General features: G+C 37.6%; 3 protein-coding genes across 8 annotated transcripts; 1 reads left to right on the top strand and 2 right to left on the bottom strand.

Moving 5' to 3' along the window:
- Window positions 1-19,483: 19,483 nt before the first annotated feature.
- FAM237B (family with sequence similarity 237 member B) lies at window positions 19,484-22,667 on the top strand. Its single transcript, XM_088832385.1, has 4 exons — window positions 19,484-19,613; window positions 19,732-19,814; window positions 21,338-21,702; window positions 22,175-22,667. Exons 3-4 carry the CDS (start codon window positions 21,341-21,343, stop codon window positions 22,194-22,196), a joined length of 384 nt encoding a protein of 127 aa, XP_088688511.1. The 5' UTR covers window positions 19,484-19,613; window positions 19,732-19,814; window positions 21,338-21,340; the 3' UTR covers window positions 22,197-22,667.
- A 10,038-nt stretch (window positions 22,668-32,705) lies between these two features.
- CFAP69 (cilia and flagella associated protein 69) lies at window positions 32,706-88,581 on the bottom strand. Of its 4 annotated transcripts, XM_055421042.2 has the most exons (23): window positions 88,155-88,581; window positions 79,859-79,918; window positions 78,011-78,076; window positions 76,001-76,110; window positions 73,357-73,433; window positions 70,555-70,653; window positions 67,428-67,577; window positions 67,149-67,326; window positions 65,316-65,439; window positions 62,880-62,928; window positions 62,662-62,783; window positions 60,026-60,242; window positions 57,052-57,216; window positions 52,715-52,833; window positions 50,941-51,059; window positions 44,744-44,825; window positions 41,271-41,463; window positions 40,116-40,253; window positions 39,466-39,542; window positions 37,803-38,000; window positions 36,071-36,157; window positions 34,656-34,760; window positions 32,706-33,633 (listed from the first exon to the last, which is right to left on the bottom strand). In XM_055421042.2, the coding sequence occupies exons 1-23, from the start codon at window positions 88,269-88,271 to the stop codon at window positions 33,463-33,465; spliced, it is 2,823 nt and encodes a 940-aa protein (XP_055277017.2). In that variant the 5' UTR covers window positions 88,272-88,581; the 3' UTR covers window positions 32,706-33,462. The 4 variants fall into 4 exon arrangements, with proteins under 4 accessions (XP_055277017.2, XP_055277019.2, XP_055277020.2 ...); XM_055421044.2 differs by lacking the exon at window positions 34,656-34,760; XM_055421045.2 differs by lacking the exon at window positions 76,001-76,110 and having other exon boundaries at window positions 32,707-33,633; window positions 77,992-78,076; window positions 79,864-79,918; window positions 88,155-88,234.
- Window positions 88,582-95,173: 6,592 nt separating this feature from the next.
- STEAP2 (STEAP2 metalloreductase) lies at window positions 95,174-126,242 on the bottom strand. Of its 3 annotated transcripts, XM_055421041.2 has the most exons (6): window positions 126,059-126,242; window positions 109,722-110,246; window positions 106,664-107,191; window positions 103,615-103,779; window positions 101,511-101,658; window positions 95,214-96,069 (listed from the first exon to the last, which is right to left on the bottom strand). In XM_055421041.2, the coding sequence occupies exons 2-6, from the start codon at window positions 110,211-110,213 to the stop codon at window positions 96,059-96,061; spliced, it is 1,344 nt and encodes a 447-aa protein (XP_055277016.2). In that variant the 5' UTR covers window positions 110,214-110,246; window positions 126,059-126,242; the 3' UTR covers window positions 95,214-96,058. The 3 variants fall into 3 exon arrangements, with proteins under 3 accessions (XP_055277015.2, XP_055277014.2, XP_055277016.2); XM_055421040.2 differs by lacking the exon at window positions 126,059-126,242 and adding an exon at window positions 125,796-126,048 and having other exon boundaries at window positions 95,174-101,658; XM_055421039.2 differs by having other exon boundaries at window positions 95,175-101,658; window positions 126,059-126,241.
- Window positions 126,243-134,229: the final 7,987 nt, after the last annotated feature.

The raw sequence follows: 134,229 nt of genomic DNA, 5'->3' as shown, positions 1-134,229 counted from the left end.
ACTAGAGTGGGTTGCTATTTCCTCCTCCAAGCTTCTAGGGGTCCAGTAGATATTATGGGTCATTATCCAACTCGTATGCAGCGCGCCTCAGGCGCGGCAGGAGCCGCATAGCGGCGGGGTCGCAGTCCGCCCAGCCACCCCCCACCCCCTTCCGCCTTCACGCGGAGAACTGACGTACGCAGTCCTGCTGGGCAGCTCTGGATTACCCTCCAGCCTTATCATCTTTCTGAACTTAAAACAATCCTCCCATTTCTACCCCTAACTTAGGACACGATGTAGAAACTATCCCTCTCTGTGTTGATTATTTTCCTACTACTGAACCTCTCTCTACTCCCCCGACAATAAAACTATAATTGTCATTTAATTAATCAGGATATTAGGCTGAGAATTCCCTGGGTCCGGCACGCTTTGACTGCAGAAGACCCGGGTTCAGCCCCGGGAGGGGGAAATAAGATCCCACAAGCCCAGCAGCATGGCCGAGAAATAAAGCAAACTACGTTGTTACTACTTGGATGAGTAATCTTAATAACGTTTGTGTCCTTTTCGATTATTATCCTTACTAGGTCTTATAGTGTCAGAATTATGTTGAGCCCAATCTGTTTATTTTCTAAGGTTTATTTCCTAGTGAACACAAGCCCAAATTGTTTTCTTTGTCATAACATTTACATGGGAACATGATAACAGCAAATAAAAATAAATGAGAAATTGATATAAAAACATCTGGAAATACTGGGGAACATTAGGTACTATAAACAAATGAGAAAACATAATATTTTTCTTTAACAAAACACCAGCAGAGCCTGAAATATTTATTATAGCTCTGGTTACTAGATAGTGAAAGAAACATGAAATGCAAATTGCTCCCTTGAAATCTGCTGCTGAAATGAACATAATTTGAAATGACACAGGGTGTAACCCAGACCTGATGCAGAAGTCATTACTAGCTGAAAGTATTCTGACTTCTGCCACTGAGTGGATAGAATGCCTTCTGCCATTGAGTGGATAGAATGCCTTCCCATGGTTGCTCAGGAGATTAAAGTTTCAGTTCAGTTGCTCAGTCGTGTCCCACTCTTTGCAACCCCATGTACTGCAGCACACCCAGGCTTCCCTCTCTATCACCAACTCCCAGAGCCTACTCAAACTCCTGTCCATTGTGTCTGTGATGCCATCCAACCATCTCATCCTCTGTCAACCTCTTCTCTTCCTGTCTTCAATCTTTCCCAGCATCAGGGTCTTTTCCAATGAGTCAGTTCTTCCCATCAGGTGGCCAAAGTACTGGAGTTTCAGCTTCAGCATCAGTCCATCCAATGAGTATTCAGGACTGATTTCCTTTAAATTTGACTGCTAGAGAATTTTGTGTAATAAGCATGATCTTCTCAAATGACCAATTGGCATAAGGTACAATTTTACTTTTTTAATGTTATAAACTAGAGTTCTAATAAGTTTTCTTTTGTTTTAGAATAACTTCAGTTCAGTTCAGTCGCTCAGTCGTGTCCGACTCTCCGCGACCCCATGAATCACAGCACGCCAGGCCTCCCTGTCCATCACCAGCTCCCGGAATTCACTCAGACTCATGTCCATCGAGTCGGTGATGCCATCCAGCCATCTCATTTTCTGTCGTCCCCGTCTCCTCCCGCCCCCAATCCTTCCCAGCATCAGAGTCTTTTCCAGTGAGTCAACTCGTCGCATGAGGTGGCCAAAGTATTGCAGTTTCAGCTTTAGCATCAATCCTTCCAATGAATACCCAGGATTGATCTCCTTTAGAATGGACTGGTTGGATCTCCTTGCAGTCCAAGGGACTCTCAAGAGTCTTCTCCAGCACCACAGTTCAAAAGCATCAATTCTTCGGCGATCAGCTTTCTTCACAGTCCAACTCTCACATCCATACATGACCACTGGAAAAACAGCCTTGACTAGACGGACCTTGGTTGGCAAAGTAATGTCCCTGCTTTTTAATATACTATCTAGGTTGGTCATAACTTTCCTTCCAAGGAGTAAGTATCTTTTAATTTCATGGCTGCAATTAGCATCTGCAGTGATTTTGGAGCCCCCCAAAATAAAGTCTGACACTGTTTCCACTGTTTTTCCATCTATTTCCGGTGAAGTGATGGGACCAGATACCATGATCTTTGTTTTCTGAATGTTGAGCTTCAAGCCAACCTTTTCACTCTCCTCTTTCACTTTCCTCAAGAGGCTTTTGAGTTCCTCTTCACTTTCTGCCATAAGGGTGGTGTCATCTGCATATCTGAGGTTATTGATATTTCTCCTGGCAATCTTGATTCCAGCTTGTGCTTCTTCCAGCTCAGTGTTCCTCATGATGTACTCTGCATAGAAGTTAAATAAGCAGGGTGACAATATACAGCCTTGACGTACTCCTTTTCCTATTTGGAACCAGTCTGTTGTTCCATGTACAGTTCTGACTATTGCTTCCTGACCTGCATACAGGTTTCTCAAGAGGCAGGTCAGGTGGTCTGGTATTCCCATCTCTTTCAGAATTTTCCACAGTTTATTGTGATCCACACAGTCAAAGGCTTTGGCAGAAACAGTCAATGAAGCAGAAATAGATGTTTTTCTGGAACTCTCTTGCTTTCTCCATGATCCAGCAGATGTTGGCCATTTGATCTCTGGTTCCTCTGCCTTTTCTAAAACCTGCTTGAACATCTGGGAGTTCACGGTTCACATATTGCGAAAGCCTGGCTTGGAGAATTTTGAGCATGACTTTACTAGCATGTGAGATGAGTTAAATTTACAAGAAAGTTACAAAGATAGCCCATAGAGTTCCTGTATACTGTTTACTCATCTTGATCTAAAGTTAACATCTTGTATAACCATTTGTCAAAACTAGGAAACTAATTTTGGAACAATACTGTTATACTCTTACCAAAGTATACACTTTATTTGATACCACTAGCTTTTCATTGATAACCTTTTTCTGTTCCAGGATCCAATCCCGAACACCACGTTGTATTTTATAAACACTTAAGTGGCACTGGTGGTAAAGAATCCTCCTGCCAATCCAGGAGACACAAGATACAGCTTTGATCCCTGAAAATGGCAGTCTAGGCCAGTATTTTTGCCTGGGAGATCCATGGACAGAGGAGTCTGGCAGCTACAGTCCATGAGTTTGAAAATAGTCAGACAAGACTGAGCACACGTGCAAGTGTGGTGTATTACTTGAAGCATAAAATGAGCAAATGTAATTATACAGTCTAGTATTTTATAATGCTATTTTATAATCTTTGTCACTTCTCTCTGTTAATATAGTTACTCGAGGCAATTTACCCCAGAATTTTCTGTGATGCTAACTTTCTGATACTTTCATCTGTAATTCTTGGTATGAATAGTATAGGTTAGCAGGATGCAATGATTAAATTGAGTTTGTTGCTGTTGTTATTCAGTGGCTATGTCATATCAGCCTCTTTGCAACCCCATGGACTGCAGCACACCAGGCTTCCCTGTCCTTCACTATCCCCCAGAATTTGCTCAAAAGCATGCCTGTTGAGACAGTGATACTATCCAACCATTTCATCCTCTGTCGTCCCCTTCTTTTACTTTCAATCTTTCCCAACATCAGGGTCTTTTCCAGTGAGTCGGCTCTTTGCAGCAGGTGGCCAAAGCTGTATTGGCGCTTTAGCTTCAGCTTCAGCATCAGTTCTTCCAATGAATATTCAGGGTCAATTTCCTTTCGGATTGACTGGTTTGATCTCTTCAGTGTCCAAGGGACTCTCAAGAGTCTTCTCCAGCACCATAATTCAAAAACATCAGTTCTTCGTTGCTCTGCCTTCTTTCTTTATGGTCTAACTCTCACAACCATACATGACGATTAGAAAAACCATAGCTTTGACTATACAGACCTTTGTTGGCAAAGTGATGTCTTTGCTTTTTATGCTGTCTAGATTTGTCATAACTTTCCTTCCAAGGAGCAGTCTTCTAATTTCATGGCTGCAGTCACTGTCTGTGGTTTTTTGGACCCCAAGAAAGTAAAATCTGACACTGCTTCTACTTTTTCCTCCTCTATTTGCCATGAAATGATGAGACTGGATGCCATGATCTTGGTTTTTTGAACATTGAGTTTTAAGCCAGCTTTTTCACTCTCCTCTTTCACTCTCATCAAGAGGCTCTTTAGTTCTTCATTTTCTGCCATTAGAGTGGTATCATCTGCATGTCTGATGTTGTTGATATTTCTCCTGGCAATCTAAATTCCAGTTTGGAATTCATGGATGGGATTTATCCATAGCATTTCGCATGATGTACTCTGCATAGAGGTTAAATAAATAGGGTGACAATATACAGCCCTGTGGTACTCCTTTCCCAATTTCTTTTTTTTCCAATTTTGAGTCAGTCAATTGTTCCATGTAAGGTTCTGTTCCTTCTTGACCCACATACAGGTTTCTCAGGATATAGGAGACAGGTAAGGTGGTCTGGTATTCCTGTCTCTATAAGAATTTTCCACAGTTTGTTGTCAGCCACACAGTCAAAGGCTTTTGCCTTATTAACAAAATGCTTCTTCTCCGCAGTACCTCTTCCAGAGCCACCACAAGGACAAGACGTTGAAATAATTGCTTGTTTTTAGTTCGTAACCCCCCTTTCCTGCATTCCTCTACTTCCTTTCTTTTAATCACCTCTTCTTACCACAGGTACTAAGAACCCTTCTGCTTTCCTATCACAGTACCTATCAAAACTGGACCTCAGGCGTGGCTTTGATGCCTGCGTTTTACAAGCTGATGTGATTTTTAAGTCAGTGTATTGTTCTCAGGGCATTTACTTTTAGTTCTTGTCTCTAACTGTGTAATGAACAAAAAGCCCTAGCTGTTTCTAAAAAATTTCAAACTTTGGTGTGAGAGAGCCTTCCATGGGAGATATATGTGAAAGCAGTGGAGGCTTCTTGGTATTCTTTGTATAAAAGAAGGTAGCAGCTAACATTGTTTCTACAAGATTCAGTCTAACCTTAATTATTTTCTTGATTCTATAACCCAAGTTAGCAGGTTTCACAAGCTTTCATACCCAAAGAAAATAATATAACAGGAAGATCTTGTTCACTGTAGTCCTTTATCCGTATGATCTCCAGAGAAGTTTTTTCCCCCCTCTTAAACATACAGATTTGATCATATCACTGAATTCAAGATCCCCTCGTGAGGTCAGCATGACTGTTGTGTGCATGTTTCAGATGGGAACATCTATAAAGTTTCTTTCTTGGTCATTCCATCTCTATATCTTATTGACACCTTGATCTTGAAAAGACTTTTTTAATGGGAATATGTTGCCATCTCCAACTATGTAGCTATCTACATGTAGTAGATACAACATCCACAGCATCAGTCCTTCCAATGAATATTCAGGACTGATTTCCTTTACGATGGACTGGTTTGATCTCCTGGCAGTCCAAGGGACTCTCAAGAGTCTTCTCCAACACCACAATTCAAAAGCATCAATTCTTCAGTGCTCAGCTTTCTTTATGGTCCAACTGTCACATCCATACATGACAACTGGAAAAACCATAGCTTTGACTATATGTATCTTTTTCAGCAAAGTGATGTCTCTGCTTTTTAATACGCTGTCTAGGTTTGTCATAGCTTTTCTTCCAAAGAGCAAGCGTCTTTTAATATCATATAACAATTTTTAATTACATATAACAATTTAATTTCATATAATTTTTAATTCAGTTCTGTTCAGTCACTCAGTCGTGTCCAACTCTTTGCGACCCCATGAATCACAGCACGCCAGGCCTCCCTGTCTATCACCAACTCCCAGAGTTCACTCAAACTCATGTCCATCGAGTTGGTGATGCCATTCAGCCATCTCATCCTCTGTTGTCCCCTTCTCCTCCTGCCCCCAATCCCTCCCAGCATCAGAGTCTTTTCCAATGAGTCAACTCGTTGCATGAGGTGGCCAAAGTATTGGAGTTTCAGCTTTAGCATCAGTTCTTCCAGTGAACACCCAGGATTGATCTCCTTTAGAATGGACTGGTTGGATTGCCTTGCAGTCCAAGGGACTCTCAAGAGTCTTCTCCAGCACCACAGTTCAAAAGCATCAAATCTTCGGTGATCAGCTTTCTTCATAGTCCAACTCTCACATCCATACATGACCACTGGAAAAACCATAGCCTTGACTAGACGGACCTTGGTTGGCAAAGTAATGTCTCTGCTTTTTAATGTGCTGTCTAGGTTGGTCATAACTTTCCTTCCAAGGAGTAAGCGTCTTTTAATTTCATGGCTGCAGTCAGCATCTGCAGTGATTTTGGAGCCCCCAAAAATAAAGTCTGACACTGTTTCCACTGTTTCCCCATCTACATATAACAATTACCAAGTTCCTAATTTGTCCCGTACACTCAACTATGTGCTAGAACCTTGCCATGGTTACTGGAATAACTAAGCAAGAATAATTAAGCATAGTAGTTGTATTAATAAGAGAAAGCAAATTTTAGTGTTAGATACCTGAATTCATAGTGAGTGCAAAAAACTTATTTCTATTGAACAGGATTTTGCTTTGCTTTTAATGTACCCTGTTTTTAATTTGGGGCTTCCCTTGTGGCTCAGCTGGTAAAGAATCTGCCTGCAATGCGGGAGACTTGGGTTTGATCACTGGGTTTTTAATTTGAAGGACATCATTGAAAGTTTATTTTCTTGGAAATATATATAGAGAGAGAAATCCTAAGAAATAGTTGAATCTTGTTTTTAAGACCCCTGTTGTCAACCATTTGTACTGGAGGAAAAAAGTGTTTTAAAGGGCTTCTGCTGTAGTATGAATCATTGATTACTCTCTTTTTTTATACGTTCTTTTAATCATTTACAGGTATAAGAATGGCAGTGGCATTATCAGAAGGGTCTTTGATAATGATGCTTAATGCTTGTCCAAAACAAAAGTACTTATGCAACAGGAAAGTTGGTAGTATACTCAGAGTTCTCATTTACCTAAACCATTTCTTTGTTATTTCATAAAACAGTAACCACTTACTAAGAAATAGAATTCTTAGATAATAGTAATTCTTTGTAACATTCTTTATTTGGAAATTTGAGACTACTCAAAATAACAGTGTCCTGCTAGTTGAAAGGTACGTTGTAGTGCTGAACTCTGTGTTACTGTGCAAGATTTTTTTTTACACTGTCACTTGTAATGTGTTTGATGAGAATCCTTAGGATTAAAGTTTTGATTACAAATTGTTGTTTAAAAAAATGTAAGAGTTTGTAAATCATTGTGCTAGGCATGTGTGTTAGACTATCACTCCATACATGGTAAGCTACAGCTTTGGAATGGAACAGCATCTGTACACATTGCACTCATTTTGTAGCCTACTTATGCTTATGACAGAGAAAGTACTCTGAGATGGTGTAGAACTTATAGCTTATTGGAGGACATGGTTGTGTGAGCAGAAATGAAGTTTATTGAGCGCTCATTTTGTTCAAGAGCTTTATAGAATATAAAATATGTATAATGTTTTCAATCTTAAGAGTCATAGACACAAGTTTTAAAAAATTAAATCTGTGATAATTCCATTTGACCTTTCAATTCATTTATTCATTCAATCTAGCTCTTACAGTAACACTAAATCTTTCATTTGATTACTGCAGAGCTCTCAGATATTTTGATATTATTTTCTTATATCTATTTATTTCCCATTCACTCTTCAACCCACTAGAACTTTATTTCTGTTCCTACTGTTTCATGAAAACACTAAGTCCTTTTCTCAAACCGTATTTTATTTGATTGGAAATATTCATTAGAAAGGATATTCAGTTCAGTTCAGTTCAGTTGCTCAGTCGTGTCTGACTCTTTAGGTATATTATATATGCCCTGTTTTTGTTGACCAAACTGAATACTAATAAAAGAAAAAAATGAAGATATCAAAAGGTAACATAATCCATAGAACCTTTTATTCTATGTAATGCTTTTACATACTTCTTAGTGAGAAAGATTAAGCTCAAACCCTGCTGCTGTTGCTGCTGCTAAGTGACTTCAGTAGTGTCCGGCTCTGTGTGACTCCATAGACGGAAGCCCACCAGTCTCCCCCGTCCCTGGGATTCTCCAGGCAAGAACACTGGAGTGGGTTGCCATTTCCTTCTCCAATGTGTGAAAGTGAAAAGTGAAAATGAGGTCACTCAGTCGTGTCCAACCCTTAGCGACCCCACAGACTGCAGCCTACCAGGCTCCTCCATCCATGGGATTTTCTAGGCAAGAGTACTGGAGTGGCTTGCCATTGCCTTCTCCGAGCTCAGACCCTAGTATGTAACAAAACTTAGGCCAGGGGAAACTGACAGTGTTTTGTAGTTATGCTAAGCATCACCCCTCCTACCCTTGATGTTACAGAATGCTGAAACAGTTTCTGATGAGTTAGAAGGACATGGCAGTAGTTGAACAAAGGAGAAGTTAAGGCTGTTTCTAGAGAGAATAAAGAGTAAGTTGTTTATTCTAGGGAGCATTATATGATGGAGTTGATATAAAGTTTATATGTAAATGATTTAGTTACTTTTACATTGAACAAGCCCTAGGCATAAGGTCTAATAAAGCATATATATTGCTTCCCATTAGCTCTCTAAATTTTTTCAGTGGTGGAAGCTTTCTCCCACCACTGAGTTAGAATCTAAGATTTCTATTCTTTCGTAGATAATCAGCATTCCTAAAAACATTTTAAGGTCTAAAACACTTGTCTGGATTTGATGGCTTAGATGGTAAAGAATCTGTCTGCGATTGCACGAAACTGGGGTCTGATCCCTGGGTAGGGAAGATCCCCTGGAGGAGGAAATAGCAACCCACTCCAGTATTCTTGCCTTGAGAATCCTGTGGACAGAGGAGCCTGGCAGCCTACAGTCCATGGGGTCACAGTCAGACATGACTACGTGACTAACACACTTTCCTGTATAGTAATTGAAACTGTTTTAACTTACAGTAACATCTTTCCTCTCTCTCAGCTATTACTGAATTTAGTTGCCCGCTTGCTAACCTTGGCTTCAGACCTTTCCAGATTTGGTTGGAGCATGAAAGAAAGGAATAAAAATATGGTAAGAAGGTAAGAAAATCCTTACTCAAACTTTGTTTGGTGGGCTAGATTTGAGGTCCTGGGACTGAGAAATATTTGGGGCTGACCCTTTCAGGGATGGTTTTGTAGGTACTTGGAAGAGTCCCATCACTGGGGCCTCTCACCTCTGATTTCCTAATGGATAGATTTCTATTTGAATGGTAGATTTAGACTCTCTCTGCCCTTGCTCCCTCCAGAAATTGGGGGTCCACATAGATCCTATCCTTGTGAATTGAGCCCCTTGATCCTTTTCTGTAGCTTTATTGTACTGAATCCCAAGATGAGCTTTTTCTCATATACTACCCACTTCCATGCCATAGGAAACCCTCATGTAGACTTTACCTGGTCACACTTGAGAGTGCTGGCCAATCCCCAAACAGCGGAACCTCTCCCCCATTACCATCAAAGCAGTTTTTGAGTAAATCTCTTGACTCCTTGATTTCTCTGCAGTCATTTTGCCTCATCACTGCAGAAGTAAGAAGTTTTCTTCGTAGGTTTCTCAGAGGCTCCTTTCAGTAGGCTTCCTGGAGGCACATCCAGATGAGCGTGAGGGAACAGGCATAGCCTAATCCCTACGCATCCGGGATGGAGGACCTGGAGGTCCAGGAATTTTGTGATCCTTCCCTTTAAAAATCTGAATTTGGATCTGGCCCCTGACTTAGGTATGAATTATCTCTGTCCTCTTGATATCTCAGCTGTAACTTGTCATTCAATATCCTAAGATATTCCCTTTTAGAAAAATAAGAAACCTGGAGCTGGAATTGAATTTGACTAAGATGTTAACACATTATTTTCTGTTCTTTCTTGCATCTGTGTGTGATCTCAAACTTGTCATTTCTCTTCCTAGTTAATTAATAATTTAGTTATGAGGAACTGGAGAAGGAATTAATATGAATTTTTCTCTTTACAACATTTCAATTATAATGACTGATACTTATTTGGGGATGACATTTCTTTTATTCTTTTTTTCCCTTTCTGGTATGAAAAATAAATAATAATAATAATCCTTCAAGTAAATCTTGGAGGGCTGATCTTGGACTGTGAAAAGTCTCCTGTGTGCCATTCATTTCAAATTTGGACTTCTCTTTGCCTACTCTGTAAATTGCCTCTCCAACAGTTAGGAATGATTACATCTCTTCGTTAAGGAAATAATCTTTCACATGAAATGTCATCTTGTTAATATTACCCATCTTGCCTTGTAATATTTCTGACAGAAAATTCTCTCATAGATGAAACGTAGTTTATTCCTTTTAATCAAAGAAAAATGGTGTTTCATTAGCTAATAAGCACTCTTTTTTGTTAAAAGACAATAAGATCTATGATATGTAGAAATTACAATTCTGAGTAGAAAAATCAATAATATTTACATCAATTTTGTATTACTTCCTCCTAAGATATTAAAGTGTTGAGGCAAGAAAGCAAACAAAGATTACTTGTAAAACATTGCTGTGAGGCTATATATTAAAGTCTGTAGCAGAATTAGATAGGATATAAAATTGAGTGATCTTGACTCATTTAATTTATATACTACTAAGTCAGAGCTATATTATTATTATTTCTTGTATATATCAGAAAGGGAAAAAAGAATAAAAGAGGTGGGATATATCATCCCCAAATAAGAATCATTTTACTAACAACTGTAGCCCAAGTTTATGAAAATCACTATGCTAGTACTAGTCATAATGTCTGAGAATTTCACACATTATGGAGTGGTTAAGTTGTTGGAAACAGAAAGTTGAGTTCTTTGAGTCTTTTGTCTACCTTGTATATATGTACTTATATACTCAATGAAGTAAAATTAAAAGGAAAGATGACCATCAAGATGTATCCTTTCTTTATATAAATTTAAAATTCTTTGATAACAATTGAGTCTCTACTGTCTTCTCTGCTTTTATGAAATCATAAACAGAAAAGGAAGGAAAAAGAAAATCCAGAGGGTAAAGTGTTAGGAAGCACCTAACTTTGCTTTCTAGCTGCTGCTGCTAAGTCACTTCAGTCGTGTCCGACTCTGTGTGACCCCATAGACGGCAGCCCACCAGTCTCCCCCGTCCCTGGGATTCTCCAGGCAAGAACACTGGAGTGGGTTGCCATTTCCTTCTCCAGTGTGTGAAAGTGAAAAGTGAAAGTGAAGTCGCTCAGTCATGTCTGACTCGTAGCGACCCCATGGACTGCAGCCTACCAGGCTCCTCCATCCATGGGATTTTCTAGGCAAGAGTACTGGAGTGGCTTGCCATTGCCTTAAGGCAACTTCAAATTCACTTAAGAATTTGATGAAACTTGTGTATGCTCCCAACCCAAAGTCCCTGTGAATATATACACAAAAAATTTCATTCCATTTGAGGGCATTCAAGGCTCCTGAAAAATTCATCCATATAAGCACAGGGAGTTTATGAATCCCCACTTCCTACCAGTTCCATCAGGAATCCAGTTGATCCAGTTGGCCAAACCCCCTTTATATTTCCCAGTTCCAATACCCTCTCACCATCTGCACTCATACCTTTATCCTTTGCCTGGACTATAGTGAAATCCTCCCAGTTGATTTGCCTGCTTCTACCCTTCACTCCTTTGGTTCATGCTTCACAGAGTAACCTTTGGTTGGATCCTTTGAAAACATAAATCAGAGAATTTTCTTTTCTAGCTTAAAATTCTCTGATATCTCCTCATTGCAATTAGAGTGAAATGCAAAGCTATAAGGACCCACATGACTTGGTCCCTGACAGTTTTTTCATGACATTCTCTTTACATGACACACTACCCATATACCAAATTTAAGACCTTTCTCTTAGCTATTCCCTTTGCCTGACATGTTCTAACATAGCCAGCTCTTCTTATGTTCTTGGCCAACTCTTTCTTTCTCTTTTTTAAAGAATTTTTTTTTTAATGTGGACCATTTTAAAGGTCTTTATTGAATTTTTTACAGTATTGCTTCTGTTTTATGTTTTTGATTTTTTGGCTGCAAAGCATGAGGAATCTCCCCAACCAGAGTTCACACCTGCACCCCTGCATTGGCAAGTGAAGTCTTAATCACTAGACCTCCAGGGAAGTCCCCTTAGTCAACTCTTTCATGTCATTTTAGTCTCAGCTGAAATGTCTTCTCTTCAGAAACATCTTCCAGACCACCACATCTAAGATTGTAGCCACTTCTCAGTTATCTTCTGTTATTTTCATAACACTTGACACTATCTAAAATGGTCCTTTTTCTTTATATATCTGTTTACTTGTTTATTATCTGTTTCCTACCTCTAGTGCTTTGTCTACTTGTTTTCCACTACAGCTCCAAACCTAGTTCAGCATCTGGCAAGAAGTGAGAGTACTCGTTAGATATTTGTTGAGTAAAGTGCATGATGGTTTTCTTTTGTTAAAAATTATGAAATTAGTTGATGTTGTCACAATTATACTCTGAGTTTTTATAACATATGCTTATAGAAATAATAGAATTTTAATTAACACTGACTGTCACGCCAATGAATTCAAACTAGTGGTATTTATTAAATTTAAGGAAATTGCCCAGTAACATCTGTCTTACTACCACAACTCAACTCTTCTGCTCAGTTCAGTTCAGTTGCTCAGCTGTGTCCGACTCTTTGCGACCCCATGAATCACAGCATGCCAGGCCTCCCTGTCCATCACCAACTCCCGGAGTTCACTCAAACTCAGTTCCATTGAGTTGGTGATGCCATCCAGCCATCTGCTTCTCTGTCGTCCCCTTCTCCTCCCGCCCACAACCTTTCCCAGCATCAGAGTCTTTTCCAGTGAGTCAACTCATCGCATGAGGTGGCCAAAGTATTGGAGTTTCAGTTATAGCATCAGTCCTTCCAATGAACACCCAGGATTGATCTCCTTTAGAATGGACTGGTTGGATCTCCTTGCAGTCAAAGGGACTCTCAAGAGTCTTCTCCAGCACCACAGTTCAAAAGCATCAATTCTTCGGCGATCAGCTAGTGAGCTGCAATTCTAATAAATTCCTTTTATAGATTTTTTTTTAACCTACAAAATGAGGGTGATGGAGGAATTCTAACACGAGTTGCTCTTGTTAGATGATCCTTCTACATATGACATGGGTAAACTCTAAGTGCGGCATTGGAGAACGACCAAAAGTAAATAGATTCTAGAGCTCAGTTGACAGTTTGTAAGAAGGGTTGTACTCAGATCCCTTGTTTTCACTGTTTCCAGACTAAGGACAAGACTCAGTCTGTTCCCTGCATTTTGCCTAAAATTCTGCCTCAAAGCACTAGGTTTTGTGGCTTGAAGAGTAGAGGACTGAGTTTGGCATAACTGTAGTTGCTTGAAAGTAAGGGGAAAATCCAAAGTAGGAGGGATCCAGAGAAAGGAATCCTTGAATCTTTTTAATGACTCTTCTGCCAATCACGCCTGAACAGGACAAACTTTAAGCAGTCAGCCTTCCAAAATATAGCCCAATCCATCAATTGCATGCTAAACCAAACAAACATACCAAAAAAAAAAAACCAAAAAAACACCAAAAAACAACTAACATTCTTTGTGAGAGTAGTTCAGACTCCAATCTGTTTGGAAAATATATGTTAAGGATATACCTAAAGTTGCTAGGATAATAACATGTTAAGGATACAACCTAAAATTACTTAATAAACCAAGAAACATGGAAATTTTGACTCATTTGACAAAAGACAATCAACAAAGATCAACTCATAGATGCCCCATATGCTGAAACCAACAGACAATGATTTAAAGCAATATTCAAGGACATAAAAGAAAATATGTGCATTATGAATGAAATATAGAAAATCTAACAGAAATAGAAACTATAACAAAAGAAATGTAAATTCCAGAACTAAAAACTATAATATCTGAAATAAAAATTTACCAGATGTACTTAACAACAGAATGCAGGTGATGAAAGAATCAGCAAAGCTGAAGATATATTAATAGAAATTATTGGGAATTCCCTGGTGGTCCAGTGGTTAGAGCTCTGGCCTTCCACTGCAGAGGGCATGGGTTCAATCCCTGGCCAGGGAACTAAAATCCTAGATGCCAGCCAGAAAATAAAAAATAAATTAATTAATAGAAATTGTCTAACCTGAGGAACACAGAGAAAAAAATAATGAAGTAAAAATGAATGAGCCTCAGGAACTATACTGAAAGCTCTAAGATATGTGCAATTAGAACCCCAGAAGGAGATGAGAGAAAGGAATAATGGGCAGAAATAATATCTAAGGAAAATGTGGTTGAATATTTTCCAAATTTGGTGGAAGATATAAATTTACACATTCAGGAGCTTAACAAACCTCAAATAAGATAACAATAAAGAAAACCACACTGTTGTATAATAATTTGGCTGTTTTTTTGTCCCTAGTCCCTAGGAGACAACCTCTAAATCTTTGTAATTTCTTGGAGTGATAGGAAAGTCTCTGTTACTTATGGTGGGCTTCTGGGCCCACACCTGAATTTATGCTAATAAGATGACTCAAAACGGGGGCTAACCGCATGAGAAAGACCAAGCATGCAATTACAGGGTTGGGGCTTTGAGTTAGGTATTATAAACCCAGCCTCTGAAGAGGGCAGGATTGGCTGGAGATTGAGTTCAAGAACATGGCCAATGATTCAATCAAAATATTCAAAATTGATTCAGTCAATCAAGCCTATGTAATGAAACTCCAGTAAAAACTCTAGTCACTGAGGTGAGCCTGATTAGGTAATTATATAGTAATGTGCCTGGAGGGTCAGGCATTCTGAGGACACAAAAGCTTTGTGTGTTGGACCCCCAGACCTCACCCTATGGGTCTTTCCACTTGGCTGGTCCTGATTTATATACTTTATGATAAAATAATTATAGGGTTCCATCCCTAGTCAGGGAATTTGATCCAACATGCCTTAGCTAAGAGTTCATATGCTGCAACTAAAGAGCCACATGCCAGAGTAAAAAGTCCCGCATGCTGCAACTAAGACCTGGTACAGTCAAATCAATAAAAAAATAATCCCATGGACAGAGGAGCCTGGCAGGCTACAGTCCATGGAGTCGCAAAGAGTCGGACACAATTGAGCAACTGAACATGCAAGTACAAGTTCTGTGAATCATTTTAGTTAACTATAATACTTTGGGGAGTACTGAAAACCCCTGTATTGGTAGTCAGTTGATCAGAAGCATGGGTGACCTGAAAACTGCGATTTGCGTCTGGCTTCTGATGTGAGGGTAGGATTATGCTCCTAACTTGCCAAATGTGGCCTAATTCTAGGTAGTTAGCATTGTTGCGTCCTGCCCTCCAGACTACAGGTTCGAGGCATTGCCCCAAGGTCCCAGAAGGGAAACCCATAACTAAGCTCACCTCCAAAGCTGACTGAGCACCTTTGTAACCATTGTCAAAAGCCCTGCTGATCATCACTAACAAAAGTCCTGACTCCCAATTAGACAAAGATGCCCACTACAGTAGACACCTTATAGCACTCCAACCAGTCACCTAATACCAACCTTCCAACAGGAATTTTCTTTGTCTTGAGGCTATAGAAATTGGCTATTAACTCATGAAAACGCTCAACTCTTCCTGGTCTGTCAGGAGGTTGGCCTGCTGCACTTGCAGGACCCACTTTATTCTTTGTTCTTAATAAACTCATACTTTTCTGCAGTACTCTGTGTCTTGAAGCCTCCTTGGTGACTCAGACAGTGAAGAATCTGCCTGTACTTTAGGAGACCCAGGTTCCATCTTGGGTCAGGAAGATTCCCCTGGAGAAGGGCATGGCAACTCTCTTCAGTATTCTTGCCTGGAGAATTCCATGGGCTGAGGAGCCTGGTGGGCTACAGTCCATAGGGTTACAGTTGGACATGACTGAGCAACTAAAACACACTGTGTCTGGAAATTATTTTCCAATCTGTGCTCAGATTGTCCCAACAAGCATCAGAATTGCACTGTGCACACCTAGGCACATTATTATCAAATCTGAGAAATTTTGAAAGCTGTCAGAGAAAAATGACACGTTGCATTTGAATTTGATTTGAATTATTGACTACCAGAACACAGTGGAGCATCTTTAAAGTGCTGGAGGGGAAGGGAGAACAAGACTACAACAAATCAGAATTCTATATCCAGTGAAAATTACCTTCCAAGAATGAAGGTGAAACAAAATATATATTTCAGAAAAAGAAAACTAAAAGAATATATTGACAGTGAGCATGCACTGTAAGAGAGAATAAGGAATTGCGTGCATGCATGCTAAATCTCTTCAGTTGTGTCTGACTCTGTGCGACCCTATGGACTGTAGCCTGCTAAGCTCCTCTGCCCATGGGATTCTCCAGGCAAGAATTCTGGAGTGGGTTGCCATTCCCTTCTCCAGGGTATCTTCTCAACCCAGGGATCGAACCCAACTCTCTTACATTGCAGGTGGATTCTTTACCATCTGAGCCATCTAATTATAATTTTGTCTAAAACAAACCCTGAATAATATGCAACTTTCCATGCCAGGTATCATTTTTACCAATATACTACACCAGCAGCAATATATTCATCACCATCTTATCATGATCCTCTTATTCCCAGCATATTCCTGTTGTCCCTGGACTTCATCATTTAAGTTATATCCTATCTCTCCCTTTCTCTCTGTTATGTTAGGCTTTGATCCCACTTCAAAGTCCCCTCCATTTAACTCAGCCTTCCTTCTGCAATTAAGCATCCATTTTCATTACAATATTTGGCATCTATTTGTACTTGGCATCTATGACTATATACACTGTCTTTTCCCCCCCATAAGAACATGTAATCTTTCATATTATCTTTAAGAAATATTAAATACTATCTAAACACTAAAAGTACTATCTTTATTTCATATTCTTCTGGTGACTGGCATATGATGCAATCAGTACTCAATAAATAATTTTTAGCTGATTTCTCCTTCATATCCATGATATTCACTCCACTTAGGGAGTTTTGTCAGCTTTCCACAAGGCACACCCAAGTCTTTCAGAACTCTAGAATTGCCTGTGAAAATTTCCTGGGTTAGTCAGGCCAGTACCGTATTCATTTGCCCCCATCCTTCCTACCTTACCATCACTTAGCTGACACTTTTGTTTACCCTATTTCTTCTTTTCATAGCTTTTATCTCCAGGAAATACTGCCGTAATCACACTCCCACAGAATTCAGAAGAACAGGCCACACACAGCCAGGACATGTTGACTAACTAATGTTGAATACCCACACAAAGAGTAATTTTTCAATTCACTGACTTTTTGACTCATTATAATGAAAAACATTAATTAAAAAAATCTACCAATGTAATGGCCTCTAGTAAACCTTAGTAACAATGTATTTATCAAAATGTGATTCAATGACCTTAGGGAGAAAGAGGGCAGGAAATGAAGTTGAAACAAATAAGTACCCTGCAGAGAAAACAAGCACTAGCTGACTGCTGACAAATTGAAGGGAAATAGGCAATTTTTTTTTTCAAGAACATAGGAGAAAAAGATGAACAAAATACTGATTCTGAGACAGGAGAAAAAGAAAGAGTTGAAGAGAGAAGTTGAAAAAAAGATCATATAATCTTAACCCTTGGCAAAAAAAATACCACTGACAGAAATATTTTGTCATCATTTAATAAGTACAAAAAATAAAAAGTTTGACTTAGGTTTGTTTATCTTTATCTTTGGTTTATCTAACATAGCATATGTATAAACATATATTCCAGCATCCTTATTTTACCTTTTTGCATTAATTTTTAGTGGTTGTTTTAAGGATCACAATATATGTCCTTAACTTTTCACAGCCTACTTAGGGTTAACATTGAATCAATTCAGGTCAAATACAGAAATCTTTCAAGACAAGAGTTCATTCACTCACCCTTGACTGTTTTGCTAAAGTTGTCAAGTGTATAACATCTACATACATTAAAACTCCACGATGGATACTACAGTCTTCAATGATCTCATCGCCACCCGCCAACAACAAGATCTGAATTTGCATCTCTTTTTATTTCTCTTTAGCCTGTAGTACTTCCTTTAGTGGGGCTTCCCTAGGGGTTTTAGTGAAGGCTCTTTTCTGGCTTGCCTTCTTCTGGCTGTGTCCTCACCTGATAGAAGGGGCCAGGTTCCCTCTGAAGACTCTTTTATAAGGCAGTGTTTGTCACTCAGTCATGTCTAACTCTTTGTGACCCTGTGAACTATAGCCTGCCAGGTTCCTCTGTTCTTTAATACCATCATCTCTGGGGATTAGAATTTCAACATAAATTTTGGAGGGGCACAAACATTCACACCATAGCATCCTCCCTTTGGTTCTATAACATCGTACCACCTGGGGCTTGTATGGATTGATTGTTCTATCTCTTCCTCCTTCACTGATTCCATTTGAAGTTCATGGACCCCCCCAAGTTTGGGCATAGTCTTCTATCTTCATCTTAACTTTCTTTTATCAGCGTATACTTTCATGGAAGCAATAATTTTCTATCAAAACAGAGATCTCTCAATTTTATTTCTAGCTAAATTTTAGATACTACAGAAGATCCAGAATCGATTCTAATGCAACACATCCTGGATCAAGTTTAACCTCCCCGCTAATCTTCCTTTCTGCTTTTCATATTGTTACTGTCACCCCCCCAAAGCAGGCATACCGAAAACATTAGTTCTCTTTTCTTTCCATCTCATATTGATGTGACTATTTAATAAGCTTTGCCTTTATGTATTTGAAATATATAATTTTGTCACTGTTCTAGAAGTTTTAACATGTATTATTTGACAGTAGAAAAGAATATACCTAACACATTTGTTGGCAACCGTTAATCATTTAAGAGATTAAGGAAATTCCCTTCTAAGTTTACTAAGAATGTTTTTTTTGCTTGTTTTTTGTTTTAATCTTGAATGGGTGTTGAATTTTATCAAATGGTTTCTCTCTTCAATTTATGTGGTGAATCCACTAATTGATTTTCATGTGTTGATCTTTCATTAATTAGGATAATCCCAGCATGATGCTGCAGAGAAGGCAATGGCAAGCCACTCCAGTACTCGTGCCTAGAAAATCCCATGGATGGAGGAGCCTGGTAGGCTGCAGTCCATGGGGTCGCTAAGGGTCGGACATGACTGAGCGAGTTCACTTTCACTTTTCACTTTCACACATTGGAGAAGGAAATGGCAACCCACTCCAGTGTTCTTGCCTGGAGAATCCCAGGGACGGGGGAGCCTGGTGGGCGTCCGTCTATGGGGTCACATAGAGTCGGACACGACTGAAGTGACTTAGCAGCAGCAGCAGCATGATGCTGATGTGTATTTTCCTAGATCCTGCTGAATTTGGTTTGATAATATTTTGTTTAGGATTTTTCACCTATCATTTTTAGTAAGACGGTCTTGTGACTTTACTACTCTTTTTCACATTGTTCTTGTTTCTGGGTCTCAGAGCTGCGGAGGTGAGCAAGGTGAGGGCGGGGCCTTGAGAACAGCCACCCACTCTCTGCCGGCTCTCGGTCTGTAGAAAAGGCGCTTGGTTCTGTCTGCAGGGCTAACTCCCGAGCCCCCAGCGGCCGCAGCAGGTCCCGCAGCGCCGCTCTCAGGGAGCCTGAGCCGCTTGGCTCCGCAGCACGGTTCAGCATAGAGGGCTCGGCAGCACGGTTCCGCCTAGAGGGCTCCGCAGGGCGAGTTCAGGGTGCCCGGTGAGCGCTAGCGGCAGGTCGCAGAGCACCGCTTTCGCCTGTCACCTGCCTGCAGGGGGTGGGCTTGGCTGGGCAGGGGATGGGAGTCCCCTCTGAGACCTCTGTCCCCCCCAAGCAGGAGACACCCTCGTACCTCGAGGGAGCGCAGTGAACGAACGCAGGACATCGCACCAGGACGTCTGTCTCTGCCGCCTACCAGAGGTACCATTACCCGCCGGCTCCCTCTGCGTGCAGGCGACCCGACCCGGGAGGAGAGCGCTGGTCGGGAAAGTAACCTGAAATTCTCAGGGAAGAAAATTCTCTGGTCCCACTTAGTCCTTTTGTGTCATAAGCTGGCCACTGTCAGCTCTATTTGGGAAATCTGCACAGTTTTGGGGAAATAGTGTTAGCTATGTTTGGGAAATGTGCACAATTTTCCACAGTATGAAACGATCTGAATAACCTAAATTTAAATTTGTTTCCTTCGATTCGTCTCTTTCACTTAACTTTATTTCTTTTGGCGGGGAGGCGGGGTGCTGGAGGGAGGGGAAGTGAATGACCGCGGTATACAGGGAAGAATGTGAGCCTCATCTCCTGGATCTGTCCTGGACACTGCACTCCTGGCTGTAAAGGTTGTGTCAGGGACATTTCCAGTGCCAGCCTGGAATGGTTAACTGTATGGCCCTTCAAAGCGAATTTTTAGACCTTGACTTCATCTGTACGCTTCAGGCCCATTTACTGAGCAGTCAGTTTTTAGAGAAATTTGTGCACAGAATCATGAGAAAATATCAGGATTTTTCTTTAATTTCTTGAATGACATTTCTTGAATGTCATTTGTGCTGCACCGTGTCATATTAGCTTCTTTCATCTTTATTGTCTTCATACTCCTGAACAACTTGAGAAAAACCAGGGATCCACTAGGTATCTCATGCGACGAGTTGACTTACTGGAAAAGACTCTGATGTTGGGAAAGGTTGGGGGCGGGAGGAGAAGGGGTTGACCAAGGATGAGATGGCTGGATGGTATCACCGACTCTGTGGACATGAGTTTGAGTGAACTCCGGGAGTTGGTGATGGACAGGGAGGCCTGGCGTGCTGTGATTCATGGGGTCGCAGAGAGTCGGACACGACTGAGCGACTGAACTGAACTGAACTGAACTAGGTATCAGTGCATAACACATATTTTTTAATAAATATTTAAAGTTCATCAGTAACTTTGAAACCTAAAATGGTGCTTGAGCGTTCAACACTTGATAGATCGGAAAATGTCAGTGAAACACAACCACACACTCTTTTTCTTATGGTTACACATAAAATGGGCTGCATTTTGATCCTCTTGATTGAAATGTATGGTGGTAAGAGTCTTGGATAGGGAGACAGAAGACCTAAGAACTTGCTGAACCATATCAAGAGAATTTTTCTAACCTGTGAAAGGAAAAGGTTGGAGCACATACTCCAGAGATCTTTGATGAAATGAATCTCATCACAACTTCATAAACATGTGTTGGATTTCAGTGACTCCTGAAGACTTTATCAGAATGTTGGAAAAGTTGTTACTGTAATATCCTTTTGAGGGGAGGTCTGAAAGTCAGCAACTTAAAGGAAAACCAGCAAATATATAGTAGGCAATTTGATGAAAACCAAATATATAAGTATTTGTAATTTTGAGGTTTAAACAGACGTAAAGTAGTTGAATAATTTTCTTTTTAAGCTAAAAACATATTCCTTCATTTTTTTTCTGTACAGAATATGGATTTTGCCACAAGAAGATGGTTCTACCTGCCTTTGGGTTGCATGTTGCTGATCCATCTGACTCATGCTGACTTTGAATTTCAAAAGGGGGTACTTGCCAGCAACAACCCAGGGATCATGGAAGACATTGATCCCCAGTGCTGGAATACTTGCTCTTTGACATTGATAGAGCTCAAGGAACTCAAGATAGAGCACAATGTGGATGCTTTCTGGAATTTCATGTTGTTCCTGCAAAAATCCCAGTGGCCTAGACATTATAATGTCTTCTTAAGCATAGCTAGGGATTTCTGGGACATGTATGTAGACTGCTTGCTTTCAAGGTCTCATGGAATGGGCAGAAGACAGTTGATGTCTCCCAGGTATAATTTTCTACTGAAGATACGAGAATTTAAATGTGTACTTAGATAATAGCAGTTGGTTTTCTTAAAAATTCACATTTAATCTTTCTGATTTTTAAAGTTTATCTAATAAGCTAGAAAATTTGCCGTTTTTCCTAATATTATCAGTTTGATCTTCATTTTTGCTGATTTTATATTGTTTAGAAACCATGGGAGCTCTGATGTGCAAATATTTGATTCTAAATGATCTTGGAATAACATATATTTTGGTAATCATTAAATAAATAATCATCTTATTTTTCCCCATGTATAGTTCATAAGAAAGTCATTTAGCCCTATAATTATTCATATTACATTTGTTAAAAAAAATTTAAACATCAACATGTGTTTAGACTTTTGAAATTAATTTTTTCAGTAGGATTGATTAATGGGAGGGAAACTTAAGAATCATATTAAAATAAGTGTTAACAATTTTTCCTCTCTGACTTTACAGGACTGGATTTTATAAACCGTGAGTTTTACATTTAAGAGAACACAGAAAATACCTCAAGCAGGATGACACCAACCTGAAATTTTAACCCTGTGTCAGTATTTATGAGCTCAAATATTTCCTACAGCATTTATCAAAATTGTTATTTCCAGTTCTTTAATATTGATGAAGGTTGTATTTTTGTTGATGTGTAATTGTTTTATGCCTATTGAATCATCATTTCTATATTTTTGGATACTTTGTCAGTAATTTTTTATTTAGAAGGCATCTTTGTAAAGCAACTTTTTTTTAAAAAAGAAAACACCACTTAAAATGCATATACAATATATATATTTTAATACAATGATCCATGGAGTAAAATAACAACCAGTTTTATCTGGTGTTATATATAATATTGACCTTAAAACTGTGCCAAAACTAATGCCAATATTATCCTGAAAAGTAATATTTAATCTTGATGTAGTGTACTCTATGACTTCTGATATATGTATCTCATCACCAAGCTATCTTATGTATTATTTTTTATCCATTAAGGACTAAAATTTCATTTTATGTTCTTATTTTTATTGTCCTCATTTTTAAAAAAGGAATAACAAACAGAAAAGTAGTAAGAAACTTCATTTTAGTAAAGTACAAAAGTGAAGTGAAAGTCATTCAGTCATGTCCAACTCTGTGATCCCGTGGACTCTATAGTTCATGGAATTCTGCAGACCACTGGAGTGGGTAGCCTTTCCCTTCTCCAGGGGATTTTCCCAACTAACCCAGGGATCAAACCCAGGTCTCCTACAATTGCAGGCAGATTCTTTACCAGTTGAGCCACAAGGGAAGCCCAGGAATACTGGAGTGGATAGCCTATCCCTTCTCTAGCAGATCTTCCCAACCCAGGAATCAAACCAGGGTTTCCTATGTTGCAGGTGGATTCTTTACCAACTGAGCTAACAGGAAAGCCCTTTAGTAAAATGTAATTGGATAGAATTTTTGTCTTTAGAAGACAAAAATTGTTTTTATATTTCCTTTTATATAACACATTTATTCTAAAAAGGATGTGGAATTTAAAGAAATATACCAAGCAATAGCATAACATGAATTAGATGAAGAGATTGGGATGATGAGAAATAGACAGGAAACAAATAATATGCAGTTAAGGTTTTAGATCAATACTTTTAAATGTATGTCATAAAGTTCTATACCTTTTATAAAGGGTAGCCATAAACTTAGTCTGAATTTCCAACGTGAATTGGGACTCATGAGAGGTTTCAAGATTCACAGTGGGGACCAAGCAATATGTTTGGGAGCCTAGCTTTTCCTAGGTCTGAGGATCAATAGAAGTCTGTCCCGTAGGTTTTTTATAATGGCTGCCATGGGTTAAAGCATCGTGTTTTCAAGTATTCCAACAGTGACAGATAACCTTCAATGTAACTTGATGCCAGCACACCCAAACACAATTAAATACAAACAATTTCAAAAGCATCAAAAATAATATGAATTTTCTGATGGTTTGATTTGATCCAAGAATAACTTTTGAATTAAAGGAGGGGGCCTGACATTCTTTGAGTTGTGGACCACTTTGAAATTATGATGAAATTATAGACCCTTTACTAGGGGTTTTATATATATACATTTATACTTTGTACATAATTTCAGGGGTCCCATGAGTCCTAGGTCAAGAAACTTCAGTATTAAGGAATGAATGGATTGCATAGCTTTCAGGTTTTTTTTTTTACAAAGAGCATTTCATATAAATAAGTTTTGTATAATAACTGGTTACAGATAATATGAAGTTTTAAATTTAATACTATAAATTTCTAGATTGAGAATATTTTATCTTGCCAAATACAGATAGATCCCTAAGCTCAGAAAATCAACTAGTTGGAGGGTAGACCATATGTTCTCTTATAAAAATGACCAAATACCCATGGAGCTGATTAATTCATTTCCTTTTATAGAGGCATGGGGTCATGATTTTCCTTAGAAAACAGCCCTCTTTTGGAACTTCAGAAGTTGAATGCCATAAAGCAAGATCATGTCATTTTAGCCTAAAAATTTATTCAACCAGTTGTCAGCCGTCCTTGTTGTCATAAAAATTTTATTGCAGCAATGATGAGCTTTTTAATATTAATAAAATTAAACTCTAACCTTCTAAGATAGATTAACTGAAAATGGTTTCCTAGTTCTCCTAGTTAAATTTACATGACCCTTGGATTTAAAGATGTTAAAAATAATGATATTTGCTAAACTGAGCATTCCGGTTTTAGAGCCATTCATCTTAAGTCTCTTTGATGGTACTTAGATATAATGAATGCTCACCCACTCCAGTGTTCTTGCCTTGAGAATCCCAGGGACGGGGAGCCTGGTGGGCTGCCGTCTATGGGGTTGCACAGTTGGACACGACTGAAGCCACTTAGCAGCAGCAGCAGCAGCAGATATAATGCTCTGTTAAGTTCAGTTCAGTCGCTCAGTCGTGTCCAACTCTTTGCGACCCCATGAATCGCAGCACGCCAGGCCTCCCTGTCTATCACCAACTCCCAGAGTTCACTCAAACTCATGTCCATCGAGTTGGTGATGCCATCCAGCCATCTCATCCTCTGTCATCCCCTTCTCCTTCCCCCAATCCCTCCCAGCATCAGGGTCTTTTCCAGTGAGTCAACTCTTCGCATGAGGTGGTCAAAGTATTGGAGTTTCAGCTTTAGCATCAGTCTTTCCAATGAACACCCAGGACTGATATCTTTTAGGATGGACTGGTTGGATCTCCTTGCAGTCCAAGGGACTCTCAAGAGTCTTCTCCAGCACCACAGTTCAAAAGCATCAATTCTTTGGCAATCAGCTTTCTTCACAGTCCAACTCTCACATCCATACATGACCACGGGAAAAACCATAGCCTTGACTAGACGGACCTTTGTTGGCAAAGTAATGTCTCTGCTTTTTAATATGCTATTTAGGTTGGTCATAACTTTCCTTCCAAGGAGTAAGCGTCTTTTAATTTCCTGGCTGCAGTCAGCGTCTGCAGTGATTTTGGAGCCCCAAAAAATAAAGTCTGACACTTTTTCCACTGTTTTTCCATCTATTTCCCGTGAAGTGATGGGACCAGATACCATGATCTCTGATTTCTGAATGCTGAGCTTCAAGCCAACCTTTTCACTCTCCCCTTTCACTTTCATCAAGAGGCTTTTTAGTTTCTCTTCACTTTCTGCCATAAAGGTGGTGTCATCTGCATATCTGAGGTTATTGATATTTCTCCTGGCAATCTTGATTCCAGCTTGTGTTTCTTCCAGCCCAGCATTTCTCATGATGTACTCTGCATATAAGTTAAATAAGCAGGGTGACAATATACAGCCTTGACGTACTCCTTTTCCTATTTGGAACCAGTCTGTTGTTCCATGTCCAGTTCTAACTGTTGCTTCTTGACCTGCATACAGGTTTCTCAAGAGGCAGGTCAGGTGGTCTGGGATTCCCATCTCTTTCAGAATGTTCCACAGTTTACTGTGATCCACACAGTCAAAGGCTTTGGCATAGTCAATGAAGCAGAAATAGATGTTTCTCTGGAACTCTCTTGCTTTCTCCATGATCCAGCAGATGTTGGCAATTTGATCTCTGGTTCCTCTGCCTTTTCTAAAACCTGCTTGAACATCTGGAAGTTCACGGTACACATATTGCTGAATAGCCTGGCTTGGAGAATTTTGAGCATGACCTGACTAGCGTGTGAGATGAGTGCAATCATGCAGTAGTTTGAGCATTCTTTGGCATTGCCTTTCTTTGGAATTGGAATGAAAACTGACCTTCTCCAGTCCTGTGGCCACTGCTGAGTTTTCCAAATTTGCTGGCATACTGCGTGCAGCACTTTCACAGCATCATCTTTCAGGATTTGAAATAGCTTAATTGGAATTCCATCACCCCCACTAGCTTTGTTCATAGTGATGCTTTCTAAGGCCCACTTGACTTCACATTCCAGGATGTCTGGGTCTAGGTGAGTAATCACACTCACACGTGAAGTTCTTTTTTGTACAGTTCTTCTGTGTTTTCTTGCCACCTCTTCTTAATATCTTCTGCTTCTGTTGCTGCTAAGTCACTTCAGTCGTGTCCGAATCTGTGTGACCCCACAGACGGCAGCCCACAAGGCTCCCCCGTCCCTGGGATTCTCCAGGCAAGAACACTGGAGTGGGTTGCCATTTCCTTCTCCAATGTGTGAAAGTGAAAAGTGAAAGTGAAGTCGCTCAGTCATGTCTGACTCGTAGCGACCCCATGGACTGCAGCCTACCAGGCTCCTCCCTCCATGGGATTTTCTAGGCAAGAGTACTGGAGTGGCTTGCCATTGCCTTCTCCGGCTGCTTCTGTTAGGTCCATACTATTTCTGTCCTTTATCAAGTGTATTTTTGCATGGGCTCTGTCTATCAGATCTATTCCCTTAAATCTATTTCTCACTTCCACTGTATAATCATAAGGGATTTGATTCAGGTCATACCTGAATGGTCTAGTAGTTTTCCCCACTTTTTCAATTTAAGTCTGAATTTGGCAATAAGGAGTTCATGATCTGAGCCACAGTCAGCTCCTGGTCTTATTTTTGCTGACTGTATAGAACTTCTCCATCTTTGGCTGCAAAGAATATAATCAGTCTGATTTTGGTGTTGACCTTCTGGTGCTCTGTTAAATCCCCCCGGTTTGGGGCATAAATCATGTCTTTTGTATATAGAAAATTTTATTCTTTTTTCATCATTCACTCATTCATTCAACACAAATTCATTGAGCTTGGAGGTACACTGCTGAGCAATCCAGACACAGTCCTTGCTCCCAGAGTTGTCACTGCTGTGGGACAAAGATGCAACAGGAAATAATGTAACTAATTCAAAATCACTTTTATGATGTCAAAATATAAGCTTTTTTTTTTTCAAAAAAGAGAGATGGTAGCCAGAATAGGGTTGAGTGGGGAACAATTCATAGTTCTCTTTTTCCTTATTACAAATCATCAGACTAGTCAGACAAGATGATGATCCAAAAAAAAAAAAAAAAGAAAAAACCCCAAACCCACCCATTCTTGCAGTGGTATTATGGTAAAGACTCAATAAGTTTCACAGCTTTATGTATATGCTGAACTCTTATAGCTTAATTCAAAACCAGTTATTTTCCAGAGTGCTTAAAGCTGAGGAGGGAAAAAAAGATAGCAAAACATATATTGGGAATTCACTGGAAATCAAGTGGTTGGGACTTCTCACTTCCACTGCAGGGGACATGGGTTTGATTCCTGGACAGGAAACCAAGATCCCACATTCTTCAAAGCTCAGAGAAACAAAACAAAACCATCTAATATTGCTCCCAAAATATTTCTTCATGAGGTGATACAATGGTTAATTTACTGAGTGCCTATGCTTAAAATTCCTCTGCTCTTCCTATAGAATTTTTTTTTTACTTTTAATAAGCTCTTTATTTTGGAATAGTTTCACACTTGCTGAAAAGTTGCAAGCTAGTGTAGAGAGTTCTTATATACACCTATTTTTCCATATTGTTAACATCTTACATTAGTCTGGTATGTTTGTCATAACTAATGAACCAGTATTGATATATTCTAAATTAAACTTCATATTTTATTTGAATTCCACTAGTTTTCCCCCTTTATATTCTCTTGTTGTTCCAGTCTGATGATTTGGAATAAGGGAAAAGAAAACTAAGAATTGTACTCCACTCAACCCTGTCCCATCCAGGACACCATTTACATTGAGTTGTCATGTCTCCTTAGACTCTAAGAAGATGTTTTTGATGACCTCGATAATTCCAGATACTGGCCAGGTATATTGCAGAATGTCCCTCAATTTGGGTTTGCCTGATGTTTCTCTGATTTTGATGGGGATGATAAGTTTTGGGGGATGAAAACTACAGAGGTAAAGCACTGTCCTCAACACTTCATATCAAGGGTATATGCTGTCAACATGACATACCCCATGGATGGTGTTTAAGGACTGAAGAAAGCTGATCGCCGAAGAATTGATGCTTTAGAACTCTGGTGCTAGAGAAGACTCTTGAGAGTCCCTTGGACTGCAAGGAGATCCAACCAGTCCATCCTAAAGGAGATCAATCCTGGGTGTTCATTGGAAGGACTGATGCTAAAGCTGAAACTCCAATACTTTGGTCACCTCATGCGATGAGTTGACTCACTGGAAAAGAGTCTGATGCTGGGAGGGATTGGGGGTGGGAGGAGACGGGGACGACAGAGAATGAGATGGCTGGATGGCATCACTGACTCGATGGACATGAGTTTGAGTGAACTCTTGGAGTTGGTGATGGACAGGGAGGCCTGGTGTGCTGTGATTCATGGAGTCGCAAAGAGTCGGACATGACTGAGCGACTGAACTGAACTGAACTGAACTGAAGGTAGTATTTGGGCTTCCTAGGTGGTACTAGTGGTAAAGAACCTATCTGCCAGTGCAGGAGGCATAAGAGATGCTGGTTCAATCCCTGGGTTGGGAAGATTCCCTGGAGGAGGGCATGGCAACCCACTTCAGTATTCTTGCCTGGAGAATCCCATAGGGAGAGGAGCCTGGCAGTCTGCACAGTCCATAGGATCAGAAAGAGTCAGACACAACTGAAGTGACTTAGTATGCAAGGTAGTATTTACCAGATTTCTTGGCTGTAAAGTTACTATCCCTTCTCTATGTTGTATTCTTTGAAAGCAAGGCATTAAGCATAACCCACACTTTAGGGAATGGGAAGTTATGTTACATTTCCTTGAAAAGGAACTATCTACATAAATTAAATATAAGTGGTCATGAAACATGGCTGCCAATGACTAATGTAAGCTTAGGCTGTGTTGGCCACAGGTGAGTAAAAATGAGAAGAACTAGTTTTATTATACCCTCTATGTATCTATGTTAAACCTTTAAATTTTTGTTTGGTTCTGTTGGTCTCAGTATAGAGGAATATTAACAGATTTCAGCACTTCAGAAAGAGGTGGCCAGATTCATCGTCTGGAATGATTAAATAAACTGGATATTTGACCCCCAAAGACTTAGGGTGAACATCATAGTTTTTCCCTGTGATATGAAATGTACCCTGTGTTCCAGAAGGCAGACTGAGGAACAGAAAAACAATAGTTGTTCACCTAATTATTCACTGGTTTTCATCCAATATGGGCAAGCACTGGCTGAAAGGATCTAATCATGTAATGAACGCCTCCCTCATGTGGTAAAATTCTCATTATTGAACAGTGATGAAGCCAACTTTCATCTGGGCTCACTAAACTCCATTTTTATTTTCTCGACTATTTTTTCATTTAGTTTATTAGCAAAAGTTTGGGAGCTAAAATTTTATCTCAGTTGACTCAGAGAAGGAAATATACTATCCACCTTTCAGCCAGGCTGGATGGGCTCAGGAGTGATGTAGTGAGAGCACGGATGTGAGGAGAGACGGAGACTTGTTAGAATTAGTGACAATGTCAGACGGAGGGACTAATGTGCTGACTCGCTGCTGGATGCCTAGAACTACAATATGGGGTCTTGGGTATTGTCTGTCTACCAAGTACAAGTGTCTGGATTAAGCAACCTTACTACCCTTCATCCACATACATTTCTTCCTCTGTTAAATGGCTGCTAGGTAATAACCTGCCCTATTTTACCTTTCCTTTTTCTGATGGGTGAAAGTTACAACAACAGGGAGAAATTCTACAGAAGGCACAGATTGTTTTGATTACAGTCAGTTCTAATAAATCTGGAGATACCAAGTGGTACTATATACAAAAAATGATATTCACCCAAGTAATATCAATTCTATTTCTACTCTCTGGTCATATTAATGTAATAGTACTGATGCCTCATTTTTGAGAAAGTCTACCACTCTTATGAAGTGAATGCATCTGAACTACCATAACGTGTCTGTGTTTAGCATTCCCTGTATAGTGTTTTGTTGGTTGAACCTTCCCTTTGAGTTCAGGACTTTGCTGTATTTGTGAGCTGGGGCTACCATCACACTTATTCAGTAATTAACTAAGGTGTTGGTTACCACAATGAATGAGATATGGTCTCTGTCTTGTCTTTAGGGAGCTTGGAGTCTGAGGAAGGAACTTATAGTCTACAAAATGGGGTAAACATTCCTTTCTCTTAGTCATGGACACTTCATCTCGGTTCTGTATGTATCTCAGATGTACCCAAAGTGTATCTGGTGCTTTTTGTATGGGCCATCTCATTGTTGCATGTTCCTGTCCACATCCGTTCTTGTGTCTCAGTAATTCCCCTTTGCATGTGTGCGTGCATGCTAAGTTGCTTCAGTCATGTCCAACACTTTTCGACTCTATGGACTATAGCCCGCCAGGCTCCTCTGTCCATGGGATTCTCCACACAAGGATACTGGAGTTGGTTGCCATGCCTGTCTCCAGAGGATCTGCCTGACCTGGAATCGAACCCACGTCTCTTAAGTCTCCTGCATTGGCAGACAGGTTCTTTACCACTATTACCACTTGGGAAGCCCCAACTCCCCTTTACATGGAACCTTTGTGCTTAGGACTGCCTGTGAAGAAGAGGAACAAATTATGCCTTCTGCTGTCCTCTTGGGGGTGGTGGTAATAGAGAAAGGGATTCAAGCAAGGACAAAGCTCACTGATAAGATGATGCATATTATGTACCCCTATGAGCCACAGGAGAGTGGGCAGCCAGGCCAGGGAGAGAGGTCACTAGCAACTCATTCTAATTAGAGCAACATCAATAGCTGCCATTTCTTCTCTCATTGCAAATGCTACTATCCTCACAGAGGGAATAATGAAAAACTGCTGGAGGAATGTGAGTTGGAGGAGGAAGTGTAAGGGGAAGAGGGAAGAGAAAGTAGGAGAGGGTGGGCCCAGTGGGGGTGTTGGAACCCTCTTTTATTTGATAATGCAAGTGGATCCTATGCGTGTCTTCCCAACTCTGCATACAGTAGCACCATGTTGGTAGCTTAAAATTGGTCATCCTGGGGATATTTATATCATGCAAATTGGCAAACACTATATATAAGAGCTTTTTCCCCTTGAAGAGCTGGTTGTTATACATTTAACCAGTACACTGCTATGTGCACCCTATGGGCCTAGAGACTAGACTCAAATGCCAACATATTTTCCTTTCTGAGGAAAGAGATTCTTGTCTCTCCCAGCCCTGGACGTGAACTCAACTTTGCAGCTTCCTGAGTGAAGAAGGGGGTTGATGGGTTTCCAGGCTTTGGAAACACATAATGACACACAGGGACACAGACAGTTATTGCCCTACATCCAATATTAAGGGATCTACCTCTATTTGGCAAGATACCTCCACCACCAAAAGAGCTTCCCTCCACACCCCCTTTCCATCCCCATTAAAGAGAAGTATCATTGGGATTTATTTATATATTAAGAGTTAAAATAGATAGCTAGTGGGAAATTGTGGTATAGTGCAGGGAACTCAGCCTGGTGCTCTATGACAATCTAGAGGGGTGTGATGGGGGTGGGAGGTGGGAGGGATCTTAAAGAGGGTGGGGACATGTGTATACTTGTGACTGATTCATGTTGATGTATGGCAGAAACCAACACATGCAGGTCAAGAAGCAATAGTCAGAACTGGACATGGAACAACGGACTGGTTCACAATTGGGAAAGGCGTATGACAAGACTGTGTATATCACCCTGCTTAATTTCTATTCAGAGTACACCATGTGAAATGCTGGACTGGATGAATAACAAGATCAAGATTGCTGGGAGAAATATCAATAACCTCAGATATGCAGATGATATCATCTTAATGGCAGAAAGCAAAGAGGAACTCAAGAGCCTCTTGATGAAGGTGAGAGAGGAGAGTGAAAAAGCTGGCTTAAAAGTCAACATTCAAAAACGAAGATCATGGCATTTGGTCCCATTACTTCGTGGCAAATAGATGAGGAACAAGTGGAAACAGTGACAGATTTTATTTTCTTGGGCTCCAGAATTACTGTGGACAATGACTGCAGCTATGAAATTAAAAGACAGTTGTTCCTTGGAAGAAAATCTATAATAAACTTAGACAGCATATTGAAAAGCAGAGACATCACTTTGCGGACAAAGGTCCATATAGTCAAATCTATGGTTTTTCCAGTAGTCATGTACATACCTATGGACCATAAAGAAGGCTGAGCACCAAAGAACTCTGCTTTCGAACTGTGCTCTTGAGAGTTGCTTGGACAGCACAGAGATCAAACCAGTCAATCCTAAAAGAAATCAGCCCTGAATATTCATTGGAAGGACTGATGCTGAAGCTGAAGCTTCAATAGTTTGGCCACCTGATGTGAAAAGCTGACTCACTGGAAAAGACCCTGATGCTGGGAATGATTGAGGGCAAGAGAAGAAGGGGGTGACAGAGGATGAGATGGTTGGTCGGCATCATCGACTCAATGCACATGAGTTAGAGCAATCTCTGTGAGATAGTGAAGCACAGGAAAGCCTGGTGTGCTGCAGTCCATGGAGTCACAAAGAGTTGGACATAACTGAGTGACTGAATAACAACACAACATTGTAAAGCAATTTTCCTCCAATTAAATATAAATAAATTTTTGAAAACCATCTTTATTTTTAATTTGTATTGTTTAGCTTATAACTAACATTTGGTTTTTATAGGAGAAGAACTTTTACTTTGACCAACATATTTGCTGCAAAATTTTGCTGCTCATATTAATATATATTTACAATAACTTATGTACTTATCCTGATTCCCCACTCCACCCATATGCTTTAGATGGGACTGGCCTCCTTCAGGCTCTGGGTGTAAGCAGTTCTCAGATCTGGCTAAGGTCATGATGAATGCTTCAGGAGTGGGCATGTGGCCAATTAAATGTCCCAAGATGCAGAGACATTTGCAGAGATTGTTGAGTGGTAGGCATGCACTCTTTCCTACTGGATATCAACCTGGGAGAATATAATTCAGGAACGTCTAGGAAAAGAGAAGATCCTACTCACAGAGTTTTGGTTCCTGGATCCAACAATACCTATAGTTTTAATTAGTTTTATATTTTATTTTTGTTGTGTTTTTTTTGGTTTTGCTTTTTGGCTCAAACCAGTTGGACCTGTTCACATCAGTTGAAAGAGTCTTAACTGATACAACATGTTTTACAATTTTCAGTTAAGAGGACTGTAATCTTTAGAAAGAAACTGATGACAACTCTTCTCACAGTATATGTTGATATTTTCAATAAAAATACATCATATGTCCTTACTTTTATTTTTAATAGTATTTTACTAAAATATTTATTCTAAAATGTTTGCTTTACATTTATATATAAAGACATTTAGCTAAAAATTATAAGTGGAATTTATTTCAAAAATCGTTTAGAGTATTTTATGTGGGATCACTCTTCTTTGGCTCATCCACAGTTTTTACTGCTTTCACCTTCTGTAAGGCTCCTCCTCGAACAGGCAGTTTCTTAAGAGCAATATCCGTATCAGCCAGAGGTCCTCCCACTAATCGGGCAGGCGTGCTTTCCACTGTTACTACCCCACCAGAAGGCACCTATAAAAGCAAAATTAAACATTTAAGAGTTCATTTATAAAAATTTTCACCAAAAGGAAAATCTATTCATCCTTTAGCTAACTTTGGAAAAGACACAAACTGCATATAGTAACTAGGAGGCAGTGTGTAATAATGGAAAAATCAGGGCTTTGGGACCTTTCCAATTAGGGCCAAATTATTTCCAGAAGAGGACACCAAGAACACTGGAATATGGCATGAATCTATTTGCCAAGCAAAGGAGGCACTGCATACTTTCTGTCAATGAGATATAGAGATCTACTTTGACTAGTGTTTACAGCAGTTTCTTGGGAATCCTGGAGGGCTCAATTTAGTTCAGTTCAGTTCAGTCACTCAGTCGTGTCTGACTCTCCGCGACCCCATGAATCACAGCACGCCAGGCCTCCCTGTCCATCACCAACTCCCGGAGTTCACTCAAACTCATGTCCACAGAGTCAGTGATGCCATCCAGCCATCTCATTCTCTGTCGTCCCCTTCTCCTCCCGCCCTCAACCTTTCCCAGCATCAGAATCTTTTCCAGTGAGTCAACTCGTCGCATGAGGTGGCCAAAGTATTGGAGTTTCAGCTTTAGCATCAGTCCTTCCAATGAACACCCAGGATTGATCTCCTTTAGAATGGACTGGTTGGATCTCCTTGCAGTATAAGGGACTCTCAAGAGTCTTCTCCAACACCACAGTTCAAAAGCATCGATTCTTCGGCGATCAGCTTTCTTCACAGTCCAACTCTCACATCCATACATGACCACGGGAAAAACCATAGCCTTGACTAGACGGACCTTGGTTGGCAAAGTAATGTCTCTGCTTTTTAATATACTATCAAGGTTGGTCATAACTAGGTCTGGTCTAAACCAGCACTAGGTAAGAGCAGGGATAAATATGCCTTAACTACTTGACATTTTAACAGCAAAAAGAAAAAGTATGAGACAAAACCTCATGGAAATAACATTCTTTGGGAACTAAATTCAATATCTATTAAGAAAAGTTATGGAGAAAAAAAAATCTTACTGTTGCATTAAGGCCTTTAATATCTGTCCTGTGAAATATTGCATTTGGTGGTCTTTCACCATATCTAGAGGATTCTATAGCTTTCTCTTGAAGTCTTTTTGCTTTCTGAAGATTTTTAAATTAGAAAGAAAATAAAATTGTTATTAAAGCATTAACTATGGTACTTACAAAGAAGTATATAAAATATATTTGTGTCTGGTTTATAATTTATTAGCACTAGATCCAGCATTTATTCATTTAGACTAAGAAAATAGTTATTAGCAAGTTATATCCTTTGCAGATTGCAGGAAACAACTAAAAATGTTACTGAGATTTCTAGAGGTACTGGCAATATATGACCAAGGGATAAAGTAGTTCCTAAAGAAATCAGGCTCAATTTTTTGCATATGGTTGAATAAACTACTAAATTTACAATAGATGATGCATGTTTTCAAATTATTTTGTACAAATACTAATCCAGTACACTTAAATGTTTTAAGAATTCTGAATAATGCAAACTATATAATTTGCTGCAGTTACTTTCAAATTCAATAGTTAAGGCACTAGAACAGGTGAAATCCTAGGTAACAACTGATCTGTGTGTAAGGGTTTTCATAAACTCTTCCTTAAAAGTACAGGTAATTACGGGGATACTTTGTAAATAACATTGGGAAGAACTTTTCATGGGAAGGGGGAGGCATGGTATCTTGAATAAGCTTGTTCTTAATTTTAGTTTTGCTATCTTAATATGGTTCCACTAGTTTTGTGGGCTAATATATCATTTAACGATTTCATATTTAGAGGACAAATTATCACATTATGTAAAAGTGTATCCCAAGCACAAATGGAAAAGTTGGAAAAAAGTAATGAGATTTTGGAACTCTATGGTGTTCTTACATATTTCAAGTGAACAGTTAGCATTATAAGCTTTTTAGATTACTTTCAAGCTTATTGCTGAAGCAGGTTATCACATTTTCCCAAAGGGGTGTTCATCTCAAATTCCTATTTAAGCTTTAATATAATGTTTCTTGTGGTGGTCACAGGGAAAAACATCCTTGATCGAGAGGGCAATATGGACAGTTGTTTTTTTGTGTCCTTCACTCTGCTTCTTACAGAAAGGATCAGTGAATAAGAAGGTTCAGAATGGACAGCAGGAGCACACTTCTGCTTATTCCTGACTAACTCTCATCTCTTTTATGCAAACCAGGAACGCCATCCTTGTTTTACCCTGCTAAGCCAAATGAAACTCAGAGTGGTATCTTCTGAAACTGTGAAAAACACTTAGTTTCAGTTATCATCCTAAACCGCAAATGAGGATCAAGACTGTTGGTATCCCACAGAAAGATCAACAGAAAAAGGTGAATGAATATTTCCCTGAAAAATTCTGTCAGAGTTGGCTGTTTGTTGTGGTTATCATAATATTTAAAAAATCCTACCTTTAAAGTTTTAGCATTTGATGTTCTAGCCAAGAAATTTTCCCATGATTTATTAGCCAATTCTCTTTGCTTGTGTGTGGCTTGTATCTGAAATGAGAAAAATAATTAAGAGTTCCAGTTTCTACGAAAGGATTCCAAAGGGCTTGAATACCTCTATTTTGAAGAAAGAGCTAGTTTTTGCCAACATAAATTTTAAGGCCAACTAGCAAAAAGATTAGAGTTTAACAACTTAAATAATGAAAGTCTTAAAATGAAAAAAAAAAAAAATCCTTTCCTCACTATGTGGCCAAGGTTTGAACTGCTTCCCATGAAATGTAATGAAAAACTGTTGTTATAAAAATATAAAATATGAGAATAACAATAATCATTCTCAGCAATACTGTTTTAAATAAGTATCACTTGCAAAAACAGAGTATAATCCAGAGCAAGTCACATAAATGACCCAATAGCAAATCCACAGGAGAAAATAAAGAGATTTCTGCTGCCACTGATGATAGTTTAGGCAAGATTATATTGGTAGAGCTTCTTCTAATTTATGACTTCAGCAAGATAAGCAATTTTGTGAGAGTGCTGAGTTTGTTGTGGAGTTACAGTCTGGGAAATACTACTGACAAACTACAAAGACTGTGGTTCTCAACAGACTCTCCACTAAATATATAATCAGAAAACACATGCCCTTGGTTGGTATATAGTATATTATTAAGCTTAAATTATGAACCTAAGAGTATTTAATTAAACAACTGCTAAAAAATAAGTGGGGTCAGAGCCATGATAACAAATCAACGATAATCAGCAAATCAGCAATAGCTAGTCCACACAGCAGAATCCTGCCACTCAATATAACTAATGAGAAGCAGAACTTCCATCAGGGGTGCTCCACTAAAAATCAAAGTAATGGCTTAAATGGCAGTATCCTTGCAATAAAAACTCTCCAACAAATAAAACTTTTAAGAAGGGAGGTATCTAAGATGGAGCAGAATTTGTAAGTGGATGCTAAGTTCCACTAGACTGAAGATATAAACATTTAACAGTATAAGTGAAAACATCAGGCAATAGAAAAACACTCTGGAAATCACCTTAAAGAGTTCTAAATATTTAACTTTGGTCATAAAGGATCACCAAGCAGCAATGGGGAGCCTATATCATCTCTGCATTGGTGGACAAGTTCACTTAGTCACTTAACCTATTTGCTCAAAAACTTCAGGTGTGTTGTTTCTCACCTGTGTAAAGCTTTGGGAGAAAATGGCTTATATTTTCCCAACAGGCTTTTTCTGACTAGCTAAAGTCAGAGAGAACATTTACAGAGTGCTCACAGCATGTGATTTGGCACTGAGGTGAGGAGATGTGCCTGTGGTTGGCATACTAGTGAGGGCCTGTCACAGAGTGACAAGGGCTGACTTTCTCGTTGAGGTTAAACTTACAGAGACACACTGTCAGAATTTTCTAAATGTGCGCACTTAAATAGACCACAATTTTTGAAACTCTGACATTTCAAAAATGGAAATGTAAGCCTTTAGAAACAAAATTATAATGTCATAGACCAGCAATGAGTACAGCAATTGCATTTCAAGCTATTCACTCCATGTTTTCTTTCAGTCTGTACAAAGACACAGAAAGTAACTATAAAAGAAAATCACAAAATGACTCTAAGCGCTGAAGCATTCACAAGTAAGGCAAATATACCTTAGGGATAATTTCAACTAGTTTATACACTGAAATTATTTTGGCTTACTTTTGTATATACTTTTTGTTCATTTTGCACATCTTGGCGTGCTTGGCTTTCAATCATCTCACTTTGCAGAGAAACAACCATCTTTCCAATATTTTCTGATGCTGCTGTAATAGATTCCAAAATTTTTTTGTCTGTGCTGACTGGTCTTAGCTTTTCTAATTTTATTTCTTCATATATTTCATTCCATATTTCTCCAATCTGTTATAGCAAAGTTTAAAAAAGTTAAATTAACCAAAAATAAATGACATACTTTTAGGTAACCTAAAATGTATTTGAGTGATCATTCCAAAGTTAACACTTACTGAACCAGCTTTTCCTAACTTACTTTTTGAGAATAAGTGGCATTGGGAATGATTTGGGGCAACAGTTACATTTGCGTATTCAGGAATCACTTACCTAATGTTTTTCAATGATAAGTATTCACAGAGAAGGCTCTGCTATCTAAGTGTAGTTCATTGCCATCATCACTGCCCTCTCCTTTAGAGTTACTCTGTTTTCACAGCTGCACAAATTGTTGCTTTACTCTCATCCTCCCGAAGTACTGCTGCGTTCCCTCCTAAAGCCCTGTCTGAAGGCTGGGTCAAGATGAATTTATAGAACAGTGAAGATACAGATTTCTGGAATCCTGGTACCTAGTCATCTGAGAAATAGGGCCTTGACCCTCATCTTCTAGCTAGAGGTAATACTTGACCTAAAACTCTTAACATGTTGATTTTCATGCTGTAGCTCCACCTCATATACTGGGGTATATGGAAATTACTGCATTTGAGTATGTTTAAATTTAGAGGAAAAAAATATGCATCCAGGATATGGGTAAAATTAAACCTTGCTTTCCCTTTTTAAATAGAGATTTATTCATTTACAGCATTCAGTACATAGTACTAATATTAGAAGAGAATGTTTACTTGAAAAGGCTTTCCTAAAAGTTCAAAGGCATTTATTTACCTAAAAGTATATAACCAGCAAAGTAAGCAACCCAGGACTATTAATTGATATTTGACCATTGAATAATGTAATGATAAAACAATACTTTAATAAGTATTAATAATTTATTTTAATAAGTAATAATTCATTCAATTCTAGCTCTTTTTTAAAAAATTATTTTTTGAGACTTTTGACTGCACTGAGTCTTCGTTGCTGCGTGTGGGCTTTTTCTAGTTGCTGAGAGCCAGGGCTACTCTTCATTGCCGTGCACAGGCTTCTCATTGCAGTGGCTCCTCCCGTTGCTCACTCGAGAGCACAGGCTCAGTAGCTGTGGCACAGGGCTTAGTTGCCCTGTGGCATGTGGGATCTTCCCAGACCAGGGATCGAACCCGTGTCTCTTGCATTGGCAGGTGGATGGATTCTTAACCACTGGACCACCAGAGAAGTCCCAATTCTAGCTCTAAATACCCTTTTAAAGAGAATAAATTATATTTTAAAGATTCTGTTAGGCTTCTATGTCAGTAATGTCTATCTTCCTTTATAAACTAAAAGTTGGATGAAATCTTATCCCATGGAAATACCCAATAAATTAATTGTATGCTCCTTGAATAGTATCAGATGTAAAATGAAAAATAAAAGCTACATAGTATGTGGATTATTTCTCACAAATATGAATAGATCTTTCCCAACTGATGACTTGCATACTAGATTTTAATAACAAGGCTAAGAAGGTACTCACTTTAAAATCAAGATATCTATGTATGATACATAGAGTGACAAAATCTTCAGCAGATAAGCCAGGTAAATTTTCAAAATCTAAACAAAGTTTATAAAGAGAGAATTACTTTAACTGAGCAAATAATTCTAAAAGGCATATATCTATTATAAAAATGCAAATGATTCCTTTTTATTTCATCCTGATTTATGAAAATGTTACTTCTGTGAACTTCTGGCTTCCTCCTGTAACAAACCTCTGCCAGGTCATCCTTATGTAGTCATTAAAAGAGGAACACTTTCCATGCTGTGGTCAGACCATGATACTGTACTTTTACAGTCTGAAGAGTGAGGGCTTTTTTCTTAATAAGAAGCTAAGTTAAGTCCTCAGGTGATTCAGAATTCTAGTATTTAAGTCTAATCATCTAAACTAACTGTTTTTAATCCTGACTGTACTCTGGAATTGCCTGAGAATCTTAAAAAATACTGATGCCTTCTCCCAAATCCAGAGCTCAAGGGGGCAGCTGGTGCATTGTGATAACAATGGAATATCCATTTGTCTATATAAAGGGACTTTTATTCATCTCGTTTGAAAAATGGACTCCAAAGTGAAATCAGTTTACAATACTCAGCAAAGAAGAGAGGCTCTTTAGAATCTGACAAGTAATTTCTTACCTAGTTTGCCCAACACAGCATAAATTTTTGCTCTGATATTCTCAGCAACATCCATAACTGCAACAGTTGGGCAGTTAGCAGGCAGTGGTATGATTTTTTGCTCTTCTTGAAAACTAGTAAATAGAGGTTTCTTTGTATCTAATCATTAGATATCATAAAAATATAGAAAGGACAGATAAAAATTATAGTAAATTAATAATTTTAAGATTTTAGTCTAGACATCATAAAATATACTAACATAATACATTATCGCCTGATACATGATTACTCTTTTAAAAACATAAGTAATCGGCAATTTTTCCCCATTCTGTTGGAAAAATTTAATTTTTTACTATTTATGTAAAATATAAAAATTTCACAAAATTATTTTTAAAAGTGAAACTTTCACATAAAAAACTTTTCTAATTTTGAGATCCAGAAACTGAACATATCAGTTTAACAGTGATTTAATCTCCTATTTGCTTTTGGTTTCTATATGTTATCCTATAAATATAAAAACTATTTTATAATGTTATGGGTTAGAAGTTAGAACTAATAAAAATATATTGAAGAGAGAAATCACCAGGAGTTAAAGGGGAAGTATTTTCACTTAAAAATAAACAATACTAACATATAAAATTATAATAAGAATCATAAGAGGTTTAGAAAATGTAATATAGAATAGATAAATGAAATATAAATTCTGGTACTATAAACTTCATTAATTTAGAGTCTAGTCATTTAAATTTATGACCATTGATTTATTTTTATTTAGAAAAGTTTACTCCTTTACATAAAAAGTAAACTATAAATGAGAATCAACAGAAATGTACAAAATACTATAAAAATTGTTCTTAAGCACTCTACTTATATCTCAAATTTTATTGGTAAATGAAATATTACTGAATATACTTACAAAATCAGATAACCCAAAGAAAATGCTTTAGGAAATCCTGTTAAGTTTTTTTTTCCAAGTTAAAGAATATAATCAAATACCATTTCCTGCAAATATTCTATAAAAACATGAACCTACTAATTTACTTAGTTTTCTTTCAATCTGCAGACCCCTGTGAAAAGAACATTAAACAAATAGGTAGAAGTCCCCAAACTTTCCTAATGTCTTTTCTTAAAATTACAGATCTAATTATTTCTACAAAAAATTACAAATACACTTACCAACAATTTTCCCATATTTATCACGTTTTACTCCTAGTTCTTTTTCTTCCTTTCTCCACAATTTAATTAAAAGACTAGCAGCTGTCTGGTCCTTCTTCCCTCGCCAAGCATTGACATGAGCCGCAGTTTTGGGATTATCACAAAATTCAACCATTATTCCAAGTATTAGGTTGCAGAATTTTTTTTGGTTTAACTTTTGCAAGGAAACAGAAAAATAAAAATGTTGCAATAAATAAATGAATATTTTTTAAATAAAAAATTTAAGAATTATTGTCTTTTAAAAGAGAAATATTTGTGTTAATCAGTAGGTTTTTTCCTAAATGATTGCCTTATAAAATCAAGACTCTAAGTATGATTTGTGACCATCTCTTGTTAAAATAGATGCCATTGTAATAAGTTCATTTTCAAACAATAGGGACTTTTAAAAAATAGAAATAAAAAGATTGAATATAAATCTGATGTAGTCATAAACACATCCTGAACAAAAATGGCATTGATTTAGTTGAATAGGAAAAAGAAATATTGAAATTAAGTGGAGCAGGGCCATTTGTGCTATACATAAGACTGTAATTATAGGATCTTTTTAATTTACCTGGTTTATTAAAGTTTGTTAAGACTCATCCTCGCTGTAACCTCATTATTATTAAGAGACTAACTGACGGTAACTCCAAGTGGCAATCACACATGAAAATAAATCAAAACGAAGTATAATTTTGTAGTTTGAAACTCAGCAACCATAAAACAGTATATCAGCACTTAAGAAAAATTATTTTATTAAGCATATTTCCTGTTTTTCTACAAATAGTTTTCCACAAACTAAAATTTAGGTATCAGTTCAGTTCAGTCGCTCAGTCGTGTCAGACTCTTTGCGATCCCATGAATCACAGCACGCCAGGCCTCCCTGTCCATCACCAACTCCCGGAGTTCACTCAGACTCATTTCCATCAAGTTGGTGATGCCATCCAGCCATCTCATTCTCTGTCATCCCCATCTCCTCCCGCCCCCAACCTTTCCCAGCATCAGAGTCTTTTCCAGTGAGTCAACTTGTCGCATGAGGTGGCCAAAGTATTGGAGTTTCAGCTTTAGCATCAGTCCTTCCAATGAACACCCAGGATTGATCTCCTTTAGAATGGACTGGTTGGAAAGAAGTCCAAATAGAGCAAAGGCGTCCACACAGTCATGGCTTCTGTGTTAAATACTTTTGGTTGAGAAACTCTTACAGTGTACTGCTAATAGAATATGGCAAAAGAAGCATGTAATCTGTTGTCTGAATTACATATATTATCAATTTCCTGTTTGATTAAATTATGGATAATATTACCTGCTTTAGAGAGTTATTATAACTTATATGGGGTTTCCCTGGTGGTTCAGCAGTAAAGAATCCTCCTGCAATGCAGAAGCTACAGGAGACAAGGGTTCAATCACTGGGTTGGGAAGATCCCCTGGAGGAGGGCATGGTAACCCACTCCAGTATTCTTGCCTGGAGAATCCCATGGACAGAGGAGACTGGAGGGCTACAGTCCATAGAGTTGCAAACAGTCAGACACGACTTGAGTGACTAACATACACACACACTGTCACACAGTAAACTCTCAGTAATATTTAACCTTTATGAGCAATTATTATTACACACTGAATAAATATTTTAACAGATTGTATTAATCACAATCCTCAATCAAGTTAGTTTTTTATTCCTCTACTTCACTTTGGGAATCCCTGGTGGTTCAGTGGTAAAGAATCCACCTTCAGTGTAGGAAACATGGGTTCTATCCCTAGATTTGGAAGATTCCCTGGAGAAGAAAATAGCAACCTACCCCAGTATTCTTGCCTGGGAAATCCCATGGACAGAGGAACCTGGTGTGCTACAGTCCATGGAGTCACAAGAGTCAGATATGACTTAACAACTAAAACTACCACCACATACTTCACTTTTAGGAGGGAGGCAAATGTCAATGGTTGAAGTTTATATAGAAACTTCATTAAAGATTATTTGTAATTTATAATTAGCTTGGTTGGTTTAATCTACATTAAGTACAATCTAATAATTACATTCAAGAAAACACAGCAAAAATATGTCAGGAACTATTAAAACCACTGTATGTAAATGTATACACACATGCACATAATTACTTATACAATCCTAGCAACAATGCATGAGGTAGATAATACTGTTATCTCTATTTTATAGGTGAAGAAATTGGTAACAGATATGTTAAATAATTTGTCAAAGTTACACAGCTAACAACTCCTGGAGGCCTCAATCAGACTGATTCCAGTCTGCTCACAATCACTGTGCTATATGGCTTCTCCTACCAGTCTTCATATCTTTCCATCCAGAAACCCTAATGATGAAGGAGAATGAATATAAGTAAGAAATGTCTTTTAAGTCTTCTATATATTGTGAAATTAAAATTTAATTACTTTATATATATATATATATTATACATAGTATCATTCCTCACTTCCAAATATTAAGTAGAAGCTACATTCCAGGAAGATATGCCAAATTAATTTTGTAGCTTTGAGAATTCCCTGACACTAACCATGTGCTTCTAGACATACTTTAGTCAGAGAAACATGGTGAGATATATGTCGTTTAGGACTGCCTAAGTAGAGCTATGCATACATCCTCTGTATTATGCTCAGTTTTCTGAACTTTCAAAGGGTTTCTGCTTATGACTCATTCAAGGTGGGTTATTTTTTTTATTATAATTACTATTTACTTATTTTTTGTTTGTAGTGTTTTATATCTAATGAGCTTGCTATCATCTCTAGTGTCAACTAATTTTCTTTCACAGAGGTGAAAGGACACAAATAACTTTAGTGTCTTTGCTAAGTTAAAGTAGGTTCATTATTCTGTTAATAATATCAAGAATGGTGGCAATCCCAGGCAGTGACATACCTAGAACTCTGTATGAGAATATCTCTCAGAGTTTTACTGAAACAAAAGTATACTTTTCCGTTCATATCATCTTAACTATGGACCCACTTATTGAGGCTAGGAGGGGATTACTGGAAGGATAAATGAGAGTCTTTGCCATTCTTCTCATTTGCCTTTCTGGATCGTTCTATGACACACTAGAGTCTTCACATTACCTACAAATCATACAGTTTTTTTTTTTAATGTTATCTTTCCTTGTCAAGCTAGAAGTTATTAGTAAATAACTATTGACTTTGAAGTAGTCTAGCTGTTTCTTTAATTTTTGTGGGAAAATCCACATAAAACAAATTCCCTGCTGTCATGTCTTTGGTAACATTCATCTAAGTAAACCAATTTCTTCACTGGAGGAATTTTCAGACTCTTTATTATGCCAATGCACATTATGGAACTCCAAGAGGGATTTTTGTTTAAAACAAACATTTAAACACTATTTGGGGGTACATTTAATCACAGAGTAGTGTTCTGTGATACTCAGTTTGTAAAGAGCTAATAAAGACATATTTAATTTTTGTTAAACAGCTATTATACTTACTGCTAATAAATCCAAAAGGAGAAAAATGCCTTCTTTTTCAAGAAAGTAATCCTCTGAGGGGTAACATCCCAAAATGCAGCACCTTAAATAAAAAGGAAGGTAATAACTTAACAAGGCTTTATTGTTAAATTCAATTTGTGAGTTTATTTCTATCAAAAATATCTTTTCAAAGAATATTTTTCATTCTCTCAAATCAGTTTATTTCTTTGCTTAAAAATTGAACTTTGAAGAGACTTTGCCAGTGTAGTTTAATTTCAACTATTTAACAAATAATCCCAATTATTTTTCATTACTGCCTATTTTCTGTAGATATAATGTTCTCCTTTGCTTTCCCAACATTAATTATTCCTAAAGGTTTCCTCTGGTTGCTCCATTAACTATTTCTTCAAGCTTTATTCATTTACTGTCTTTTACAGTGCTGGCATACCTGAAATACTTGCTTTTTTTAATTGTTTTTAATTACATCTTATCTTGGTATGAGATTATTTGCTGAAGTGCCTCACACGGAGCAAGGGACTGAAGTTGTTGCCAGGGCTCCTTTCACTGTTTTCCTGGGTTGCAACAGACTTGGGCTGAACAAGCCGCTGCTGCTGCTGGTGGTAAACTGAGCCCTTTCTCCCTCTAGTCTTCCCAGGAATGGCAAGCCTGCTGGGGTCAATCTAAATCTTTTTTCTATTTAACATGGTATTTATTTATCTATGATTCAATAATAATATGATAATTATTTAACATGGCTCCCTCTTGGGAAAAAAAAAGAGAGACCTGGTTCTGCTGTTTTGTGATGGTGGTTGTCTGTGGTGGTGGTGGCTGTGTGTGGTGGTGGTTGTGAGGGCTGGTACATAAAGGCCATCAGCTTGGCCTCTTTCACTCATGTGCTTTCAAGTTTTACCACCTATGGGTATGAATCACACTTATTTTGTTCCCACTTTTGAGGTAGTAACTCTCTTATGCCTATCATGGCCTGTCTTTTGCCTCTTTAATTCATAGCATTATTGTAATAATAAGAGAAAAAAATAAAACATCCTTCTCTGTTCAGAAATTAAATAATATACTTCTAATTTTCCCAAAGATTGAAAAGAAAATCACAGTGAAAACTGGAAAACAGTTTGAATTCAATGATAAGAGCATATGGCACCTTGTTGGCTTCACAGGAGAATTTACAGCCTTAGATGGATATTTTAGAGCAGAAGAACAGTTGAAAAATCTATGATCCTAGCATCTATCTCGAGAAATAGAAAAGATAAAATTGAATGAAAAAAATTTCACAAAATTAATTAAATAGAAAAACAAAATAGCATAGAAACAATGATGCAACAATTGATTCTTTAAAAAGGCTAATAATATTGCTATCGATCAACGCTGGTGAAACCCATCAAGAAAAAAGAAGGCAGAAATGACTAATACCAAGAAAGGAAAAGAAGGCATCACTTTATACCCTACAGACATTAAAAATACTAAGAGGATATTATAAACACTCACATAGCAGGAAATAACAAAAATTTAGACAAAATAACTAAGTCCCTATAAAAAGACATCAGAACCCATGCATGAGTAGAAATTCTTAACAGATATATACATATTAAAGAAATGAAACCTATACTTTAGAATCTTTCTACAAAGAAAACTCCAGGCATAGACAACTTAATTGGTGAATTCCCCAAATTGCTTAAGAAAGATATAAAAACAATCTTATGCAAACTCTTTCTAGAGAAAATAAAATGAAAGAATATTCCGAACTTGTTTTCTGAGGTCAGAATAAACTAGATTCCAAAACTATTCAGGGAATATTAATAAAAAAGAAATATTAAACTTACATTAACATGGTATTCTCTCCCCCCAATCTAAAAATATTTGCTAATTGAATCCAGCAACATAAAAAAAAAAAAGACATAATACACCATAACCAGGTCAGGCTTATTCAAGAAATACAATGTGGTGTATCATGTAAACAGAATGGAGGAGAAATATGATAGCTCAATAGAACCAAAAGTGTTTGATAATATTTAAAGTCCTTTCACAATGCAAAGGAATAGATGAGAACGTCTCTCATTTAAGTTTCTAAGAAAAGGAAAAAGATCTGGTGCCTGGTATTACCAATTAAACACTGAACTTTGTTGTTACTGCTGTTCAGTCGCTAAGCTGTGTCCAACTCTTTGCGACCCCATGAACTGCAGCACACCAGGCTTCCCTGTCCTTTCCTATCTCCCAGAGTTTCCTAAAACTCATGTCCAACTTATTTATTACTTATCTATTGTACAAAGGTTTTTGAAGTTGTGCTCTAGTAAAAGACACAGATAAATAAAGTCATTTATCTTTATCTTAGTATAATTATGAGATATCAAATAAAAAAGGGATAAAACATTAAGTCATTTTCTGCAGTAACCACTGAATCCCAATGTATTGGTATACAGCAAGGATGGTATTCAATACTCATGTCTGAACTTTTTACTATGTTTAATACAGCACTTCGGTCAATAAGACTTCGCTGTTGAAACTAAAGATCAGGTTATCATGTAATCACTATATCCTTCTCTTCTCTGTAGTAAAAAAGAAACTAGATAATTGATTAGCCCTATTGCCCATGTTTATCTGGAAGAGAGCTGAGTATTCCAGCTCTGTATAAAACGAAAGAATTTCCAGGGGATAAATCTAGTTACTTTATCCTATGGAAAGAAATATTCATCAGAGTTTCCCTACTATCCCCATGTTTATTGCAGTATAATTGGAATTTTTAATCTGTATATAGTTTCTGTATATAATTTGGTGAGTTTGGACATATGCAAATACTTGTGTTTCTATCACCACAATCCAGGTAATAAAAACATTCATCACCTATTAAAGTTTCCTTATATCCCTTTGTGGGTTTTTGTTGGTGGTGTTTTTTTGGGGGGGAGGGGAATAAGACCATTGAATATATTAGATCTACTCACTTAACAAATGTTTAAGTACACAACATCTTACCTTAACTGTAGCCACTATATTCTAGAGTAGGTCTATGAGCAATGTGTTGTACTGCAGATCTGATCTCTGGAACTTTCTAATCTTGTATGACTGTAATTTTATACCCACTGAACAACACATTATGCCTCCCTTGCTCCATCATTCTACATACTACACCATACTACATACTATTATCTACTTTTACACTTTTGACTATTTTAGATGCTATGTTCAAGAGAAATTATGTATAAGAGATATCCTTCTCTGAATGACATTTCACTTAGCATAATATATCCTATGTTGTTGTAAATGGTAGGATTTCCTTCTTTTTTAAAGCTAATATTCCACTGTATGTACATAACACATTTTATTCATTCATCTGATGGACATTTGTGTTGTTTCCGTATCTTTACTATTGTGAATAGTGAATAATTATTCACAGGGAACAACGCAGCATAGAACACAGGATGACGCTATCTCTTCAAGATACTGATTTCAATTGTTTTGGATATATTCCCAGAAGTGAGCTTACTGGATCATATGGTAGTTCTATTTTTCATTTTCTGAGGAACCTCCATATCGCTTGCCATAGTGATTGTACCACCATGTCTTTCACCCTTGTTTATTTCTAAGAACTTTATTCTTAGAAATTTCAAATGTGATTGTTTCTAATTTCCTCTTTATTGTATAGTTCATTACTAGCATATAGAAATGCAATTGTTTTGTATGTTAATTTTGTATCCTGCAACTTTAATGAATTCATTTATTAGTTCTAACAGTCTTTTGGTGGAGTCTTTAGTGTTTTCTACATATTAAGATCATGTAATCTGCAAACAGATATGCAAACTTTACCCCTTTTTTCTGACTTGGATGCTTTTTTTTTCTTTTTCTTGCCTAACTCCAAGTAGAACTTATGGTACTATGTTGAGTAAAAGTGGTAAGAGCGGGCATCCTTGCCTTGTACAGATCTTAGAGAAAATGTTTTCGGCTTTTCACCATTCAGTGTGATATTAGTTGTGGCCTTTTCATATAGCTTTTATTGTGCTGAGGTAAATTCCTTCTCTACCTAATTTACTGAGAGCTTTTAATCATCAAAGGGTGTTGAATTTTGTCAAATGCTTTTTCTGCGTACATTGAGATAATTGTGTGATTTTTGTCCTTCATTCCATTAATGTGGTGTATCACATTGACTAATATGGATACATTGAACTATTCTTGTTTTCCAGGGATAAGTCCCACTTGGTCATGGTGTATAATCCTTTTAATGTGCTGTTGGATTCAGTCCAATATTTTCCAGAGCATTTTTGCTTCCATGTTCATCAGGGATATTGGTTTGCAGTTCTTTCTTTGGCCACATTGGTTGACTTGCATATTAGTTCTAACACCAGGGACTGAACCCAGGTTCATGACAGTAAGAGCACCGAGTCCTAACCCCTGGACTGCCAGGGATCTCCCGGTTCTTTTTTTTTATGATGTCTTTGTCTGGTTTTGATATTATGTTGATGCTGGCCTCATAAAATGAGTTTTGAAGTGTTCTCTATTCTCCTATCTGTTGGAAGAGTTTAAAAGGGATTAGTATTAATTCTTTAAATTTTTGATAAAAATCACATGTGAAGCTTTCCAGACCTGGACTTTTTGGTTGGGAGGTTTTTGATTATGGATTCAATCTCTTTATTGTTATTGATCTGTGCAGGCTATTTCTTCTTGATTCAGTGTTGGTAGATTGTATATTTCTATTAATAGTTTAGGTATGTTGTGTTTTCATTTTAGTTTGCCTTGAGAAATTTCTAGTTTCCTTTTTGTTTTTGTCTTCGACCCAATGGTTATACTAAAGTTTGTTGTTTGATTTCCATGCTTTTGTGGATTTTTCTGGTTTCCTTTTGTTATTGATTGCTAGTTGAACTCAGTTGTAGTCAGAAAAAAATGATTTCCATTTTCTTAAATTTGTCGAGGCTTGTTTTGTGACCTTGTATGTGACTTACCCTAGAGAATGGGCCACATGTGCTTGTAAAACAAACAAACAAAAATCTCTGTGTATCTTCTCAAAACTACTCTAAATACTTCACTTATGGCCACCAAATGTGTAGGTTTTTTCTATACCAAACAATTCTTCAATTTGCAGTGGACATCAACTGGGTATCCTCCAATTAAATTCAATTCTGAAAGTACTACCTTGAGTTAGCATCCAGTCTCACAGGTTAAGAGCTCAGTCCCACAAGATTATGCTGCTTTCCTCCCCCCAAAATTAGATTCTAGTCCAGGTTGTCATCTGTGGTTCTGACCAACTAGAGGTAAAGTAGCTCACAGAACTCAGGAAAATAGCTTACTTACCAGATTACCAGTTTACTGTAAAATGATATAACTTGGAAACAGTCTGATGGAAGAGATGAACAAGACAAAGTATATAGGGAAGGGGCATGGAAACTCCAGCTCTCAGCAACTCTACGTGTTCACTGACCTGGAAGTTCCTCAATCTCATAGTTGAGGATTTTTATGGAGGCTTCATTGTGTAGGTATAACTGATGAAATCAGTGGCCATTGGTGATTAAACTCAATTTTCAGTCTCTCTCCCCTCCCTGGAGGTTGAGGGTGGAGCTGAAAGTTACAACCTTTAAATAACTATATAGTTACTGCTGTTATTGGTAGAATGTTCTACATACATCTATTAGGTCTCCAGTCATGAGGTTTTTTTTTTTTTTTCTTAAACAAATGTGTGTGGTGTGGCTCTCATGAATTCCACCCAAATAGAACAAAAGAAATGTATTAAGTGTTAATGATATATGAAACTCAAGTAATTTCCCCCAAGACAAAATTTTATAAATTGATGTTAAGAGAAGCAGTTTATTATTTTCCCTTTGGAATGCTAAACTTTTTGGGAAATAATATTGACTAGGAAATACCTAATCAATTGGTTTCCAACTCTTTAAGATAAGATGAATGAGGAATTCAAGAGTCTTCATATCCTTCAAAAGGATATGAAAAATACTATATGAGTAACAGTAGATACTTGTGTTTTCCCAGGCCAGACAAAAATGGAAAGCATTGAAATCACAAATATAAGGATCTAAGTTTAGATACAAGAGTGGTTTTTATATTTGAGTGATGGACAAGACTACTTTCCAAGGTATACTTGTAAGTGTCATTTTTGGACTACTGAAAAGAAAAAGGCTTGTCTTTCTTCTGCAGTTTTGAGGGAAGAAAATGGACACATAGCTAGAGAGGTAATTTTCTTTTACTGTGGGTACAGCCATACTCACCAAATGCTGTCCAATGTACTATAAAGAAGTACATTATAGCCTAATCCACTCTGTAACTTCTTGGGGTCTGTTTTCATTACATGAAGAATTATATCCACTCCTTCAGTTCCAAAAATTTCCTAAGAGATTTATTTACAATTATTTCTTGAAATAAACAAATACTCATTTCCTTTCCCATTTCATCCTGTCCCATAAAACTTTTCAACTAGGAAAATACCACACTGTTAAGAAAATAGTGTGTATGTGCATGCTCAGTTGCTCAGTCATGAACAACTCTTTGTGACCCTATGGACTGTAGCCCACAAGAGTCTTCTGTCCATGGGATTATCCAGCAAGGAAAATAGTACAGTAATACAGTTTGTTTGTTTTTTTTTTCAAATTTTTACTCACTTTTCTCAGAAACTTAAGACAAATTATTGTAAAGTTGATCATTTTTTAAGAGAGGATACCAATCAGCAATGACAACTTAATGCCCGTTTATATTTTTCCTCTTTCTTTCTTTAAAAAAAAAATCATAAGACTTGTCCCATGTTTTTTTTTTTCACTCTATAGTGAATGTAGTCTAACATAATGTCAGATAAGTACCAGATAGCAACAACTAATTTAAGGGGTTAAAATTCTGCTATGGAAGATTTTCTAATGTTTCCAAGAGAGAAAAAATCAATAGCAGTTAAAACTTTTAATAATTTATATAAAGTTATTACCAGTTAATATTTGTCCCATACTAAGTATCTTTCTTATAGTCCTGTTATTCTATTCTGGGTCCCAGTAAGCAAGACTATGAATATTTTCCAGAAGAACATAGGCACAAGATGATAGAATATAAGAAGTTTCACCAAAGCTTGGAGCTAAGTATGTATTTACTGTTCTTTTTGCTTCTCCCTCAAATCACTGTATTGAAGCCTTCATAATTTAAAATTTTTATCTTCCCAAATCTGTATTATTATATGTTATTAATCTCTGAGACTCAGAGTTTTCTAAGGCATTAAAAAGATCAAAAGGAATTAAATTCTTTTTTAACTTTTAGTTTTAGGTATGAACCCAATTCAAACACAAAATAGTATTTATAATGGTACAGCCACTTTGGAGAACTACTTGCCAGTTACTTCAAAACATAACACCTAGCTTATGATTCATCAGTTGCACTCCCAGGTATTTACCAAAGAGAAATGAAAGCATTTTTTTCCCACAAAAGGACTAGTATAGCAATCTTAATTAAAGCTTTAAACATAGTAGTCCCAAATGGAATCAGCCCAAGTGCTTATCACCAAGGGAAAGAGAAACAAAGTTTGGTATACAATGAAATACTATTCAGCAATAAAAAGGAATGAATTATTGATATATGCAACAACATGGATATATTTCAGAAACATGGTGCTGGGTGACAAAAACCAGAACTAATAAGGTAGATAATTATGTGATTCTTTTCATATAAAGTGAAAGAATAGGCAAAACTAATTTATGAAGATAGAAATCAGAACAGTGGGTTGCCTACGGGCAAGTAGGGGCATGGCTGCTAAGCAGTGTGAAAGAATTATATAGAGAAAAAATTCTATTTATTAATTAGGATACTGGTTAAATGGATGACGTTTGTCAAAATCGAACTATATACTTAAGATCTATATACTTTATGTAATTATACTCTAATTATAAAAAGAATATTAAATCTTCATAAGATTAAAACACACCATTTATGGACATTTACTAAGAAATAGTTCCTAATGTTATGTGATTGAAAGATCTGAACAAAACTTTGATTCACAGGCATACATACCTTCCCAGGAATATGATATTCACAAAGACCAGACAAAATAAGTAAAATATCAGACTGAATTTCCAGAAGAATGGCCTCTTCCTTATCAATATACTTGCTTATTGTATTTTTAAAGATTCCTGATTTGAAGAAAGTTAAAGAATGTAAAGTTATTGAACACTGTATTTTTATTTTGATCAATTACTGTTCTGAATTTCTTATAAAATTTCAACTAGAACTATTTTAAAAAGATTATTTTCATTGCATGGTTTCCTAGAAGCTGTAGACAGATGATAAATGGATTCTTTGAGCTCTCAATAATCAATATTCTGATATATATAGAATTTCTAGTACATAATTAATTGAATATCATTAAAAGCAGCCTTTTACAACCTGATACTTCACCAAGAAAACAAAACTGTTTAAAAATATGCAGTTTCATGAGGCAGACACATGCCTTTGCAAATATATGACCAAAATACTGATCTTAGCTTGCCTCATCTCTTCTTGTCCTTATGATTAACAGGGTCAATTTTAAGTAAAGGTGGAAGAGTGCCCTAAGTATGTTTTCTATCTCTGTTACTTCTTTCTGTGTTGTCTACTTCTGTCTACCCGAAGGCATCTTTGACAACTTAGGTAGCAATATTCCTATGTCCTTTAAAAGTTCTCCCTTGCTTCCAATCAAAATTTTAAAAGACTTGAAAACAGTCACTTACACTGATGGAATGTCATTCACAAAAACATTTTGCTTCAGAAAAGGACTTCTTTAAACTTTATCAGTTCAGTTCAGTTCAGTCGCTCAGTCGTGTCAGACTCTCCGCGACCCCATGAATCACAGCACGCCAGGCCTCCCTATCTATCACCAACTCCCGGAGTTCACTCAAACTCATGTCCACAGAGTCGGTGATGCCAGCCAGCCATCTCATTCTCCGTCGTCCCCTTCTCCTCCCGCCACCAACCTTTCCCAGCATCAGAGTCTTTTCCAGTGAGTCAACTCGTCGCATGAGGTGGCCAAAGTATTGCAGTTTCAGCTTTAGCATCAGTCCTTCCAATGAACACCCAGGATCGATCTCCCCTAGAATGGACTGGTTGGATCTCCTTGCGGTACAAGGGACTCTCAAGAGTCTTCTCCAACACCACAGTTCAAAAGCATCAATTCTTCGGCGATCAGCCTTCTTCACAGTCCAACTCTCACATCCATACATGACCACGGGAAAAACCATAGGCTTGACTAGACGGACCTTGGTTGGCAAAGTAATGTCTCTGCTTTTTAATATACTATCAAGGTTGGTCATAACTTTCCTTCCAAGGAGCAAGCGTCTTTTAATTTCATGGCTGCAATCAGCATCTGCAGTGATTTTGGAGCCCAAAAAAATAAAGTCTGACACTGGTTCCACTGTTTTTCCATCTATTTCCCATGAAGTGATGGGACCAGATGCCATGATCTTTGTTTTCTGAATGTTGAGCTTCAAGCCAACCTTTTCACTCTCCTCTTTCACTTTTATCAAGAGGCTTTTGAGTTCCTCTTCACTTTCTGCCATAAGGGTAGTGTCATCTGCATATCTGAGGTTATTGATATTTCTCCCGGCAATCTTGATTCCAGCTTGTGCTTCTTCCAGCCCAGTGTTCCTCATGATGTACTCTGCATATAAGTTAAATAAGCAAGGTGACAATATACAGCCTTGACGCACTCCTTTTCCTATTTAGAACCAGTCGGTTGTTCCATGTACAGTTCTGACTGTTGCTTCCTGACCTGCATACAGGTTTCTCAAGAGGCAGGTCAGGTGGTCTGGTATTCCCATCTCTTTCAGAATTTTTAAACTTTATACAAGGAACAAAAGTCACTTTTCTTCACTTAAAGGGAATCAAAGGGAATTAGCATTAACAGCAAGGTGTGGAGCTATGTTTCAAAGTAAAAGGGCCATAGAAACCACGGCCTATTTCCATAGTTGTCCCTGAAGGGACAGTTCTTGGTCCTGTTATGGTGAATTACAGGTGAAGGATCAGAGTCTAGGAAGGCTAGACTGGAGGCCAGGGCAAAGGTGTGCTGGAGGCCAGGGCAAAGGTATGCCATGGACAGAAGGCCTATGTTCTGTGATTAGGACACCTTCTAGGAATCCAACTTGGCTTGCTTCAGGTCTGCTTCTCTTTTCTAGATTAACTCCTCTTCTTCCTATCTGTGTACAGGTATGTCACTTTCCCTGTTATCTGTAATAAATGTTATGTTAATACTGAATTATTTTCTTAATATTTATCCTTTAACTCACTACATTTACCCTCTCCATGTCCTATTTTAAATCACTGGATATATTTCTTTCATATTTCCTCTTTCTAAAATAGCGTTGTATATATAACTTCCCTAATCCAAACTACTAATAGCTCTTCATGCTTAAAGTGGATGAAGTTCAAACTCTACTATTTATCTGCCATTCAGAACTCTTTCTAGCTTGACCTCTGACTAAACAATTAACTTTATCTCATATTATTTATCTTCATAAAACTTTGACTCCACTTAAACTAGTTCTGAACACACCATTGTGTATATTTTGGCTTCATGTCTTTGCTCATGCTGTCCCCTTGTGTGAAAGACCATTTCTTTCTCTTTTTTCCTCTTGAAACAGCCTTACCTTCACACCCTAACTCATAAAGTTTCCTGTTAAGATTGCCCAGCCTTGAAAACTACCCTGTGGCATTTATTCTCTATATTAGGTGCTTTACTGATGGTGCATGGTAACTCATACTATTTTTCTATGACATATATCTTTCCTTTTGTTTCCATTAAGGCAAGGCCCTGAGAGTTCTGCTCTATACATATTTATGACATCAGTGCCTAGACAACAGGTGTATAAACATTTGTGTTTACAATGCAATTACTATTTGTTGAGCTTATTACTACTGCGGAGCCCTCTGTTAGACTCAGTAAGAGAAGACCCCTACCTCTTGGAATTCACATAATAAAGATCAGTTTCTTTCAAGTTAAAGGGATAAGGTCCTAAGAAGAAAAGAACCCTTGCTATTTGCTTTTCCTTCCCCAGTTGCCACCCAGGTAAGATTAAGACTTCTTCCTGGATATATGGAAAACTGTATTCATCCTGTTAGGCTGGGGCCTTAACATTGAATTCTGCATAATGAAATGTGCACAGAAGAGATAAAATATACTTTCAGGTTTGGTCATCCTAAGTAAACTCATCAATAAAATGTATGTTTTTGCCTAGCCCTTTTTTCAATATCCTCATTTCGTTTATTTTTATTATTATTAGAGGGTACCATCCCAATCCAGGCTTCCCTGGTGGCTCAGCTGGTGAAGAATCTGTCTGCGATGCAGGAGACCTGGGTTCAATTCCTGGGTTGGGAAAATCCCTTGGAGAAGGGAACAGCTACCCACTCCAGTGTTCTGGCCTGGAGAATTCCATGGACTCTATAGTTCACGGGATCACAAAGAGTAGGATATAACTGAGTGACTTTCACTTCACTTTCACCCCAATCCACTACTGATGGAAGAGTGGGCACTTGTCTTAACAGAAAAGAAAGTTTTTGAGTAAGCATTTATAATTAACTGACATCCAGCAAATTATATCACTTACCCATGTGGCAGTCACTGAACACGAATATGACTAATATAAACTCTTACTTCTCAAAGTCAGGAAAGCTTAGGGCCAGAGAACTATTTATTTTTTTAATAATAAAAGGCGTAAAGTTTTAACTTTAGAGGTTCTCAATTTTTTGAGAACTCAAGTTTCAGCTCAATTTTGAGCTCACATGTATGAATGTTGGGGATAAAGTGACTTAGCACTGTCAGATCTAAGTTAAAAATTAAGGATATCCTGATGTTTCACACCAGAAAGCCTATGTAAATTTCTGAATACACCAGTGTACCAGTGTTCTGGTACATCAAATGCACTGGAAAATGTAATGTTTTCCTCTTTTAAAATGACTCCAAAAGGCCTGCCAAAAAGTGGTGATCTTACTACTAAAAGAATGAAACATAACAATAGTCCATTAAAAAAAGGATAAAGATAATCCTAAATGAAACCATATCTGAATTAAATGGAGAAGGAAATGGCAACCCACTCCAGTGTTCTTGCCTGGAGAGTCCCAGGGATGGGGGAGCCTGGTGGGCTTCCGTCTGTGGGGTCACACAGAGTTGGACACGACTGAAGTGACTTAGCAGCAGCAGCAATCATGATGTTTCAGTAAAGACAAACTAATTTATACCAATAGTATGAAACAAAAATCAAGAAATATTCAGGTGTCTGTCAGCTATCGCACAAAATAAATGTATAGAAAAACATTGCAAACAAAATTTCTAATTTATAAAAATCCTACTTTCATCAGGACAGAAACATGTTATGTTTTACCTATTAGTTGCTGAATTGCTCCCTTTTCACACAGATCCTTGTTTATAGTATCATTCTCAAGGTAGACCATGGCTCTCAAGAGTCTTAAACTGTAACGCATCTGCGCAAACTTGTTGCCACGGCCACCTGCACCATGAAAACTGTTACCATGACTAAAGAAGGAATCTGTAGAAAAATATTAATAGTTTAGTTTACATTAAGAAATTTAGACATCATTTCTGTCTACATAAGTTTAAAGAGATAGTAAAATTTTGTCATACTTCAGGGTTTTTCTTTTTAGAGAAGTAAATGTGATTTGATTCCCCTCTTCTTTCCATTTCCTGTATACAAATATGTGTTTTTAAATTTAACTCAAATGTATCATTATTGCATGTATCTTTTGTCATTTGTTTTTTATTAACTCAATGTTATGTTTTTAAAATTATTCACATGGTTACAAGTAGATCTAGATCACTCAGTTTTAACTGTTTTCCACATCCACATTATAAATAACAGTTTACCTGTTCACTAGTATAAACTGCTAAGATGAACATTCTAGTTCATGTCCTCTTGTTCCCACAAAGAAGTGTTTTGCCTGTGACACCAGAATCCTGTAGGGTACACCCACATTGAGTTCTACTTAAGTTGCCAGATTGTTTCCCAAAGTGGTTATATGAATACAATGTATAAGAAATAGATTTTTTTCCTTGATCTATTAAATGTGAAATGGTAGTTCACTGTTATCTTAATTTGCAGAGCAATTACATTTCCTCTGTAGTGCAGTGGGGTTGAGTGCCTTTTAATTTTTTGTTGTTGTTGAAAATTTGAGATTTTCTCCAAAAATTTTGAAGAATTTTCTTGGCAAACCTTATTCTTTGTCTACTCTACTGAGTTATTTTCTTTTTGATATTTAGGAGTTCTTTATGAGCCTGAATTCCAATTGTTTATCAGTCAGAGGGGTGAATAAATATCTTCTTTCAATTTGTAGAAATTGTTATCTTATTCAGATTCTGTCATTCTGTCACACAGACATTTCTGTTTTACAGTAATTGATATATTTATAATCTTTTATAATCTTATAAATAGTTTAAGCTCTTCTGTTTTTTAAAAAAATCTTTTTTCACCCTGTTATCATAGAGATAATTTCCCATGTTTGCTTCTAAGATTTTTATAGTGTTTCACATTTAGGGTTTTAGTTCATTTTGCAATTGACTTTTTAAAACAAGTTGAAAGGATCTAATCTTTATTTTTTTCACAGAGGGCTGACTGCCCGAGCACTGTTTTTTTCTCATTGATTGGCAATATCATCTCTGATAATGCCCATCTCCCATATATTCCATTTCACTGGTCTATTCCAAGTCTAGTACAATATAATTTTAATTACTATAGCTTTATGCTCAGTCTTGATAAGTAACAAGGCAAGTCCTCTTTCTTGGATATAATATACATTCTTAGAAAGGTTCTTTTAGAGGTATCTTTTTGTTTCATGCTAAAAAAAAGTTCAAAATACTATTCTCAGTAATGTGTATAGGTTTAAAAATGTGCATTCTGGAACTAGACTCCCTGTATTAAATCCTAGCTCTGCTACTTACTATTTGAAAGGGACAAGTTATTGAACTCCTCTGACTGAGTTCTACCTACTGACCTACAGGGCTAATAACAGAACCTATAACTCCGCGATTTGTTTTGAGGCCTAAATAATTTAATATTGTTTCAAAGGGTTAATGCCTACCTCACAGTAGGTACTCAATAACTGTTAGCCATTAGGCTTCCTTTGGTTAAGCAGCATTACCTTTTTCATTTTCTGGTCTTATAGATTTCTATAAATATAAATGATATAAAGGAGATGCAAGAGAATTGTTTTATTTAACGTGCAGGAAAGATTGAGGGCAGGAGGAGAAGGGGATGACAGAGGATGAGATGGTTGGATGGCATCACCGACTCAATGGACATGAGTTTGGGTCAACTCTGGGAGTTGGTGATGGACAGGGAGGCCTGGCGTGCTGCAGTTCATGGGGTCGCAAAGAGTCGGACACGACTGATTGACTGAACTGAGCTGAATTTAACATGACTAAATTTAATAACTCATCATATTAAAAGTTAGAGAATAAAAATAAGCCATAGTTTTCTCTCCCTCATTGATAAATGAGTGCTATTCCTGATCTAATAAAAATGCACCATGTAAAATTATTTCCAAAGCAAAGTTATTACCAGAAAAGAAAGCAGTATCTTCCTTATAAATTTTTTGAAAGAATATATTTATTTCCCTTCTAAGAATTATGAGAATTGAGATGAAATAGTCATATAAATTTGGCTCTGTTAATTTAGCAGACAACATGTGGCTAGAGATTTAGATTTGAAGCTCCATGAAAGTAGGATTTTATTATTTTGAACATAAATGTTTCTTTAGCAGATAAAACAATATATGGTAACTAGTAGGCATTCAATAAATATTTGTTGAATAACTAATTACAATATTATAGGACTTAGTATAATTATTGGATAGGTTTAATAATACAAAAAATTTAAATCAGTTTAAATGAATGATTTCTTTTACTGAAAGGTATGCATCAGGTATAGCTAACATTTACTAATGTCTGACTCTAAATGAAATCTCACACTTTTTTTTAAAAACAGAATTTAAATATATTAAAATCACTGAAGGTCAGATCAACATTTTTAGTTCTTTTAATTGTATTTCTTTTTGTATACCACCATTCAGTTGAAGGGTCCCCTGGTGGCTCAGATGGTACAGAGTCTGCCCGCAACGTGGGAGACACAAGTTCTATCCCTGGGTCGGGAAAATCCTCTGGAGAAGGAAATGGCAACCCACTCCAGTATTCTTGCCTGGAAAATTCCATGGACAGAGGAGCCGGGCAGGCTACAGTCCACAGGGTCGCAAAGAGTTGGACATGACTGAGCAACTTCATTTTCACTTTTATTCAGTTGAAATATGTAAATTGGAATTTTGACAGGAATCTGAAAGCCCACTTACCCTCATTGTCACACCATGCTAGAAATTCAAGGACTCGAGCATTTCCCTTGTAGAACATGTACTCATCTATTAAAAAAGGAGCCACTGATGACAAAGTGGCAATTGCATGCAGCTGTAGTTCTTCACACTGTGCTGCAGACCATTCAAGTATTTTGTGTTTCTCAGGCTTTTTAACATAGGTAAACAAACCCAAAATAACTTTGCCATCAATTAATAGCTACGAAAAAGGCAAAAGTATGTTAGAAACATAATTAAAACAATTTAAGGGAATTTAATAAAAGATTTCCAATTTGATGTTTTATTGATGATGATTTCAAAATATTTCCTTCCTAAAGATTCCAAGCTATGTTAAGTACCAAAAACTAAAAAACCAAAAACCAAACTCAATGATAACAACAGTTCTCTATGATCCCCCTTTCTGGGCTATGCACTCTATGGCTGACAATAATACATAATAAGTAGTAAATTTAAAATCTATATTACTTATATATGCAGTTTAACTCCTGCTAATGATAAAACCACAAGAGTCAAAAATTTGGGGCAAATAAGATGGTGGTTATTTCTGCCTTCCTTGCTTTTCTAAAAAAGAAACATTTTAGAAACTCAATTGTATATTCGAGTTGTATACTTTAAGAAATTGTACACTTGAAGAAATCAATTTTGTCTGAAGTTATGATCATGAATATGGCTAATTTTTAAGCATAGGCATAAGCATCAGTTCAGTTCAGTTCAGTCGCTCAGTCGTATCCGACTCTCCTTAAACAAATACTCTAGTTTGTATTGAATCCATGATTTCAATAAAAATAAAAAGTACAATGCTATGATAATGTGACAATCAAGTTAATATTATAGTTGATTCTGATTGATACATATTTATGGTTCACAAGATAGTAACACACCATGTGCTATGTTCTATTCAATTTTCTTTTCATCTGGCATTATTCTACAAAGACATTTTCACAACAGCATCTATGAATTTTTCTGAAATTTATATTATTTCACATGGAAAGAGCACAAGATTTAGAACTGAGAAAGCAAAAACAACTATTAGTTCTAGCATTGCTATATTAAGTGAATAATTTTTTTTTAAATACTCTGTGAACTGTAAGTAATAGTACACATATTCATTATCACTACCACTACTGAGCCACAAACACAAACATATGACAGAAAAAAACTGATTGATCCCATTGCTTACATCTGTGCTTTAAGTAGCTTATAGTCTTTGTGCCATTTGACTCTGTATCTGTCATTTTAAGAGTTATATGATACTCCATTGCAATAATAAAACACATTCTATTGATTTTCTATATGACATTTCAGAAAATACATTTAGATTCTACAGAGTACATGTTTTTGATATGAATAATAAAGTTATAATTGTAAACACAGGCTTTTTCCTGAGCATTTTTTGGTATATTCCTCAAAGTGGCATTACCAAAAATTTTCCTTTGCTATTTTAATCCTCATAATAATTTCATGAGATAGGTATCGTTTCCATTTGAAATTGAGATAACTGGAATTTAGATAAGCTGAATTACTTATTCAAGATCACATTGCTAGAAAGCAAAGAAACTGGAGTCTACCTGACTAAAGCCTTAATCACCATACTATACCATATTTATATTATTACTAATGATGTTGATACACTGAATGCCCCCCTGGAACTTGAGTTTTAAGACTAAAATGAAATTTCAACTAATGCAGTATTAACTAAACAGATGGAATTGTTATTAAGTAGTTATTTTTTTCTATCACCTTTTACAAAGCCTTTATCTCAGTCTCACAAGAGAAGGAGGAATCGAGCCTCAGAAAGTTCAGGTGACTTTGCCAAGGTCATATAGCAAGTAGGTGATAATACAGACTGAATTTCATTTCCAGTGTTCTTCAAATTACATCATGCTTTATTTAGGATACAAAGTATTAAGATAATTCATGGGTTTTATATATATATATATGAGTTAGTCACTCATATATCCAACTCTTTGTGACCCCATGGACCACAGCCCACCAGCCTCCTCTGTCCATGGAATTCTCCAGGCCAGAATACTGGAGTGGGTAGCCATTCTCTTCTCCAGGGGATCTTCCCGACCCAAGGATCGAACCCAGGTCTCCTGCATTGCAGGTGGATTCTTTACTGTGTTAGCCACCAGGGAAGCCCGAGTGTATAAATATATATACACATATGTGTGTGTCTGTGTGTGTGTGTGTATACAAAGAGGTTAGATTTGTGTGGAGAAAAAGCAGGGTCATAGGGCTTGAAATGGGCATCACAGAGATGAGCAATTTCTTCTAGCATTAAATCATCCCTTATTACTATAGTCAGAGTGACTATTAGGCTGGGTGGGCCTATATGGATTGCCTTTCATAGTATGTTCTCCTTTTAGCAGCTCTAAATATATAAATAAATCTGCCAGGTTCTCCTGCTCTTCCTTGACTTGTTTGATTTTAATTTAGGTAAAATCACTATTCATTAATAGGTATGAAAAATTTAGAAAAGGTGAAATTCCAGTGAATAAGAGTTTGTTACTTTCTGTGATAAACATATGGGCTGATGAAAGATTTGCAGCTGTGACTTTTAAAAAACTATACTACAAAGTGAGACAATTTTAATTTTTGTTTTGATTACTTTTTACCTGTATAGTGGATAAATCTTTACATAAGATCACAATTATATTAAACAGCAATTTCTTCAACTCAAAATCTTCATAGGAATTAGAAAGCTTAAGACCTTTTACCAAAGGATTTTGACTTTTAACTGTGAGGGAGAAAAAAAGGAAAAGGAAAATAAAAGCTGAAATTATGTATAAGACATATTAAGATAATTATAACTTGAAAGTTTTATGGTTTTTACCTTCATTAAATGTTGCAAATAATATCAAATCCCTGGTAAAGCCAGACTCCTAATAAAAATACACGAAAGAAACAGATGGATGAATTATATGGAAATTAGGTTACAGATGCCCATATTTACCTAATATTTAAGTGTATTTGTCACAATCTCCTTGTCATTGATTTGAATTCATAAAGCACTAATAATAGGAAGGGATGAAAGCAAGAAAATAAAAGCATATAGCCAGATAAGCCTGTAACTTATTTAATATTAAACTTAATTTTGTAGGTCCTAAGAAATATTTTACATTATTCTATGAAAATTTTATAAGATGCTGTTTAAAATTTGTTAGGAACCTAAAAATGTATTACTACAAATTACTTATGTAATTCATTATCCATAGCTTCAACTGACAAAAGAAGGAAAGAAAATAGTTATTTTCAACAGCTTTTCTTAACACCCCCCAGTTCCCTATCCTGACATCAACCACTCTCATATATGAAAGGCTTGGTCAAAAGAAAACAAACAATTCCTATTTAACCTGAAAAGCCCTGAAGAATGACAAGAATTGCAAACATTTCAGCATGAGGGAACTCAATCCTGACAGAGATATTCTAGGTGGACTTTGTACATTAGGAAGAATTTGTAAGACAAACTTTGGGCTTTTGAGCTTGCAGCTATATATTCCTACTACTTTAAGATCCACCTGTTTTCTTTAAAATGTGAAGATGTTATATCTATTGATTCACATTCACAGAATTTGCAAACTCAAGTGTTTGCAAGAATGCTAATGAGAATTTATTGACTGACCACAGAAACATAGGTCCACCTACATATTGCAGCCTTGACTAGGAAGCTATGTAGGTAATGAATGAAAAAATGACTTTTTGACTGAGGCCAGGCCCTTTCACCTTAAAGAGATGCTAAAATTCAGGGTAAACCTGTAATCTTAGTGGTTTGAAGAACCAGAAGACAGAAGCAATCATAGGCAACCTGTGGGATAATATCAAAGAAATCAAACATAAGTATAATCAGTTTCAGAAGGACAGGAGAGAGAGAATGGGGTTGGAAAAATATTTAAATAATTGTGGTCTCAAATTCTCCAAGTGAAAGTGTTAGCTGCTCAGTCGTGTCGACTCTTTGAGACCCATGGACTGTAATCCTCCAGGCTCCTCTGTTCATGGAATTCTCCAGGCAAGAATGCTAGAATGGGTAGCCATTCTCTTCTCCAGGGGATCTTCCCAACCCAGAGATTGAACCTGGGTCTCCTGCATGGCAGGCAGATTCTTTAGCATCTGAGCCACTGAATCACTGGTTTTTCCTTAAATTTACATATTCATGAAATTTAAATCAAAGTTAATAAGTAAATTTAAAGGAAATCAACCCTGAATATTCATTGGAAGGACTGATGCTGAAGCTCCAATACTTTGGCCACCTGATGTCAAGAGCCATCTCATTGGAAAAGACCCTGATGCTGGGAAAGATTGAAGTCAGGAGGAGCAGGGGATGACAGAGGATAAGATGGTTGGATGGCATCACCAACTCAATGGACATGAGTTTGGGCAAACTCCAGGAGATGGTGAAGGACAGGGAAGCCTGGTGTGCTGCAGTCCATGGATCTGCAAAGTCAGACACGACCGAGCTACTGAACAACAATAACATATTCAGGAAGATCTATGAATCTCAAGCAGGGTAAATACAGAGAAAAATCACATCTTGGCACATTATTGTAAAACTGCTGAAAACCAAAGATAGAGTGAAAATCTTGAAAACAGTCAGAGGACAAAATGATACATTTTACATAGAACAGCAATTTGAAATGACTGCTTCTTATAGAAAACAATGGAGGCCAGAAGACAGTGGAATGATATCTTTAAAGTGCTAAAGCAGAAAAAAAATGGCAATCTAGAATTCCATATTTTGTGAACATAGATGTCAAGAATTAAAGTTAATTAAAGCTATTCTAAGATATAAGAAACTAAGAAAATTTGTTGCTAGCAGTCAGCAGATCTGCACCACAAGGAATGGTGAAGGAGATTCTTTGGATGAAAGAAATGATAATAGAAACTCATATCATCAGGAAGAGATGAAAAACATCATGAATAGTAAATACGTGAGTAAATTATAGTACATGAGGACGATCTCAGCTGTCCAAAGGGATGCAAAGAAGAATTGGCAGAGTGCAACTATACTGGTGACCATAATGATATAACCTGATATTTACAACAAAGTACACAAATGTTGGGAAGATCCTCTGGAGAAGGGAAAGGCTACCCACTCCAGTATTGTGGCCTAGAGAATTTCATGGACAGTCCATGGGGTCACTCAAAGAGTCGGACACGACTGAATGACTTTCATTTTCACATAAATGTTACAACACAGTTTAGGACTCCTTCCTCCCCCCTACACCCACCGCTTCCACAATTAAAATTAAAATGCAATTTGATTTATACTTACAATCATTGGTGCACCAGGATTTTGAGATATAATTGTTGTGATTACTAATATGTCATTTCTAAGCTGACGATCATAATGACTAACGCCTCTTATAAACAGATTTTTAAATACTTCCTTCAAAGCCCTAAAAAAAAAATCATATCTTTAAAGCCATATTTCTATGGAAATACTCCATAAGTATTTCCCACCAAAATCTCCCTTTTTTATTCATTTCAAAATATTTCTAATCTTTTCTCTTTCAAAATCTACCTGTAATTCACTGAGGAAGCAAATAAGAATCTCTTAATCGAGTCTATACGTGGTGGTAAAAATGTATAAATAAAATAAAGATTCTAAAATAAAGATTTTAATAAAGACTTTTCTAAAATAAAGATTCAGTTACATCATTCTCCTTTCTGAAATTACTTAAAGGCTTTTTCCTTTGTTCTCAGGATAAAGTCCTACCTCTTTACCATGGCGTATCAGGCCTTCCATGCTATGATCCCTGCTAACATTGTTAGCTTCATCTTTCACTATTCTACCCTGTATTTTCTGCTCTCACTATATTGAATTTCTTTAAATTTTTCAATTTTGCTAAATTCAGCTTTCACTTCTCTTCCTCTGTCTAGGATACTCTCTACATGCAAAACTCTTGTGTTGCTAACTCACATTTAGCATTCTGATACCAGATTAGGGTTTGTTATGAAGTGTTCATTGACTCTCCAAGTATGGGATAGGTTCCCTGTACAATGGGCATTTGTCACTTTATCTTCTAGGACCTGCTTGCTCTTCTTATGATAACAGTATCCTTATTTTTATTTAGGCAGTCACTCTTTCCCCACTTTTGATCTTGTGATGCTGCCTTTAACTAAAAGGAAGCTAGTTAGAGCATTCCTTCTTTCTGTCACTAGTAATTCACTCTGGAATGGGCATATGGTCAGCACCAGGTTAGCAGGAACTCAGAAAATTTTTCTTTGAGCTTTTGGAATAGGAAGTCTTCTCTTCTGCTTGGTTTGGGGTTGTGATGATGTGATTCTAGACTTCTTAGTTCCAACCATATGGATCTTGAGACTTAAGCCAACACAGTGGAAAATAGTGAAGAGAGATGAAGAGGGATCAAGTCCTGATATTTGCTGAGCCTTGAATACAGCTGCACATGAAATCAGTTTTATCCTTGACTCCGTAGTTACATGAGCTCATAAATTTCCTATTTGTTTTATATCAGTTGAGTTGGGGGTTCAGTCACTTGCAAACAAAAATGTACTGATATACCCTCTTCTGGAGAACATAAAGAACATTGCAGTAATTCTCTTTCATAACGTTTAGTATGCTCTCTTTTAATTGCCTATTGTCTGTCTCTCAACATAAATGCCATGAAAGTCATGGCAGTATTGAAACCATCTCTATACTGTTTACAGTTGTACTTCCACAGCCTAGTACTGAACTTGACGCAGAGCAGACAGTAATTATTTGATAAATAAGTGAATAAGTAACTTAAAGTCTCACTCATTTTATTGCTAATGTTTACTGCAATATCTGGAAGAGAGTAAATACTCAAAAATAGGTTTACTAAATGAACAAATGAGATAGTCCTTTTAAATATCTAATTTTACTTTATATATACTCAAGAACAAAATTTACTTTTGTTAACAAGCTACTTTAAATGTCTTCCACATAGAAAGAAAAGACTTGTTATTATGCAAATACATGTATACCACGGTCAAAAAAAGTTCTGAAACATAGCTATCACATGAATCAAAAACCTAATTGAACAAAAATTAAAACAGAGTTTAGTTATGTCACCAACTATCATTTTAAGGCTAAAAACATTCCTATCTAACCCCATATACTTACAGCAAACATTTCAAGTTACTAAGCTGTTGTATGATTTCTTCTTTTGAAGATTTTTCCAATAAGTTCCAAAGTATTTCAGATGAACGAAATAAAAGTTGTCCAGAGGGATCTGGGTCATTGAGGTGAGCACAGATTCCACTGGCTGCTTGTGCTTTCACCATTAAAGTACAGTTAACTTCTGAAAATAAATTCTAAAATTGTTTTATAGACTCGACATTATTAGATAAAAACAAAAATAGTTGAGAATGAAGTATTTAGTTATGTACATAATATACAAACCAGAAGTTGAGAGATGTTGCAGAGCTTTAAGTACCCAAAGTTTCTCAACAAGTTGATTTTCAAGCAACTCCAATGACTGGATCATTGTTTTTGCCAGTCCTCCAACTTCAGCCATTTTAATCTTATATGAGGAACTAGCTTGCTGGTAACCTAACAATTAGTGAATAAATATGTGCAATTATTTCACATAGAAATCATCTACATTAAACAAAGGAATGAGTAATTTATCACTAAACAGCAACAACAACAACAAAAATTTTTTAAAAGTATATGGCAAAGGGTGAGCAACTGAACTGAACTGATATGACATTTTAAAATGGTATAGCACGGGGTAGGCAAACTTATTCTATAATAGGCCAGTTAACAAGTATCTTAGGTTTTGTAGCCTATAAGGTTTCTCTCTCAAATATTCAACACTGCTACCGTAGCACGAAACCAAGTATAAACTGTATAAAAATAAGTGGGCATGGCTGTGTTCCAATAAAAGTTTATTTACAAAGGGCTGGTTTTGGCTCGGGATCCATAGTTTGCTGATCCCTAGTGTAGAATTTGAAATAGGACCACAGTTTTGGAGACATATCTTAAATGCTAAAATGAACATTATTTCTTGTCTCTAGATATATCTTTCCATAAATGAAAATGGCATGATTACAAATACTAAATGTATTCATATTCAAGTCAATGCATGACCTTACTGCTTTCAAGGGACCACAATTATGCAATTTGGTGATGTAATTTGACAATGAAAATATAATGCTATTCTGATAAATGCAAGTGAAATATAATGGTATTTTAAGGAAGCGTGATTCTTGGTGATAATAGCTCCCATGAGAAACACCACCACCTCTCCTTTGATACAGCTGCACAGGTGGTTGCCCAACAATCTCTGAATTCAAGAGATTAAATACACAGCAGAGGATACCTGCTCACTTGAGATGCAGCTATTTTCTCTCGTAGTGATATACTATCTACCTCCCTGATTTCTTGACTTTTGAGACCAACTAGATTCTTTGCCATGGTTCTGAGATGTCTGTTATTTCATCTTTATGAATTTGATCTTTTGCCCTGGACATGGCCCTGTGCTTTGCTGTGCTGGGTTCTCTATGGTATGTCCTAGCTACTCACTTTAGGTGTATAAAAAGTATAAAGAGGAAACCAAAAGTTGCATAATTTCCTCATTCAGAGATAACAACCTTAACATTCTGGTATATTTCTTACAGTACTGATATTTTTAATGTATCATATAATTTTAATAATACACTGTATGTAGAATTTTATATTCAACTGTAGCCGCTAAACATTTTATTGTAAGCCTTTTCTCATTCTATAAAATATTTTCCCAAATCATGGTTTTATTTGCATAATAGCCTGGTTGCATGCCTGTACTTTAGGCTTACTGTATCTTTATATATTTAGTTTACATTTATATAGAAGGATATTGTAATATTAAGGCTCATGAACCTGATTCCTGTCCCCAGGGATATGTCATGCAATTGCCCTACTGATGACTTTTCAGCTGTGGTCCCAGATATCCAGCCATGCCATCACCTGAAACCAACTGTGTGACAGCTTCTGAGAGCACTGCCTAAGGTTTCCAATATTCAGAGCCTGGTTAAATTAAGATCAGCCTCACTTCTCTGCACCTTAACGCCTCTCTCTTATCTTATACATCATTTGTTACCCTTTTGTTTTTCTATCTTAAAAAGACAGTGTGTATATATAGATTAACCTTATGCTTGTGCTCTTAATTCCATCCTCTCATGCTTTGGGAATTTCTTCCTCTCATTTTCCACATACTAGCTTCTTGTTCCTCTGCCTATAGGGGAAAATGAAGTTTTCCCATCCTAAAAATTATGAATAAAACCAAATATCTTCTTCGATTTTGCTACCAGTTGAGTTGTTCTCCATCTTCCTTCTTTTTCTTCTCCATCTGATCTTAATATATAAGTCTGCATTCACTGCCTCTATTCTCAGAATCCTCTCATTCTTTGGTCTTGTATCTGTCCTATTTACGGCAATAGTTCCACCAAAGATGTACTAGAGTTTTCCAGATATCATATCAATTGGTACTTTGACTCTCCAATTACAGAAGCCTCTATAGTATTTGACACTAGGACTACTACTTCCTTCATCAAATATTTTATTCACTGGCATACAAGACATGACGATCTTTTGCTTTTCATCCTCCACTTTGAACCTTCTGTAACTGCCAATTTCTTTGGATCATTTCCCCCCGCCTGGATCTCAGTATGGGCCCTCTCCATGCTGTTATTCTTGGTCCTTTCCCATTTACATGTTTTATCTCCTGGAAAACTCAAGCATCCAGATGGTTTCAATTTTCATCTCTATTTGGGTGAATTCCAAACCTGTATTTCTGTTAGAATTCAGTGTCTACTATCTATCAAACACTTCCTCCTGTTAATCTCATTGATAGCTCAAATCTGACATTAATAATCTTTCTACTCATTTCTTCACTTCAGATGTCTTCCCATTTTTCCCTATTCTAAGTAATCTTTTTTTTTCTACCAGAGTCTTATTTTCACCTATCTTAAAGAATAGAGAACTTTAAAATGTATTTTATATCTTCTCTCCTTTCCTAAATTGATTATAAATTATGGAAACTATGAAGGTAGGAAATATATCCTAAAGTAACATTATATCCTCCATATTGCAAGTACCCCCTATCTTGATACTACCCATTCCAGTGTGACTCATTTTATCATTATATATTACGATCCCTAAGCTGTAACATGCAGAATTCTTTTTCCAGAAGCGGTGGAAAATGTTATTAGCTTTAGGGATCTAACATTATAAATGTTAGAAAATAATAATATTATCAACAGTATTAAATGACATTAATAGTAATAATTATAATTAAACTAGTTTGGGTTTAACCTTAAAAATTCTGTTATAAATATTTAGCATCAGAATAAATATCTAAAGTTGAGAAAAAATACATAATTTTTGTTTAAAATGACTGAAGAGCTTGAGACTGCAAAAAAAAAAGCCTGTTTTTGATGTATTGCCTTTATGATCCTCACTCTGTGTTTACAAGTTCAAAGAGAAATGAGAATGTTCTGTTTTATAAAGACACAAGTTATTACTGAAACAGTATTGAAAACTTTACCTGTAATATGCTTTTTTGGTGGTTCTGCATGATAAAAGTCAATAATACACTTACAAATTTGAATCCTCAATTCAGAATTTGGTATTTTCAGTAAGTCACCTGTCAGAAAGATGAATGAATGCTATTTAATAACAATGACATATGTTTATTTACAGTTTTAAGGACAAAGTGTTAATAACATGATTATTAAAATATCATCATCAGAGATTCAAACTGGATCATGTAATTTTAAATACATACACACAAACACACACACACAAAACACCCTGATTTATCTATCCTTGTACCACCTGGCCAACAATCAACTCAGCCTTTCCTTCCCAAGAAGAAAAGAATGGTAATTAGCAGCTAGAACAAGATAGACTAAGATTAAATCCTGCTTGACCACTTACTACCTGTATAAACTTGTGTCTCAGTTTTCTCATCCATAAATTGGTATAAAAATAGTTACTACTTTAAAGATTGCTGTGAGAATTAAATGAGTTAGCCTGAGAAAAGGGCTGAGTGTTTTCCTCCCTAGCTACAGAGTCAGTAATCTATTGCCTCTAACAATGTATCCTTTGCTTAGAAAAGTTCCAGCTGAGCTCTGCCCCCTCAGTTTGTTAACAGACTGGAAGATAGTGTTTCTAGGCAGTCTTTGTCCTGCTGGTAATAATTTTATGTTCAAGTTATTGTGGCGGGGATGGAGGACAGGGAAAATTCCTCTTCAGTCATATCTAAACAACTTCTGAATTGGCTTCAGCCTATACTTCAAACTGGATTGCATTTGCTCTGGTGAAGTCCTCCAAGTATGATCCCTAAGAGAATCTGAAAATGATCAGTGGGATTCTCAAAATGATCCATGCCTTCTGGGCACCTGCAGAACAGCTGCAGTCAGGAGTATCAGCTTCAGGATGGAAAAAGATCTGCTTGGATTCTCGGAAGGAAAGAGATAATTAGATGTCCCTTGAAGATTTGTGTTTTGCATTAGGTCTTGCATAATGTTTATCTCTGAGGGTAGCAGTGAGTGGGTAAGCAAGTAGACAGGAGGAGGGAGCATGAAGAAGACAGCCTAGCTTTAGGAGAATCTATCTGCAAAAACTAACACTGAGGGGAAAAAAGACAGGCTCGAGATTATTCTCTTAATTTTTTTGGATTCTCCTTTGTGGTTGAAAACTCACTATGTTTTGAAACAAATTAGGCAACAGGAACAACTAAACTTTTCCAACAAAACTAGCCAAATCAAGTTTATGGGAAATGCTAAGGTTTCTTGTCTGTTTCACTATCATTTTAGTTCCTGTAAGTTCAGATCATCTTTCATGGTTTCCTGTTTTACAGTCTCAGGGCAGAGTACCAACTTTTTCCTTCATGTTTCCAGAATCCTGCCGTTAAGTGGAAAATATCTATTATTTAGGAGAAAAAGTAATATAATTCACTTTTATAAACAGCACAAGCAGAAACTGGAAATTATTAGTAAAAATGAATATCCTTTTTTCAAAACTTTGTATTACAATTACTTTAGTTTCAACTCATGTTTCCAGCAATTAATAAAGGACAGAACAGCAGTACTTACCGTAAGTAATCAGTGAAAGGAGTTCATTTTTTAGCTAAGAGTTCATATTGCCCTCAAATGAGGCAATAACATGCTCTGTGGGCAGGCATTCAACAAACAGCAGACTGACACAGTAAGAAAGGGCTATGTATTTATTATACAAATGCATATTTAAAAGTAATGAAGGCAACAGAGATTTTTTTTAAATGTTATCAACCAAATCTACACATTTTATCTGTTAATACTATCATATCCTCTTCCAGGTTCGCTTCTCACTGTAAATTTCTATTGATGATAGAGATTCATAGAATTAAAGTTTCCCATTAGTTTCCAACCTGCCTGTTCCTTAAGGTCATCTTATCTAACTCCCCATGTTTATTCTAATTTCCTTCTTCACTCACTGTAGGCCACAATAATTCCTCCCAAAGTATCTACAGATGAAGACTACGAAACTTTATTTAGACATAAAAGTGTTAGTGTCTATGTTAAAAATTTTAAATGATACTAGTACTTTACTAGTTTCTGTCATCTTTCAAAATGGAATATAATGCTAGGAACATTAATATTCAGTAAATACTTATTTTTAATTTGTATTTCTTTTATTTCTACTGTACAACAAAAACTAAATTAATAAGCATAAATTTAATTTAGGATTTGTTTTCGGAACATGATGTCATATCTCAGGGGCTGATTCAAGGAGCCATGGTGTTTGATCTCATTTCTATGATATTATTTTCTTTCTCTAGAAAAGTAAGCAATAAGCCAAATATAAACACCTGCCTGTGATTTTTTAATATTTTTGTATACAAAACACAGCCATCTTTATGTATATTATATTAAAGTTCCCAATATTCCAGCATTTTATGATTTTAAATTATTTAATAAATAATTGGGCCCTCAATCAATTCCAGCAATCAATTAGACTCAAGCGGTTATTAGAGTTCAAAGATTAAAACATTTCTGTGATTACTGAGAGGAACATGTACTTCTGATTTACACACACAAAAAAATGTTAAAAATTTCAACAAACTAAATACATAACATCAAGACATATAAGCACAAAGAAGTGTCTTCCCGTCCTTATAATTAAGGAACAAAAAAATTCTGTTGGTATCATGAAACACCTGAGTGGAAGATAATATAAAAAATATCACCAAGCACACTATGATCAATCTCCAACCAGAAAACAAGAAAAGAGAAGGAGTATTCTTAGTGAAACTTAGTGAAAGAGATATTTCCTTCTTGTCAGTGGTCCAATCATCTTAACTCACCCATGAGTCCAATTGAATTAGCAGTATCTTCAGCATATGTTATTTCATCTGATGCTTTCTTTTTCAAAAATGGCAAGCTTCAATAAGAATGAAGAATATATGAGTTATGTTTAATGAAGTCCTTCACTGAAGCATCATTTGCAAAATAGAGGAAAATTTCTCTATTCTTTAATCTAAAGATTAAAATGAGGACAAATATCCTGTTTCTTTAGTCCTGGAGAATTAACTACCAAAAAAAAAATTGTTTTTCTAACCAGCTGACCAAAATAAAATAGGCTTATAAAAATGAAGAGAGATGGACATAAAAGGCAAGAGTTAAGAAAGCCATGTTGCAATACTACATAAATACAAAACTTAAGAATCCTTTTTCCTCTCTGAGGGTAAGATAATACTATATCCGTACTTCGATCAAAATTAGGAATACACTAGAAAAGCTGATACAAATCACAGGTCTAGTTTTACCTATAGCTTAAAGGCTGTTTAGGGTTTTTTTTCCTGAAATTTTGAAACTCCAGTTAATATATCAATGGTCTATTTGTTCTTAAGGGTTAGTGACTTTTTCCTTAAAATTGGATTAGTTACCATCCACAAAATAACAAATATATTTTTGAAACATTAAAGAATTCAATTTAACAAATATTAATTATATTAGAATCATATTTCACAACTAATATAACCAAAGTTATTTGAAAATAATTTATTTATTCACAGATCAGAAAAGATAGGGCACTAGAACCTACGTCATTAGTCTGTCAGAGGAGAGATAAAAGTCACTTCCTAAATAAACAATATCAACTATTTCAGCACTTCAGGAATTCAAAATTTGAACTTTATATGCCATTTAAATTATATATAGTACTTTTAAATCATATTTTTCAAGAAAAATTAACCAAGTGGTTGAAAAACAGCACTGGGAACTATCACATATGGATATATATATATATATATATATCAATTAGAATTAAAAGATATTTCAAGGTTAAGCTATGTAAAGGAAAATTTTATAAATGTCATCAAGGTTCATTTGTAGTATTTCTAGGTTTCATTTCTAGAATTTTTCATTTGAAGTAATTTATTACTTGACACCCAGCTCATTGTTGAATCTCTAAAGTGAAAAACTCTAAAATAAATTCTTCTTGTCATAGTTTTTTCCTTTTATTACCAAAGAAAACAACCTAAAGGATAAAGCATCAGAAGAGTTTCCCACCAAAAAGGTTATGAAAGAAGTAAGCATTATGCTTCTGATGCACTGAGAAAAATGAATTACTTAGAGGCCAAAAGAGAAGGGCTTGATTTTACTTTTTAAATTTTCAATGTTTTTATATCCCCAAAATGATCTGAAAAGGGAATCAAGTGAGGGTATGGTACGGAAAAATGCATGATAAAAGGAGAAATGAGGAAATTTTTAAAAAATAATGTGGACAGTTATGAACTATGAAGGTAAGTGAAGAGTGCATTTCTAAAGATTTCTCATATTATGAAATGAAACATTCAGTTACAGCTTTCCTAGAGAACCAATTCTTGGTGGAGTGCTCTAGGAACACTGATATTGAAAGTAATGCTTGTGAACACGGTATTCTAAGATTGCATGGCCTCAAAATCTGAAGCTATTTTACATAATATTATCTCACATCAATATAAAAATAATTCCCAATTAGTATATTACAGTTCCTCGAGAGCATCAGAGCAATAATTTATTTCTTTATTTTCTATGGTCTCTATTAAAAAGGCATGGTAAGGACATTCAATAAGTTATTTTCAATCATTTGTTCAGATATCAAAAAACTTAAATGAACTTAGTAACAAAATTGCAAATATTATTGCTACTAAATCTAAAAGTGAGAGATATACTTACTATGTATAAATACTATTATTTATAATTAAAAGAAGCTCACTTTTTAAAGTCAAATTGGTAGAAAGGTTTAGAAGGTTCAATTGTCAAAAAGTTTATCTATTTTTAAAGAAATTTCCTCTACTATATTATATTGAAAACTGGGAATACGTATTTTAATATACATCTTGATTAGGAACTATATGGCTGTTCCCCCAAATGGTTGCTGAAACAATAGTAGAGGATATAATATATGAATTTTATAATTCTGATCTCTAATTTACATTTTGAAAAATAATCCCCAAAATAATTTGGTGATAAATCATTCTTTATTCAAATTTGGAAGATCGAATAAAACATTTTGACTCATATCTTTGAGAGTCAAATATTTTAAAGAAATAGAAAAAAACTAGACAGAAGTAAGTATTATCCATAAATTTTCTCAAGGATTCTCTAAAAATACTATATAGTATTTATATGTATAAAAATATAAAAATTCTATATAAAAATTCTCTAAAAATACTATAAAAAATACTATAACTTCTTATTTACATTTCACATTTTTCATTCACTTGAGGTAACTTATTATGAGAAAACATTTTATTATACTTGCAGTTTAAGTTCTTGTGGCCAGCAATCTTAGACTACAGTAAAATGGACTACCTTTGAGATATCAGCTGCTGGAATCAAGTGATCAAGTGAAGCTTCCTGAGTTCTATATTGCTTTGCTACACCATAAAGCATAATGTCTTTGTAAGATAAAACATAAAATACTGCATGCATGCTAATATAAAATAAAGTTTAAAAACTTACCTACATAATTTTATGATATTATATGCAGGTTCTATAAAATGGGGCTGTGTTTTAATTTTTTCTGCACACAGATTCAGAATTTTAAATATCTGTGCTAAATCCCTTAGGGGCTTTAATATTTTTAGTTAAGAAATAAAATTAAGATTTTTATTAACATATTCTTTACAGTATTTCTATCATGAAAGTCTATAGAAATCCATTTATTTCATAAAACACGGTTGACCCTATTTTAATTACACTGATTTTGAAGTGTAAAGAGAAAAATAGAACCTTTTTTTTAAGGAATATTATTTAATTTTTGCCTCAGTAAACTCTTATTCAAAATATTTTTTCTCTTCTTATCACATCTTTAGAATCTGATTACCAACTACTGCATCACCTACTCAGTTGAGCTGCTGCTGCTGCTGCTAAGTCACTTCAGTCGTGTCTGACTCTGTGCGACCCCATAGACGGCAGCCCACCAGGCTTCCCCGTCCCTGGGATTCTCCAGGCAAGAACACTGGAGTGGGTTGCCATTTCCTTCTCCAATGCATGAAAGGGAAAAATGAAAGTGAAGTCCCTTGGTCTTAGGGACCCATGGATTGTAGCCTACCAGGCTCCTCCGTCCATGGGATTTTCCAGGCAAGGGTACTGGAGTGGGGTGCCATTGCCTTCTCTGACTCAGTTGAGCAATAACTTATTATTGGAAATGAGTAATAACAGGTTGGAAAAAAAATAACTTAATGGCTCAATTATATCCTTCATCTCCACCCAAATACAAAACATACACTGTTCAGGAATAAGCAAACCAAACCTACCTTACTTTCCTGCATTATTTTCTTAACATTACTCAGTTGTCTTTTCTTGTTTTTAAGGTTTATATTGGTTGAAATTTTATTTAAGACTAGTTTATGAAAGCAAAATGTACCCTCTTTAGAAATCTTCAGGTAAAAGCAATTTTTTATTTTATCTATTTTAAAAACCTAATTGGTACAAAAGCAAATTTCACATTTTTTTTTTAATAGTTAAGGGGACGTGGTAACTGTGACTTTCACTTCTTGACTGAATTTGATCACTTCTAGTCTCTCTCGGAGAAGGCAATGGCAAGCCACTCCAGTACTCTTGCCTAGAAAATCGCATGGACAGAGGAGCCTGGTGGGCTGCAGTCCATGGGGTCGCTACTAGTCAGACATGACTGAGCGACTTCACTTTCACACATTGGAGAAGGAAATGGAAACCCACTCCAGTTTTCTTGCCTGGAGAATCCCAGGGACAGGGAAGCCTCGTGGGCTGCCGTCTATGGAGTCACACAGAGTCGGAAATGACTGAAGCAAATTAGCAGCAGCAGGAGCAGCAATGATATCTACATCCTAACCCCTAGACAGAGAATGAGATGGCTGGATGGCATCACCGACTCGATGGACATGAGTTTGAGTGAACTCCGAGAATTGGTGATGGACAGGGAGGCCTGGCGTGCTGTGATTCATGGGGTCGCGGAGAGTCGGACACGACTGAGCGACTGAACTGAACTGAACCCCTAGAACTTGTGAAAGTTACCTTTCTTACTATATGGTGAAGGGAATTTTCTGATGTGATTAAAAGCCTTGAGATGGGAAAGTTATCCACGATTATCCAGGTAGGCCAAATACAATGACAGCGTCCTTATAAGGAAAGGAGAGGCAGGAGAGGGTCAGAGAAGAAGTGATGACAAAAGTAGAGGTGAGAGGGGTATTCCTTCGCTTCCTCTTGGGAAGGGCCCAGGAAGCCAAGGAATGCTGGCTGCCTCTAGAAGCTGGAAAAGGCAAGGAATGGCATCTCCCCTAGAGCCTTCAGAAAGAGCCAGCCCTGCCAACACCCCTTCTTGAGTCCAGTGAGACTTCCAGACTATAAAACAAAAAATGTATGTGATTTTAAGGCACTGAGTCTGTGGTAATTTGTTATAGCAGCAATGGGAAACTAACATGTTTCCTAATAAAACTTCTCCCATTTTAGGATAAAGGAAACAAACATACACATATAAGTAAAGGATACAAATCCATTTTGATAACACTGCACCAATTTCTTGACAGATTTAAGTTGTCTTTCTTCCAAATCATCCTAAAAGAAATTATCTATTTTAGTTCTTTTGTTATTCTGTTGAGATTTTTAAAATTTTCCCTTAATGTAAGAAGAAAGTAGATACATTATCAAGTAATTCTTAAATTACTTTATATAATGTAAGCATTATAAAATGTTCCCTAAAATAGTGAAGGTAAAAATAAACTATATATTCGAATAGGAAATTATAAATCAAAACTAGATTAAAAGCAGTAACTGTTTCCAGAAATATTAATAATACTTGAAGTATGTTGAGCATTTTTCTATGCCAAATGCCATTTAGGCAATATATATAGATATCATTTCATTAGTCTTCAAAATAACCTTATTAGGAGGGTATTTTTATTACCCTTCTTTTTCGGAACAGGATACTCAGCTGAAACACTAATTATTCCAAATCATACAGCTAATAACCGGTGATGTATGAAGTCAGATTTCACCATCTGACTCCAGAAATTGTATTTTTAACCTAAAATACGCCCAATGTAATGGCTCAAACTAAACATCTTCAGTCAATTTAAACAAAACACACACACACATATTTTGGTTACCCTTAATTAACAAGCTATTAAGAGCTCCATGTAGTTGGGTTTCCTTTTTTAAAACTGTAGATATATTCACAATTAAAAATAACTTTCACAACAATCAGAGCCAACAAAAGAAGTTATTCTTATAAAAGGCATTATTTATTGTGTTTTTTTCTTCTTTCTATGTAAAAATGTAGAGACTAAAAAATGTTAAGACAATGAATTTTTGCACCTGTTAATCATAGGACATTGTTTTGATACCATGGTCAGCCCACTTCCCACATACTGAAAGCATGCAATCTTCATCCTGTAGTAATTTTCTAGTGTATACTGACTTTTTAGGCATTCAGTCAATTCTTGAGTAACATCAGCAGAGTATCCTATAAACATGTATGCATATGCATTTATTATCCTTTCTGCCAAAGCCTAAACTCTGTTTTGAGTCTTGTATCTTTATTTCCATTACATTCTGTATGAGAGTTCTCTCAAAATAAATTACTTATGACTGTGTATGAGTATGTACATATCCTAATTTCATATCAGAAAAATTTTAAGTACTATATCATGATACATGTTTCCTACCCTTGTGCCTACATCCTACTTGGTAATAAGCATGAACTAAGGCTTTTGAACTGTGGTGTTGGAGAAGACTCTTGAGAGTCCCTTGGACTGCAAGGAGATCCAACCAGTCCATTCTAAAGGAGATCAGTCCTGGGTGTTCATTGGAAGGACTGATGCTAAAGCTGAAACTCCAATACTTTGGCCACCTCATGCAACGAGTTGACTCATTGGAAAAAACTCTGATGCTGGGAGGGATTGGGGGCAGGAGGAGAAGGGGACGACAGAGAATGAGATGGCTGGATGGCATCACCGACTCTATGGACATGAGTTTGACTGAACTCTTGGAGTTGGTGATGGACAGGGAGGCCTGGCGTGCTGTGATTCATGGGGTCGCAAAGAGTCGGACACAACTGAGTGACTGAACTGAATTGATCTGAAGGCTGGATGAGTCAAATCTATTCTTATGATTTGTTTATATTCACCCGTATAATATATGTATATATTATATTCGTATATATGTACCTACCAGGTTAAATATATTCATACTAAATTTAAACAGTTCTTCAACAGAAGACATACTGTTTGAAATGTCAACAAAAGGAGAAATGGGACTTATATTTAGGGGAGTACATATTACCTTTCAGGGAAATAACAGTTTCTAAGTGAAATGGAGAAATTTTCTCCCAAAGCTTACTTTACCAGTCTCTTCGAAGAGTCTGATGATACGATTTAGGTCCATAGACTTGAAGGCACCCTAAAAACACACAATTCACAGTATTCTATATCATGAGAATCAAGAAATCACATCAAACATATTATTTTTATATGGTATTATCTCTTAGCAACTTAAAAATACCTTATGACAAAAAGAGAGTGAGGGGAGAATGAAATGCAGCTGAGACTTAGAGAGTCTCCTTTTGGAGTTAAAAAAAAAAAAACAACCCTCTTGAATTTTGGTATTATCTTACAGTCTCAGTGTCTTTAAATTTCAATAGTTCCAAAAGGCCCAAGAGAGCATCTGGAATAATAGCACTTCCATGCCTTGAGAAATAAAATGATGTCATACATATTATACATTTCATGCATACACATCGTATACACTGAGTTTGCCTATGCAGATATACCTAGTTTCTAAACTACAGGTAGGAGAGCACCTTCCTGAACTAGGTATCCCTTCTCCCAGCAGTCTTACATCACCCATACTAGAAAACAGGAACTGACAAGTTCTACAGATTTTACATCTTAAAGATTTATTGAGCCCACTCCATCATTTTCAAAAAGTTTTTTATTGGAATAGAGTTGCTTTACAATGATGGCATTATTTTGCTCCTTTTATGGCTGAGTAATATTCCACTGTATATATGTACCACATTTTCTTTATCCATTCATCTGTCAATGGACATTTAGGTTGTTTCCGTGTTCTGGCTGTTGTATAGAGAGCTGCCATAAACATCGGGGTGCTGCATCCTTTCAAATTATGGGTTTCTTGGGATATATGCCTAGGAGTAGGGTTTCTGGCTCATATGGTAGCTCTATTTTTAGTTTTTTAGGAAACCTCCATACTGTTCTCCATAGTGGCTGTACCAATTGACATTCCCACCAATAGTGTAAGAGGGTTCTCTTTTCTCCAGCATTTATTGTTTATCGATTTTTTGATGATGGCCATTCTGACTGGTGTGAGATGATACCTCATTGTAGTTTTTGATTTGCATTTCTCTAATAATTAATGATGCTGAGCATCTTTGCAAGTGTTTTTTTGGACCATCTTTGGGAAATGCCTATTTAGATCTTCCACCCATTTTTTGATTGGGTTGTTTTTTGATATTGAGCTGCATGAGCTATTTGTATATTTTGGAGATTAATTCCTTGTCAGTTGCTTTGTTTGCAAATATTTTCTCCCATTCTAAGGGTTGTCTTTTTGTTTTGTTTATGGCTTCTTTTGCTGTGCAAAAGCTTTTAAGTTTAATTAGGTCCCATTTGTTTATTTTTATCTTCATTATTCTAGATGGTGGATTGAAAAAGATCTTGTTGTGATGTATGTCAAAGAGTGTTCTGCCTATGCTTTCCTCTAAGAGTTTTCTGGTAGTTGGCCCACTCCAGCTTAATGATTTACTCAGTTCTTATTTCTCACTCAGCTGTGAAGGTTTCCTGCTATTTGTTCTCCCTACCTCTAGTCTTGCACCCTTCAACACTGTCCTCTACCCTCTGGTCAGAACCATAAAACTCAAATCTGAACACAACACATCTAAATCATTCAATGACTCCACTGATGCCCTTCACCCTTGCTCTGTTTTCATTGTTGTTATGATCCTATCCGTCTCCTTGGTTAACCCTCCCAGGTCCTTTGAGACCCAGTTCATGTGTCGCCTCCATTCTTATCATCAAAATACATCTTGTTATTTTTATATACTATTTTCTGTTTTATATATTTATATTTTATTTTCTGTTTTTGTTTCCACATATAAATACTTAAAATAATTTCACTTACTGTTAACACCATTTTATATTTTGATTTTTAAGTCTATAATACATACATTTCCATATTTTTACATAATCATTGTTTCATTGCCTCTGAGGTCTAGAGTTTCCTTTCCTTTCACAATTACAAACTAATATGTTCTGATCTTAAGAAATGTCATTCAAATACAATTTTCAGTTAAGTGTTCTAACTTTGCAGAATAAGTCCCTGAGTTTACACAATATGATTTTCACTTTAAAAATTATCAAAGGATTTACTATATACTTATTTATCCTAGGTATTATGATTATCATTAACAGTGTTACATCTTACTATTAAATTGCTTAAATTATTAAATTTACTGTTAAAAATGTTTTGATAAATAGAATTTTGCCTTTTATGATTTGGGGTTTTAACAGTGCCATCTGCCACCACCTCTGTTGTCCTTTATTCTCCCTGCGTTCTCAGAGAAATAAAAATGTACAGTGAATTTTTATTTTCTGATTTTCTGCAATATTGGTTTTGTGGGTTGGAAAAGATATTGAAATGAAATGTCAGTGCAGAATTTTCTTTTTAATATCTGCATTATTATCAGAATTTTCACCCCAAATGACCAGGTATAACTTTTATAAGAAAGAAGAGTGGTAAAGATTAAGGCACAGATTTAACTTATATTATCTTAAATTTATTTTATATTATCACTTCATGTTAGTCAGTGTTTTATTTGCATGGCAAATGTTATATTTTTAAGATTTCTCCCTCCTTCCCTTAGCCTGTTCTTCCTTTTATAAATATTTATAAGTAGCGTCTACATCTCAGAAATGGTAGGTGTGGGGAACACATTTGCCCTGACTTCAAGCATCTATCAATCTGGCATGAGATATAGGTAATATAGATAACATGCTACAAAACGGGTCATGAATGCTGAGAGGTGTGTTCCAGAACTATACAGAGAGAGACAGAATGGCATGGGGAGGAGGGATGGGAATCTGGGACAGCTTCTGAAAGAAGCAATCAGAAGGCAGAGTGAGATTGAATAGGATTTGTGAGATAAACTGAAGGTTTGAGAGATGGAGCAAAGCATGTGTTAAGGCCTGGAGACAAGAAAAACACGGCATTTACGGGATTGGTGAGTCATACAGTAGGAGAGGATAGTGCAAGGGATAAAACCTACAGATGCTGCTGATAAGGTAAGCAGAGGTCAAATCATGAATACTAATCTTAGTGATAATAACAATGATGGTACAGTTGTAAGCTCTTTAAATTAATCTACTAACTGAGTTCTGTGAGGTAGATACTATTAACTCCATTTTACAGATGGCCTTGTATATACTATGATAAGGCTCATCAGAAGATATTGACTGGTTTGAGAGACTGGATATTAAAACAGGCAATGGCCAGATTTTACTTGGTAACAGAACTCTGTCCTCCAACCTCTGCAGCAAGCAACCTGGGGAGTCAAACCACAACCTCTGCAGCTGTTGGCTCAGAAAAGTCAGTATTTGGACAGTGATCATCACATTCCCTATTTTTTGACTCCATCTGCCACTCAGGGCCAACCAGAAAAAGCCATCAATCATGCAGTCAACAACAAGAGCAAAGCAGAAGCTTCCCTTTTATTCACAGTGAAGCTTCCCTTGGAGTCTCTGCCAAATGTAAGTAATGCTGGCTGACTCTCTTTCTACAGCAAGCTCTGCATAAACAGTCGGTGTTCATTCTCATTAGGGTGATCTTTGTTGATTTCCATAGGTTTTAACCAGAGGAATGTAACAATAAAGAGATAATTCTGTCTGCTGAGTACAGACTGATCTGCAAAGATCTAGACTGAAGGTGGGAGACTAGTCTGTGACTTCAGGCATTGACTAAAGCAGTGGCCACCAGGATACACAACATGAGTAGAATGAAAAGCATCAGGGATGCAGAATCAGTAGGTCCTAATAAGTGATTTGATTTGGCAGGAAAGAGAAGGAAAAGGTAAGGATGACTGACTTGAGGAATGACATAAGTGGTAGCACCATTTGTTGAAACAGGGATGCTGGAGGAAGAGACTTGTGTTGAGGCTGGAGATGAGTTAAATTTGGGGCAGAGATTTCTAAATCACAGGCTTAAAGTAATAATTGAGAGAGATTAGGTAAACGAGATCACACAAGCTGAATGTAGCAGCAAGAGAGAATTTACAAATGTAAATATAAAAATAACTGCTGTTATTATCATCATAAGATTTTATGGAGAAAGTATAAAAACATTTAACAAAATCTTTTAAGATCAAAAGCTCATTAACTGCTTTGAAGAAAATTATACCTCCACTTACTTCAAGTCATAGGATAAACTTATTTTCCCACTTAACCAATGAACATTTCAAAGGGGAAAAATCCTGCTCATTTGATACCTAGTTATTGGGAAAGAACTAACATTTATTATGGTCCATTTATGTGTCTGGTACTTTATATTTTAATTAACATAGCTCAAATCTACAATATGAAGGTAGCATCATTATCCCTGTTGTTGAAATTGAGATCTAACTTATTAAGGTCACATAGTGACTGTATGGGCTAGCAGGGCTGTTTGATGCAGAAACACTGGTTCTTTGCACCTTAGTTCTCTGCCTGACACCTCAGTTGACCCAGAGATTACTTCTAGCAATTACTCCACAACAGGGATAGGCCACTTTAAGTACACAGAACATGGCAGAATTATAGATAGTGGCAGGATATTACATCAACCAACAAATTGTGCAAGTTCTCAGAGACTCTCAGAAGGAAAACAAATTTGGGCAAGGAAGCTCAGCCATGATACCCATTCAAGTCAACTGTTTATAATACTGTATTTAACCTACAAATATTATTGTGTGCCTCTGCTGTGTTAGATATTGTTCTAAGTGCTAAAGACATAGTATTGAATAAAACACACAAAATCTCTGCTTCCATAAGGAAGTGATATGGTTTGGGGGAGACAATAAGTATACAGCGTACTGCAAGGTAATAATGCTCGGGAGAAATGGGAGTAAATGGTGCTAAGATGCTCAAGCAACTGTCGGCAAAAGAGGAGAGTGGGTAACATTTCACTACAGTCATGAAGGAGGTAAGGTAACAAGCCATGGATATCAAGGGGAAAACTTCCAGGCAGTGCGCATAGCAATTGCAAAGACCCTTAGGCAGGGTACACCTGGCATGGTTGATGAGAAGCCAGGGAGCCAGTGTGGCGGGAATACAGAAGATTTTGTAAGCTACTTAAGAAGATTTAAATATATACTCAGTTTATAGTTGAGTGGGGAAGGACATGTAACTATTAAGATACATGTCCTACACTTAAGGAGCCCATACGCTAATGGGAGAGACAAAACAAGACAAATCAAATAGTAACAAATATAAAACAAGAGATCATTAGGTAAGAAACTGTGATTCAGGCTGGGGACTATACCCATTGATGAGAAGAAGGTCTGTAACTGTGAAAATGAAAGGGAAGTGCTTCCTATTGGGGATACTTTATGGTGGAGAGGTAGGACCTTGAAGGTAGGGTAAGATTTAAATTCCAAAAACAGGGGAGGGCATTCAGTCCACATATAGTTAATATCCCCTCCTGAGTACCAGGTGTTGAGCTGGTTGCTACTGGGGGATAATAGGGGACACTACAGCAAGAACAACAGAGAAGGTTTCTGCCCTCACAGAGGTGGCACTAAGCAGACTGCATGGTGGAGATAAAGTACAGGTTATGCATTAGGAAACCTTGCAAACAGGAGAGAGGAGTAGACCTGACACACTGAGGATGGCAAAGACCTTACATACATCTAGTTCAGAGGCTTTGAGGCTAAAACTCATCTGAGGGAGGTTTTTAAGAGTCCCAGGCTCCACCCTGGGGATTATGATTGAGAAAATCTACAGTACCCAGCTATGTACAGTTTTTAAAAAGCTCCTCAGATGACTGTGACGATCACCCAAATTTGGGGAACACTCATCTAGTACAGGCTCACTTTATAAAAAAGGGAACAGGCCTAGAGAGTTGAGTGATCTGGTCAGTGTTATGATATTAGATGAGGGAAGCAATAAGGCGCTACTGTGGAAGCCTGAAAGAAAGAACAGGTGGGACTCAGAGGGAGGAAGAAGGATGGTAAAGTGGTGTTTACGGAGAACAGAAGGGAAGAGAGAAAGAGGTGCGACTCAAAGGATGTGACATTAATCCAGGACTGACTTAGGGACTCTGGTGGCAGGAAAGGAGAGCAAGTAGTTCTTTTAAAGCCCCACTTGGTACCACATCTTCTGACCCGGCAGGGAGAGGATTGGAATTTTTGTTGTTGTTACTATTTACTTTCATTTATAATCCAATCCACATGAAATCATCTCCCGTTACTTTCCAGGAGTTAGCTGTTGTGAAACTGTCACACTATTCATACCATACTGCAGCTATGATACTCAAAGTATTGCTGAGTGGGAAATGGGATCCTTCAACCAGTACAAGTTTTCAGGCACCACCTGAAAACTTGTTAGAAAAGTAGAATCCAGGGCTCCACTGGAGACCTACAGAACCAGAAACAATAATTTAATAAGTTCCCCAGGTGCTCCAAATGCATGTTAAATCTTGAATAATCACTTGTTCCAAAGGGCTTCTGATTCTTTATAATAAAAGAAACGTCAAAATAAATGGAAACTATACAATAGGTGAGCAATTTGTGATTTCTCAAGTATATGATGAAGCTGGCTTAATGAACTGGGATAAACTCCACAGTCTCACTTTTGGCAATTAGGATATTCTGTTCTGTCACTGTAGAAAGAGGAGGAGGTTGCACATATGGAATGATTCGAAAAGACTGTAAACATTTAGAGTTCCAAGGTAGAAGTCTAAAAAAGAGAACTAGACTTCTCTCCCAGTAAAGAAACCAAGTAACTCTTGGTAACTTCTCATGGCTGTAGGGCCCTCATCTGTAAGAGTAACCACAAACAAAAACCAAGAAGGCTGAGTGACCATTTCTCTCAACTCTAGTGTCTTTATTCAATTTCATTTCTTTTGGGAGAAACTGCCTTTTTGAAGCAGTTATTAACAGGGTAGGAACTTTAATCAATACAAACTGATTTCTACCTGGAGGAGAATCCTAGGCCCCATAAGAAGAGATTGTAATGAAAGAAAAGGAAAAAAAGAAAGGGGAAGGAAGGGAGAAAATATACACATATATACATAGGTATGCTTGTTCTGCATTACTTGCTATGTTATGGACTATATTGGCAATGTTCTGTTAAAAGTATTTCCCCCTTTTTCTCCTTTTTAACCCACAGTTGACTGCCTCCTATAACTTTGCACCCCACCCCCTTTTGTAATACCAAGTAAAGGAGGAATGAGAGCCATCAGATGCCAAATTCACCTACTTCTCAGTTTTGCCGGGTGCCTGGGAGAACAGTGGTAGTGTTGAGCCCCCTAGCAGCCTTGGGAGTGAAGGGACCTCTGTTGTTCCTCAAAATTCTTCTCCCTGCCTGGACTGCACTACTTCCACAAAATTGATTAGGTAAATTCCCTCAATACCTGCTCTTCTTCATGCAAAAGTGTTGCTGCTCCATGAGTTAAATGTCTGTCCATCTTCAGAGGGTGCAACCCTATTCCCACCACAGGAGAGGTCCCCAGTCAATCAACGGCTCCTAAGGAACTCTCCAAGGCTCCAGGATGTGGACGCAGGAGACAGGGTTCCTGACGCAGCCTGAGCCTTGTGAGGCCTCAACAGGAATTCCCAGAGTGGCCCCACACCATCAGTGTGAAGAGGTAGTGCAGGATTCCTCTGTAGAATTCACATTAATATAGGGCTTGATCAAGGCTCTCTGGGGAGGAGCAATGGAACCCTAGTATGAAACAAACAACTTGGAGTTTCTAAAGACACCTGCTACAGATCCACAGGGTTCTGAAGTGAAATTTCTGAACAGAAATTAGATGAGTTTTGTATGACAAAAAGTAACTAAAAACCAAAAAATACGAGCACAATAAAATCAATTCTATTCAATCCCAATTCTCTCCAACGCCCTACCAAACCAAATTCCAATTTCATATAAAAATTTTGTTTAATTTCTAATTTTAATAGTATTTTCCTCCCATCCAGATGCAGGTTTTGGTAGCAGCAAATTCAAACACGTGAGGAATTACCCCTGTATCAAGAACAGCACACGATAACAGGGTTCTACATAAAAAAGCCCAATGCAAATCAAATTTTCGTTAAGAATGTTTCCCTTCCTCTCAGGCCTCAAGTCGCCTCACACTTTTCGAAGCCAAGTCTCCAAACCTCGGCTACTCAATTTACTGGGACGCTCCGGGAGGACCCAGGAGGACCTCGAGACACAAGTCCCCAGACAGGTTGATTGACGACAACCAACTCCCCTAGCAGGCAGCGCAGTTCCAAGGATCAGCTTTGCGCTTGGAACCTCCGTCCCTTGGGCTGCCCTGGTTTCCAATCTGGCCCCCACTTCCGCTCTCGCTGCCTCAGGCATCGTCCCCGCCCCCAGATTTCAACCCCCGCCCACTCCTTGACACCCTACAAAGCACAGACACCTCGCCATACCTGCACTTCCTCATCCTCCGTCACCACTCCGACTATCGGGATTTGGCGAGGGCTGAACTTGATCCTGCTGCTGGGCTCCCGGGCCTCGGCCGTCTCCGCGGCCTCAGCTGTGGACATGGCCGTGGCTGCGGAGCGAGAGATGGTGCGTCTCCTTCCTTCCAACACTGTGCCCGCAGCCGCGAGACAGAAAGAGGCTCCGCTACCGAAAAGTGAAAGCCTAAGAGCGGCTAGAGTCGCGAAAGGTCCCGAGGGTCCGGCCGTGGCTACTGCTGCCCCGACGCCACTCGCATCCCGCCCCTGCAGCCCACCCGCACACCTTGCCGCTTTCAGGCTGGCAGGTTGCTAACAAGCTAAAGCGTTGCTAGGGGCGGAGCCAGAGGCTGCCACAAGGGCTCCTACGGAAGCCGGAGGATCCAAACTACCCCAAACTCTTATCTACACCCTAAACTATGGAGTGGCTAGGTTTGAATGCGTTCCAGAGGGAAGAGGGAGAAGACCTCAGTAGGTAACAGTGGAGTGTTACCTTGGCGGCTTGTGTGTCTCAGTGTTTGTAGTTTGCTCTGGGCCTTCTTAAAACAAGAATGGGCTGGTGGAGGAATGAGGGATGGATGCGGGATGCAGGAATGATGAATGATATAGAATTCTAATATTGGAAGCTGAGCAGTTTATTTCATCCCTAAGAAGTGACCAGTATTACCTACATTCCCTAGCCTTTTTACCTCTTCTGTACTTTAGTGAGCACCAAAGCATTGTCCACAATGCTGGAAGGCTTTCAAGTCAAATCGTTGAATTTAGAGCAAGTTAACCCCTGGAGTTGGTGATGGACAGGGAGGCCTGCCGTGCTGTGATTCATGGGGTCGCAAAGAGTCGGACACAACTGAGCGACTGAACTGAACTGAACCCCTGGAAACTCCATTTTTCTCATAACTTTTTCACTTTTCTCATCAATAGGATTGTTGTGAGAGGACTGAATGAGATGATGGTTTTGTAAAGTGGTGCTTGGCACATAATAAGCAAGATGATCTATATGACATTTCTGGCTCTACAGATAGAAATGGAAAACCTAGATTGGGATTGGCAGCAGTTGATGTGAGTCACAGCCAAAGAAACCAAGTTTCTTTGAAAGAGTACTGCACGCTTCCAGTCCCCGTTTCCTCAATTCTGTTTAAACCCAGTCCTCGGAAACTGCCCTTACTGAGGTTACCACCACTTGTGGTCAAAGACTGTGTACATTTTCATGTCCTCATCTTGGTGTCGGAGAAGGTAATGGCACCCCACTCCAGTACTCTTACGTGGAAAATCCCATGGACGGAGGAGCCTGGTAGGCTGCAGACCATGGGGTCGCTGAGGGTCAGGCACGACTGAGCGACTTCACTTTCACTTTTCACTTTCATGCACTGGAGAAGGAAATGGCAACCCACTCCAGTGTTCTTGCCTGGAGAATCCCAGGGACGGGGGAGCCTGGTGTGCTGCCATCTATGGGGTCGCACAGAGTCGAACACTACTGAAGCGACTTAGCAGCATCAGCATCTTGGTGTATACTTGTCTATAGTATTTTACACTGTTGACCACTCACCCTTTCTTGAAACTCCCTAGCTCCGTTTTCAGCGTTCTTTTTTTTTTTTTTTAATCTTTATAGCTCCTTATTGGTGCTTTTAGAGCTCCTCTCAGGCCTTACACCTAGAGGTGGTTCAGTAGGTCTAAGGTTTCTATTAACCCGAGAAAGTGCAAAGGGTGTGTCAACTGTGTTGTTAACGTAACCTTAATTACTGTGTAAGTATACTACATCAAGAGGAGACTGCAACCACTTGGATAAACAGAGTGGAATCCTGTGAGAATGGCATCAAAGCCTAAGATGGTGGTTGGAAGGCTGATAATCCAATAACTTGCGATCCTCTGTGTGTTCATTCTGGCATCTCAAGATGAGGAAGGATGAAGAGAAGGGATTGCCAAGGAAAATTTTCCACTTAAAGTAGAGCTTACCTAGGAGATGTCAACTGACTTTTGTGATTTAGTACAATAGACTGAAGGTGATGAGTCCATAAACGTCAATGGCCCTGGGAAGTCAAACTCTTCTAACTGGACTTAACTGAAGACATTTTTCTAACAGATGAACAACAGGATTTTTGTTTTATTTTAACCAGGTGTGTTCAGTTCAGTTCAGTTGCTCAGTCGTGTCCAACTCTTTGTGACCCCATGAATCACAGCATGCCAGGGCTCCCTGTCCATCACCAACTCCCGGAGTTCACTCAAACTCATGTCCATCGAGTTGGTGATGCCATCCAGCCATCTCATTCTCTGTCATCCCCGTCTCCTCCTGCCCCCAATCCCTCCCAGCATCAGAGTCTTTTCCAATGAGCCAACTCTTCGCATGAGGTGGCCAAAGTATTGGAGTTTCAGCTTTAGCATCCAGGTATGTACCAACCTATATATTCATTCTGTCCCATATCCAGAGCACTAGGTTCCCATCCTTAATTAGCACAAATCCCACGAACTCCCCCTTTCTAGCACTTAAAAACTTTTGACTTTTCTCCATCAGTAAGTCCATTACTGGGAAGTTAATAGATCTAACTGGAATTTTTTTTTTTGCTTTAATGATTTTTATCTTTTGACAGGTGAGAAACAACCAGAATAGAATCCTCACCCCATGCTCAAGCCATATTGACTGAATTACTTCACTTTTACACAGGTGCCAAACTTTCTCCTGTATTACCTTTGCATCTTTTGTACCCGTTACTGTCCTCCAGTGTCTAACTCCTTATGAAACTCAGTTCATGTGACCTTTTCTAGGAAACCTTCTCTATATACTCTGCTATTTTAGGTGCTGCTTTGTCTGTCATTCTGTTTTTGTACTCTCCAGACATTTAATGGTATTTACTGGCTCAGCAGACTCCCTGCTAGACTGAGATTTTTTAAAACAATGAGAGTTACTTACCCAGGTTTTTACACCCCAAGCCCTCGGCATAATGTCTAGAGAAGTATTTCTCAAAACTTAATGTGCATGAGAATCATCCAGAGAGCTAATTGGAAGACTTCTGAGTCCTATCTCCAGGGTCTGCTTTAGTAAGTTGGGGTAGGGTTCAAGGGTTTGCATGTGCAGTTGAGCCTTGAAGAACACAGGTTTGAACTGCAGGTTCTACTCAATGCAGATTTTTTTCAATAAATACAGACTACAGTCCCACACGATCTGGTGGATTTAAACCATGGATATGGAACCTTGGATACAGAGAGTTAAATGTAATGTTACCCCTGGGTTTTCATCCAAGTCAGGGTCGATGTCCCTAACCCCACATGGTACCCTAACCACCCCCAGCATCCTTAACCCCTGCACTGGAAGCACAGAGTCTTAACCACTGGACTGCCAGGGAAGTCCCACTGATCCTTCTTTAGTATCAATTTTTAAAAACTGTTAAGAACACAAAAGACATTTTTGTGACAGCAGAACACAGAAGGATGTGGGGTTAAAAGGGGACGACCGAGAATTAGATGGCTGGATGGCATCACCGACTCTGTGGACATGAGTTTGAATGAACTCCAGGAGTTGGTGATGGACAGGGAGGCCTGGCGTGCTGTGATTCATGGGGTCATGGAGAGTCGGACACGACTGAGCGACTGAACTGAACTGAACTGAACTGAAATGGTAAATTATTTCAGCAAAAAGATAAATTAATAGTAGAGAAATGTATGAGAGATGACATACATAGAGAATAAAAATACTTCAATCGTAACAATTCAGCAGAATTTAACATTTCTGTTAATTACAAATTATGCTTTCTTAAAAACTGCTGTAGACTTAAAGATTAACTCTAAGTTTTAATAATTTATTGAACTATGCACCACTTTTAAAAGTAACACTGAAAGCTAAATATATTTTTAACTTAAATGTATTATTAGGAAATAAATATTCTTCTGATTTTTTTCTTGATACTTGTTTTCACCCTAATTAACAATATTTAGTAAAATTGTAATTATTCACTAGCATGAATTAATCTAATTAATATTTTAGATTATATATGAATCTGGTAGTCAATAATCTAGTGCCAAATGTTCTAAATGTTCACACAAGTATTATTTCTTTCTGAGAGTAATTTATTTTAAACAGAAAAATTTTATAGCACATGGGAAGTGTGATTATAGTTCCCTGTAGGGGAATTAGGTAACAGAAAACATACATAAAACCTTAAATTTAATCTATTTCAGTGTTTTAAAAAATCTTTCCAGAGTTGTAGAAACAAAGCATAAAAAAGAAACAAAAGTAATGCCTCCTTCAAACAGAATCATTAAATTTGATACTAAGTAATAAGTACATGGAACATAAAAACAAAGTCAACCATTGTTTGGTTGTCAACCATTCTAATGAAGTGTACTAATAATCCAAATTGCAAGTGATTTCTAAATAGGAAGCTGCAAGAGCTATTCATGTTTAGTGGAGCAATGAAATAAATGGTAATAAATGAATTAACTTATAAAGAGCTACTTTTATCTGATCAAAGCTTCAGCTCCATGACATAGTTCCAGTTTATAGTTCCATGAACTGAAAATGTTCTGGAACTTTTAGAACTAAAAGCTATTTATTGTGTTTACATGGTGGGAGGTTATAGTAACCCCAGGAGAGAACTGTCTTTGTTGTGGAGTAGGACTAATCGGACAAGCTTATTCTAGTGACATTAATTACCCAAGTTCTGTACCTAACTTGACTTGTTCTGATTCTATGAACCATGTTTTACTCTCTGAAGGCTGTGGGAACCAATACCGCAAACCGAGTGGCTTACACAACAGAAATTTTATTTCCTCACAGTCTGGAAGCTAGAAGTCCAAGATCAAGGTGTCCAAGATTGGTTTCATTCTGAGGCCTTTCTCCTTGGCTTCTCCCTTTGTCATCACATGGTCTTCCCTCTGTATCTTTATCTACTCTTCTTACTGTTCTTATAAGGACACCAATCATGTTGCATTAGGGCCCACCACTATGACCTCATTTTACCTTAACTACTTCTTTAAAGACCCTTTCTCCAAATGTAGTTATTCTGAGGTACTAGGGGTTAGGACTTCAATGTGAATTTTAGGGGGACATAATTTAGCCTGTAATTGATCCTGACATCCTTTGGACTATAATTCTTGTAAAGAACAGATTGAAGAGTAGAATGTTGCCGGTTTCACCAGCAGGTGAAAACTAAGTAGAATGCTTAGTTGCCGGTTTCTTTGCCTTTAGGACATTGATATTTCTCAATGTCTCCTCTGTCTATGGAATTCTCCAGACAAGAATACTGGAGTGCCTAGACATTCCCTTCTCCAGGGGATCTTCCCAACCCAGAGATCAAACCCACGTCTCTTGCGTTGCAGGCAGATTCTTTACCATCCCCACCAGGGAAGTCCAGGTATTTCTCAGATATTTCTGACTTAACAATCTATCACTGTACTTTCATCAATGTGAATCCATCTCTGGGAGATGTATCCACTCAAGGTTCTCAGCCAATCTGGATTTTGAGTCTGCAAAATCCTGACTTTGTGAAAATCATCATTTCATATTTTATTTTCCATTTGAAGAATCTACAAACAAAATTACTTTGCTAGCCTAGTTTCCCTAGAGTCTTCCACAAATAAACAAGAAATGTTCCCCTTCTGCCAGTTGGTTGGGGGTGGGCACCGTCTCTGCTAAGCAGAAGGAAGGAAAAGATGGAAGCGAGGCAGGCAGTGGAGGAGGATGTACAAATATAGGTGTTACTGAGCTGCCATAGCTTTGGAACAATGGAGTTATAAGTGCTTGGTCTTTTAGGATATTTTCATGGAGGCCTTGTGAATTATTGAACTTTGGAACAGTCCATCTGGGGAAATGAAGGGAGAACTTACCTACTAGCACCCTCTTATGCTGCAACTCTGATCAAAGTTCACCCTTGAAGTAGGGTTGCCAGATTTAAAGGTGAAAACCCATGCAGTGTTTGTAACACTTATTTGATGTACACTTATTTGTTGTTTCTCTGCAATTCAAATTTGATTGAGTGTCCTGTATTTTATCTGAACCCTACTCTCAGGATATTAATACCCACACATTTCCAGGCAGCTGCATGGGGAGCCAGAGCCTCCACAGATCCTGTGCACAGGCATGAAGCTCAGTGTAACAGTGTGGTAGGGGTGATGGTGGCAGTGGCAGCAATAGCAATGACTCCTCTCTGGACCCATAGGGCAGCTCTAACCACTGGCCAGGAGGCAAAATAGGAAGCTGAGATGGTGATGGGGAGGGTGTGGGCAGGAGGATGCAGGCATGGATATGCAGATATCGCTGATAAATAACATTAATTTTCTGTAAAAATGAGGCAAGTCATACTATCTCGTTGGTTTCTGCAGGACTGTGTTTTACCAGACACTAGAAATACAGTTGCCAACAGAGGTCCATATAGTCAAAGCTACAGTTTTTCCAGTAGTCATGTATGGATGTGAGAGTTGGACCATAAAGAAGGCTGAGCGCTAAGAATTGATGCTTTCAAACTGAGAAGACTCTTGAAAGTCCCTTGGACTGCAAGGAGATCAAATCAGTCAATCCTAAAGGAAATCAACCCTGAATATTCATTGGAAGGACTGATGCTGAAGCTGAAGCTCCAGTACTTTGCCCATCAGGGTCATTAAAAAAGACCCCGATGCTGGGAAAGACTAAAGGCAGGAGAAGGGGATGACAGAGGATGAGATGGTTAGATGGCATCACTGACTCAATGGACACAAGTTTGAGCAAACTCCAGGAGATGGTGAAGGATAGGGAAGCCTGGTGTGCTGCAGTCCATGGAGTCACAGAGAGTAGGACATGACTGAGCGACTGAACAACCTCAAAGGAATATAGTAGTAAGACAGAGTTCCTGATAGCAGGAACACTGTGAATATCGCTTGAACACTGTGTTCAGTCCTAGTTTAAAGATACTTAATAAATGCTAGTGAAGTGAAATACTTTTAAGAATACCATCTCATTAGATGGATGTTTTCCTAAATGTCTGCTTTGATAAAAGCAAACAAAACTCCCCCCAAACCCAAAACAATTACATGAATGCTTTCTGGATGCTTCTAAAAAGAAACAGCCAGAAAAGTATAGATGGCTTCCATCAAATACCGGAATGATTATTCAGTAAGAAAGAAAAATCCATTTGTACATAACATTTCAAAAAAGAAATTAAATCACATTAAATAGTATGTTTTTATTTACATATTAATAAGGCAGATCTATGAGAATGATATAAAAACGTGGCATATAATTTGATAACGGTATTTTGGAGATTATGGAGTTTTAGCAAATATCTATTACACAGTTATAAAGAAGACAGTATTTTCTAAGCAGATACAAAATACTCAATGAAAGATAAAGGCAGGAAAATGAGTATAATTAATTAACAATGGAAAATCAGTTCTAATGTGAACTGCACACTATGCTTTAAAAACTTTTAAACATAAGAATTATTGCAATCTAGTATATTCAAACAGTGTTATACAGTATTGTAATAAAGAACTGAAGGCCAGGATGGATTAATTTTGATTCCATATAAAGAAACCCAAATTTACAATGGCTTAAATACAGGAAAAGGCAGTCGAAATAGTGAAGCAGTCAAGACCTTTTTAATTTCTAACATGCCCCCCTTAGGGTTTGGCCTTGGTCTTCTTGGATATTTGCAAGAGTTCCTATTATATTACAGTTCTGGCAGCAAGACAGAGGAATAAGACAAAGGAACACATGCTGCTTTTCTCTGAAGAGACTCTAAGAGTTCACTTATTTGCACCTCTGCATCTCACTGGTCCACACTCAGTCACAGATGAAGACTTAACTGCAAGGACTGTTGAGGAATGTGATGGGCAGCAGCTTCTAAAGTAGGGTAACTAGACACAGGGAGACAATTTCCAGTCCCCCTTCAGACTCAGTATCTGCAAAACTATGAAAGACCTTTGAAGAAAATAAGAGAATCATCCTTGGAGTTGGCAGTTTGGAAATCATTAAAAAAAAAACACCTGTTTGGTCATTTATATTAGCCCATCTAGCCACTGGGAGAATCCAAATAGTCTGCCCTAATTTTGGATGACTGAATGATGTTAATCCAATGATTTGGGAAGTTTAAAAAAAAAATCTGTTCAGTAGTCCTCCCCTTATCCACAGGGGATGCCTCAAGGCCCCCAGTGGATGCCTGAAGCCACTAATAGTACCAAACTCTATATATACTATGTTTTTTTCCCCCCTATACACACATACCTGTGACAGAGTTTAATTTATAAATTAGGCACAGTAAGAGATTACAACAAAATACAAATAATAAAATAGAAAAATTATAACAAAATACTGTAGCAAAAGTTATGTGAATGTAATCTGTCTCTCTCAAAATCTCTTATTGTAAATAATGTCTTTTCCATCTTAACTGAGCACTTGTCACACACTGCTTTCGTAGTATGAAGTGCAATGTAAAACTAGCATGAATTTCTTTTTCCTTCTTCACAATTTCATAGATAGGAGATTCGTTCTTACCATATATCCTAGCAACCTCAGGATACAATTTTTTTCTTATTAAGTCAAAAACTTTCACCATTTCACTTAGAGGGGACACTTTACAACTTCCCTTTGACATATCTGAATTCCTAGAGTCACTACCCTTGTACTCTGGGGCCATTATTAAGTAAAATAAGAATTACATGCACTGCAATACCACAACAGCCAATCTGATAACCACGACAGCTACCAAGTGACTAAGGGAAGGACATACTGAACAGAGGGCGGATTCACATCCTAGGCCAGCTGGAGTGGGAACACCCAAGATCTCACCGTGCTATTCAGAATGGCACACAATTTAAAAGTTATGAACTATTTATTTTTATAATTTTCCATCTAATATTTTCATACCACAGTTGATTGTGAGTAACTAAATCACAGAAAATGAAACCATGGTAGGGGGGACTATGGTGTGTACGTGTATTCAGCTAAACTAAATGCTTTTTGGTAACATATTGAATATTAGCACTTTAGAGGTTTGCTTAAAACAAAACTGAAGAACCTATTTGTTCCTATAAAATTCACTGTTCAAAAGTATGAAAAAATTGTTTCCACTAAAATTATTACAGTTTCATTTAGAGCAATTACATGTACTGAATATGTATCAGAATTTGCTTTAGTGGCTTATGAACAACTGAGCGTGGAGCAGCTCATTTTCATGACAACACATCACAAATATAAATCTTAACACCAGGCTCAGGTTATTATACTATGTGTTACACTACTTTAAGTCATGAACTTACAAAATAATTTCAATGCAACATTTTAGGCTGTTTAAATACTTATTTCAAAACAGAGATTTTATAGACTGACACAGGTTCAGTGTTCATAGTATTTCTAAAGAAATATTTATGAATTACATTGATGGCACTTTGTTTAAAACATCACATAAGAAACTTTAAATTTCACAAATAAAAACTTTTTGGCAGGGGGAACCTCTATGTACAGAATTTTTTATGAAATAGTTTAATGGCAATGTACACCTGTGGCAGATTCATGTCAATGTATGGCAAAACCAATACAATATTGTAAAGTAATTAGCCTCCAATTAAAACAAATAAATTTATATTAAAAATGGCAATTAAAAATAATTACGATTCTATCACATTAATAAGAGATAAACAAAAAAATTGGATATGATATATTCTCAAAATCCTTTTTACACAAATAATTTTCATAATTTCACTGTAAGGATGAATATATGTTAGGCTACAATTAGCAAATTAATTTTGAAAGTAAAATCCCTTAATCAACTCAAAATTATGCTAATTTATAAGAAATTAATCAGGTAGTTTAACATTGGAGCTCATTAACCAATCCCATATGTAGCACAAAATAATTATCTCTGATAAATACCTATAAATATAATTTATTCATACTTTAAAATACTTCAAAATTTAAATAAAAATCTCTACCTGTAGACAATCTAGGCTAATTTCCATATATGCTTTGAAAAATATATGCTAACATGAATATATTCCTATTTAAACATGATTTTAAATATCCTTAATAGAGGAGACATATGAAATCTGCGCATAAAAGCTAGGTAGCATGATTCAGTCTAATAATTAATTTCCTCTTAGGGAAAAAATTAATTATTTTGCATAGGATTAAAACTAGGGCTTCCCATGTGGCTCAGCTGGTAAAGAATCCGCCTGCAATGCGGGAGACCTGGGTTCGATACCTGGGTTGGGAAGATCCCCCGGAGAAGGGAAAGCTACCCACTCCAGTGTTCTGGTCTGGAGAAATCCATGGATGCCATAGTCCATGGAGTCGCAAAGAGTCAGAAATGACTGAGCGACTTTCACTTTCAAAGCTAGATATACTTTCTACATTCTTATAATTTTCTCAGGGACACTTCTCAAAATATAGTTTAGGAAAAACAAGCCTCCTACTTTAAAGCTCCCACTACTTTCTCACATCTAGCAAGAGCAAAATTCAGTCATACTTCTGAGGTCAGAGTAATGATTTCTAAAGAATGATTATGAGAAATGATGATTAAGAAAAGTAATCAAGTAGGAAGTAGTAAAATTAAGCAGTTAAAAGTTATTTAAGTAAAGCAATTAAAAGTCAGCATTTTTCCACTTTTAGAAAAGCTTTTAAACGTTTAGAATTATAATGAACATATTACACTTGGGCTTCTCTGGTGGATCAGTGGTAAAGAATCCACCTGCCAATGTCGGATCCATGGGTCAGAAAGATCCCCTGGAGAAGGAAATAGTAACCCACTCCAGTATTCTTGCCTGGGAAATCTCATGAACAGAGGAGCCTGGTAGGCTACAGTCCATGGAGTTGCAAAGAGTCAGACATGGCTTAGTGACTGAGCATGCACATATTATATTTATTCTAAAACTTCAAAATTATGTCAGCTTTGTAGTACTCAAAAGAAGATACTACCATTTCAAACAACTGTTACATCTTACATACACTTCATCAGCTTCACTTTTTCATATTTTCAAAGGCTCCATTTATCTGTAATAGTGATAGTTTTATCTTATTAGCTAATTAATATATACATGCAACAATATAAATATACTTCAATAGTAATCTAAGTTTTAAAAATATTTCACTGTATTTTCACATTAACTGGTGAAAGCGTGGGCTTAAAGGGAGTGAAACTGAAGGGACAAGAAATTATTACAAATATGTAGTTAATTTCAAAAGTCCACTATATAGTTTATAGGTATTACCTTGAAGTTATCACCCAACTGAATCCCTGCTGAGAACTAACAAGTAAATGATTATCAAGATGGAAAGGCTACAATTAAAATGAAAAGCTCAATTAAAAAGTACAAGTTACTAAAATTCACCAAGAAGAGAACATCAGAGAATCATGAGCAGTTTACCAAACTGACATGATATGGTGGTAGGGAGCGAGCCATTGGTGGGAAAGGTAGCTTCTACTGAGTAAAAGTCCTTTTCTTTTTGGCAGCTAGTTTCAGTAGAACCTTACTGGGTAAGTTTTAAAATGTTAAAATTTCAGGAAGAGGAATACATATCATTGTATCTTGTTTGCAACTTTCTATTTTAATGAAGAAAGAGCAAATAGGGGGGAAAATGTAGGACTTTCTAACCAAAGTATGAAAAAAAATGCAATTTTAATGTGTAATGTCAGCACTGAAAAATTTCATGAATAATTTGTATGATTCTGTGTCTCTAGAGTAGATTCATAATTAACCCACTTATCTAAATATCCTTCACACTTGCAAACTGCTCCCTAATGAATGTCTGAGCAAGCAGGAGGATGTCTCGAGAAGAGAGAAAGAGATGACCAAATCTACAGGGGCTTTTTAAGACTCTGTAGGACCTCCGCTGTTAATTACCACTACAGTCCTATCTCTACTGGAGTCCCTTACTACATAAAGAGGTGTATGGACTGCCATTGATCTCTAGGGTCCTGTCCCAGGCAAGATTCTTTCCGAGGGTAAGTGTGAATTATATCCCCAAGCAAGGATAAATTTACAATTTTATCTTCACATATCTTTTGACACCCATGACACACTGTAAAGAATGTCAGTGCCTTTATACCAAAGAGGAAGCATCTAGATTGGAATGCATGGGAGTGGGTCAGGGGCCATACAACCGAGTGGCTAAAACTGTAGCCTCTGAAATATGATTGCCTGGACTTGAATACTAGCTCTGGCATGACCTTGAGCAAATTACTCAACTTTTCTATCCTCCATCCAGTATCCTTATATGTAAAAATGAGGATAATAACCACCTCTGTCAAGGGGTTGTTGTAAGTACTGTATGGGAAAATATAAGTAAAGTGCTTAGAACCGTGTTTGGCATGTTATAATCCCTTAATGAATGTCAGTAAAATCCTATATCATTCAGAATATGACTGGCTAAGGTGCAACAGCAAAAAACAGCTGATAAACAACTACTTGTATGTAAACTTAATACTTTCCCTCTAACTAAAAATAATTATAAGATTCCCAGGATTGGTATTATATTAGAAAAATCAGTTTTGGAGGCCATATATTACTGTCTTCTCCCTGGTCAGCATATTAATATGCAAATAAAACTGCTCTGCAACAAGATAAAGAATAAAACTTTTCATGAGGTACACATTATCAGTATATATTTCATGTCTACAATGTGTTTTAAATATAATTTCAGGTTCACTTTGTCTCTTTGTGTTTGCTCACAAATCACATTGGTTCAAACCCTATCTTATGAAAGAAATATAGGGAGGTTAACATATACCCTTACCTAGATGATAACCTAATGTGTCCTTTCTGAAAATAATGTATGTTATGCATTTCTATTTCTTAAGCTGAATAATAATTAGAATCTTACTTAAGCTTCAGGAAAAAATATCCATCACATTATATTAAAACTTAAAGTTCTGCTGGTTTGCACAGTTTTTTTTTTAACATTATGTTGTATCTATACTATTAACTACAAATATTTCTGCCTGATTTTGGAATAAAGTTTATTAAAATAACAATAGCATTACAATTGTACAAAACAAAACATACCTATGTTTCAACATAAATTGACTACAGCAATTCATATTGGCAAAATGTGACATTAGGGAAAACAAATTTGAAGAAAATTCTACCATTAATTCAGTTGAGATCTCACTGAACAGGTTTCAGCCCACAGCAGTTTGACAGTGCACTTGCAAGTGAAGATAAAGGAAGTCATAAAAATAATGGCATGAGGAGAACTTCATATAGCAGCAGGGAGCACCATTTATCATCACATTACTGTAACCCTCTCTGGTGAGAGATGAGGAACTGCTCCTCCAATACCTTCTTCCAGAAATTGGCTCTTTTCCCAGCCCTTTTTAATTCTCTTTAGCTTTTGGCTTATACATGGAAGGAGTAAAACAATCTTACCCAGAATTACAATTGAGGGCAAAACAAGAGCAAGAACAAAGTTTGGTGGTGTATAAAACCTGTAGTACTCTTCTTCAAAAGCTCGTTTCCATCCATAAATCAAAACATGGAAAGTACTTATGAGCAAAGCTACATATCCAAGGGTAGACTTGGGACAGGGGAAGAAGAAAAAGAAACAGAATAAGAAGCAAAATTATTCAAACTCATAAATTAATCCATCCAGATACACTATGTTTATATTTTGAAAACACAACTTTATCTTAAATTATTGAGTTACTCTTTGTTATCTACTGAATTAAACAATTTTGATATTTTCCTCTATTTCTTACACATTTATATGCATACTTTGTTTTACACAAATAAGGCCACATTGCATATATTCTAATATTCTGATTATTTATCACATCTCGAACCTTTCCTTATGTCATTAAACATGAAAACATGAGTTTAATTTAAAAGGTATTCTACTTAATGGATGTGCTATAATTTACCTAATCATTTCTTTTTGTTGATCATTTACTGTTTTTTTACCTTCTTCAACTGTTATACAATGTCACTTTAAGCCCTTTTTTATATTTTGGTTTAGTTCCTTAGAATTGATTTCTAATAGTGGGATTACTGGTCAAAACATCTGGCTTTTCCTTAAGGATACTGATAAAAACTGGAAAACTTCTTTTAAAGGTTATCCACATTTCTACAAGTTGTGTATATTTTTTAAAATGTATGTGTGTGTATATATATTATATATACTATATATAATATAGTACATATATATGTAATACATGTACATCTATACACATGTATGTAATTAAATGCTAAAGAGAATTCTCATAGGTATACACACATATAGTTGAATATAAATATGAAAAATCTTATAGTATTAATGTGTAACATAAAAAGCATTTCAAATTGTTTTACTGACCATATTGAATGAGATTATAAGAGTATTTTGTTAAAAAGTTTACAGTTTACAGAAGTTCAGCATTTTGGGTTCCCTTTATTATATTTAACTGCTTATTTGAGAAATGGTATGTTACACAAAATGTAGCACTCTATCAGCATAATAATGTAATGTCTAACTTCACTGGGGAAGGATTAACTCTCCAGCAGAAAATTGTTCTGTTTGCAATTACTCATCTAAATTTATCATGATACTTTGCACCTGTCTAGCACCTTTTATCAGAGTGCCTTCTATTTCTTTTCAGGTGGGATTAAACTAGCAGTTGGGAAAATATTCACATTTTATTTCCCTCAAAAAGGAAAAATTAATTTAGATGAGGGATAGGCCCTTATTCTGAATGAGGTTTTTAGACCACTTAAAAAAAAAAACACAAGCAAATAGGCAAAAAACAAAACCCCAAAACAACCAAAAGTTAGTGTACGACCAGATGCCACTCATCTGCATATTGTGCTATAAACCATTTGGATACAACCAATACAGATTTTATGATAATTTAGGTAGGGTCTAATTTTGAATTATATATTTTTTAAATATGCAAATTCATTAAATAGCTATTACTAGAGAAAGTGAATGTTTAACTTATCATACAACAAATGTTATTTTGAAATCCCTCATATACATATGTATACAACTGATGTACCAAATACATATACTAACAAGATTCATAAAGCCGGTTGCTTGTCATAATCCATTAACCTAGTTTTGTTACTGCCTGTGTTTGTGTGTATATACACATTTCCTTGAAAATATTCAGACTGAGCTTCTCTCCGCTTGGATTACAACTAATGAAACTTTTCTAGACAGATTAAGATGACTCAGAATATAAAATAAGTCTCCACTGAGTTGACTTTGGTAGTAAATTTGATCTAAGATGACTTGCCTTCCACTTTCTATTCCTTTTTAAAATAACCTGTATCTATAACATAGTAGGTAGTGCTATCAAAACTTCCAGTAAAGTCCTGTACTGATCTTTTACTAACTAAACCAGAATGGTCCTAAGCTGGCCTCTAGCAGCACATATTCCACGAGCTTCTTGCATAAACAGCAGTCCCAGAGGCATTCTTTCATAAGGAACATATTTAAAATTTAACTGTAGTTAAAATTCTGTACCACCCATCCCCTCACCAAACAAACACCATGTACCTGAATGAAACTGAATTCCCTCCAGTTTAAAGCATTGCTCACTGAAGGGATAGAGGTGACTGCCAGGAGGGAAAGTAAGCCAAGGCTCATTATGCCAAAGGAAATATACATTTCAATTCTCCAGACTTCTTCCTCGTTCCAAGAGTTTTCAATATTTGCATGAACCTAACAAGAAAGCAAATGTGAATTTCCTTTGTTTGGTAGAACATTAACTGATTCAGCACAGAGTTCACTCTTGGCCTAAGAATATGTCATACACAGACATATTTAAGTTGCACTAACTCAATTTAATGAACTGTTATGGAGAACCTATTACTGGATGGTATTTGTTCCAGGAGTGTGGGAAAGAGAAGAGAGAGTTAAACAGAAAGAGGACTAAGGTCCTCTCCTTCCTCACCCATGTGTGATAAGGGTAGTTGACACATTTGTAATACATCGTGCTGACATGGACTCTGGAGTCCCAACACTGAAATACTGAGTGGTTGGTTCCAGAGGGAGACTAAAGAAGTAGTGGCAGTTAGTTTTCTGGTACTTTTAAAAGTTGGTTTCAACGTGGTTCAATATTCTGGCCTTAGTTCAACTTAGAATCCAAGCAGGGCATTTCTAAACTTTGTGCCTTCCTTTCTCACAGAATATGTTGATTTACCTCTTTCTTCTTTCCTTCTTTTCCCCAGGAAGTTGAAACTGCCCTGAGGATAAAGCCCTAACGAGCACAAGTATTTATCTACGGAATGAGCTCATTAATATACTTTTCAACTGGCTAGTTGCCTCATTCAGTACTTTTCCAAATGTCTTCCCCCTTACACCGATAATGCACATATAATCAAGCCAGACTTTAACTCTGAATATGTCGGATTCTGCATAGGAACTACTTTTAGAATTGTCTGTTTACATGCAAACAATATAATTAGAGTATAAATCAAGGTTTGGATTCCTTGGGTTGAAGCTTTGATCTATTCAAGGAAAACAGGTTCTAACTTAATACCAGCTTGACTTTTTGTCCACTTCCAGGTAATCAAACTGAAGTTTAGTTCAGGTAACCATACCTGAACCATGCCAGGTAACCATACCTGAAGTTTAAAAAAAAGAGAGAAAAGCTATTTCTTAGCCCCTAATTTACTGAAGCAATCAACACCAACATTCTGAAAGAAGCCACAGAGCTCCTCTGTGGAGAAGAGGTTCTTACTATCTCATTTGGCTTCTATACATCAATACAGAATAACAGCATACCCCAGTAAACCTGGAGACTACAACCTGTATCTATCTATTAATACCTGCCCTCCCAATTCACCCCTTCATTCCATGAGTATGTTTTTTGAGTGTCTACAATGGCACAGTTCCAGGCATGAGGCATATATCAGTGAGCAAAATGGACAAAGACTCCTCCTCTTGTGAACTTATATTCTGATGAGAGAAGGCAGAGAACAGTAAATAAAGAACACAAAGTATGTTAGGAGGAAAATACTATTGAACAAAGAGAAGGTACAGCAGGGGAAGTAGGAGAGGCTGGGAGTACCAGGGTTGAGTCAGAAGCAGGTGGCAGAATGTAAAACAGTGTCCAATGAGGGCCTCGCTGAGGAGATAAGAACTTGATGAAAAATTTTCACTTTCTGAGGTATGGGGAAGTCATTCTGGCTCATACATGATTTGGTTTGAACTTTATAACTAAGAACATCCAGTCTTATGTACAAACATACATTGTACATCAGCTATACCATTAAAAAAAAGAATGCTGCCCACCATCAAGTTTTACAAAGGGTTTAATCACAATCCATTGTCAGTTCACAATGGGCCATGAGGAGAATTCAGGAGGAAAATAGAAGGATGAGGCTTTCTGGGCTATGAAATATTGGCCCCTAGATAGTTAAGATGCATACCTCTGGGAGAATTTCAATGACCCCAGACTCCTGCGTCTTCCAATACATAGAAAAACACTGAAATTATTAACTTGAAATATCTGTTCTTTGTGATTAGTAGTAATCCTTTATCAAGGATGTATACTTGACCACACTTATTTCCTAGCTAAAAATTTCATATACATTCTGGCTCCTTCCTTGCCTCTTCAGAGCAGTCCCCTCAGAGTTACTGAGAGGTTGTTTCCCAGGTTATAGTCTTCAGCTTGGTGTGGATAAAACTCTCTTCTAATCTGATTATTGATTGTTTATTATTTTTGTCAACAAATTGAAGACTTGAAGAAGGTGAGGAAGCTGGTAGAATAGATATCAAAGCCTTACCATTCATTTAAGAGAAGTGGTTTTTAGAGAAAATGGCTTAAAGAACATCAATCTAGTAATTTTCTTTCAAATTATTTTAGGTTTTATTGTTGAAACAAGTGTAATTACTGGATGCTACACACTCTGACCATAACGCTTTGTTTCCTTATAAAATGCAAAAGCTCTTACAATTTGTTTGGTATACTGTGCTCAACTTTCACTGAAAAATGCTACATCAAAGAGCTTCAATGAAACCCCTGATATTTACTGAATGGAAATTGTTGAGGAAAATCATAGTCTATGCCATCATCAAGCCAATTACACGAGGCTCTCCCTGAGATTTTCTTTGAGTTAAGTGCTAGAAAAGCTTCACCTGAGGAACCAGCACCTTTCTTGCTTTTTGATAACAAAAACCAGCAATCCTGACTTGCTATTCTTTTTTATATTTTCACTAGGCTTAATTTTATTGTATGTGTTTACTAAAAGCTGCCTTATTATTTCACAGAACATGGCCAGTTACAAAATAATTAACTGATGCTGAAAGTAATCATTGCAGTTGTAACAAAAAAGGAAAATAAAACCCAACTCTTCACTTCTCTGCTTTTATTCTGCAGAGAAAGGGATGACAGAAGCTTTAACTATAAATTATTCTGAATTAGCCATATAATTCTATGCAAAAACCTTGTTTAAAGAATAATTCTTTCCCCTCCCTAAATATACCAACATTTCTATTACCAAGTATATAAAGTTTTACACTATTTTAAATCTTAGTTTTTATAAATTATACTAATGAAGTATTTTACTAGCATCAGATAAATATCAAACATGCTCCATACCTGCTGATAAGCCATGTTGAGAAACAAGTATCTCTCTGACCTTCTCATTGGTAAGCAGAGGCTGTAGGCAACATGGACCGAAGCGAAGAAAAAGCTTAATAATCCAAGCTGTTTTCTACACTGTAACCAGGTCTCCAACCACGGTGGAAATCTCCTATACTTGGTGCCATAATAAAGCTGATAAGCAGCTGCCAGGAGACCTGCCAGGTAGACCAGGGACAGCAAAGTAATGGCAACTATGGGCAAGGTCTTATTCACAATCTCAATAGGAATCTTGTAAAAGTCACTCTGCTGGTTTCTAGCATAGGGATGAATCACATCTCTGACAAAAGAATAAAGAAAGAAAAATGTGGCCAGGCTTATGGCTACCACCACTGGCCCTCTCCAGAGAGTAAACAGTCGCAGGGGTAAATTTTCAATCTCCCTGGCTGATGATAACGATCCCAAGTCAATGGGAATGAAATTCAATTGACGGGCAAGTTCAATAACCTGTTGTCGAGCTTGAATATTATTGCTGCAGATATAAACCTGTGGGAAAAAAACAGGAGACTCACAATTACCATTGTTGCTTATAAAAATGGTAACAATCACATGCTCCATTTAATCCATGGTGCATTATGTATGATGACCTTGAGTGATACAAAAAACTAAGGTGATAAAGCATTTGTTAATTTATTAATCTATTTATTTATAGGTTAAGATAGTATTGTCAAAACACAACAAAGTCCTTGCTAGCTTCGATGACATGAAATGAAAATGCAGAAAAATCTAGCGTGAACCTGGGACCAAGTCCTCAGGGGAAGGGAGGCAGGAGGAAAGATTTCTAAACCACGTGCTTCTGAACAGATAAGGTAAGGTCTTCTCTTCAGTAGTCTAGGTGGAATTCAAGCTGCTGGCCATGCCCCTCCCCCATCCAGCTCCCACATTCCTGCAGGGCGTGGGCTGGGGCTGGTTCTCCAGGCTTTTGGTGGACAGCTTAGCTTTAGGACTGCAGTGATTCTGCCAAGCAGAGCGATTGCAAGCAATGCCCTTTATGGCTATTCAGCAACGGAAAAGATGAATATGCTGAATAAGCATGAGATGGTTGAATTTGCAATGAAGACTTCTAAATTATGTCATGATGCTATACTATTTATAAAATTTACCTTCTGGCTTAGAAACCAATTCACCAAAACCATGGATAATTTCAGGTATATTACTTCATTGGTCAGAATTATAAAATTCTTTCATCTTTAAATGAGGATAATATATTTGGTGGGGGGAAAGGGCATTATTAGGTTTAGTTAATTTAAATAGTAAAAGTAACTACCGTTTGATGTGATCGAGATCAGTAGGGGTGAGGGTGGGCTTTCAAGCTACCAAATACTTGTATATATTGTAATATGGTTGAGAAGTCAACAAATATTTGTTGAACACCAAGTTCATGCTGGAGTGAACCTGGATTAGTGTTAGAAAAAGTTTGCTGTAAAATCTCTGAGTGATGTTCAGGGAAACAAATTCCTAAATATATTCCTGAAGATGTTTATATACGTGCTCTGGAACAGACCACAGTGAAATTCTTGCCTGATAAACCTAGTTATATAATGGAAAGAATGTAGACTTCTTAGGATTATTTTTATCTAACGTTAGCCATATAAATGAGAAAGTCTATACCATTAGAACTTCTAAAATGGAACAGTGAAGGTAGAGAAATATATATCAAAGAAATAAGGAAAGGCATTCTCAGTTTATTATAGGTGTGACAATGGTAAATTAAACTTTTTTATTTAATTCATTGGAGAAAAACACTAAAAATTATAAAACTTTATAATTTACTTAAAAGGATAAATCAAACATATGTAAAGGCACAAGATACAAATGAAACTGTATTTCACATTGAACAATCTCTTGTTCCATAATTTATTTTGTTGAGTATTAAAATTATCACTAATACGGGCAAAGGATTAAATTCAGGTTTATATCTCATTTACTTGATTTGATCTATCGCTAAACCTTGGTGGATATGCAAAAGAAAAAAAGGTTTCAGAACAGTCTCTAGGAAAGTATATATTCTTTTACTAGGTCTTCCAAATTAAACACCTGAAAACGAATGGTTAATCGTGACTCTCATATGCAGCATGCTATGCTGTGCTGTGCTTTAGTTACTCAGTCCTGTCTGACTCTTTGTGACCCCATGGACTGTAGCCCTCCAGGCTCCTCTGTCCATGGGGATTCTCCACACAAGAATACTGGACTGGGTTGCCGTGCTGTCCTCCAGGGGATCTTCCCCACCCAGAGATCAAAACCATGTCTTTGGTGTCTTCTGCATCCCAGGGACAGCGGAGCCTGGTGGGCTGCCGTCTATGGGGTCGCACAGAGTCAGACACGACTGAAGCGACTTAGCAGCAGTAGCAGTAGCAGCAGCATTTCAGGCAGATTCTTTACTGCTGAGCCATCAGGGAAGCATTAAATGCAGCATACAGTGATGTAAATACTTGAATTTATTTTCTAAGACATCTAATCAACTGTCTTTATGGGTAAAAATAATAGTATTTTATCATCTTGCTCCAATATAATGCATAACTACACTTTTGAAAGATTTTTAAGGTGCACTACTCTATGTGTTTACTTATAAACGCAGAGATGGAACACTGTTTACCAAATAGGCAAACACTGTTTACGTCTTTTTGTTTGCAAAGAAAGGAGGAGAAAGGAAAGAAAGGGTGGGAGGAGGAGAGGCAAAGGAAAAAAGACATGTCTGAGATTGTTTTAATTTTTGAGAAAGCAAGGAAATGGCCCATTATTCATCTACGAATCTTGTCTTTTTCTTCAATTAGCTGATTATGATAGGAAAAGTCAAGTTATTTTCTCAGATTTTTACATCATTTTGAGGATAGAAATATGTCCTTACAAGGTCAGGACACGAATCTTCAGGAGCTCATACATAGTTTTCAAAAGGATAATCATGGGAGAGCATAAGAATTCGTTTTTTAGGTATATATTTAAGTATATATTTAAGTATCTACCTATTTAAGTATAAAATTCCAGCTAAATAAGAATAAAATGTAAAAATACATACCTGCCGGCTGGCATCCTTAGGTCCTAACTGAAGTGCCCAAGCTGAGATAACATTAAATCCTTTCACAATCAAGGAGTCCGGGAATAACGAAGCCAAATATTCTGCATTGGATTCTGGGTATTGGTTTACCCTCATATTATTGCTCACATCAATCAGGATTTTACCCACAAGCAGATGTCTCAGGTCCCACAGGGAGGTATAATGTTCTCTATGTATAGCAACAAATATTATATTTGTTTTTATTAGAGCATCTTCATGGTGAGTGACATCTACTACATGAGGAAAAAATTCAGAAGCAAATTTAGGATTCCTGCTTCCTATTACCACATGATAGCCACATCTAATAAGTCGAATGGTCAGGGATTTGGCAAAATCCCCACTTCCAATTACACCCACAGTGACCTTCCTTGCATCTTTGATACCATTTATCCCATTAGGCAAAAACGTTTCACTAAGACTCTTGGGGCTTCCCATCATGGAGATTGATTCCATGATATGGACTCTTCCAAGATCACCAGGGATATCCTAGGGGAGAGAAAATAAAGCACTCATCAATTACTTATTACCAAACATGCATACACTTTTAGATGTTATAACAACATCCCTGTTTCTAGAGGTAAAACAATCTGGCAAGCTATATAACATCAAACACCACGAGACACAATTTGTAAGCCAGAAATGGATCTTGAAATAGAAAAATGAACTGTCACAAAGTTGATGTGCTTAAACTGGAGCTTCTCCAATTTGAATGTGCATTTGAATCATCTAAGAATCTTGTTAAAACGCAGATTCTGATTCAGTAAGTCTGGAGTGAGGCCCAAGATTCTGCATTTCTAATAAGGTGATGCCAATGTTGCTGGTCTGTGGGGCCCCTCTTTGAACAGCAAGCCTCTAAAGCACAAAAGGAAAGAGAATGAAGTTTTCAGCAAGGGAGAACTTTTTAAAAAACATAGTTGCAACCAGTGTGAAAATTCAGTTTCTCAGCAGACCAGAGGCAGCAAAGTCAGAAATGCCACTAGAGGTAAAGAAGGACTGTGAAAATTCATCATAGCTCATGAGACAAGAGAAAATAGACAAACAATAGTAAAACCCAAAGAACCATTTATAACTCCAAACTGTCTAGAGTCATTTGGGACTACCTCAGTAGCTAGTAAGGGCTTTATTATTAAATGAGAGTAAGCTAAATCAACTACTAAAAAAATGAAATCTGGGGTTTACTGTTTTCAGAAAAGTAGCCATCAAAATATAATAAAGAATTAAATACTATAGAGTTCTGTCATCCACCTTATGTCTCATTAACTTATCATCGAGAAAGTTTTCCCGTATAAAGGGGGTTCAGTTCAGTTCAGGTCAGTCAGTCGTGGCCGACGCTCCGCGACCCCATGAATCACAGCACGCCAGGCCTCCCTGTCCATCACCAACTCCCGGAGTTCACTCAAACTCATGTCCACAGAGTCGGTGATGCCATCCAGCCATCTCATTCTCCGTCGTCCCCTTCTCCTCCCGCCCCCAACCTTTCCCAGCATCAGACTCTTTTCCAGTGAGTCAACTCTTCTCATGAGGTGGCCAAAGTATTGCAGTTTCAGCTTTAGCATCAGTCCTTCCAATGAACACCCAGGATCGATCTCCCTTAGAATGGACTGGTTGGATCTCCTTGCAGTACAAGGGACTCTCAAGAGTCTTCTCCAACACCACAGTTCAAAAGCATCAATTCTTCGGCGATCAGCTTTCTTCACAGTCCAACTCTCACATCCATACATGACCACGGGAAAAACCATAGCCTTGACTAGACGGACCTTTGTTGGCAAAGTAATGTCTCTGCTTTTTAATATACTATCAAGGTTGGTCATAACTTTCCTTCCAAGGAGTAAGCGTCTTTTAATTTCATGGCTGCAATCACCATCTGCAGTGATTTTGGAGCCCCAAAAAATAAAGTCTGACACTGTTTCCACTGTTTTTCCATCTATTTCCCATGAAGTGATGGGACCAGATGCCATGATCTTTGTTTTCTGAATGTTGAGCTTCAAGCCAACCTTTTCACTCTCCTCTTTCACTTTCATCAAGAGACTTTTGAGTTCCTCTTCACTTTCTGCCATAAGGGTAGTGTCATCTGCATATCTGAGATTATTGATATTTCTCCCAGCAATCTTGATTCCAGCTTGTGCTTCTTCCAGCCCAGTGTTCCTCATGATGTACTCTGCATATAAGTTAAATAAGCAAGGTGACAATATACAGCCTTGACGCACTCCTTTTCCTATTTGGAACCAGTCTGTTGTTCCATGTACAGTTCTGACTGTTGCTTCCTGACCTGCATACAGGTCTCTCAAGAGGCAGGTCAGGTGGTCTGGTATTCCCATCTCTATCAGAATGTTCCACAGTTTATTGTGATCCACACAGTCAAAGGCTTTGGCATAGTCAATGAAGCAGAAATAGATGTTTTTCTGGAACTCTCTTGCTTTCTCCATGATCCAGCGGATGTTGGCAATTTGATCTTTGGTGCCTCTGCCTTTTCTAAAACCTGCTTGAACATCTGGGAGTTCACGGTTCACATATTGCTGAAGCCTGGCTTGGAGAATTTTGAGCATGACTTTACTAGCATGTGAGATGAGTTCAATTGTGTGGTAGTTTGAGCATTCTTTGGCATTCCCTTTCTTTGGGATTGGAATGAAGACTGACCTTTTCCAGTCCTGTGGCCACTGCTGGGTTTTCCAAATTTGCTGGCATATTGAGTGCAGTTCTTTCACAGCACCATCTTTCAAGATTTGAAATAGCTCAACTGGAATTCCATCACCACCACTAGCTTTGTTCGTAGTGATGCTTTCTAAGGCCCCCTCGACTTCAGGGACTCTCAATTAGTAATGTGTTTATGGTCTTAAATTACACAATACTTATGAAATCTTTTTCTTCCCTTATTTTGCATTGGTTGCCTTGAATATAATGCAGTTATTTTTTTTTTTTTTCGGAAAAAATCTGTCAAATTCTTTTTTTAGTGACTAACACCTGGAAAGTTCATATTTGTAGTAACTTGCTCAAGAATACTAATCAGATGGCCATGAATCAGTGTCACTGTTGGGTCTGAATGAAAAACACTCTTCCATTTTATCTGCAATGTTCAATTTCTTTTATACTAACAGCAGATGTGGATCTCTTCAGAGAACTTAATGGATTTTACAGGAACAGGTGGAATGTTTTTCAAAAACATGTTTTTCTGGTTTTTTAGTAACTGGAATTTGAAATTACTGGAGCGAGGAAAATTCAACTTTTTACCCTAGAAATGGAACATGTTCAATGACTCCAAATATATCAGTAAATTACTCATCACTTCATGGGAAATAGATGGGGAAACAGTGTCAGACTTTTTTTGGGGGGGCTCCAAAATCACTGCAGATGCTGATTGCAGCCATGAAATTAAAAGGCGCTTACTCCTTGGAAGGAAAGTTATGACCAACCTAGATAGCATATTAAAAAGCAGAGACATTACTTTGCCAACAAAGGTCCGTCTAGTCAAGGCTATGGTTTTTCCCGTGGTCATGTATGGATGTGAGAGTTGGACTGTGAAGAAAGCTGATCGTTGAAGAATTAATGCTTTTGAACTGTGGTGCTGGAGAAGACTCTTGAGAGCCCCTTGTACTGCAAGGAGATCCAACCAGTCCATTCTAAAGGAGATCAATCCTGGGTGTTCACTGGAAGGACTGATGCTAAAGCTGAAACTCCAATACTTTGGCCACCTCATGCGACGAGTTGACTCACTGGAAAAGACTCTGATGCTGGGAAGGATTGGGGGCGGGAGGAGAAGGGGACGACAGAGGATGAGATGACTGGATGGCATCACTGACTCGATGGACGTGAGTTTGAGTGAACTCCGGGAGTTGGTGATGGACAGGGAGGCCTGGCGTGCTGTGATTCATGGGGTCGTGGAGAGTCGGACACGACTGAGCGACTGAACTGAACTGAACTGAATCTTTAGAAGGATAATAATATTACCTGATACTCATATAGCACACACTGTGTGCCAGCTCTTGTGCTTTATAGATTAACTGACTTCATCCTCACAACTACCTTGTGAGACAGGTACTAATATTGTCATGCCCATTTTGCAGATGAAAAAACTGACACATGCAGAAAATAATTTGTACAAGGTCACAAAAGAGAAACTAAGGAACCAGGATTAGAATCCAGGCAATCTAGCAAGGTATGTGTCATTTGGGTGCCTGGAAGGAATTAAAGAAAGATATGGGGGCAGTGGCAAGGTGGAAGAGAGATGGTTGTGTTCATATTAGTACATTCTCCTTCTTCAGCCATGTCATTGCTCCGTAGCATTACCTAGTCATCTCAGTGTCTAACTTGGGTCCTGGGAAAGGGGAAAACTCACTATTTTTTAGTCTGTTACATGTTTCATTTCTCACTTTTCAAGTTATCCGTTCCGTTCCGTCGCTCAGTCGTGTCCGACTCTTTGCGACCCTGTGGACTGTAGCCTACCAGGCTTCTCCGTCCATGGGATTCTCCAGGTAAGAATACTGGAGTGGGTTACCGTTTCCTTCTCCAGGGGATCTTCCCGACCCAGGGATCGAACCCGGGTCTCCCATATTGGGGGCAGACGCTTTAACCATAAGTGGCGATAATTATCTGCTTTCCCTTGGGGTGATCTCACACACCCTGAAAAGCAGGGGTGGGGGGAGTGTCAGAGGCACTAAGGTGGTACAAAACTGTCAGCATCCTCCAAGAGATATTCCTGGTATTTAGAAAATCAGGAGCAGTTTAAGAAACCAGAAGTAATTAAATCAATGCTCATTTCATTAAACAATTCAAGGTGAACTGACTGACCTACCGATAGTCATATATATTATCTAAGAGTAAAGAGAGCTACTAGATTCTCACACAGGAAACCAAGTTTCCTATATCCCAGTCTCAAGTTCTTCTGAGTAGAGATCGTAGCATCTCCCAAAATGTAAGAATTGCAAAATCTTTAAATCCAAGAATCATGATGATCAAGACCTTTTTAAATGCAAGCAAAAATAAAAACAGTATCACTGATCTGCTTATTTTACAAAGTAAGTTCAAACCCCTTCTGTAAATCAGAATGTGAACAAGTAAAAATACATTAGGGCCTAATAATGTCATCTCTGGGTACCTCATAATACCATGTATCTTATACATATTAATAGATGACTCTGTCCTAACATGTCTGGGTCTTATTCATATTGTATTTCTAATGGCAAGTTTTAACTGAACCCTTTAATAATATGACTGTGCCTATAAATAGAAGTTGGTCTAATAAATGAGACTCTTCTCATCAAAGTTTTAAGTAATGTAAAAGCATTCATGAGGAAAAAAAACAACTTTTAATGGATTTGAGAGATGGATTATTTGTATACTGCTGAAAGCATATGATAATGGCACATACTATTTCGTACTTTGCAATATTTTCACATATATTACCTTATTTAATTTTCAGATGGCTGTGAAGTACATACTATGCCCATCTTAAAGATGAGGAAACAGAGGCTTAGAGAACTTTAGCAATTTATCAAAGACAGTGCACTTTGTAGTTAACACAACTCAGCTTCACATATAAGTCTTTTGACCTCTGCTAATGGAGGCCTGGCGTGCTGTGATTCATGGGGTCGCAAAGAATCGGACACGACTGAGCGACTGAACTGAACTGAATTCTAACACTGCAGTGCAAACATTGTATGGGATATCTTAAAACTATCAAGATCACCAAAAGTCACCCATTAGTTTTATTCTCCAAAAGAAATACTAACTCTAAATAAAGTATGAATCATAGCTCAGATAGTTTTAGGTAAACCCAAAGCTATAAAGTGGGCAAACTCCAGGAGATAGTGAGGGACAGGGAGACCTGGTGTGCTGTAGTCCATGGGGTTGCAAAGAGTTGGACATGACTTAGAACTAACTGAACAACAATTACAAAGCTATATCGTTTGGATTTATAGCTATTAATCAATCAATCATCAGTAAATCCAAATTTTAGATCAAAACGAACCAAAGACCTAACTTTATTAATACTATAAAAAAAAAACATGATTGATTGCTGGGTAATTCTTGGAGAACCCCCAGGTAGCAACCCATTTTCTGTGGGGGCACTGCAAATACCGTGAAGGTATATACTGCTTCTCGAGGGGAGGAAAAAAGAGCCAAGTAGTATGTGTGGATCCTGTGGAACTCACCTGTACATAGACCTGAAAAGCACCTCCTCTCCACAAACTATGGGTGCTGAGACACTGGAGTAAAAATCCCATGAATCTCCTTTCAATTCTGTAAGCCATCATTTTGGATCACTTAGTTAACAGCTGAGCTGAAGTTTACAATTGTGATGTCCATAAAAAATGGGGTTATAAGGGACTTTCCTTGGTCCAGTGGCTCAGACTCTGAGCTCCCAATGCAGGGGCCCTGGGTTCGATGCCTGGTCAGGGAACTAGATCCCACATGCCACAACTAAGATCCTGTGCAGTGAAATAAATAAATATATTTTTACAAAGTAAGAGTCATAAGTACCTTACATTGTACATTTCCACTGACAAGGAGTGATGCAACTATAATCTAAAGGGAAACCTGTTTTTCCGTGGTCCAGCATGAATTTATTCAGGCCACTGTATACTTTGCACAGAAGAGATAAAGAAGAGAAGCACAGCGCTTACACTTAAGTTTACATTCCATTTAAGAAAAGACAAGATATACTTGGATTAAAAAGCAAGAGAAAGAAAAACAAACTCATATCAGCATATAATTAAGAATTAGATAGCATGATCAGAGCATAGTTATTCTAGAAAATCAGGGAGAGAAAAGTATCACATGGTGTCTCCTTACCTCAAATCATTCTATATATATGAATTGTACTTGCAAAATAATCTCAAAATTACACAGAATGTTTCAAGGGAGGTACGCTACAGGTTCCTTCTAGCTTAAAACCTCAAGGACCCAAAATTAAATTTGGTTTTCTGTGACCTTACTTTCAAAGTACTAGGGCACTGGCTCCCAAATATGAAGCTATCACTGGTCAACAGCAATTAAAAAGTATATGGATACCGTAGGGAGTTTTTCATAAAATTATTCAATTTGCTAAGCTGTCCTTTCCTCTGAGAGTATATCTTAACTAACTTTAGGGGTCAAAATGTCTGTTTTTCATAAAAGGATAGTGATAAAAGTTGTTTGAGTTGGCAGTCCTATATAGATCCTCTCCCCTCCTTTTAATTTTACTGGAAACTCTTATATAAAAGTGCTCTTTAAGCCTTTTGGAGAGAAAACCTTTCTGGGGAGAGTGGGGAAAGCACCCTGGACAAGTTTCCTGCTGCTGGAGATGTCTGCTTAATCCTCAGATGACATATCAAATATCCCCATCTAATTTTATGTAACTAGAGATTTTACTATCATGATCTTTGGGTTGCAAAAAGATAACCTCTACATTCTCTCAGTATTTAAATAAACATAAAACCCAACTGTTTATGGGCTTCCCTGTGGTTCAGTTGGTAAAGAATCCACCTGCAATGTGGGAGACCTGTGTTCAATCCCTGGGTCGGGAAGATCCCCTGGAGAAGGGAAAGGTTGGCCACTCCAGTATTCTGGCCTGGAGAATTCCATGGACTGTATAGTTCATGGGGTTGCAAAGAGTCGAATACGACTGAGCGATTTTCACTTTCACTTTCAACTGTTCATAACAATAAAGAATTTCTTTGCGGGAGAGTTGGGGTCTTTTTTTTTTAGGCTTTCATTTTTTGGAAGACATTTGTAAGTCCTTTAGACAAGCACAGAAGCAAAGCTGCAATTCTGCTTGAAAAATCGGAATATGATTTCTTAACACAGCAGTTGTCCAAGTATGGTCCCTGAACCAGCATCAGCAGTACTGAGAACTAGTTAGAAATGTGAATTCTTAGGCACTATCCCAGACCTCCTAAATCAGAAACCCTGGGGGTGGAGCCCAGCAATGTGTTATAAAAAGTCCTCAGGTGGTTCTGATGCACATTAAAGTTTGAGAATAATTGCCCAATGTAATGCAGTCCAACCACTATTCACCATTTGAATATTAAAATCCACTTAAGTCAGATTATTAAATTGTTTCAGCTGAAACTCTTGGGTAATTTGTATGCATCCTCATTTAAAAATCATTCTCTCAAAATTATGAAACAGTAATTTTATTAAAACTATGCAGATTTATTCTTTGAAATTCTGTTTATAAACTATGGTAATTACGAATGATTCATTAATATTCATACTTGGATCTGAGTCTCTTTTTGTGTTCGTGTTTTCTAGAACCAATTGAATTTTCAGAAAAGAAATATAATAGCATTATAGCAAAAGCTTAACTAACTCCAAGCCTTCCAGACTTTCAAATAACCTGAATTTTAATGAGATATGCAAAATTACAAGTAACTCCCAAAATATTTCCTAGGCTCAGTATGTATTCATTATATACCTTTATATGGGTATGATTTTATGATATTTCTAGGTTCTAAATCACCAAAACTTTATATGTTTATTATGTTGAAATTACTAGGGAAAGAAAGCAGTCTAATTCATGGTAGGAAGATTTTAAACAAAAAAGCTTTCTGGTTAAATTTAGGTTAGTCTAGAAATTCAATTTTAAAAATGTATTGCCTGACAACTTCAGTTGATAAAAATATTTTAGGATCTTCTTCAATAAGTTAAAGCAACAACATCCTTCTAAGACCTTCCCACCAACCCATTTTTCCTCTATGTTTAGGCCACAGAAGATGCTATACACGTCCTTCCATCCACCTTATAAGAAAGCCTATTACATCAAGCACAATCAGGGGTCTTGTGCATACCTGGCCTCTCATAGCAATGCAAACTGAATAACAAGGGGGTATGTCATATTCCCAAATGAAGCTGGGAATTGTAGGTTATATCATGGCTGATATAATCTCCCCATCTTATGTGTTGCAGATTATACTTTGAGATAAGGACACCTATGCTTGGTGGTGGTGGTTTAGTCACTAAGTCGTTTCCAACTCTTGTGACCCCATGGGCTGTAGCCTGTCAAGCTCCTCTGTTCATGTGATTTTCCAGGCAAGAATAGTGGAGTGGGTTACCATCTCCTTCTCCAGGGGATCTTTCCGACTCAGGGATCGAACCTGGGTCTCCTGAATTACAGGCAGATTCTTTACCGACCGAGCCACCAGAGAAGCCCACACCTATGTTTATTGGCTATCAAATACAAATTTTCCTGTGTTGTAGCGACTTACAAATAAATAATCTTCTATGAAAGACCTAGCACTCTAGCCTCTACACAAACCTGTTTCCCCTTTCAATGCCATACCATAAACAGGTTAGAAAAGGCACCGGTGCCCACTGGGTGCTGTGAACTGTAGGGATCGCTGATGATTGACATCAACTTATTTATTTTTGACATCAATTTAGAAATCTGTCCACAGCCAAAGGTCATAAGGATACTCACCATCAATCCCCAACCATTCCCCTATCCAGTGTCTTATTGAGCCTGACCCACCAGGCATTCAGCTAGGTATTAACACTTCAGTGACACTAAACAAGTACTGGCTTCTTGGTCTTCTAAACAATATGATGAAATTATAAATATTGAAGCATATATAGCAACTAAAAACAGCTTTATGGAGGTATAATTTACATATCATGAAATCTACCCATTTAAAATATATAAATTAATGATTTTCAGTATATTTACAGTTATGTAACCATCACAACAATCCAGTTTTTAGAACATTCCCACCAGCAATAACTGTTATTACTCAAATTTTAATAAAAACTTGCTGAGAGCATATGCCTCATTTTTGTTTTTTAAACTAGTATATGCTTCTTTAAAAAAAAGAATCCTTCTTCCTCCAATGTCCTGAACATCCCACTGGCTTTCACACAGCAGAGTGTGGCCTGACTTTTGCTGATTCTGCTCAGTACTATGGGTATAGTAGAGGTACCTATTACTTGGCTTAAGTGGAGAGGCAGAATCTCAGTCTCAGAGCTGCCTCTTTCCACAATGGAGAACAACCTTCTAAAGCTGTGGTTCTCAACTCCAGCTGCACATTCCAGTGACCTGAGGAGCTTTACCACATAGTGATACCCAGTCACCACCACCCCTGAACCCAAGATTTTTATTTAATTAGTCTAAGGTTCAGTCTGAATTTTTTAAGAGATTTTTTCATTAGGATTTTAAACGATATCCTTCAGTTCAGTTTAGTCCCTCAGTCGTGTCCGACTCTTTGCGACCCCATGAATCACAGCACGCCAGGCCTCCCTGTCCAGCACCAACTCCCAGAGTTCACTCAAACTCAAACTCATGTCCATCGAGTCGGTGATGCCAACCAGCCATCTCACTCTCCGTTGTGCCCTTCTCCTCCTGTTCCCAATCTTTCCCAGCATCAGAGGTGCTTTAATTTGCAGCCAAGATTGACAACAACTATACTAAAAGAGGCAGGATTCAACCACATACTCATTTGGGTATTTGGAGATAACAGATATGGCTTTTTGATGCTCAGTCACATTTCTTGTCACATTGTTGTTTGTAATAATGAAAAGTAACCCTAGCAAGAGAGTAACAGTGGCCCCTGGATGCTGGAAGCTGGAGAATGCAGCCCTTTCCCTTGCAGGCTCTGAGCTGTCTCAGAAGGTCCACTCACTATTTTGCAATTTCCTATCTTCATTTTTTGGAAAGGACAGTGCCATTCCTTAAAATGTGTCATCCCACCGCACAGCATACTTTGTTCCTGTTATTTCATAACATTCACATTTCAGAGTGTTCCAGTAAGAGTGTCCTTCTGTCTGACTAGGGATTTTCTCCTCAGTTCTTCAGGCATCATAGTTTCCCCTGACCTGAGCAGACAAGGGTTTCCGGGTGGACCGATTATCAAGCTTTAATGTGGGTAGGATCACCTGAGGATCTTGCTACAATGCACATTCTGATTCTCTAGGTCTGGAGAAGGCTTGAGACCTGCCTTTCTTCCAAGTTCCCAAGTGATGGTCCTAGTTCATGGGCCAGACTTGGACTAGCATGGCCCTCGAGTTTCTCTACCTTTTCTTTTGATCTTATTTACAGGTGACACAGACTAAATAAATGAGAAGACTATGACATTTATAGAAAGTTTTGTTTATGTGGTGTCAAGGAGAAAGAAGAGGCCTAGGCTTCTGAAATCATTTTGTTATCATGAATTTCAGTTTCCTTTGTTAAAACAAAAAAGTTGCACTTGACTCTACAGTCCTTTCCAACCTAAAATTCTTTTGTTTCTAAGACTAATAGCTATATAATAATGGGGATTGCTAGCTTATATTTCGGAGAAGGCAACAGCAAGCCACTCCAGTACTCTTGCCTGGAGAATCCCATGGACGGAGGAGCCTGGTGGGCTGCAGTCCATGGGGTCGCTAAGGGTCGGACACGACCAAGCGACTTCACTTTCACTTTTCACTTTCACACATTGGAGAAGGAAATGGCAACCCACTCCAGTGTTCTTGCCTGGAGAATCCCAGGGACGGGGGAGCCTGGTGGGCTTCTGTCTATGGGGTCACACAGAGTCGGACACGACTGAAGTGACTTAGCAGCAGCAGCAGCTTATATTTAACACTATGACACTTCAACTTTGTGAGCTTTACTTAACAGTATGATTTAAGTAGTACAGAGGTTCCTTGAAATTTCAAGGTCACAGTTTTCCTGAGTGGACCTTTCACTTAATGTATGCATTTAATCCCTGAAGTATGTTGTTGTTGTTGTTGTTGTTTAGTCGCCAAGTCATGTCCGACTCTTTGCGACACCATGGACTGCAGCACACCAGGCTTCCCTGTCCCTCACCACCTCCTAGAGTTTGCCAAAGTTCATGTCCATTGAGTCAGTGATGCCATTCAACCATCTCATCCTCTGTTGTCCCCTTCTCCTCCTGCCTTCAATCTTCCCCAGCATCAGGCTCTTTTCCAGGGAGTCAGTTGTTCACATCAGGTAGCCAAAGTATTGGAGCTTCAGCATCAGTCATTCCAATGAGTATTCAGGGTTGATTTCCTTTAGGATTGACTGGTTTGATCTCCTTGCTGTCCAAGGGACTCTCAAGAGTCTTCTCCAGCACCACAGTTTAAGAGCATCAGTTCTTTGGTGCCTTCTTTATGGTCCAACTCTCACATCGATCCATGACTACTGGAAAAACCATAGCCTTGACTATACAGACCTTTGTTGGCAAGATGATGTCTTTGCTTTTTAATACACAGTCTAGGTTTGTCATAGCTTTCCTTCCAACAAGCAATTGTCTTCTAATTTCTGGCTGCAGTCACCATCCAGTGATTTTAAGAGCCCAGGAAGAAAAAATTTGTCACTGCTCCCACCTGAAGTATATTATCAAGCTAAGAATTCTATTACACTCAGATACATCACCTCCTAAGATGTTCAATTTAGTGGAGTTTCCTTGACATTCCTCTGGCTGAATGGCAGCTGTTGTACTATATTAATTTTATAAAACAGAACCACATTTGTTTCACAAACATTTAGAACATTAATTATTGGATGATAATAACTCTGAAAGGACTGCTGTTCTCAGAGATCTTGATGACTTTCAAAGCCTGCTGATTTGGATCTGTTACCAAGAAAAGGTAATCCTCTGGGGCCAGGCAATAGGTTGGTGTATTTTTTACTTTGCAGGCTACACTGAACCTTTCTTCTTCTGTCCTGCAAACCCCAAGCTCCTTTGAAGCTCATGGCAAAATGAAACATCCTCTCCCTATGCGCTACTGATTTCTGGCTTATTCATTATTACTAGTGACTTTGGCCCCCAATACCAACACAGTCTTCCTCTCTGCCCCAGCAGTTATCATGTCCACTACTTCATCATTCAAATGGATGAACCATTCAATCTCACGGCTTCATTTCCTTCATCTAAGGCAACAAATCTTTGCCTCCACCTCACCTCAGATATCTCCAAGCACTACCTCTTGGCCTTCCAATAATTTAGTAAAATACTCACACTGATAATTCCAGATAGCAGGAGCAATCAGATCTGTTTACTATATTCTCACTCTACTGGTTTCTTTATCCATCCTAGATTTCACAGTCTGTACTTATCATTACTCACTTAAAAAGATGGACTCTTGTTACACACTAAATGTTTATTACCCTACCCAAACTATTTATATGTTGAACTCCTAACTCCCAATGTGAGGATGTTAGTATGCACAGCCTTTGGGAGGGGATTAGGTCACAAGGGTGGAACCCTTATCAACAGGGTAAAATAGAGCCCAAAGAGCTCTCTTTTCCCATCTGCCATGAGGTCACAGAGAGAAGTCTATGAACCAGGAAGTGGGCCCCTACCAGATTGAATCTTCCAGTGTCTTGATCTGGGACTTGCCAGCCTCCAGAACTGTGAGAAATAAATGTCTGTGGTTTAAGCTACCCAGGCAGTGGTATTCTGTTATAGTTCCTTTCCATCACATCTACTTGGCAAATCTCTAATTGTGGAAGAACCCAACTATCCATTTTCACTGTTATCTGTACTCAATTTGGTGAAAGCTGCTAAAGAAAAATCTGAAAGCTCACCTTAAATTCACCATTATCAATCTCACCTATCAAAGGACAATCTGTCCATTTCTGGCCTGGACACCATCCCTTTTCTCCTTCCAAGCAGCTTTTGTTATGATCTCCTCAGAGACATCTCAAAGTTAACAGGCTAAAAATGATACAGCTTTTTCTACTCAGATCTATTCACATTCATCCAAATTTTCTCCTCTCAGTAAATGATATCATTACCCACCATTTGGGCTTCCCTGGTAGCTGAGGTGGTAAAGAATCCTCCTGCAAAGCAGGGTACATGGGTTCGATCCCTGGGTCAGGAAAATCCCCTTGAGAAGGGAATGGCTACCCACTCTAGTATTCTTGCCTGGAAAACCCCATGGACAGAGAAGCCTGGCAGGTTACAGTCCATGAGGTTGCAAAGAGTCAGACAAAACTGAGCAACTAAGCACACATACCCATCATTTGGTCAAGCCAGAAATCTAGAAGTGAACTTCAAGTCCTTGCTTTCCCTCACCCTTAACGTAAAACCCAACACCAACTTCTGTTTTCCAAAATATTTCTTAAAAATCTCTCTCCAAGGACACCAGCTTAATCCAAGTCTCTCTCATCTTTCACCTGAACTCTGCAGGCATTTTCTAATGGGTCTCTCTACTTAGTTCTTCGCTTCTTTCCAAACCATTCTCCAGGTAGCAGCTAAGACAGTCTTAAAATGTAGATCAGATGATATCTTTCTGATCTGATCACCTGCTTAAAAATCAACGGCCTCATGTTGCATTTTGAACTACAGTCACCTTCCTGACCTACGGGTTTCCCAGGTGGCAGTGGTAGTGGTAAAGAATTCGCCTGCCAATTCAGGAGACGTGGGTTCAATCCCTGGGTCAGGAAGATCCCCTGGAGAAGAAAATGGCAATCCACTCCACTATTCTTGCCTGGAAAATTCCATGGACAGAGGAACCTGGCCAGCTATAGTCCATGGGGCCACGAAGAGTTGGACACAACTCAGCCCTCACTCACACACCTTTCTGACCTAAATGAATCTGACCTGAAGGCTCTGAATGGACTAGCTAGCCCCAGTATAACTCTTCAATATCATCCTGTATGACTGTTTCTCCCTATGTTCCAGTCACAGAATCCTTTCCTTGAAGTAGAAAGGACCAATCACTTTCCCATCCTATGAACAGGCTATCATGTCTCTTCAGTAAAATGATTCACTCCAATTTTGTTTTGTTTTGAGCCCGTCAAGTTTCCTTTCTTACATAATTATTCTTTACTCATTGACCAAGAAAAATCAGCTCCCTCAGGGTAGAACCATGTTTGTCTTGTCCATCACTCCCTCCACAGTCTCTGACACATAGTGCATAAGAATACGATAAATATTCTTGTCAAATGCATCCAAAAATGTCATGGACAAAAGAGATGTAATAGGTCTCCGGATAAGATACCTCATTTTGCTGATGAAGACAGCAAGCCCACAGGCCCAAAGGGGGTGATATATTAATGTCATAGTTAAGTCAATTCATGATTACTGGCTGAACACAGAATAAATGCATCTCCCCGATGTCCTGAATATGTTCTTCACTGAAACTGCAGTATTAAAATATAATTATTCTCACTATAAGTCTGTTTTCCATGTCACTAGATAATAAAAAGTGACCTGGATATACAGCTTTTCATTTCCTTTCTGCACAATTTGCTCAATTCATCATTACTGATATTGTCTCATTCCGTCAACATCTCTCCATCCCCTACCCCCTCACACCCCCACCTCCCCAAGTCTGACTAGCTAAGACAAAGAAACTGTAGCCTTTCAAATGATGTTTCTAAATATGTTTCAAAATCTCGAGGATGGGTATTTTTCTTCTGAAAAGAAACAGAGACAGCTGCAGACATAAAAAAAACAACAGAGACTTAGAGAAAGAAAAAATAAATAAATGGAGATCAACACGACGAAGAAATAATATAGGTGAAAAAAGTATGTGGGTGTGGCGGGGATGTGGTTTGCAGAGAACTAAAAAGGTTCCCAGCGCGGGGGTTGTTAGCAGGACTAGGATCCAATCAGTTAAGAGAGTGGGGGTGGGGCAGGAGTTGAAATTCTACTTCTCCCACTTTCAAGGTGATGAGTGATAAGTAACCATGACCTGGAATAAGTTTTTCCATCTAAAAAATGCACTGCCTGAGGGGCAAAAACTGACACCAATCCTTCTCCAAAGCAGTAAGGAAGATAATAATTGGAAATCTCTCGACAAAAATTCTCTTTATCTCTCTGCTCTATTTTAAGAGCAAGATTTTTAGGCCATAATTTTCAACAAGTTTTGGCTGTGGCTGAATACAGGGCTTAGATAATTTAGGACACTCAAAGAAGAGGCCAATTACTTTCTAACACATAATGGCCTAAACACACCACGGTCACATCATTGGGTAATAAACAAAATGACTACTAGAAAGATATACAGGTTCGCAAAGCAGCGCTGCCGGATCTTCAGTGAAATACGCTGCGTGAACCTAAAGTGGCTAGAAGAGTATCAGGCAGGCTAAGGTAACCTGTCCGTCCTTTCCCTTCGTTCCCTTGGGCCACATCCTACCTGGGACACTGTCTCTTCTGGCCTCCTTTCTCCTGGGCCCAACCAACCGCAGGACTTTCTGGGAGCTCGGGGAAGTAGGGGACGGAATCCATGGAACTGACTCCCTCCCCACTCCCTGCCTCAAGGTACCAGGCGATCAGGAACCCCAGAAGCTCAGCGGACGCCGCAGAATCCTGGGAAAGAGGCATGCTTGGCACCGACCGCATCTTGACCCCCAACTCTGCAGCTGCCACCGCGTCTGGCGCTCTCCCCAGCAGACTCACCTCCGCGCCCTCCGCGCAGGGCAGGGGCGGGCCTCGCAGCTCTCGCCAGCAGTGCCGATTCCCGGGGGCCTCCCCGGGCTCTAGGGCCTAGGGACCGTGCCTCCGGCTGGCGGCTTGCAGGGTGGCTGCCGCTGCGGTCGCGCTCGGGCAGCTTCCCCGCCTCCCCAAGCTGGATCGAGCAGGGCTGGGGAGCACGGAGAGGAGGGAGGGAGGGAGGAGGGAGGCGGGAGGGAGGCGCGCGGAGGCCGGCCTCGCAAGACCCACCGCTAGGGGCTGCGCGCTGGGAGCGTGCAGAGCGCGGAGCGGGACCGGGGACCCCTGGCGAGCTAGGTGGGAGAGCTGAGGCGGCGGGGGAGGAGTCGGAGAGCTCAAGAGAGGGTGAGGGGAAGATTGGGGAGAGCCCGGGAGTACGTGGAACATCAAGAAGTGCAAGCAGAGCGGCGGGGAGTGCTGGCCGTACGGTTCCAGCTTGGCGCTTCCCCCACCCTCTGCACCTCCCGGGAGCCGCTGCGTATCCACCCGTGGCCCGAGCCTCCCTGCAGGGCTCCGCCAGGATTCATTTTGAAGCCGCTTAGAACAGTTGAGCCCACTTTTCTCCTCCATTGCTTGGGTGCTGTACAGCCGCCTTTTTCAGTCTAGACTTTGCTTTTAATTACACCCCCGCTCTCCCCACTCTCAGTTCCTGACAAGTCTCCAAGAAACTGCGCTTTTTATCCTGTACTTGTTTTTTCCCTCACCTCTACCCACCCAAATCATCTTTTGGTTTGACTGTGTCCTTGGAATAAAATGTTCAGAAATGCCCTTTCATCAACAACATTTAACAACGGGCATAGGAGAGGGATAGGAGAGACCCCTCAGAGCTGGCGGACCACATAGCAGTTTGTTAGCTTTGACCTTCACTCTAGCTGGTGGTGCTTGAGCTTGGTGTAGGAGAAAAAGAGGGTTAGGTCGAGAGTGGGGGGGCGGGGGGCGGTGAACGGCAGGCGAGGTAGGATACCTGGGTTCCTGGGAAAGCCACTTAACTGCCTAGGCCACAATGGCCTTGAGTGTTCAGAGGATTCCTGAGCTGTAAGGCCACCTTTGGTTTGAGGATTATGTAAATAACAACCCCCCCCACCAACCCCGCAGATTACCAAATAGCCAGGTATCCTTCATCTTTTGTGCTGAAGATGCAGGCAGAAGCAAGAGATCTTTATTCTCAAATGTCAAATCGATTTACTGAAGATTCTCAAATTTGGGGAATTAGTTTTCATACATCAGTAAATCCCCATTTCAGCAAAAATTTAAGTTCAAAAAAGAATCTCTTCTGGTGTTTTATTAACCAGGGGGGAAAAACTCTTGAAGCAGGTCTTGGATCGATTACTGGACACTGCACTTTCCCCTTTGCAGTCTATACCGAGATTAACCTTTGCAAATGCTGCTTTGGAAATGCATTCTTTGTTTGACTTGACATGTGCCCCCTCCCCCACAGCCAAATATTAAGTTCAAAAGTTTAGGCATGAGCTACCAGTTAATGATGTGTCATGATGTGGTGGCACTGGCATCTGGTAAAATTATTTCCACGTTGGTAACTGGGAAAAAAATAATTAAATTTTGTATTAATTTTTATTATTTTGTTTCAACACTGCTCAGAACTAATGAAATTAGTATTTTTAACACTTCTATGCAAGGAGATCCAACCAGTCCATTCTAGAGGAGATCAATCCTGGATGTTCATTGGAGGGACTGATGCTAAAGCTGAAACTACAATACTTTGGCCACCTCATGCGACGAGTTGACTCACTGGAAAAGACTCTGATGCTGGGAAAGGTTGGGGGCGGGAGGAGAAGGGGACGACGGAGAATGAGATGGCTGGATGGCATCACCGACTCTGTGGACATGAGTTTGAGTGAACTCCGGGAGTTGGTGATGGACAGGGAGGCCTGGCGTGCTGTGATTCATGGGGTCGCGGAGAGTCGGACACGACTGAGCGACTGAACTGAACTGAACTGATAGGGCAGGTAGAGGAAATTCATGAAACTTAGTAGATGAAGTGTTTAGCTTTCACTTGTTCTTAAAATATACAATAGCATTATGTAACTTCCACAAGGGTTATTAAAAACAAAGAATTTTTAAGTATCCTAAACTATAAGTTATTGTATCAGGTAGGTAAGACATATATTTTAAATATTTTTAATAGCTGTCAACATGGATTTGAATTATTCAGAAAAGTCAAGTTATATGTGAAATCGCTTATCCTAAAAGAGAACCAATGAGTCAGTAATTTGCAATTTCCAGAAGACATGTCTACTTGAACTATTTAAATAAGACATTCTCGATGGAAAATCTCATGTCACCGTATGTGTTCCCCAGAATTGTTGGTATTGATGCAAACGTGATTCCTTTCAACTGCTTCCATGGTTACTGTCATGTTTACTCCAGTTGTCATTTGGAGTTGCAGAGTATAAAAATGATTTTGCAAGATTTTTCCAGGCCATAACACGCTCTCTGAGAAATCCCTTTAGTTCCATGAAGTAGTAATGGATTCCACTGAAGTCCAGCAATAAGTTATTAAGTGGATTTTTAATGGCCTAGAGATGTTCACACAATATTTTCTTTGAAGTTATTATACAATTGAATAACTTTAGAGTGGTCATTTCTAAAGTATGTAACTTCAAGCTCTAGTCCCTCAAAATGCTCTTCCAAGTAATGCATTCACTACAAAAGTGTTTATTGAGATCCTGCTGTGTGTGATGTGCTTCCGTCTATGGGGTCACACAGAGTCAGACACGACTGAAGTGACTTAGCAGCAGCAGCAGCTGTGTGCCCTGGCTAAGGCACTTGGAAAATGGTGAAGAACAGACATACTTACCTGTCCCATTAGAATTGATAGTTTGGGGACAATAAATTCCAGTGAACAAGTACAAATGAGATTTACACAAGCAAAATAAATGTAAATCATGATGAAAATAACAGACTAAAATAACAGATAACATAAATAATATGATGAACTTCTTTATTTTAGAGATTCACAGTGCAAATTAGTGGGTTAAAGGCTCTGAGAATTTCTACCTAAAAGACATTTCCTTTACTTCTCCCCAACAAATTCCCAGACTTTTTTTGAGTACTGAATATTAATGAAATAGAAACATTTTTGTGAAATACTGCTCTCTGAAACCAATAAACATAAAATTCTGTTAACATTACCTTACATTTTTTGTCAATGCATATTCATGTACTTTAATAAATTTATATATAATACATCTGAAATAGATTGAAGATAAAATTATATACATTTATAAGTACATTAATAAATTTTGGTAGATTTATAAGAATATGTTTCATAGATTTTGTCTGAAGACAAAATGATGTAGACACATTTATAAATCTGTTAAAATGTATGAGTGTATATCTAAGACATATTTTGTGGCTAACATTGTTTCATGAATGACTTTGCATACATCAGTATAGTCCAGATGCTTATAACTTTTTATTGCTATAGTTCATAATATTAGTATAGAATTGTTTTCTTTACCCTGAGCTTTAGGAAAATACATTTTTTTAATTCTTTTGCTATTACAACTAACACTGCCTTAACCTCTTTGAAAAATTTGCACTTTGCTATAGTAAGTGGAAGGGATATTTCTGATACCAGTATTTTATTAAACATTTAAAATGTATATTTTAAATTATAATCTACAAAATTTCAGTAAAAGCAGATTTGATTCTGGATCTCATAGATGACCATGTTGTAACCAAGTACAAGTATGTAATTTCTGAACGCATGATTTTTTGCATTTATCATGGCATTGGTGCCTAGCAATATCACCCTGTCAAAGTCTAATGAAAGATCTTAGAGTTGAACAATAAAACAACAAATAATCCAATTATAAAATGGACAAATGATTTGAATGTATCTGTGGACTTAGTTTCTAAGAAGACATTCGCTTCAAGTGAAGACCAAATAACATTAATTTGTGCTTTTTAAGGTGTAGTTAACAGCTGACAAAAGAGAAAAAAAGGGATGGGAGAAATTAGTCACTCTTCAACTCATTTTAATTAAAAATTTATTTTATGTAAGTTATAGGTATACAACATAGTGATTCACAATTTTTAAAGGTTATATTCCATTTATAGTTATTATAAAATATTGGCTATGTTCCCTGTGTTGTACAATATATCCTTGTAGCTTATTTTATACCTAATTATTTGTACCTCTTAAGCCCTACCCCTATGTTGCCCCTTTCCACCTCTCTCCACACTGGTAATCACTAGTTTGTTCTCTATATCCGTGACTCTGCTTCTTTTTTATTATACTCACTAGTTTCTTGTATGTTTTAAATTCTACATGTAGGTGATATCATACAGTATTTGTCTTTCTTTCTTTGACTTATTTCACTTAGCATAATGCCCTCCAAGTCCATCATGTTGTTGTGAATGGCAAATTTTCATTCTTTTTTATGGCTGAGTAGTATTTCTCTCTCTGTGTGTGTACATACATTATATATACCATTTCTTCTTTATCCATTCATCTATTGATGAACACTTAAATTGCTTCTATGTCTTAGCAATTGTAAATAATGTTGCTATGAACATTGGGGTACCTGTACCTTTTCAAGTGCTCATTTTAAGTGAAGATCTACAGAGGTATAGTCAGTACCACACTCAATTTACAAGCGGCAATTTAATTTTAGTCCAACAATATTTTTCATACTCAATTAATTGTGAAACCCAGGTCTCCACTGACCAGCTGTATCTTGATTTCTCATTTATTGAATGAGTGTAATAGTCTCCAACCTTATAGAGTTATTGTGGGTATTAAATAAGTTGCTACATATAAAGTGGCTATTATCCATTAACTAGTATATGTGTTAGATATTATTGAACAAACTTGCACATTTGTTTTGGTTTCATAGTTATGTACATGTTCTAATCCTAAGAATTTTACACAAAGTTTTATATTTGAACTATAATACAAATATATAATTGAAATATGATACAAAACTATAATCATGTAGTTTTTTAAAAAAGAAATTTAAGTCAATAATGTGGCCATTGAGAGTTTTTCTCCCTTCTTTTTTTTTTTTTTTTAAAGGGGCTCATACTTTACTCAAATTTGAGAATCATTAGTCTAGAATAAACTTGAGCTTTTTTTCTAAATATATACTTTTTAATACGTCACAGGTGTCACTCTCTGAGCTCTTAAAAATTAATAAGGAAAGCCATACCTAGGTCCAGTTGTCTTGTTAGTAAAGTTTTAGTTCAAATGTGCTTATTCGCTCAGTCATGTCCAACTCTTTGTGACCCCATGAACTGTAGCCTACCAGGCTCTTCTGCCCATGGGGATTCTCCAGACAAAATACTGGAGTGGGTTGCCATGCCCTCCTCCAGGGGATCTTCCCAACCCAGGGATCGAACACAGGTCTCCCACATTGCAGGTGGATTCTTTATCATCTGAGCCACCAGGGAAGCCTTTTAGTTCAAATACTCGTGGATAAAAGAAGGAGGCATGTTGCATGCAAATTTGTAAACTAAGAGTTAGAATGTCTTCAGTGATTTATATAAACCTTTAGCAAGTTATTTAACCACTCTTGGCCTTAGTTGGAATGTCTTTGAATAGAGATTTGCTTTTGGGAATTCCCTGGTTGTGCAGTGGTTAGGACTTGGTGTATTCATTGCCATGGCACAGGTTCAGTCCCTAGTTAGAGAATTAAGATCCTGCAAGCCATGCAATGTAGCCAAAAAACAAAACAGAAAAAAAAGATTGACTTTCAAATCCCTTCAAGGTCTAAAATTTTATAACATTTTCAGTATGCCCACTGTTATAGTATGATAAGTTGTTATTACATCTGGCATTTAATAAAGAAATGTGCCCTTCAAGGGGCCAAACTTTCATTTGTTATCATTCAGTTGGGAGATTCTCTGGTGGCTTAGTGGGTAAAGAATCTGCTTGCAATTCAGGAGACCCAGCTTCGATCCCTGGCTTGGGAAGATGCCCTGGAGGAGGAAATGGCAACCCACTCTAGTATTCTTGCCTGGAGAATCCCTTGGACAGAGGAGTTTGGTGGGGTACAGTCCATGGGGTCACAAAGAGTAGGACATGACTGAGCAACTAACACTTTCAGGTATGTATTCTGCCCTTTTCTCATTCTCTGCTATTAGTCTGAATACACAGTTGAATTCTCCAAAGTAGCAGAAGAGCATATAGTCAGAAGAACAAGTTATAGCAATTACCACCCTTGTGCAGTATCCTCCACAGTGAATCTGGGCTGGCCCCATTTAACAAATAAGAGTGCCATAGTGGTGATGATTTGTGACATCAAAGACTGAGTCACAAAAAGCCTTGTAGCTTCTGCCTTGGTCTCAGAGCTCTTATCATAGGGGAAACAGTAGCCACTGAAAATTTACTTTAGACCACAATGCTGTGACCTGGCCTCATAGAGAGGCCATGGAAGACAGAGATGCCTGAAGAGCCTATCCAGTTGAAGTGTGAAATGAAGAAGCCATCTTGGATGTCCAAGGCAAGTCTTCATATAACTCCAGCCTCATCTACTATCTGAGCAAAAGCATGACTCCAGAATGAGAGTCACCAAGCTGAAATAACTTGATTTACAAAACTGTGACAGATATAAAACTATTTGAAGCTGTCGATTTGGCAGCAATTTGTTATGCAGTAATAGAAAAACTTAAGAGCCAAAAAATGCTCATTTCTCTAGATCAATTATATCTACTTTATATCCCTCTCATATGAATTCCTTTTTAGAAAAGTATAGCCATATAATTTTTTTCAGTAGACAATTTCCTCTTTGTTTCATAAATTAAAAAAATCACAAAGACATATTTTCATGTCATTTCATCATCTTTTTGATGCCCAGTTTAAGATTCATTTTCCGGAAATAATTGAGTCATCATCAACTTTGAAAATCCTGTTATTAATACCCAGGAAAGAAACTAGCTTTAAGAAACAAAACATAACTACTGTTTCTATAAACATACGTGTTTGACCCTTATGATTATAAAAGGATCAGAGAAGATTAGGAGTGGGAAAGATGTTAAACAGGAGTCCGTTTAAATCTGTTTTATGATTTTAACATTATATTTAACCTAGGTTATTTATCTTAAAACACATTTAAGTAAAATTGAAATGTCCTTTAAGATGTTGAAATTTTATAACTAAATCCAACTATCCATAAAAAAAGAGGTTTCCATTTATTTATTTCTAATGTTTTTATAATTGATAGTGTTTACAAATAACAAAGTGTTTTATAATACTTAATTTCATACAGTACCCCAAAATAAATTCTATTTAGGTCAAAGTGTTAAAATTTGAAGATCTATGTTTTTAAAAAACATAAGTTGAGGGGAAATGTTTCCTGTAAATTTATAAAATTGTTGTCAAATTATTTAAAATAGCTCACACAAATTCAGGACAGAAGTAGAAGTTTTCAGTTCAGTTCAGTCACTCAGTCATGTCTGACTCTTTGCGACCTCATGAATTGCAGCACACCAGGCCTCCCTGTTCATCACCAATTCCTGGAGTTTACCCAAACTCATGTCCATCGAGCCAGTGATGCCATCCAGCCATCTCATCCTCCGTCGTCCCCTTCTCCTCCTGCCCCCAATCTCTCCAAGCATCAGGGTCTTTTCCAATGAGTCAACTCTTCCCATGAGGTGGCCAAAGTATTGCAGTTTCAGCTTCAGCATCAGTCCTTCCAATGAACACCCAGGACTGATCTCCCTTAGAATGGACTGGTTGGATCTCCTTGCAGTCCAAGGGGCTCGCAAGAGTCTTCTCCAGCACCACAGTTCAAAAGCATCAATTCTTCGTCAATCAGCTTTCTTTATGGTCCAACTCTCACATCCATACATGACCACTGGAAAAACCATAGCCTTGACTTAGATTTTTGTTGGCAAAGTAATGTCTCTGCTTTTTAATATGCTGTCTAGGTTGGTGATAACTTTCCTTCCAAGGGGTAATCGTCTTTTAATTTCATGGCTGCAGTCAGCATCTGCAGTGATTTTGGAGCCCAGAAAAATAAAGTCCGACACTGTTTCCACTGTTTCCCCATCTATTTGCCATGAATTGATAGGACCAGATGCCATGATCTTAGTTTTCTGAATGTTGAGCTTTAAGCCAACTTTTTCACGCTCCTCTTTCATTTTCATCAAGAGGCTTTTTAGTTCCTTTTCAC

The sequence above is a fragment of the Moschus berezovskii genome, chromosome 3 (genome assembly GCF_049115385.1).
Source record: "Moschus berezovskii isolate FMDL1 chromosome 3, NW_MosBer_1.0, whole genome shotgun sequence".
NCBI lineage: Eukaryota > Metazoa > Chordata > Mammalia > Artiodactyla > Moschidae > Moschus > Moschus berezovskii.
Note: the sequence above shows the minus strand (reverse complement) of the source record. Positions and strands in the feature narration are given on the sequence as shown.

Bases quoted from the DNA above. Each gene is read 5' to 3' on its own strand.
- FAM237B (XM_088832385.1), top strand. From the start codon at position 21,341: ATGGATTTTGCCACAAGAAGATGGTTCTACCTGCCTTTGGGTTGCATG. The intron at 21,703-22,174 runs GTATAATTTTCT...CTGACTTTACAG, and splicing joins AGACAGTTGATGTCTCCCAG to GACTGGATTTTATAAACCGT.
- CFAP69 (XM_055421042.2), bottom strand. From the start codon at position 88,271: ATGTCCACAGCTGAGGCCGCGGAGACGGCCGAGGCCCGGGAGCCCAGC. The intron at 39,543-40,115 runs GTAAGAAATTAC...AACTTTGTTTAG, and splicing joins TGCTGTGTTGGGCAAACTAG to ATTTTGAAAATTTACCTGGC. The intron at 36,158-37,802 runs GTAAGCCAAAAT...TTCTCATTTCAG, and splicing joins AACAAAAAGTATATACAAAA to ATACAAGCCACACACAAGCA.
- STEAP2 (XM_055421039.2), bottom strand. From the start codon at position 110,213: ATGGAATCAATCTCCATGATGGGAAGCCCCAAGAGTCTTAGTGAAACG. The intron at 107,192-109,721 runs GTATGTATTTTT...TTTTTCCCACAG, and splicing joins CTAAGGATGCCAGCCGGCAG to GTTTATATCTGCAGCAATAA. The intron at 103,780-106,663 runs GTATGGAGCATG...CTTTCTTGTTAG, and splicing joins TCAACATGGCTTATCAGCAG to GTTCATGCAAATATTGAAAA.